This window comes from Urocitellus parryii, chromosome 4 (assembly GCF_045843805.1).
Source record: "Urocitellus parryii isolate mUroPar1 chromosome 4, mUroPar1.hap1, whole genome shotgun sequence".
Lineage (NCBI taxonomy): Eukaryota > Metazoa > Chordata > Mammalia > Rodentia > Sciuridae > Urocitellus > Urocitellus parryii.
Genome location: NC_135534.1, coordinates 19,932,400 through 20,050,080, shown reverse-complemented (window position 1 = coordinate 20,050,080; position 117,681 = coordinate 19,932,400). Strand labels below are relative to the sequence as shown.

At 40.1% G+C, this 117,681-nt stretch overlaps 2 protein-coding genes, 1 non-coding gene and 1 pseudogene across 7 annotated transcripts; 1 reads left to right on the top strand and 3 right to left on the bottom strand.

Moving 5' to 3' along the window:
• Positions 1–13,013: 13,013 nt before the first annotated feature.
• Positions 13,014–46,854, bottom strand: Agbl2 (AGBL carboxypeptidase 2). The gene is made up of 17 exons (XM_026399173.2): positions 46,513–46,854; positions 46,216–46,350; positions 45,900–45,963; positions 44,748–44,882; positions 42,055–42,240; positions 39,000–39,107; positions 32,305–32,458; positions 28,963–29,745; positions 26,281–26,437; positions 24,956–25,082; positions 24,557–24,657; positions 23,114–23,244; positions 19,118–19,184; positions 17,737–17,862; positions 17,137–17,244; positions 15,105–15,182; positions 13,014–13,187 (listed from the first exon to the last, which is right to left on the bottom strand). Exons 2-17 carry the CDS (start codon positions 46,249–46,251, stop codon positions 13,014–13,016), a joined length of 2,535 nt encoding a protein of 844 aa, XP_026254958.2. The 5' UTR covers positions 46,252–46,350; positions 46,513–46,854.
• Positions 46,855–55,798: 8,944 nt separating this feature from the next.
• Fnbp4 (formin binding protein 4) lies at positions 55,799–97,647 on the bottom strand. 5 transcript variants are annotated; one of them, XM_026399115.2, is made up of 17 exons: positions 97,289–97,640; positions 96,219–96,311; positions 90,654–90,790; positions 90,143–90,329; positions 88,316–88,463; positions 88,097–88,217; positions 86,024–86,365; positions 84,410–84,620; positions 79,281–79,405; positions 76,767–76,871; positions 73,442–73,575; positions 72,286–72,473; positions 65,000–65,313; positions 64,732–64,876; positions 64,048–64,397; positions 57,566–57,723; positions 55,799–57,320 (listed from the first exon to the last, which is right to left on the bottom strand). In XM_026399115.2, exons 1-17 carry the CDS (start codon positions 97,593–97,595, stop codon positions 57,230–57,232), a joined length of 3,156 nt encoding a protein of 1,051 aa, XP_026254900.2. In that variant the 5' UTR covers positions 97,596–97,640; the 3' UTR covers positions 55,799–57,229. The 5 variants fall into 5 exon arrangements, 3 of the variants coding, with proteins under 3 accessions (XP_026254900.2, XP_077654203.1, XP_077654204.1); XM_077798077.1 differs by lacking the exons at positions 55,799–57,320; positions 57,566–57,723; positions 64,048–64,397; positions 64,732–64,876; positions 65,000–65,313 and adding an exon at positions 66,569–66,827 and having other exon boundaries at positions 97,289–97,647; XR_013343553.1 differs by lacking the exons at positions 55,799–57,320; positions 57,566–57,723; positions 64,048–64,397; positions 64,732–64,876; positions 65,000–65,313 and having other exon boundaries at positions 72,382–72,938; positions 73,025–73,575; positions 97,289–97,643.
• LOC113190075 (U6 spliceosomal RNA) lies at positions 83,642–83,751 on the top strand. The gene has a single exon (XR_003301735.1). It is a non-coding gene; the product is annotated as a U6 spliceosomal RNA (small nuclear RNA).
• A 12,225-nt stretch (positions 97,648–109,872) lies between the features above and the next one.
• On the bottom strand, positions 109,873–110,986 carry LOC113190067 (glutamine synthetase pseudogene; annotated as a pseudogene).
• Between the last annotated feature and the right edge of the window lie 6,695 nt (positions 110,987–117,681).

Here is a 117,681-nt window from a genome sequence, read left to right as displayed (position 1 = left end):
GATGTACCATAAGTTGATCACATCATTTTCAATTAATGAATGCATGTTTTGCCCTCCAGTGCATGGAAGAATGTGTTTCTATTTGTTTTGTTTGAGATCTGCAGCCAAAGCCATCTTCTCTTATATCTCTCTTTGACTTTGTTATTTGACAGTTCTTTCTTATATTTGTTTGGGGATTTTAGATGTCTCCAATTTGTCAAAAATGGAGTTTGCAACTTCTATTGTTATTTTAGGGGGGAATTCCAAAAGGAGAAGAAGATGTCACCAAACTTACATGACATTAAAAATGTAAATCTCAGTTTAGGGTTATGGGATGTGGCTCAATGATAGTGTGTTTAGCATGGATGAAACGCTATGATCAATCCCTGGCGTGCACACACATAAATGTGAGTCTTCTAATGAATATCTGACTGAAATGGCTATTTAGATAATAGCAGCAATGGCCATAATTATCCTATGTAATTAATATGATGTTCTTTATTATTTATGATAATAATTTTCCTTTGCACATTATATTATCTTATTTGTACTTTGGGGGAGTTTTGTTGTATTATTGAAACTGGGGTACCAGGGAATTGAACTCAGCTACATCCCCAACCCTTTATATTTTTATATTTTGAGACAGGATCTTGCAAAGTTGCTGAGGCTGACCTCAAACTTGTGATCTTCCTGCCTCAGCCTCTGGAGTTGTTGGGATTACAGGCTTGTGCCACCATATCCAGCCTTATCTGTACTTCAAACCATCATTCAAAGAAGGTTAAAAAGATTTTATTTTAGGGCCAGGGTTGTGGCTCAGTGGTATGGCACTTGCCTAGCGTGCGTGAGGCACTGGGTTTGTTCCCCAGAACTACGTAAAAATAAAAAATAAAGGTATTATGTCCATCTACAACTAAAAAATTTTTAAAAAATTTAAAAAAGATTTTATTTTAATGTTTGCAGATAAGTGACTAGTCCAAGTAACAAGCTTTCTCAAATCTTTCCTTATATAAATAATTAAGGAAACAAATTAATATTATGAGTTACGGGCAGGAATGAAGCCAAGAATCTAATTTTCTTGACATTGTTTCACTAATTTCCTGGGATTTACCCAATACAAATTCAACCCAAGGGTACTTACAACGATAGGAAAAAATTGAGAAGCTTCTCCTCTTTTGAAAACAACTTTCATATCTTACTGATTGGAAACCATCTTTAGGAACACATTAATATCAATATAAAAATACTATGTACACTTAAGCATGACTTTCTCATATCTTGGCTGTATTTCTCTCTCTCTGTTTTTTTTTTTTTTTTTTTTTTGTGTGTGTGTGTGTGCTGGGGAAGGCAAGCACTCTATCAACCGAGCTATATCACCAGTCTCCTAGCTGTATTTCTGCAGTGTTATTGGGGCCATGTTTGAAGGCGTCCACATGCTTTCACAGAAGGGGAAGGGACAGATTAGGCAAGTGTGTCAAGAACCATGTCAGTAGTTGCTGTCCTTTCTGGAAAACAAAGTATAGCAGATAGCAGATACTTCTGGGTCACTTGGCTTCCAAGTGAGGCAGATAAGAGAAGAATCTGCTCTGTGGGTCCAATCTTAATTTTTTTTTGTACCAGAGATTGAACCCCAAGGTGCTAAAACTGAGCCACATCCCCAGTCCTTTTTAAAAGTATTTTTATCTTGAGACAGGATCTAGAGAAGTTGCTTAGGGCCTTGCTAAATTGCTGAGGGTGGCTTTGAACTTGTGATCCTCTTGCCTTGGACTCCCAAACTTCTGGAATTATGGTGTGCACCACAGCGCCCAGCTTAAAATGTTAAGGGGAAACCATCCTGTTTCTCCTTTAATCTATTCCTGCCTTAGCCCACATCTGGGATTTGAGATTTGCCTTTCCAGGGCTTAGTTTAGAGATTTCTTAATGTCTCAGTAATTTTTTCAAGGGAACTCTTTGAAAGTCAAAAGAAATGCTGAATGATTTAATTAATTAGGTTATTAGGTCTAAATCACTTAATAAGTATTTGTTAATGGCTCACAACTTGGTAGCTTTTTTTTTTTTTAGAATTTTAATATTTATTTTTTAGTTTTCGGCGGACACAACATCTTTGTATGTGGTGCTGAGGATCGAACCCGGGCCGCACGCATGCCAGGCGAGCACACTACCGCTTGAGCCACATCCCCAGCCCTGCTTTTTTTTTTTAGGGCCGCACGCATGCCAGGTGAGTGCGCTACCGCTTGAGCCACATCCCCAGCCCCAAGAGAGAGAATTTTTAATATTTATTTTTTAGTTTTCGGCGGACACAACATCTCTATTTGTATGTGGTGCTGAGGATCGAACCCAGGCCGCACGCATGCCAGGCGAGCGTGCTACCACTTGAGCCACATCCCCAGCCCAACTTGGTAGCTTTTGAAAATACCATACACAATTTGAAAGTAAAAGGAATCTTTAAATTTTTGTTCTTAAAGAATCAGTTACTTACTAATGAAATATGTGTCCCGGTTGGGCACTGAGCAACTTCATTTGGCTACCAAATTGGACAGGTCTGCACTGAGGTAGATCTAAGTTCAAATCTTCTCTGAGCTGGGTATGGTGGCACAGATCCATTAGGCCAGTTACTCTGGGAAACTGAGGCAGCAGGATCAGAAGTTGGAGGCCAGCCTGGGGAACATAGAGAGACCCTGTGCTAAAACAGAAAGGGCTGTGCATGTATCTCAGTGGTAAAGCGCTGGCCTAGCATGCACAAGGCCATGGCTTCAGTCCCCAGTACTACAACAAACATACACAAAATATACAAAACAAAATTATCTGAATCCAAGGTTTCTTATCTGTGGAAAAAGGGGCATAATAGCTATCTTCCAAAGGAAAGTAAAGTTCTTGAGAAATAGTGGGCCTACTATCAATGGTGGCTATTATTAAGGGAGGTAAAAACTAAAAAGGGAGGAAATGAAGACACTAAGGAATGGAAGCTTTACAGGAACTTGGTTAAGGGTTTCCTGCTTTCTTTAAAGACAGGAGAAGGCTGACATGTTTTTAGCACACACAGAAGTTGCTGGTGGAGAGGGACAGAGACAGAAGAGGAACAAAGCAATAAGGAAAGCTTGGGAAGATAACGTGGGGACATGGAATCGAAGCATGAGATACAGAGATTAGACTTAACCCCAAGTTGGGCATGTTTATTCTGTAAGAACAAAGGAAAGGGAGGCAACTGAATGCTGCCCACTCGCCATCCCTGAGTGATTCTGTGAGCCAGGCACTCCACTGAGTGTAATGCAAGCATTCTCTCATCCATTCCACCCAACAACCTGGAAAGGGGGGTCCTGCTAGTATTTCCATTGTGCTGAGAAGAAAATTCAGTCTTTGGGAGAGTAACTTGCCCAACATCACAGAGCTGGTAGAACCTAACATCACAGAGCCTTTCAACATGGGCACCCTGATGCCAGAATCTAAATTCTTCTTGATAGAATGTTCCTTCTTTGCCATTGTTTGATGTTTCCATATGATTAGATTCAGGGCATGCATTTCCAACCAGAATACTGCGTAAGTTATGTGTCCTTCTCAGGCTTTACATCAAAACATAGAGGATGTCCATTAGCTTCTCACTGATCACCTGGGTAAGGTGCTGTCCAATTTGTCCATTATGTATACTCATTATTTTTCTCTTTCTAACTAATAAGCAATCTGAGGAGACACTTTAAAACCATATAAATATCCTTCTCCTCATATTTCCTCCTAAATTTAGCATCATTAGAGGATTCTTGCCTGACCCATTTTAATATGAGAGTTGCAAAATGAAGAATTCCTGACTCTAGAACTCCCTCCACACTGACCATTGACCCCCAGATTCATTCTCCTTGATGAAGAGCTCTCCCCCACTTTCTCTCCCTTTCTCATCAATATGAACTCGTTGATACCCTAATTTTTTCAATGGGTACAATTTATTAATGTCCTTAATCTTCTTGGTGCCTAATGATACAGATTTGGCTGGTAGAAGCCCCTTTAGGGTCGTTCCTTATTCTGTGACATGCCTCCTGTTTTTAAGTTCTTTTGTATCTTTTGGCATAACGACATGTTTCAGGCTCCTCATCTCATATCTATAATGCTCCAGCCCCACAATCAGTCAGTTCTCTAGTGAACCCTGATTCTTTTCAGTGGGAATGGTATTAAAAAGTAAGATCTCGGTGCAAAATTTGCTTATTGCTAATAGGATGTATTTGATTTATAGGCCCTTTTAGCAGACAAAGCTAAATATATATGCATACATACATATACACACACACATACATATATATGTATATAAATTCAAAAACACATATGCACATATATACTTGTATGTGCATACATCTGTATATTCATACATATACAACTGAAACATATGCACATATATACTTGTATGTACATACATCTGTATATTCATACATATACAACTGACCTTCCAAATTCATGGGTTCCACATCTGTAGAGTCAACCAACTGCACACTGAAAATACTCAGGGAAAAATCTGCTTCTATACTAAATATGTACAGAATTTTTTTCTTGTTATTATTATTATTTTTTTAATATTTATTTTTTAGTTGTAGTCAGACATAATACCTTTCTTTTTATTTATTTACTTACATATGGTGCTGAGGATGGAACCCAGGGCCTCTCACTTGCTAGGCCAGTGCTCTACCGCTGAGCCACAACCCCAGCCCTTTCTTGTTATTATTTCCTCCTAAACAAAATGGTATAGCAAACATTTACATAGCATTTATATTGCATTAGATATAAAGTAATCTAGAAATTATTTAAAGTATATGGAAGGGTGTAGGTAGAGTATAGGGAAATAATGTATCATGGGTTCAGTCCCCAGTACTGCAACAAACACACACAAAACAAACAAAACAAAACAAAATTATCTGAATCTAAGGTTTCTTATCTGTGGAAAAAGATAAGAAAGATCTTTTTTTGGTGGGGATACTGGGGATTGAATCCAGAGCCAATTGCATGCTAAGAACACTCTCTACCACTGAGCTACACCCCCAGCCTACACCATTTTATGTAAGGACTTGAGCATACTTGGACTTTTGTACATCCAGAGGGTCCTAGATCTGACCCCCCACAGACATGGATGGATGATGAATGCATACATTTTGGAAATCATGAGTTCATACAGATACCTCCAATTCCACTGAATCCATTCTCAGTGGTTTTTTCATTTGTTTCCCTCTGTACATTTTTTCTTAACAACATCAACACATTTATTTATTTGTTCCATCATATAATACATGTAAAACAGTTTTGGAATAATTTTGCCAACACCACAACAAAAACAAACTTGCTAAAGAGAGTTCTGCAGTTTACTCCTCCCCGCCCCCCCTCATTCAAGCCTGGTTGTGAACCACCGCCTCCTAGCAGGGCTAAGCTGGAGGAAGGTGGGAGCAGAGAGGAAGCAGGGGACTTGAAGCAAGGGGAAAAGTGTGACCTAACCATGGAGGGGAAAAGCAAGGGAATTTCAGTTTCAGAAGCAGAGAAGACATTTCAGAGCTGGAGGAGATATGTGTGCCATGGCCCTGGTCCACTCAATAGCATGTTTTCCTGCAGCCATCTTGGCAGCCTAGGCATGAAAGTAGAGAAGACAGATGGTTGGGATAGCTGGCTGATCCAAAGCTAGGGAACTACCAGGTGAGGTGGCAGAAGGGCAGAGGGTGAGGACACTGGGATGCTGGCAAGTGAGTGACTGACGTCATGAATCCTGAAGTCTGGGCTGAATGGAGGAGGAAGTAAAGCCACTGGGGAGAAAGGGGAGTGAATGGGGCTATGAAGAGGGTTGCTGGACTGGCTCTGGTCACCGAATCCAATGATTTAGGACTGGCCAGTCCAGGGGGCTATGAGATGAAGTGACTTGTAACAAAATTAGTTGGGGATAACATGGCAGTGGGTGTACTCAGTGGATGCTTTTTTTTTTTTTTTTTTTTTTTTTTTTGTGATGCTAGAGGTTGAACCCAGGGCCTTGTGATATATCCTCAGCCTGGGGGTGTACTCAGAACAATCAAAGAGACCTTGTTCCCTCAGGAACCAGAGATTGAGTATTAGTAGATCTAGGTGGTCTAGGCTGAAGAGGGACTCCTATTAAAGGCACATTATTGCAGTGTATGACCAGTACCTGAGAAGTGTTCAAATACACACTCTTTTTTAAAAAATTATTTTTGTAGTTGTTAATGGACAGCATGCCTTTGTTTTTTTTATGTGGTGCTAAGGATTGAACCCAGTGCTCACACATGCTACAGCTAAGCTACAGCCCCAGCCCCATACACACAGTTTTGTGAAAACAAAGAGACCTTAGAGATTGGTGACCTACATAGTCACTTCCCTTCATTTTTATTTATTTATTTAGGTACCAGGGATTGAACCCAGGAACACTTAACCACTAAGCCACATAAAGAACTTTTTATCTTTTATTTTGAATTGCTTAGGGCCTAAATTGCTGAGGCTGGGTTTGAACTCACAATCCTCCTGCCTCAGCCTCCAGAACCTTTGAGATTACAGGTGTGCACCACCACACCTGGATGTCACTTCACTTTAAAAGGTCAGGAAGTGAGGGGCTGGGGTTGTGGCTAAGCGGCAGAATGCTCGCCTTACACATGCGAGACCCTGGGTTCCTTCCTCAGCACCACGTGAAAATATATGAATAAAATAAAGGTATTGTGTCCAATTACAACTAAAAAATAAATATTAAAAAAAAAGGTCACAAAAAAAAAAAAGGTCAGGAAGTGAAGGTCCAGAGCAGTTAAGCAACTGTCCTACCTCTCCCCACCCCAATCTGGGGGGATTCAAAACCAGGGGTTCTAACTGCTAAATTGGTAGCTCTTTAACCCACTGCTGCATTCTGAAGCTCGCAAAATGTCTGATGGGCTTGTTTTTGTATACTAGTTTTGGTTCTCCACTTGGACTTGAAGCACAGGGGCAGGAATGGAAGCTATGCATCACTGTTCTCTCCATAGTTCCCGAATCAGTCCCTGTTCCGATTCTTTTTTTTTTTTTTGGTACTGGGATTGCACCAAGGAGTATTCTACCACTGAGCTGTATCACCAGACTGTTTTATATTTTGAGACGGGGTCTCACCAAGTTGACCAGGCTGGTCTCAAACTTGCTATCCTCTTGTCTCAGCCTCCCATGTAGCTAGGACTACATGGGTGTGTCACTGTGCCCAGCTCCACACATTCTTTTTGGTTCATGAATTAGTGGGAATAGCCCATATCTTAGGGTAAAAGTGCCAGCAAGGAGTCAGAATTTGTAAGCAGCATTGCAGATTATCTGAAATGTTTGGGGCCAAAGTGTTCTGGATTTTATTTGTTGAATTTTGTATATGTACATATACAGAAGGAGGTATCTTGGGGATGGAAACCAAATCCAAACATGAAGTTCATTTATTCTCATATATACCTTATGCACATAACAGGAAGGTACTTTTATACACCATTTTTCTTTTTGGCAGTGCTAAGGATTGAACCTGGGGTCTTGTGCTTAAGAGTTTATTGCTACTAAGCTACATCCCTAGCCCTTCTTTCTTTATTTTTTAAACAGGGTCTCACTATATTGTCCATGTGGATCTCAAACTCCTGGGCTCAAGTGATTCTCCTGTTCTCAGCCTCCTGAGTAGCTGGTACTACAAGTGCATGCCACTGCACATGACATTACACTATTTTTAATAATTTTGTACAGGAAACAAAACTTTATGCTGGGGATGTGGCTTAGTGGTGCAGTGCTTGCCTAGCATGCGTGAGTCTCCTGGGTTCAATCCCCAGCATCACATACACATACACACAAACAAGTTTGTGTATTGCAGCTAGAGGGGCTGAGAGGATCTCTTCCCCCTTGGGGACACTGAATAAACTTGATCTCAATCCATAACATGAGGTCAGGCACAGAATTTTCTACCTGTGGTATCATGCTAATGCTCCAAAAATTTCAGATTTGGGAGCATTTCAGATTTCACACTTTGGGATTAGGGATGCTTAACCTATATTTCTTTCTGTATTCTTAGGGGATTTTCCTTTCTTCTGACCCTAATTAAACTCTGGACATGTGGTGTGCAGTTTGTCACTAGAGCTTTATAAACATACACATTAAAACAATGCCTCTCAGAACCTGCTTTCACGAGGAAGCTTGTTTTTCACAGAGCACATGACTCAGCTGCACAGTGCCAAGGTAGAACCCATTCAATAGGGGAAATAAATATGGGGTTTCTTACTAGTTGATCACACAGTATGAGGGTAAAGAAAAAGAGATAAAGATGTTGGACTTTGGCAACAGAGGTGAACTTGCCCTCCCCAGAATAATCTGCTATGAAACGGACATAAATGACACTGGTTAATTTAATTCAACAAACCCTCGCCAAGTTGCACAGTTTGTCTTTGTAATTTAAAGAACAGCGTAGAGGGCTGGGGTTGTCACTTAGTGGTAGAGCACCACATAAAAATAAACAAAATAAAGGTGTTACATCCATCTACAACCAAAACAATTAAAAAAAAAAAAAAAGACAGAGTAGGCTCTGTAGCTTTAAAGTCATCTTGTGCAGAAGGTGCCAAATCTCTGTGACCTGGAAACATCTCTACTATTCTACATAATGAAACCAGAATTAGTCTGAGAACAGCTTGGAAAAACAGAAGTTTGTAGTTCTATTTCTGCAAAGCAGAGCATTTTGTGGAGTATTCTTGCCAATACTTGCTTCTATGGTTTAACTGTGTGCACCAAATCTCATGCATTAGAAATTGGTTCCCCAGGGAAGCAGCATTAATGGCACTGAGAGGTGGATCAAGGGAGTAGCTTTGTTATAAAAGCAAGCTCTCTCTGCCGTGCTTGCTCTACCTTTCCATGCGAAGCTCTGCACCACTCTGGGACTCTGCTACGTCCCCATCAGCAACAAGGCCCTCACCAGAGCTGGGGATATAGCTTAGTTGTAGAGTGTTTCCCTGGAATATGCAAGATTCTAGGTTTGATCTCTAGCACTGAAAAAAACAAATAAACAAACAAACATAAAAAGGCAACCCTCACCAAATGTGGTCACTAGACCTTGGACTTCCTAACCTCCCAAACCATAATACATTTCCTTTTCATAAATTACCCAGTCTATGGTATTCATTTATGGCAACAGAAAATAGAAAAATATAGCTGTGATCAAATTTGGTGACAACATAACTAAAGCCAGTGATGATGGTCATTTCAGAGTGGCTAGGTATCCAGAAAATCTCCAGATCTCCAAAACCCTTGCACTTAATGACAAATGGAGGAAAAAAAAACTTAAGGATTTTTGTTCTCAAAATAGCCTCTATGTCTTTTCCTATGGTTAATGTTCCACCAAAAACATCTTAAGTGTAATGCTTACTGTCATTGCCTTACCTATTTATATTTATGGCACTTTCAAGAGGTGTTGTCACCTCTCCCAAAATAAAAAAGGGGCCAGTCTGGTGCATGACTGTAATCACAGCAGCTCAGGAGGCTAAGGCAGGAGGATCACGAGTTCAAAGCCAGCCTCTGCAATTTAGTGAGGCCCTAAGCAACTTAGCGAGATCCTATCTCTAAATAAGATAGAAAAAAGGACCGAGGATGTGGCTCAGTGGTTCCCTGAGTTCAATACGTGGCACCAAAAAAAAAAAAAAAAAGGATCTGCTGCCACTAGATGGTCAAATGACACCCATTAGTCCACATGGTTCAAAAAGTTGACCTGAGGGGCTGGGGATGTGGCTCAAGCGGTAGCGCACTCGCTTGGCACGTGTGTGGCACGGGTTTGATCCTCAGCACCACATACAGACAAAGATGTTGTGTCTGCCGAAAACTAAAAAATAAATATTAAAATTCTCTCTCTCTCCTTTCTCTCTATCTTAAAAAAAAAAAAAAAGTTGACCTGAGGCCCTGGGGTTGTGGCTCAGTGGTAGAGAGCTTGCCTAGCCTGCACGAGGCACTGGGTTTGATCCTCGCACCACATAATTGTAAAATAAAAATATTGTGTCCACCTAAAACTAAAAAATAAATATTAAAAAAGTGTTGACCTGAAATCCATTTTGAATCTTAAGAAATTACTTCTATTAGTGAATACACAGTTGATTTATAAAGAAAACAAAGCACCAAATATATTCATGGTTCTTCCCCTATGCCCTTGACCTTCATCAAAAACTGCTGAATATAAGTTGACCTTATATATCTGAAGACCTGATTAAAATGCTTATTTTCTGCTTTACTCTGGTTTCCTTCTCCTAGCTCATGTTCAGTGTGATGAAGATGCGTCAAGCTGTTTCTCCAGCAGCATGAGATGGATTTACACTGTGCAGGCCCACCTGTTAGAATGCTATTCAAAGCCTTTTTTTGTTTTTGTTTTTGTTTTTTTTTTTGGTACCAAGGATTGAAGCCAGGGCATTCAACTACTGAGTCACATTCTCAGACTTTTTACATTTTTTTTTTAAAGAGAGAGTAGGGGGGGGAGAGAGGGAGAGGGAGAGGGAGAGGGAGAGGGAGAGGGAGAGAGAGAGAGAGAGAGAGAGAGAAATTTCTTTAATATTTATTTCTCAGTTCTTGGCGGACACACATCTTTGTTTGTATGTGGTGCTGAGGATCGAACCCGGGCTGCATGCATGCCAGGCGAGCGTGCTACCGCTTGAGCCACATCCCCAGCCCTACATTTTTATTTTGAGACAGGGTTTCTCTAAATTGCTTAGGGCCTCACTAAGTTGCTGAGGCTGACCTCGAACTTGCAATTCTGCCTCAGCCACCTGTTACAGGTGTGGACCACCACGTGCAGCTGCTGTTCAAAACTTTTTGTGTGGGTTTAGTATTGGGGATTGAATCCATGGGTGGTCTACCACTGAGCTTATATCTTCAATCCTTTTTTTCTTAACATTTTGAGACAGGGTCTCACTAAATTGCTAAGAGCCTTGCTAAAGTGTTGAGACTGATTGTGAATTTGCAATCATCCTGCCTTAGTCTCCTCAGATGCTGGGGTTATAGGTATATGCCACTTTGCCCAAATGACATTCAAAAATTTCTAGCCAGAGTCACTCCTTTAGCCTCCTACCAAAGCTTAAGGAGAAATGACAGGCACATTGGCTCTTAGTTACCATAGCATGAAAATTCCTGTGTGGTACTTCTTCCTCATCTGAGGAGGAAAACTTGCCACACTCTTCTGAAAACAAATATCAATCCTTTAGAACAATTGCCACTTCATATGAGATGAACAGGGCTAGAAATTCACTGTAATGGTCTTTTAGAAGTTACGATTGTTGTTATTATTATTATGTGTGTGTGTGTGTTTGTGTGTGTGTGTATGTGTGTGTGTTGCTGGGAATTGAACCCATGGGCTCATGCATACTAGTCTTTTAGCAATTATTTGATGTGATGCTTCTCCTGAGTTTCATAGGATTATCTTCTTTTTAACCCTTCAACACACATGTAAGCCACATGTTTAGGAAGTTTAGTGTTCAAAACACTTTCTGTGTGTGTGTGTGTGTGTGTGTTGCTGGGGATTAAACCCAGGGCCTTGTGCATGCAAGGCAAGCATTCTACCAAGTGAGCTATATCCCTAGCCTCAAAACTTTTTTTTTTTTTTTTTTTTTTGAGATGGGGGTTTATATTGCCCAGGCTGGTCTGGAACTCTTGGATTCAAGTGATTTTCCCGTCTCAGTCTCTCCAGCAGATACAATCATTCCTGGCTTCATAAAGCTCACATGATCAGTGATAAAAACAACTGATCATGTGTTCTGATATTTGATTCCAAAAATAATATCATCATACTGAGATGCTTTTTACAAATTTCTTCCAAATTTATTTGGAGCAAAAACAAGTATTTCTGAACAATTTTCAAACGAAGTTTGTCTCCAGCATTTTATAATTCTTATTTTTTTTGGTACAAGGGATCAAACCCAGGGGCCCTTAACCACTGGGCAACATCCCTAGCCTTTTTATATTTTATTTAGAGATAGGGTCTCTCAAGTTACTGATGCTGGCTTTGAACTTGAGATTCTCCTGCCTCAGCCTCCAGAGGCAGTGGGATTCTAGGTGTGTGCCACTGCGCACTGCTAGAAAACATTTAATCCAAAATGACAGGTAAAGGGCTGGGGATGTGGCTCAGCGGTAGCGCGCTCGCCTGGCATGCGTGCGGCCCGGGTTCGATCCTCAGCACCACATACCAACAAAGATGTTGTGTCCGCCGAGAACTAAAAAATAAATATTAAAAATTCTCTCTCTCTCTCTCTCTCTCTCTCTCTCTCTCTCTCTCTCCTCTCTCCTCTCTCCTCTCTCCTCTCTCCTCTCTCCTCTCTCCTCTCTCAAAATGACAGGTAAAAGGAAAAGTCAAAACTAGAGGTAGCCTGTTATAAGCTATAGTGACTCCTCTTTAATATGACTCTAGCATGCTGAGACGACATGCTGAAAACAGCAGACTATGCTTGGTGTTCATGAGGGACCATTGCACAAAAACTGCTACAATAAGATATCTGTTCACATAAGATTATGCAGTTAACCAATCAAAGGAAACAAGTGGTTAGAGAGAAAGTACTTTAATCATTGAGTTAAAAAATTTACATAACCTTGTTGAACATAATATATGCAATATTAAATTTTGAGTAAAACATGAATTGTTATCTCTCTGTGGGAATAACTCACTTTGAGAAAAACTGATATACATATAGTCTGATTGTTTATCACTTGAAAGCTTTGATACAAGGCTTATTTTAACATAGCACACTCCCCAAACATGTTTATAACATAATTTGATCTATTAAAATTGATTTGTAGCTAATTTTAGAGAGCATATCTATTAGTTAAAAATGAGGTTTATCTGTGTGGTAGTTCCATGAGCACAGATGTCATCATAATAAAAATCTTAGGAAAAAATAACTGAATGCATAAGCAATGCATCTGAGGACATGTATGTGGTGTAAGTAAGTACAAAGTGTAAGGTTGTCGTGGTGTGATGAATGCACAGCACAACATACCACAACCCCTTACAGAATGCATAGAACCCAAAGACTCTGAGGAAGTGTCTGTGTGGCACAGCCAAGGCACATCTACGGGTATGTGTTTACGTGCAAGGATGGGTATGCTGCCATAGCAGTAGTGCTTCTTTTTGTGACAGGATATCTGTTGCTAGGCCAGTTTGGCTTCATACCTGGAGCTGACTCTTGGCTGGAGTCTGTGCTTCCTCTTTGGGGGCATGATGGTGTAAAACCTGGCCTCTTACTCTGTGCAAACAAGATAGAAGAGTTGAATTCACTTTCTTTTGCAAATTCTACAGTTACAATTAGGACTCAGGTTGGCCTTACAAGGAATTAGTGGCGAGTATTTGTGTTTTCTCCCCCATACCCAAGTGGTCAACATTGTTACAGGACAGAGGTAAATTAAGCATTTGTCCTAGTCTCTCAGATACCCAAGTTAAGGTCCAGAGGCAACACTTGAATTGTCCCAAGAAGCAGAGGGACTGTATTTCATAAGTTGTCTAGAAACATTACACAAAGAGAAAAACTTGATCCATCAAGATGGCTGCGCCACGTATTCAACTGTTTATCTGATATGCCCATATCCCTGTTAGAGAAATATTCCACTAGAAATTTTAAGCAAATTAAGTAAAGATTAAGGTTTGGATGGCTTTCCTCCAGTATACTGTATTTAATTTAATCCATGGTTACTTGTCACAATCTAACCAGTATGTTTCATTTTTGGAATATGGATTTAGCTACCTACAGACCTTGTGAAATGAATGCTAAATGAGGAAAAAGGACAAGTTCCTCATTTACCAGTCTTTACCTCCAGCCCTTTTTACTTTTTATTTTGGGACAGGGTCTTGCTAAGTTGTTCAGGCTGGCCTCAAAGCTGCAAGCCTCCTGTTTAGTTTAGGCATGTACCATAGCACTTGGAAAATTTTCTGATTTGACTTCATTGAAACCTCTTTTCTTTGCTCTTCAGTTTCTGTCACTCATAGAGGATCTTGTCTTTATAGATAGTCCTTTAGGAGCCCCACACATAGAAGCAGGTTCTCCAGAAGACTCTGATAGGTAAATGAGAGCATCAACCTAGGAATTCCCAAACAACAGACTTTGGAAAACAGCAGGGTCACCCTGGGAAGACTGTCCACTCTGTGTCTAATATGCCTAAGTTAACCTGGTGATTCTCAACCTTTGTTACAGTCAGACTCGTGTGAGCCACTCCTTCCCACAGATATACCCAGGGCTATGTGAGAGGACAGCTTACTAGCTGATGCCCTCTTTCTTTTCTCCCTCTTAGAATACGCACGTGTAAATGTACGTGAGAGATTGTGAAAGGGACCAGGTTAATTCTTATGAGACTGGATTGGTTACCACAAAAGCAGGTTGTAATAAAGTGAGGCTGCCTCCTGTGCTTTGCATTTTTCGCTTGTCCCACTTGCCATTCCATTTTTCCGCTATGTCATGATGCAGCACAAGGCACTTGCCAGAGGTATACACACCCAATCTTGGACTTCTGGCCTTCAGAACTGTGAGCTAAACAAACTTCTTTCATTTATAAATCACACAGTCTCAGGTCTTATGTTATAACAACGGAAATGGAGTAAGACATTCACAAACCTCAGATTGAGTGACCAGTGGTAACACTGGCTGTGAGGTATACCTCACAACTGATGGTGACATCCCATGTGTTGCTGACATCTTCTTGGGCTGAGAACTGCTACATTATGTATTCTCTATCTAAACTGACATGTTGCCATACAATTACAAAAACAACGGCAGCCTAACAAATGTTTGTTAAAATAAAATTAAATTCTTGTTAGCATGCTTTCAGATTTGGGTGGTCTTCCTCAGTTCCTTAGTACCATGTGGACTAAGTCCCAGGGTGGCCACGTGGTGTGTAGCCTAAGGGCATAAACTGCCTTAGATGTTCACCTGGGCAGAACAAATCTGGGAAGGACAGTAGTATCATTCCCCCAAATCACATAATACATTTGAAAACTAATATTAATTGCTCGCTTAATTGCTGGTATATGTACACATATATGTATGTATGTACGTATATATATATGCACCATATATATGCCAGCAATTTATACACGCGCGCGCGCGCACACACACACACAGTATGTGAATATACATATATATGTATACGCACATATATATTATGTGAAGTACCTGCATTTTCTCTTTATTCTTACGTAGAATCAGTGTCATTTTGGAGTCCATGGAGGTGCTTCTTTCTCCTCCATTTAACTGTGTTTAAAATAAATGAACATATCCTCACTAAATTTTCCATGTGAATGTGATTTTATTGAATATATATTACTTGTGTGCATTTTATTCATGCATGTTTACTCATGATGATATTCTAACACAAAAAGAAAGTCAAGACACAAATGAGTAACAAGTCAATGAAAAGAAGGAAAGGGGACCCAATGTTTATTGGGTTCCTACCGCATGCCAGGTACTTTATAGCTTCACTTCTAATGCTCACAATAAGTGAGGATGAAGATATCATTATCCCAATATTTTAGATGCAAAAACTGAGTCCTTGGCTGGTTATGTAACTCACAGAATATAGACTGAGCATTCCTTATCAGAAATGCTTGGAACCAAGAAGCCAGGAACAGTGGCACACACCTGTAATCCCAGTTGGCTCAAGAGGCTGAGGCAGGAGGATTACGAGTTCAAAGCCAACCTCAGCAAAAGCAAGGCACTAAGCACCTCAGTGAGACCCTGTTTCTAAATAAAATACAAAATAGGGCTGGGGATGTGGCTTAGTGGTCGAGTGCCTGTTATTTCAATCCAAAAACAGAAAAAAATAAATGCTTGGGACCAGAAGTGTTTCAGATTTAAGATTTTTTTCCCAATTTTGGAATATATGCATATACATAATGTGACAGATATCTTAGGGGAGGTGACCTAAATCTAAAAATGAAGTTAAGCCAGGAGTGGTGAGCACACCTGTAATCCCAGAGGCTCAGAAGGCTGAGGCAGGAGGATTGCAAATTCAAAACCAGCCTCAGAAAGTTAGAGAAGTCTCAAGCAACTTATTAAGCCCCTGTCTCTAAATAAATTTAAAAAGGCTAGGGATGTGACACCCCTGGGTTCAATTCCTGGCACCAAAAAAGAAAAAGAAAAATTAAGTTCTTTTATGTTTCATATGCACCTTATACACATACCCCTACTAAGGTAATGTTATGGAATACTTTTAAATATTAGAAATTTTGCATGAAACAAGTTTTGTGATACAGAATTTCCCCTTGTGGTGTCACGCTGACCCTTAAAAAGTTTCAGATTGTACAGCATTTCAGATGATGGATGCTCAACCTGTATTAAATTGTGGGGATAGAAGAGGAATTTAATACAGACCCAAACCTGTGCTCTTGCCACCATTACACTAGACATCAAATGACCCTCAATACTGAACAGGAATGGCTATGCTCTGTGGAGGTTCCCCAGTATAGTGTGGTAAGATCTCACTGTACCACTCACTGTTAACTGTAGGGTGGCATTCCATGCAAGGGCTTTTGTACCATATCCACTAAGAATTAGCTACTATTGTATCAAAACCTATTTTTATATATAAAAGAACCAAGGATTTTATAGTCACAAAACTTTCAAGTACTAAAAATTGGGTGCCTTTCTTCTGTTTTTTTGCCACTGCATACAACTGATATAAATTCCTGATTGGTTTTTAATATCACCCCCAGACTTGAAGGCTCCTGGTATTTTATTCAATGTTGAATTCTCAGCATTCAGTAAAGGGCCTGTTGTGTAGTATGCACATGATAAAATATGTTAAGTGGGGTGGATAGATGGTGAATTCACAGCCTGTTCTTGTGTTATTGGTATGAAATCACAAGTCACCAGTATTTTATATTAGAATTCAGGGGCTGGGGATATAGCTCAGTTGGTGGAGTGCTTGCCTTGCATGCACAAAGCCCTGGGTTCAATCCGCAGCAATACACACACACACACACACACACACACACACACACACACAGAATTCAGCAGTGTACAAACAAAGCAGTGTCAATGTTGTCCTCCTACTACCACACACACACCAAATTTTATGTTCCCTGCTTCCAGTGGCACTAACAGGTACAGGTAACAGAAATGGCTATTACATTCTTTACCCTGTGAGAGACATGCTAACTGGAGACATAAGAGAATCTGTGTGACAGAGTCAAACAAAAAATATTACCTCACTGAGGCTTAGTTTTTCATTTTTCATTGCTGAAGATCTGAAATTCTCCAAAGTTTTGTAAAAGGTAGACTGCTTTTGCAGTGTAGGAGCAAGTTCTGCCCTGTCCTAGAAGAATTGAGTGAAAAGAGAATATTTTTCAATCGATTCATTGATAATTGACCCAATGCACATAACAGCAAAACTCCCACCTCTGAAAGCATTTTTGTTTTTGGAGAGCAGAGGGTTGAGGGTGGGTGTGGCATCTAGGAGCAGAATAGAGAAGGAGATGTCCAGTGTCCTTATCCTGGACCAGGCCTAATCCCTCAGCTACCCAGCCACTCTGGACTAGCTCCAGCCACCTCTTTTCCAGTACCACCTCTTTCCTCTGGAAATCTAGACTGGTATAGCAAGTCTGGATTTGCTGTACCAGACTGTAGGAAAGGATCAGTGGGCCATGGCTGAAACCTACTCAAAATAGTTAGAGGACCCAAAATACAAAGTCCCCCCACTTGCTACACCCTACTCTTTCTGGTTTATAGTAAACTTTAGATTTTTTTCCTGCTCCCTCTATGGAACATCAGGAACCAGACAGCAGAGTAGACATCAGGGCTTTCTTACGGAGGCATCTTCTGTTAACTTGAACTCTGGCATCAACTTATTTTTCTGATGCAGCTCATTTCGCTGTTTCCTAGTTTGAAGTGGCTTCTTTTTTTTCTTCTTGTCAGACATCATCTTTTGATTCAACTGTTCCAGAAAGTACAGAGAAACTGCTCACTGGGGGTTCCAGAATTATGCTTACCCTTACATGGCACTCTTCACACAACGGTCAAAATAAAATGTGGGAGCTGAGTGCAGAGGCACATGCCTGTAATCCCCAGCAATTCAGAAGAAGCTGAGGCAGGAGGATTGTAAGTTTAAGGCTAGCTTCATCAACTAAGCAAGACCCTAAGTAGCTCAGTGGTAGAATGCTTGCCTAGCATATGTGAGGACTGGGTTTGATCCTCAGCACCATATAAAAATATAAATATAAGTAAAATAAAGGCATTATGTCCATCCACAACTAAAAATATACTTTAAAAAATTAAAAAGGGCTCATGATTCATCTCAGTGGTAGAGCATCCCTCGGTTCAATTTTGGGTACCAAAGAAACAAAACAACAACAAAAACTCAAAACCCCAAAATGTTGTGGCCCTCATGTTGTTGGCTTGGAGAATAAGCAAATGGTTATCTTCTTACCAAAGGCTATTCTTTACTTAACACACCTGAATTCCACTATTACAGGTATACTGCCAAAGGGGCATTTATATCAATAACCAAATATCTATGATTTACAAGATAAAATCAGATGACTATGGCAATATGTCAGGTCTGGATCATTAGATGTGTGGTGGAAAGATTCAGTTTTGTTGTTACCAAAAAGTGGCTTTAATAATTAAGCATAAAAAATTATAAAGGGGGCTGGGGCTAAGTGGCAGAGTGATTGCCTAGCATGTGTAAAGCACTGGGTTTGATCCTTAGCACCACATAAAAATAAACAAAGGCATTTTGTCCATCTACAACTCAATTTTTTTTTTATTATAATAAAGGCTGGGTTTGTGGCTCAGCTACAGAGCACTGGCCTAGTATATGCACGGCCCTGGGTTCAATCCTCAGCACCACATAAAAACAAACAAATAAAATAAAGGTATTGTGTCCAACTACAACTAAAAAATAAATATTTTTTTAAAAAAAGTTATAAAGGACAAAACAAAAGACTCTAGGGCAGGGTGACCCAGTTAGAACCCTATTGCTCTTTCTTTTATTTTTCAGTTCAGGAGATGGAACCCAGGGCTTTGCCCATGTTAGGTATGGCAAAGCCATTGAGCCACACCCCCAGCCTTATTGCTATATTTTCTGTAGATATTAAGACTTTTGGAAAACTCACGAAATTATGCAGGAATGACATGATTTTTTTTTAAAGATTGCTAGTTCCTAGGTATAAAACTCAACATAATCTTACCTCATCTACTATGTTCAGTAGGTGAACAGGGAGACCATCTGAGAAGGAGCTGTCAGAACCACTGGTGCTAGTTCCAGAGGGAAAGAAGGAAGGGAAATAGCTGTTATTAACATATGCAGGATGTCTAAGATTTACCAGACCAGCCACATGGGATTAGATGTTTAGTCCACTATTTGCTGTATTGTCTATGCACCAGTTATAACATCTTCTTGACAAGCACATTCATTTATTCCTTCTGAATACCTGCTGTATGCCAGGCAGTATGTTTAACACAGAGGAGTCAGAGGAGTGAAGCAGAGCCCCTACACCAAGGAGTTCACAATCCATGTGACAAAGAGATACTGGTCCAAAGCGCAAAGTTGCAGAGGGTGTGAGGCCACAGGATTCTCAATGTGCAGCCCCAGAGAACAGCAGAGGCTTTTCCTCATTCATTCCTGTCTGGCTGGTACTAGTTTTGAAAGTCAGGATCCTCTGTAAAAATGTGTTGAATATATAGAAAAGTAAATCTAACAGTTTACTGACCACAGACCAGGAAATACCTTTTCTCCCCCCTTGGGTAGAGAACCAGGGCCTCGTGCAGCTAAGCAGGCACTCTTCCACTGATGACCCCCAGCTCCAGGGCAGTATTCTCCCTTCAAAAGTTTTAGACACATATCTAGACTAAAGTCTTCTCCACAAACTGTCCCCTCCTCTCTTTTACAGGTGCTAGAATGAATGGGGTCTCAGATAATCGATTCTTCCTTCCTTCATCATGTCCTTTACTTGAATGTCACATTATATTTTGCCTTTCCTGGGGTTTGATTGGCTAGAACTGATAGCTCTGATAAAGGCTCCAAATATTAAGTGTCTTAGGGACAAAAGTCAGACCTCATTGGAAGACAAGATTTGAAATCATTCTTTTGCCCAGCCCTTCATTCTTTTAGCATCTCTTCCCACCCTACCCCCCAATGCACCCTGAGGAGCCCTATGGCAAGACAGCAGGAAGAAAGCCCTGTCTTCTGTGATCTACTTTCCAATTCCCTGTTCTCATGAGGCTTTTCCAATCCAGTCAAGCCTTTGCTCTATTAATAATCTGAAGTTCCTTTTGGAGATAATAGAAAATTTTAACAAGGGAGATAAAAGCATTAGAAATAGTATATCCCAAAGAGCGTCAAAAATCATTTATGTACACATACAGACAGTAAACTCAAACTGGGCTTGTACCCTCCCAGCCTGCCTGTCTGCAGTCATGAGAATGGACAGGTGGCGCCCTCTGGAGGCTTGTGTTATCTGGCTTCCTGCCACAGAAGCCAGCAAATTGTTTTCAATAATTTTTTTTTCTTTTTTCTGAACCTGGGGATTAAACCCAGGGGCACTATACCACTGACTTATATCTCTAGCCCTTTTCTAGTTCTTATTTTAAGACTAGGTCTTGTTAAGTTGCTGAAGCTGACCTCAAATTTGTGATCCTTCTGCCTCAGCCTCCCAAGTCTGTGGGATTACAGGTGTGCACCAGTAAGCCGAGCTGTTTTCAATACTTCTTAACTTCATCAGTTTCCCTACTGAGCCAGGAACAGTGGAGAGTCTGGCTATTTCTGAGCTGATTCCCCTGGGCTCTATATCCATGTGTTGACATGCAAGGAACATTTTGTTTTTGAGGCTAAAAGTGGAGAGGGGTTGTTGCAGTGGGTTTGGAGAGTTAGGCAAAGACTGAGGAAGAGTGGAAGGGGTGATGTGATTAATGGGGAACCCTACCTGGCCTGAAGGTCTGGTTTAAGGTTTCTAAGAAAACATTTATGAGACTCAGCCAAACCTGCTTTAGGGTCCAGATCTCAATGTGCCGCATAGAACGGATAGAAAGCCAGCCCTATCCACTGTGCTCCATGGGCCAGAGTACAGACTCCAGCAGAACTCCAAACCCAGCCCAGCAATCTTTTATTTCTTTATTTTTTATTGTTTAGTTATAGGTGGACACAATATCTTTATTTTATTTTTATGTGGTGCTGAGGATTGAACCCAGCACCTAATGCATGCTGAGCCACAACCCCAGCCCTCAGCCCAGCAATCTTTTAAAGGAGCTGAGGCAGCCTAAGGCACCCTGGCCAGTAAGCTGGAGTAGAAGGTATTCTTGCACACTGTGAGATACTCGCCCACAGAGGGCTTCTTGAAAGAGCTGGGGATACTATAGGGTAGAAGTGAGATCCTGCATCCTAACTTAATTCAACAAATATTCACTGAACTCTCCCTCTGCTAGGTACAGAACAGGCCTCATTCCAGGCACATGAGACACATGTAAACAAAATAAAGACCTCTACTGCCTACTAGGGAGAAAGACAAGAAACAACTGACACAATAAAGATTTTTAAATGATAAATGACAGGAGGTGATAAATGTTATATATTAAAAAAAGTAGAGCACGGAAGTGGGAATAGGGGTAGCAAGTTGCAGGATTAGAGTAACCCACGTTGAGAATGGTAACATTAAGTGAAGACCTGAAAGAGGTGAAGGGATTAGTCATGTGGATATCTGGGGAATTAGGCATAATAAATTATTAGTTCAGGGGCTGGGGTTGTGGCTCAGTGGTAGAGCACTCGCCTAGCATGCTTGAGGCACTGAGTTCAATCCTCAGAACCACATAAATGTAAAATAAAGATACTGAGTCCATTTAAAACTAAAAAATAAATATTAAAAAAATGAATTATTAGTTCAGTCTCTGAAGCTGGAGAGGGCCTGGCAAGCCTGAGGAAGAGTGAGAAAGCCAGTGTGGCAGTAGCAGAGTGTGAAAGGGAGGGTGGAAACCATGGCGGCATGGCTCAGTGGTACAGTGCTTGCCAAGCATGTGCAAGACGCTGGGTTTAATCCTCAGCACAACCAAAAAGAAAAAGAAATACGTGTGTGAGTATATGTGTGAGAGAGAGAGAGAGTGTGTGTGAGTGTGTGTGTGTGTGGTTGGTTAGTTAGAAGCACTATCTTTCATGGAGGTTAGACTTTGGAGTGTCCACGTTTGCTGGGAATCCAGCTCCTCCAGAGCTATGGTTGCCCCATCTGCTTCAGTGAGAAAGAGGAAATAACCATAAATAACCACACACTGGCGGGAGGACCCAGATCCTGAGGACAAAAAACTCTATGAGAAGAATCCAGACTCCCATAGTTATGACAAAGGTCCTGCTGTGAGTCTCTGGAACACTCAGGTGATCTTCTCTGGCTTCTCTATCATCCTGGTCTTTGTCAGTTCCTTTGTGACTTATCTGCCTGACTATGGGATGCAAGAGTGGGCCTGATGGGAAACTGAGAGGCTTGTGAAACACCAAGAGGCCAACAGCCTCCCAGTCTTGGAAGAGGAAGAATATTGTTGCTTTGGCCTCAATGATATTCAGCTATTGGAGGATGGGACTGACTAGCCCCCAGAGGGGGCGTCCTGGAAGCACCACCTTCCCTATTCACTACTGCCATTCTGCCCTCTCCTAAGAGCACCAAATTAAAGTGACTGCAAACTTGGGTGGGGGGAATCATGAGCAAATTCTAATGTTTGTAATTTCAATCTAGAATCCCAGTACAGTCACGATTCATACACCTCTCCCTCAACCACACTACTGCCTTGGTCTAAGCCACCATCACCTTTCACCTATATTGTTGCAAGAGAGCGTCACAGTCCATTTTTCACAGAGCAGTCAGTGTTCCTGTTGAAACTAAAACCTAAGTCAGATCATGACACTCCTCTACTCAAAACCTTCTGAAGACTTCCCATATCCCATGGAGTCAAGAGCAAAGGCTTTACGATTGCTCCAACGCCCTCCATAAACTGTGTGCTCAACTCCCTGTTTATTTCTAGGGCCCAGAACAGAGGCTGGCATGGACATGTGCTCAGTTTGTAACTGCCGAAGAAATAAAGTGAATTTAAGTGTGCCATGAACTGAGGATATGATTTCCTCTGTCTGTTATTATTGAAGCTCAAAACCAACAAAATATATGTATATATATATAAAACTTATTTTTCTTTGAAATGAAATTTATTACCTGGATTCAATGTCAGACAAAGAGATGTCACTCCAACTTCCTTCTAAATTCACTTCTTTTCCACGTTCATTGAATTTCTTGTGGATTTCCTGTTGTAAGAGTTCCTTGAGTTCTGCTAGACACTGAGTAAACTGTGACAGTGAAAAAAGAACTATTTTTGATCATCTATGTATTTATTCATCAAATATTTCCTGAGTATATGCTGAAAGGGGGAAAAAGATGAGTTAAGTTGCAACCCCTGCTACTAAGGACAGGTTAACAGATAAATTCCATAAGCTATAGAAATAAAAATATTTTTAGGGCAGAAAATACAAGCACTGCTTTAGCCTCTTTTCTCTGGCTATGGCCAACTTCTTAAATAATGCAATGGTCTGACTTATTTCATTTTTCTGAGCAGCAAAGAAGAAAAAGTTTGAATGGAGTTGTTTAGATTTTGGCATATGGTAAGGATGACTTGGCTGGGGGCAGAGCCAAGTACATTTGCCTAACTTGTGGAGGCTCTAGAATCAATCTCCAGCACAGCAAGCAAACAAAAAAAGCAATCAAAAAGAAAAGTTAAAGCCAGGCATAGTGGTGCATGCCTGTAATCCCAGCAACTCAGGAGACTGAGGCAGGAGGATGGGAAGTTTGAGGCCAGCCTCAGCAATTTAGCAAGACTATATCTCAAAATAAAAACAAAATGGGCTGATTTAGCTCAGTGCTAGAGCACCCCTGGGTTCAATTCTCAGCACCAAAAAAAAAAAAAAAAAAGTAGAGAGATTAAAATAGGCCATGCTGTGGACAAATTTTACTTTTCTCTTACAGTGCTGGGGGTTAAACCCAAAGCCTTGTGCGTGAGAAGCAAGTAGCACTCCATCACAGAGCTGCACCCTTAACCCCCAGATTTTCCTTTTATTTTTTATTAAACAATTGTATCCAGAATGGTGCACACCAAGCCAACATTTCAGAAGGGGTATGAGAGATAAGTTAGGGAGAAAGAAATAACCCACTGGAGAACCAGGGCCAAAGGAAGTCTTTGTGTTTTAGAAGAGGGGCAACTTGAGAACACCCACAGTTGAGAGGAGAGGAAGAAGAGGATAAAGTCCACCCATGCACAAAAGACGGGTTACTTTGGGAGAAGAGCAAGGACACTGATTTTCTGAAATACTTGTACCAAGTTGCTCTTTTTCTGAAATAGGAAAAAGGAAAGTAAGAACTGGTGTTGCCATGGGCAAGGCCAGAAGTGAGGGAATGGGATGCCAAAGGACAGTCTGTATCTCTAGAGGATGATGAGGTCTTACCATTTGTTGACAACACTGCAGGCTGGGGCTTTTAAATTTTCCTTAAATATGAAAGCTTCAAAAAATATTACGATGAAAATAAAGAACACATGTAATCCCACTGTACTGACTTTGAAACTGATCACAGTAAAAGCATCATGTTTCTTGAAAAAAACATTTTTACCTTTGTTTTGTCAGGATCACAGAAATCCAGAAGAGTGTCACAGACATGATAACCTAGGGACTTCAGGTCCTCAATAGTAAAGTGAATGTTTCTTTTATTGCCTGGAGAAAAATCCACAAACATTTCTTATTATATCTTAAGGATTGAACGGAAATCTAATTTATGAATAACTTTAAAAAATACCACCTCTGATTCTAGATCAATATGCTTCTGAACAATACAATACTTTCAAATATTGTATTGTGCATTCACATGCAGAGTACTCAAACTCAGTAGAGGGCCAGACAAGGAAATCCTCTAAATCACTATTTCCCCAGCAATCCCAGGCCTTTCATCTCCCCAGGTGCTGTGTGTGGCTTCCCCCTGTGTGTGACTCATGATCAACAAAGGAGAGCTCACCTAGGGTAGACCCACTGAAGGTAGATTCCATGGTGTAGCTGTTTAGGATTCCCATTCGCCACATCACTACTCTTCCTGTTCCTTCTTTGCACTTTTGGACCTTAAAATTACAACTATGAAAAGAAAACTAAAGAGAAATCCACATTCTCTGTTAATTATAAACTGACAAATATTTATTAACATCAAAAATTCATTTTTTTAAACAAGAATGTCTCCCTTGGTTGTCTATATACATTATTTCCTAAAGTATGTTCGATAAAACATTAATTCTGGGAGATGTCAATAGTCTTAAGGGGGGGGGAGGAGGAATTCTGTGGTCATGTCAGTCAGGGAGGTGAGGGTGAACAAAACTGAACAGAATTTCTCTGCAGGACCACTCAGAGCACTGCACATGGACTGTGATCCTCCAAAGGCTAGAGAGTGCATTTTTTTTGTTTTCAGTCTTAATTACCCATTCCTCCCTTTCTTCTTTCCCTCCACCAATGTGCATTTTGTTGGACTAGGGTTCCCGGGACAACTGGGAATACTGGCTTACTTCACCAACAACAGGATTAAAGGTGATAGATAACTTTGCCCACAAGAGTTTCAACTAATGCCCAAGTGGAATAATCGAGAGCAAATTTCAAAAACTGAGCTTGAGCTGGGGGTGTAGCTTAGTGGTACAGCATAAGCTTAGCATGAATGAGGCCCCGAGTTGTTGTCAGCACCAAAAGCTAAAAAAATCATTTTTATTAAGATATAACTCACACATCATAAAATTCATTCATTTAATGTGCACAATTCAATATTTTACGGAGTTATGTAACCATCACCATAATTGAAGTTTATAACATTTTCATTACCTCAAAGGTAAACTCAAGGGCTGAGGATGTAGCTCAGTAGTAGAGCGAAGCCCTGAGTTCAATCCCCAGCATTGCATGCACACACACACATGCACAAAAGAAAATCAATACTCAATGGCGGTCATGCCCCATTCCACCCTCCTCCACCAGCCCTGCTGAACCACTTTCTGTCTCTAAATTTGCCTCTTCTGAACACTGCATAGAATGGAATCATATGTTAAGTGGCTTCTTGTGTCTGGCTTCTTTCACTTAGCTTAATGTGTTCAAGGTTCATCCTTACCCTAGAGTATTAGCACCTTAATCTTTTTATTGCTGAATAACATTCCCCTGTGTGGATATATCACACTTTTTCCTCCATTGACTGATGGACACAGAGCAATTCCTAAATCTATTTTGCTGGGATTTACCAAATACTACTTCTAGGAAGCAGTAAGCTCCCTTGTACCTAAGTCTAATGGACAGAAAATTACCTCATGTGCTTACCTTATCTGGTGCATTTTTGCTTAACATTAAAGGAAAGACTCGCTCATGAAGCCAGTACTTCCGGTCGTTGTTATTGCAGCCATACAGGAAGATATTATTCTTACGACTGTGACCATGAAAATCACAATATAAAAGAACCTCTCTTTCTTCAAGAAGTCTGTTGAGAGGGCAAACAAAGGACTCAGGGGACCTCCAAATGCATGCAAACAATCCAGGATCATCTGGATTCTTTTAGGAGTATGGCTGTTGATACCTTCCCTCCTCAGAAAATCTCAATGCTAGTGGCCTCCAATGGACACCATCCCCATCCATTGCTGAAAACATGCTCTCAGGCCAGGTGTGGTAGCACATGCCTGTAATCCCAGCAACTCAGGAAGCTGAGGCAGGAGGATCCCAAATTCAAGGCCAGCCTCAGCAACTTAGTGAGGCTCTAAACAACTCAGTGAGGGGCTGAGATTGTAGCTCAGTGGTAGAGCCTGGCCTAGCATGGGCGGGACCCGGTTCGATCCTTAGCACCACATAAAAATAAAGGCATTGTGTTGTGTCCATCTACACCTAAAAAATAAATATTAAAAAAAAAACTCAGAGAGACTCTGTCTCAAAATAACTAACTAAATAAATAAAATAAAAAGGGTTGGGGATGTATCTCATTGGTAAAGCAACTCTGGGTTCAATTCCTCTTATGGAAAAAGAATAAAATAAAAATAATATATGCCCTTGCTAGAAGGACTCATAATGGAAAAGTAGTGGGTAGACCTGGATAAGTCAACAAGAAGTGGAGAAAACCTATTAAAAGAAGCCCACTGTGAAGAACATGAGGAAGGGAGAGAGACTGCAGTTGTAGGAAATCACAGATTGCCTTTGTTTCTGACTTTCTAGGGCCCGTTTCCTACAAGCCCTTCTTTGTCTCTGGATCACTCAGGACACTTATTCCAACTTCCCAAACATGCTCACTTTCTCCATGATGATGATGATTGGATGAAGAGGGTCATAACAATAATCATACACATTTACAAGGTACTTGTACTATGCTAAATAAATCACATGGACCATCTCATTTAATCCTAACAGTAACCACTCAATGCAGGTATTATTATTACCATTCTACAGATGAGAAAGCTAAAGCTCACTGAGGTTAAATCACCTGGCTAAGATCATAGATCCCACCAATAGTGAAACAATGTCTCAAACGCAGGCCAAGCTGACTCCCACACACATGCCCCTAGTTACTTTACCAGCCCAACACTACTCACACCTGTTCACACAGGTATGGTTAGAAGGTGTGCATTTACATTTTTTTTTTTTTTTTGGTATTGGGATTGACCACTGAGCTACATCCTTAGTCTTTTTTATTTTTATTTTGAGACAGCATCTCACTAAGTTGTTTAGGGCCTCGATAAGTTGCTTAGGGCCTCGCTAAGTTGCTGAGGCTGGCCTTGAACTTGTGATTCTTCTGCCTTGGACTCCCTAGTCACTGGGATTGCAGGAGTGTGCCACTGCACTCAGCTTCATTTGCACATTCTTATCCGCTGCATTTTCACTCCTTTAAGGTGGGGGCTATTACATTTTAACCTTTGACTGCTTTTACACAGGCCTGAAAAGTGCTGACTGATTTATCTTTCTTCATGAGAGGTAATATAAAATGGTAATAAGGGACTCAGACTGTGGAATCAGAGAGACTGTGTTCAAATATACACCCTGTCACTCACTAGCTGTATGATTTTGTTCAGGTCATTTAACATTTCTGGTCCTCAGTTTCCTCATTATATACAAGACAGGATTTTAATCCTAAAGGATCTCATTAATGTGGAGATTAAACGGATCATATAAGTAAAGCACTAACATACTGTCTGTCACTTCATACATAAACACTAATTATTAGCTACTATTGTTACTATACAAGTTTCTTTTTTAATATTTTATTTTTATTGTAGTTGGGTACAATACCTATTTTTTATTAATTTATTTTTATGTGGTGCTAAGGATTGAACCCAGGGCCTCACATGTGCTAGGTGAGCACTCTACCTCTGAGCCACAACCCCAGCCCCTAATATACAAGTTTCATCATGAAGACCTACAACTTCCCTGACCTCTGATCTTTTCCATTCAGTTGTTTGACTTCTAAATGAAAAGACTCTAGCCAAAGTGTTGCATGTTTAGTTTACATCCAAAGATCTGACAAAGCCATGTGACGTCAAAGGAACTGGTAAAAACCATCCAAAGCCATATCTGATGACAGAACAACAAAAGAGAGGAGCTGGGGTTGTGGCTCACTGGTAGAGTGCTCACCTAGCATGCATGAGGCACTGGGTTCAATCCTCAGAACCACATAAATGTAAAATAAAGATATTGTATCCACCTAAAACTAAAAAATAAATTTTAAAAAATATTTTATTTTTTTAGTTGTAGTTGGACACAATACCTTTATTTCACTTATTTATTTTTCTAATTTATTTTTTAGTTGTAGTTTGACAGAATACCTTTATTTTATTTATCTATTTTTATATGGTGTTGAGGATTGAACCCAGGGCCTCACACATGCTAAGCGAGTGCTCTACCACTGAGCCACAACCCCAGACCCTAAATTTTTTTTTTTAAAAAAGAGACCTCATTCCCCATAAGACAGAGTATATGACATAAGGCTCAGCACTCACAGAAAGACCAATGAATAAAAGGTCTCACCTTTTGATCATGTTCCTGGTGTGCCAGATGCAAGGAAAAGACTCCTTCAGGATGGTTTTATAATGCCTGTTCAAGTCCCTTCCAGCCAATGAACACCTATAATTCCCCACAATCACACCATCTGGATTTAACATGGGAACTACCTTGAAGACAAAAATATCTCTAAGGAGCTGGGCATCTGGAGAGTTGCTAAGGATGAAATCCAAAAAGCCTTTCATAATCCAAGAGGCATTACTTTCCCCAGGGTGCACTCTGGCACTCAAGACCACAGCTTTCTTTGCAGCAGCTTCATGAGGGGTCGGGGATGGGTTGGTGATGGTGAGCAAGTAGACAGTATTTCCTGCTAAGCTCCTGCATAAAGTTCGGAGCTTGCAGAACTGAGACTGGATGGGGTTCTTTGCCACTGACAAGAGGTAGCACTGCAAATCAGTGTATGTATATGGGTAAAAGTGTGCAAAGAAGCAAGTGTCCTGGTCATGTGGAAACTGAATGGTCCACGTAAGACAGTAGAAAGACTGCTGCCCATTGTCTGTGTTATTCTTGTAGTACTTGATTTCATTTCCTTCTCTCCTCCAACCAATGTTGTAGATGTTGGCATCCAATTGGGAGTACATGAGTGGTTTCATGCCTACAGTATACAGGCTCTTAGGCTTCAGCAAGTTGACAATGGTGAAGCGATAGGTGACATCTTTTCTGGTGTTTTGAACTCGAAAATAAAACCACTGAGTGTGTTTATTGGTGTAGAGGTCAGTTCGCAAGGTGAGTTCATACTCGTAGGTGTCTCTGTAATGGACAGAACAGAAGATTATCTCTATAATCTCACACTCCCTTCAAAAATCAATTTGAGAAAACATCATATTACAACAGAAAATCCTTCTATATCATGTTTATTTTCTAATTTGCCTAACCGCAACTCACATAATTAGACAATCAGAAACTTGGGGAAGGAAAGTTTGGTATGAAGAAGGAAAATTTTCAAACTCACTATTACTCAGGATTTTAAAAAATTCTTTTGGCTTCTTTTCTTCTTTTTTTTTAGAGAGAGAGAATTTCAATATTTATTTTATTTATTTTTTAGTTTTCGGCGGACACAACATCCCTGTCTATATGTGGTGCTGAGGATCAAACCCAGGCCGCATGCAGGCCAGGCGAGTGTGCTACCGCTTGAGCCACATCCCCAGCCCCTCTTTTGGCTTCTTGATAGCTTTCTAGAGTGTCTACTAGCAGTTTCTAACTACTGCAGTACATTTCTCTGAAACATACTGAAAGGTAGGGGAGTCAGAGCCTGCTTTTGGTTACTAGCTGTTTATCCTAGAGCTCACACTTTGGAGAAGACCCATAAGCCTCAGTGTTATTTTTATCACTAGCCATCAATTATTTCAAGATGAGGGGGCACCTGTGGAATGCATTCACCTTGTATAAAAGATGCAAGACTAACTTGAAAAAGAGGAAATAAAAATGGCAAATAAAATTTAAAAATAAAAAGATATTCACACACATTGATAATAAAAGAAATGCAAATCAAAATAAGATGTGGTTTGGAGGTTAGTTCAGTGGTATGGTGTGTTTTTAGCACATGGGAGGTCTTTAATGCCTAGTACAAATTTTTTTTATATATAACTTTATTTTATTTATTTATTTTTATGTGGTGTTTAAGGTTCGAACCCAGGGCCTTGTACATGCAAGGTGAGTGCTCTACCACTGAGCCATAACTCCAGCCCCCCCCCAAATTTGTTTAAAGTTAAAAAAAGATGCAATTTCCCCCTTTATCTGCTCATCATCCCAGCTTTGGAAAAGAAGCACTCTTATATATTGAAGATGAGAAACAGAATCATATTGGAGGTCAATTTGGCAAAAACTAGTGTTCAAACCCTTTGACCTCACAATTTTATTTCTAGAATTCATCCCCTAAACCACTATAATTAAAAAGATAATGCATAAGTGTGTTAATTCTGCTAAGTGATTAAGCAAAACTATAAACATCATAATTCATGCCAGTTTAGAGCAAGGTATGGAATATCCATACAACAGGATAATGTTCACTAGTTATATATTTAGGGATGAGTTCTCACTAGTTAGTTGTCCAGTCTAGTTCTGAACTCTTGGGCTCAAGTGATCTTCCTGCTTCAGCCCCCTGAGTAACTGGGAATATAGGTGCATGCCACAGCTCCCAGCTGGCACTATTAAAAATAAGGAGGCAGGACTGCAATTGTAGCTCAGTGATAGAGCACTTGCCTTGTACGTGAGGCCTTGGGTTCCATCCTTAGCACTTAAAAAAAAAAAAAAAAAAGAACAAAAACAAAACCAAGGAGGCATATCTGTGATACTCCCATAGAAAAATACCTAAAATTTATCAAATGGGAAAAAAAGCAATTTGTAAAACATTACACCATTATCCAATTTTTATTTTTAAAAATATACACTTTGTGTATATTATACACACACAAATATTAAGGTATATACACAAAACTAGTTTTACTGTATCCGGGAGGCCTGATTATAGGACTTTTGGTGGGGGGTACTGGGAATTTTGCCCAAGGGTGCTTTATTACTGAGCTACATGCCCAGTCCTTTTATTTTTTGAGACAGGGTCTTGCTAAATTGTTGAGGTTGGCCTTGAACTTGTAATCCTCCTTCCTCAGCTTCCTAAGTAGCTGGGATTACAGGTATACACTACCATACCACATTTAGAAGAAACAATTTAGATAAATGCTTTACTTTTGGGGGAAAACAGGAGTCATAATTATTATATTCTCTACAGGGAGCCACCCATAAATTACTTGAGGGTCTTCACTGGGTATTGAGGCAGCGGGATTTAGGTTTGGCAGTGCAAACTAGTTTGTGGCTCCTCCCGTTCAATGGATTGCCCAATGCATGTGACCTCTATTTCTGCTCTACTAGGAAGACCTCTCTCATAACCCTGGCATTGGGAGTAACCCGTTGGAAACTGGACAGCCCACCACCTATCTTACTTGGCAATAAACATTCCATGGAAAACCTCTGATGTTCCCCCATATAAATAAAGCAAGCGCAGGCTCCACTGCTCTTTTCAATGTGGAAAAGATCAGTTAGTCTGACCCGCACCTGCTTTTTAAAATTATTTTCTGTGTTCTGTGCTTTTTTTGCTGTTTTGTCTTTCTTAGCTTTTATTCCAAAGCTAGCCCATTCCACCAAGAGGAACCTCCATTCCATCGCCTGTGCAGGTCCCAGCGTGAATTCTCCACCCTTGTAACCATTTCTCATTACCCCTTTTAGCAAACATTCCTCACTCCAGAAATCATCCCTGAAGATACCTCTAAGGCTCTCAATCATCATTCTATTGGGAAATTCCTGGTTACTCACACTTGGACAGCTTTTTGCAGATTCCCACTCTCAAATCTTGACTCAAAGAGGAGAGTATCATCTTCTGGTCCTTCCAATGTGACAGCAAGTTCCTTGATAATTCCTCGTTTGCCTCCCACTCTTGAACTGGTGAAATAGGAACCTTCGGTGGGCACTGTAGATAAAGAGACATCTTTAAGTCAGGTTCCACTCAGAATCCATTCATTCAGCACATATTTACTGAACCCCTCTACCTGGTCAGCACTACCCTAGGTTAACAGCAATAATATTTAAATTTTCAACTGGGGACTCATCCTGGATAGAAACCATTGACTCAAAGAGACAATTAAACTTCAGATGGTGCTACAAATGGAGTCCCCATGGACATCCCTCTAGACTGGGATGGACCCCTTGATTAGCCTGCTGCTTCCCACTTGTCCTAAATCTTCCTCTGAAGAATATTCCAGTTATTTCAACGATACCTCTTGTCAGCCTTAAATGGCTAGGGTGGGTTTTGCCCCAACTCCCAACAGTAGCTGGGTATCCTCTGAGATGGGGGATTGAAAGAGATATAGAAGGACTTAGGCAGCCAAGGCAAGATGGCAAGTGAGGAGGTTGGGGACATGGCTAGAACAAAGGAGCATGAAGAGGGTCTTCTGATGAGATCAACTTTCTGCTTAATGAAAATACTCATGGACATAAGCTGGGGCCCAATCAGACAGACATTTCCATATTTATGCTCTGAAGTGGGACGTGGACACAAGAGGGGACCCAATCAGACAGATACTTCTGTACCTATGTTCCTAAGTGGGAATCCAAAAGAAAAACTAAAACAAACACATGGACAGAGGGGGCACCAATCAATAATAGTGAGGAGAGCATGGAAAGGAGAGGAGATAAGGAAAGGAAGAAATTCCAGAGACCACAATAGAACAGGCCAAAACTCCCCGGCAGATTCCCGGTTCTGGGGCCCCTTCTCTTTGGAGAATTGAGTCTCTGTGACTTGCTTGCTTAAAAAAAAAAAAAAAAGGTACAGTTAATGTCAAGCATGGTGTCATACTCTTGTAATTCCAGGTACTACTCAGGAGATTGAGGTAGGAAGATTGTAAGCTGGAAGTCAGCCTGGGCAATTTAGCAAGGCTCTGTCTCAAAATAAAAAATTAAAAGGGCTGGGGAATATAACTAAGTGGTAGACTGTCACTGAGTTCAATTCCTGGTGCCCTAAAAGAAACAAAAGAAGTTGATTTGCAACTATTTTTGTCTTATCATTTTTTTTAAGTTGTAGGTGGGCACAATACCCTTATTTTATTTATTTATGGTGCTGAAGATCAAACCCAGGGCCTCACACATGCTAGGTGAGTGCTCTACTACTGAGCCACAACCTAGTCCATCCTGCCTATCATTTTTTTTAAATTTATTTTTTAGATGTAGATGGACACAACACAATGCCTTTATTTTTATGTGGTGCTGAGGATCGAACCCAGGTCCCGCCCATAGAAGGCGAGTGCTCTACTGCTGAGCCACAATCCCAGCCCCTGACTCATTTTTAATGATATCTTTTTTTGTTTGTTAGAACAACTCAGCAAAATAAAATTCTGGTTTATTGTTGGACAACATTGTTCCACACAAAAATCAAACAGGTCAAAAGTAAGTAAATAAATGAACAGCAACTTCATAGACAAAAAAAGAAAAGAAACCTTTTTATCTTTGGCCTTTTTAACCATCTCATACAAATAACTACTTATAGTATAGCTAAAGTAAATACACAAAAAGTTACTGGAATGCTTAAAATAAGAATGTTTTTTTGTGGTTGTTGTTTTTGCTTTTTTTACAAGGTTTTTTTTTTCTCCTTTGAGATTATAATGAACATGGTCACACCACAGGTAAAGTCAGAAGTAGGACAGAGAATGCTCCAAAGGCTGGTTTGGTCATCTGAGATCATTAAAAATGGTTGACCCCTAACAATATGTACAAAAATATAAAATGTAAATTAAAAATACAAACAAATTTTCCTTTTTTAAAGTACTTTTAAGAAAAAAAGTAAGGCCTTGGAAGTTTTGGTTCTTTTTTCCTCCCCTGTTGCAAATTCACGTTGTGGTTTTGGTTGGGTGGTGAAGAGCACGTGTCACTGTGGGTGGCACTCCCCGTAGTGGGCTGGCGGGTAGGCCTCTCGAAGGTGACCACGTTTAGATTCTGAGATGGGAAGTGGAGGGTGAATAGGTCACAGTGGCCTTTTATTTTTAGTTTGACTTTTCCTTTTTTGGTGTCTAGTCATCCTCCTTGTCTTCTGCTTCTTGGTATCAACATCATCATCCTCATCCTCTTCAGCTGCCCATTTGCCCGTAGCTGCCTCAGCCTCCTCATCTTCATCTCCATCCTCTTCCTCACCATCACCTTTCTCCTCCTCCTCTTCTTCCTCACCACCGTCTTCCTCATCCTCATCTATCTCATTGTCAGCCTCCTGTTCCTCCTTTTCCTCATTAGCATCCCCATTAGCAGGGGCGTCTCTTCCATTCTCTGCCTCCTCCACAACTTCCTTCTTCTCCTTTAAGTCCTTGGTGTCCACAGCCGCATCTTACATGGTGGGGCACGCCAGTGATCCGGTGATCCGATGCAGTGGGTTAAAAAGGAAACTAGTTCAGGGACTCTGGCCATAAAGCTGCGGAGTCCGCAGGCCGGAAAGGTTGTTGTGGCGAGTGGGGAGCTGGACCCAGGAACAATGCAAATGGCTTTTCAGAGCAGCCAGTGGGGGCTTAATAATATCTTTTTTTTTAATATTTATTTTTTAGTTGTAGTTGGATACAATACCTTTATTTTATTTATTTATTTTTATGTGATACTGAAGATTGAACCCAGGGCCTCACACATGTTAGGTGAGCACTCTACCTTTGAGCCACGACCCCAGCCCTAGTGATATCTTTTAAATAGTGAAAAGTTGGGGCTGGGGTCTTGGTTCAGTGGTAGAATGCTCATCTAGCATGCATGAGGCACTGGGTTCAATCCTCAGCACCACATAAAAATAAAGATATTGTGTCCACCTAAAACTAAAAAAACAAATAGTAAAAAATAAATAGTAAAAAGTTCTTAATTTAGATAAAGTTCAATTTATCAATTTTTCTTTTATGAATCATGCCCCTTTTTTTCAGTGTTTGGGATCAAACCCTGGGCCTTGCCCTGCTAGTCAATACTCTTACCACTCTGAGCTACATCCCCAACCCTCTGAATGTCTTTGGTGTTACATTTAGAATGTGTTGCCAAATCTAAGGTGAAGTTTACATCTGCTTTTTGCAGTACTGGGAATTGAACCCAAGGGCTTCCTGCGTGCTAGTCAACTGCTCTACTACCAAGCTACATTCACAGCCTTACACCTATGTTTTCTTAAAATATTTATAATTTTAGCACTTCCTCTTAAGTCATAAGATTCATTTTAATTTTTTTACATGTATGAAAGAGAGATCCAACTTCATCCTTTTGCATGTGCATATCCAGTTGTTTCAGAATCAACAATTAAAGAGATTATTCTTTCCCTTATTGAAAAGCAACTGACCATTTATGTATAGATTTATTTCTGGGCTCTCAATTCAAGTTCATTGACCTATATGCCAATCCTGTGCCTTTACTATACGGTTTTGTAGCATATTACAAAATTAGGAAGTGTGAGTCCTCCAACTTTTCATTTCTTTTTTAATACAGACTCCTGCAATTCCATATGAATTTGAGGGTCACCTTTTCCATTTTTGCATAAGAGGCCATTGGAAATTTTTCTTTAAAGTTATTGAAATTCTGATAAGGATTTGTATTTGTAGATGTTTGAGTAGTACTGCCATCTTAACAAATTTAAATCTTCCAATCTGTGAACATGGAATGCCTTTCCATTTTGGGGCTGGGGATGTGGCTCAAGCGGTAGCGCGCTCGCCTGGCATGCGTGCGGCCCGGGTTCGATCCTCGGCACCACATACCAACAAAGATGTTGTGTCCGCCGAGAACTAAGGAATGCCTTTCCATTTTTTAGGTTTTCTTTATTTTTTTTTTCCGCTGATCTTATTGTTTCTAGAACTTCCAATACAATTTTGAATAGAAGTAGTAAACTGGGCATATTTTCATCTTTTTCCTGATCCTAGAGGGAACGCTTCTTCTAGTCTTTCACCACTGAGAATGTTGTTACTCCTTGCTATGTATAGTCACTAAATCTTTTTTTTTAATTTTTTTTAGTTATACATAGGCACAATATCCTTATTTTATTCATTTTTTATGTGGTGCTGAGGATCCGAACCCAGGGTCTCACACGTGAGAGGCGAGTGTTCTACCACTGAGCCACAACCCCAGCCCATCACTAAACCTTTGATTCATTCAATCAGTGGTCAGCCATGATCTGACAGAGATATCCTTAAATACCTAGAGTTAAAAAACAAATCACAGGAAAACTAGGTGTGTGGTAGCACATGCCTGTAATCCCAGCAGTTCAGGAGGCTGAAACAGTAGGATCTTAAGTTTGAGGTCAGTCTCAGCAACTTAACAAGACCCTGTCTCAAAAAAAAAAAAAAAAAAGAAGAAGGGTATGGGAGGTGGGGGGTCATGGCTCAGTGGTAGAGTGCCCCTGGATTCAATCCATAGTACTGTAAACAAACAAGTTAAAAAAAATTAAAATCATAAATCTTTCCTAGTCTTTCCAGATTGGCTCTGAGGCAGTGCACTCCTCAATACTAACCCAGCCTGTAACCTCAGGCTTTACCTCCTTCCCGCACAAAGCCCAAAGCCCAACCAGAGGTGCAAGTCCAAGGATCTTCTCAGGTCTTTTCCGAATGGGTTGAGCCTATGCACATCACATTCTTTGACCTATGTGGTAACACTTCCAGAACTTCATCTCTCCCAAAAATCTTCCTCCTCGTCTCTTCCTCCCCAGGCTTTTGGGCCTGTTTGTTGCTTGCCCCATCTGCCATCCCTTGCCCCAAGAGGCAATAGGCAGTTGTATGTCTTTAAATGTTTTGTTAGATGCCACTTGGTAAAACTGTTCCAACCAAAGGAGAGAAATAAAAGCCAGTCTTTGCTCTGGGTCCTCACAGAGTTTAAGACAGACAAAAGAAATCACAACCACAGAGTTTTGAGGATGAGGCCCATGTTGCTCTCCCCAGTACCACCATGAGCATGCCAAACCACGAACGAGGACTTCTGTCCTCATGGTCTCCACCAACCAGGGATGGGGACAGTAGATGGGTAAACAAACTGGCATGCTTTACCACTGAGATACATCCCTAGAGTCTCACTAAGTTGTGGAGGCTGGCTTCGAACTTGTGATCTTCTGGCCTCAGTCTCCCAAGTTGCTGGGATCACATGTTTACAACAGTGCACCTGAATCTTGTGATTCCTCTATCACATAGATTATTTAGAAATATGTATTTCGAGCTGGGCGCTGTGACACATGCCTGTAATCCCAGTGGCTCGGGAGGCTGAGACAGGAGGATAGTGAGTTCAAAGCCAGCTTCAGCAAAAGCAAGGTGCTAAGCAACTCAGTGAGACACTGTCTCTAAATAAAATACAAAATAGGACTGGGATGTGGCTCAGTGGTTAAGTGCCCCTAAATTCAATCCCCAGCATGCGCCCCCCCCAAAAAAATGTAGTTCAATTTCCAAATATTTGTGGGTTTCCCAGATTTTATTATGTTGTTGATTTCTAACTTAATTTTGTTGTAGTCAGAAAATATAGGATATTGTATTATTTTACTCTTTTAAAATGTATTAAGACCTGCTTTGTAGCTTAGATTATGTCTATCCTGGGAAATCTAACAGGTGTTCTTGAAAAGAAAGGGTATTTTGTTGTTGTTGGTTATAATCTTCTGCTTTCCTTTTCCCTCTTCTCCTTTTTTCTTTTTTTTCCTTTCAGTGCTGAGGATTGAATCCAGGAGCACCATACCACTGAGTTACATCCCAGCCATTCTTTATTTTTTGGTACTGGGGATTAAACCCAGGGATGCTTAACTACTGAGCCACATCCCCAGCCCTTTTATATATTTTATTTAAAGACAGGGTCTCACTAAGTTGCTTAGGCCTTAAATTGCTGAGGCTGGCTTTTAACTGGTGATCCTCCTGCCTCTGCCTCCAGAGCTGCTGGAATTACAAGCGTGAGCCACTGTGGCCAGTTCTCAGCTTTTTCTTTTTTATTTTAAGACAGGGTCTTCCTGAGTTGCCTTAGGACCTTGCTAAGTTACAGAGGCTGGCTTTGAACTCGCTATCTTCTTGCCTCAGACTCCCCAGCTGCTGGGATTACAGACCTGCATCATTGCGCCCAGCAGATATTCTTCATATTTTTATGAAGGACATGGATTCTGTCCTTAGAAGCCTACAACTTATGTAGGCAACCACATCCTAAGTGACAGTCACATACACAAAGCAACAAAATACTCAAGTATACTCAGGAAGTAGAGAAAAGAAGGGCAAGCTCCCCATAATGTAATTCAGTGTCTGATTTCCAGGGGGAATAAGAGAGAAAGTATAAAATGGACTTCAAGCTACTAAGAAAAATGTACAATGTGCCATCATTTCAAAAAAACTATTGAAATTTTAAAACTGAGTCATGACTATTGGGGCTCCCACTTACATTGGTCTGGTAAAGACAGTTTATCCATTAGTAAATTAGGATTTTAAAATCACTTCAATTATGGGAAATAAGTTTATTATAACTTATGATTAATCATTCACTTTTCAGTATAATGAAAATACCTGGATTTAAATGGTAGACAACTGTGCCTTTTTCCTCTCCTACAATTTCTGGTACCTTTTCATTTCCTGTAGGTTGATAGAAATATTCTGGCTGAGGTGGAACCCACTCTGAAAGAAGGCATTTTAAAAAGCACAAAATAAGAAATATACAAGGTATTATCAGAACTAATAAAAAAATATCAATTATTCAAATGACTAGTTTGATCAAATCAAACCAAATTCTTATCCCAAATTTCCAGCTTATCTGTAAATTAATTATGTCTTGCTTCTTTCCATAAAAAAATGAGGAAACTTTTAACAAAAAAGCATATACAATGAAATAATAAATTTTAAATAGAAGACTTAAGCCTGAAAGGTCAATACAGTTGCTACAACAACTCTTCAAAATAGCTCTGTACTTCCTTGAAATCAGGAAAATGGGGCCAGCTATATCCTTTTTATTACTATAAAGGAACAACTCTATTATTTGTTTCAGAAGAAACAAAGTATTTACATTAGCACTGAATTAGAAAGATTTCTCACATGGGATGAAAGCTAGAAACATTTAAAAAAAAGAAAAGAAAAGAAAAAGAACAGTAAAAGATAATGCTAATTTCTTTCTTCTTTTTTTTTCTTTTGTGTGTGTGTGTGTGTGTGTGTTGGGTACATTGAGGATTGGACTAAGGGGTGTTTTATCACTGAGCTTCATCCCAAGCCTTTTGAAAAATTTAAATTTTGAGAAGGGGTCTTGCTAAATTGCCCACACTGGCCTTGAACTTGCAATCCTCTTGCTCAGTCTCTAGTCACTGGGATTGCAGGCATATACCACTGCACCCAGCAGATGATAATTTCTTTGAGGCTTTGGCAATTCAGTTTAACTATAAGGTACTTGGTAATAAATTTCCTTTGGAAAAAAATTGAGGTGGGTGGATACTGGGGATTGAACCTAAGAGCACTTTACCACTGAGCCACATCCCTAGTCCTTTTTATTTTGAGATGGGGTCTTGCCTCAGTAGGATCACTGATGCTGGCCTTGAACTTGTGATCCTCCTGCCTTGGCCTCCTGCGTTGCTGGGATTATAGTCATGTGCCACCAAACCTGGCTGCTAGGAATTTTTTTTTTTTAAGAATTGCTTCACCTGTAATCCCAGCATTTTAGGAGGCTGAGACAAGAGGATTACAAGTTCAAAGCCAGCCTCAGCATCTTAGTGAGGCTCTAAGCAACTCAGAGAGACCCTGTCTCTACATAAAAATATAAAAAGGGCTAGGGTTGTTGCTAAATGGTTAAGCGCCCCTGGGTTCAATCCTTGGTACCAAAAATAAATAAATAAATAAATATGCAATTGTTAGCACTGCAATAATGTGATTATTAAATTCTAGTTTCCCAGTTTTTTTTTTTTTTTTTTTTTTTTTTGTATTTCTTAGAGTCAAGTTCCAAATTCCCATATGAAGGCTGGGGATGTGGCTTAGTCGTAGAACACGTGCTTACCATACATTAAGTTCTGGGTTCAATCCCCAGCACTGGGGAAAAAAAAATCTTAGGAATTTTATCTGTTTAGTAGCCACTCATTTTTGCTTTTTATATATGGAAGAGCAAAATCTGGCCAGATCAAATTGGACTTGTATATAAAAACTACAGAGTACATGATGATCTTAGCTCTCTTAGTCGTTGTACCAAATCAAAATGCCCTCTTCCATTTTCAAACACCCCAAGAGCAGTGCTATCCCTAGTTGAGAATAATGAGTGGGTCCCTGCAAGTATTTTCAGCCTCTCATCTCTTGTCTCTCATGTTCAGTGCCCCATGGTTCCTAAAACACGCCATGTTCTTTGTGTTTCTTCCACATGTACTACTTTTCTCTAACTCTCTCCAGTTAAAAGGGTCACTTCTAAATCATCTTTCAGATTTCAGCTTTCATGTGCACTCCTTTTGGAAATCTGAAGTGATCTCCAGGCTGGTAGGTGTCTCTAGAGGGACATAACTCCATGCAATTACCTAGTAAATGCTCAATGTCCCCACTAGTCTATAAGCTCTCGGTACCTCCACTTGCTCATCATTGTAGTTCTAGCACCAAGCTCTTAGGTTAGCATATGGTGAATGCTAACATGCGTTAATCGAATGAATATTATAAGGAGGCAGTGAGAAAAAATGAAACAACCAATTATTTATCCAGAAGTCTAAAGCACAGATTTATTGTTTGGTAGATTAAATATTCTAGTAGTTAGAAGTCTCCTTTTTCACACAAGCCACTTCTGTAAATGCTTCATAAAATAGAGGCAAAAGATTGTGGGTTGGGGGTACAGTTCAGTAGTAGAACATTTAACTAGCATGCATGAGACCCTGAGTTCAATCCCCAGTATCACACATACAAGAAAAGACTGTGCTTGGGATGGGGTTGTAGCTCAGTGGTAGAGCGCTTGCCTAGCATGTGGCATGCATTAGGTTCGATTCTCAGCACCATGCACAAATATATAAAAGTCCATTGACGGGGGCCGGGGTTGTGGCTCAGTGGTAGAGTGCTCGCCTAGCATGTACGAGGCCCTGAGTTCGATCCTCAGCACCACATTAAAAATAAACAAATAAAACAAAGATATAAAAAAAAAGTCCATTGACAACTAAAAAAATATAAAAAAAGAAAAGATTGTGCTTACATCATCTTTATGGTTACTAATATCATAAAAAGACCCTATCATTCCCCCCCAAAACTCAAATAAACTCAAAATATATTTAAAAACAGTAAAAACTATTCTGGAGTATATATCTTTCATCAATTATATCTATTCCACTCTAGTTTACAATTTGATCTAACTTTTTTTTTCTTAAATCTTTATTTTTATGTGGTACTGAGGATCAAACCCAGAGGGGCAAGCACTCTACCAAATGAGCTACATCTCCAGCCCCTGATGCAAGTTTTTAATGGTGAAGTATATCAGTTTCCCAGAGCTTAACCATTTCAGGGTAAGTTATAGCTGCTGACTCTGTCCTGTCTCATACTTCAGTGTATAGGACTTTAAATTCTAAGGCCTTGAAATAAAGTCAGGCAAAACAGCAAGACCACCACACATAAATCATATTACCAATATGATGAATGCTTTCTTTGATGACCTCACATTCTATTGGCCATCTTGGAGCCTGAAGTGTCCCTTTGCTAGAGAAAAAGGCAAAGAGTTCTCGAGGTTCTCGAAGACGTGGGTTTACTTGGTCCAACTCATCAAAAAGAAGCTGTCTGCTCCTAAGAAGTGGTGAACTCAACATAAGAGAATCTGTCAAAGGGAAGAGGAAATGCATGAACAACTTTCTTTTTCTCTTTGGAAACCTTATTGCTCATCTATAGCAGCTAAGTAATTTTAAGCACTATATTAAAATATTAGCATATATGTCTAGTGCTAATGATAATATTTATCCTTTAAGAAGGAGACTTAATCCAGGATGATAGATTTGAAATTATAAAATGCTATATTAAAATTCTGCATAATCCTTTAAGTGTTTTAATATAAAGCTTCAGAGTAAGTTAGAAAAAATTTTAATTATTAAGTCCAAGACATTTCAACAGTAGGTTAAACAAATAAAAGGATACTTAATATGTCATACTATTTTATTTTGTTTGGAATGACAGAATTTTCAATTCACCGACTAGCATAAAACTTTATTAATTACAGTGAAACAATCTATAAATTAAGTTTCAGGCCCGTGATGTATTCATCTGAAAGTTCAAAGTGGCTTAGAAAATAAAGAGGATGGAAAGGAGCAGAAGAGAGAAGAGCTTGTAGGGAGAGGTGGTGAGAAAAATGAGAGTAAAAAAGCTTTCAGGAAGGCCGGGGAGGAAAAGAGACAAAGAAAGAAAAGAAGAGGAAAGCAGGAACTGCAGTCTGAAGGCCTCTCAGTTCACATCAGATGTGAATTCCAGGCCTGGCTCAGGCAGGGAGAGCAGGAGATGAAGACACATTCCCACCAGAGAGTCTGAAATTCCTGGTCTGGAAGGACAGGAAACACCTCTGCTTATAGCCTTTATCTGAATATGCAGAGCTGAAGATAAACAGGCCATAGAAAAAGAAAGAAGGCACAACTTGTCCTAAGGTCTTTGTCCTTCTCTTTTTTGCCCACTGTCCCTCACCTCATTCCTTCTCACCCAAATGTTGGGCTTCCACGTTTCTTTCTTTTTATCTTTTTTTTTTTTTTTTTTGGTATTGGGGATTGATCCCAGGGACACTTAACCACTGAGCCACATCTCCAGTCGTCCTTTATATTTTTTTTAGACAGGGTCTCACTAAGTTGCTTAGGGCCTCACTTTGAGTTGCTAAGGTTGGCTTTGAACTCATGATTCTCCTGTCCCTGCTTCCCAAGCCACTGGGATTACAGGCATGTGCCACCCTGGCCAGCTACATTTCTAACTGTATCATAATTTAATGGGGGAGAAAAGGCAATGAAAAAGTGGTAATAGCTGCTGGATTTCACGCATAATTATAGAAATGTAAATCAAAGTGGGCTGGGGACATAGCTCACTTGGTAGAGTGCTTGCCTTGCATGCACAACGCCCTGGGTTCAATCCTCAGCACCACAAAAAAAAAAAAAAAGGGAAGAAGAAAGAAATATAAATCAAAGTCACAAAGAGATCCTTTTTTTTACCTAATGGGCAAGAAAAACGTTTACATGACTTTACATTCATCCTAGCAAAACGATACTCTCAGAACTTGCTGAAGGGCTGGGGAAATAGCTCAGTTAGTAGAGTGCTTACTTCACATGCACAAAATCCTGAGTTCAATCACTAGCACTACAAAAAAAAAAAAATGGATGGATGGATGGATTGGGAGGGTGCAGCATGGAATGAGAAGGAGCCAGGAGGCAATTTGTAGGCTGTTTCAATAGTGAAAAATGATGGCAGCTTGGACTGATATGTATGGTTGAAAGGGAGCTTATGAAGGGCTAGGATTGTGGCTCAGTGGCAGAGTACTTGTCTAGCATGTGTGAGGCACTGGGTTCGATTCTCGGCACCACATATAAATAAATAAAATAAAGGCCTGTTGACAACTAAAAAAGAATATTTTAAAAAAAGAAAGAAAAACAAGGTAGCTTATGAAGAAGACAAATTATAGATGGACACAATACCTTTGTTTTATTAATTCATTTTTATGTGGTGCTGAGGATCAACCCAGTGCCTTACATGTGCTAGGCAAGTGCTCTACCACTGAGCTACAACCCCAGCCCTGGTTGGATATATATTGAGAGAAAAATTCAACTGCATTTTGGACCTTAGATTTAAGATGAAAATACCCCTGTAAAAAATTGCTTTTACTTAAGCTAGCTGGAATTGGTTTCCTCTACTCTTATGCACAGAGCCTTATAAGCACACTCACCAAAACTGTGTGCAAAAAATTAATATATTCTCTTGATGAAAGAATCTTAATACATTTTTGACATTTTAAGAAAATTTAGAACATACAGCATTTTATTTTTTTTAAATATTTATTTTTTAGTTGTAGTTGGACACAATACCTTTATTTTATTTATTTATTTTTATGTGGTGCTGAGGATCAAACACAAGGCCTTTCACAGCTACCGCTGAGCCACAACCTCAGCCCCAACATACAGCTTTTTAATTTAAATCTGTAAACCAAAGTAGATCTACAGAACATTTTTGAGTGAGGTCAGAAATAGGAGCCAAAGCCACTTTCTTGGCCTCTCCCCACATAAGGCCACATTTTCCTGAATTTCTGGAGGAGTTGTCAAGGCAGAAACATTCTGGGGATCACCCACACTGATTACTACTCACACAGAAGTTTCTCCTTTTGCAGAGTATCTGGTATCAAATCATTTCTTTCTCCAAAAGAGACATTCAGTAGGTACTGAGGATTATTCTTCTGAACATGCTGATGTGTAGCTGAGTTTGGTAAACTGCCTTTCTGGGCTAAGAATAAACGGTTTAATTAAAGTTGTTAGCAGGCTGGCTCATCACCTCTAACATCAAGGTCAATACCTAAACCACCACTACTATTATTGCTGCCTATCACCTTGGGCCTTTACAGTGAATTTATTCCATTTTTAAAAGAGCTTTCACATTCCAATTTATGTGAATTAAGCAAGATTATCTCTATTTACCACAGAGGAAATGAGAGAGTGAGGAGACTAGAGAAGCATTATGGTATAGTGGAATGAGAAAGGACTTGGGAGGGAGAAAGAACAGTGGCTGCAAAAGTTCCCAAGAGAGCCAAATCCAAGTGAAGGCAGGTTAACATGGTGGAAGCAAAGCACTGATGCCAGAAGACACTTGCCCTGAGGGCATATGTGCTGAATCTGGTAAACTAGAAATTCAGTTTGACAAATGAATAATCACTTAGAAAATGAAACAGTCAAGCCAGGCATGGTAGGGCACACCTGTAATTCCAGCAACTTGAAAGGCTGAGGCAGGAGGTTTGCAAGTTCAAGGACAACTTAGTGAGAGCCTGTCTCAAAATTAAAAAGAGTTGGGGATGTGGCTCAGTGGTTAAGTGTCCCTGGGTTCAATCCTCAGTTAAAAAAAAAAAAAAAAAAGGAGGAGGAGGAGGAGAAGGAGGAGGAGGAAAGAAGAAGAAGAATCGTGGTTGTCAAGACACTTCTGAAGAATAAGTAAGTACAAGGGGCAAGGTGGGAGAACATGCCTTTCCAGATATCAGGAGTATTTTAACTTCACATAGTAATTAAGAGATGGTGGTATTGGTGGCAAGGATAGACAAACACACCAATGAAAGAGAAAGCTTAAAATAGACCTTTGTATAAAGCAAGTCTCTCACTTGATAGAGGTATCATAGAAGATCATTGGGGGAGGACTTTTCACTAGTGGACTGGAAAAATTACTTACTAGTCTATCCAAGCACAACTCTCCCAATTAATGAAACAATTCACCTCCTGAACCCAGGAAAGGTGATGTTTGATAGGAACGTATTACCTTTAAAGTAGCCATAGTATTGGAGGTGACGGTACATAAAGTCCTCATAGGGATCAAGAAGAGTCTGTGAAAAGGAAAAACCATCTAAGTCAGGAAAGCCCTTTCAAATGACACGGAAAGCTCACAAGCCTTGTTGCATAGGACAGTGTACTTGAGGGCCTTTGTAAACAAACCAAGTGAAATCCATGCTACTTATTCTACCTTGAGTACCAAGATCTTTAGCTGGGACAAAGGTATCACCAGACTATACCTTCTGATCTAGGGTTGGATTTCTGTGGAGTTTTGCGGGGAGGGGTTGGAGGGGGCGTGTACCGACCTCTTGCTTTCTCTCGGTTTCCAATGCCGGGAACATGTTACTTCTGCATGGTATGCTGAAAGCCAGTCAGTGGCAACGCATGCAGCCGCAACCCCTGCCTAATTTCCAAAAGGGCAGCTGATTACACAGGAGAAGCTAAAAACCAGAACAGGAAAAGTCAAAGGACTGTGCTTACTGTCGGGTCACACGCTCCTCCCCCTCTTCGGCTCCCACAAGGACAGACTTTAGGAACCCCAACCAACCCAGCCTCTCAAACAAGAACCAGGCGACGTTCCCACCCGAGGCCGGGCGGCGCACCTGAGCAGTCAGGGGCGACCACACATCTTCCCGCCTCCTCTTCCGGAGGCACCGGGACCCCGGCGGGCCCCATGCTTCGGTCTCCCTGATAGGGGAGATCCTCCACCAGGACTCCCCAGGCAACTGAAAGAAACGGGGACAGGGGACGCGGCGCAGGAGTCGGAAAAAGTAAGGTCAGGGGGTCGAGAGTGGGTCCTGAGAACGGAGCAGGGGTTCAGAGCCACCTGGTCAGGGGCCTCCTGAAGGGTCGAGGAGGGAAGCAGGACAAAGTTCGCGGCAGGAGCCTGGGTGAGGCGGAAGCCCGCCGCTCGCAAGGCAAGAAGCTCGGCAGTCCCAGCAACCGGGTTCACCTGCCACCGCTTTCTGCGCGGGCGCGCGTAGCTTAGCAACCGCCAGCGGCAGCCGGAAGAACTGAGCGCCGGCATTTCCGGAAGCTAGGCCCCGCCCGAAAGCGCCCGCGGGAAACCCGAGAAGGTGGGCCTCTGGCAGGGCAGACACCAGAGACTTATTCATTCTTCCTCTCTCCTGCTTTACACCTTGTAAGGAAAATGGAGTCGATCAGCCTCGCTCACCCGGATAACTAGGAAGAAATGGTTGAGATGCCTCCTGTAAGGCAGGAAAACGGCGCATGCGCATTCTTATACAACCGCAGGGTGGCTGGTTTGACCCGCCGCCGGCTTTGTTGTAATTCTGTCTGTGAACTGAACAGGGCTTTCCTCTCAGTGGATTGCCCACCCTTCGAATAAAGGCTTGTCAGATCTCCCTGTGGCTCGGCCTTTGGACTTCGGCATACGCACACCTTCAGTCAGCCTGCCTGGGGTTGAGCGGTTGCACTACAGTTGAGCCTAGTGGCAGGACTAGCAGCAGCCGGGTATGGAACCCGCTCCACCTGTGGAGGAAGGTGTAGAAGGGTGGCCAGCCACGAGCATGTGGTATTCTGTGGCCGAAGCTCCCTGTGGTAAAGATTTTCTCAGAGCAAAGAAAAAGATAACATGGAGCTGTTAGGTAGTAACTAGCGGTGAGCGGTGGAATGCAGGCAAGGTCACAAGTGTTCTTTAAATCACTTTAGGGTCTTTAAACAACTTACAAAGTGCTGGGGTCCAACCCCATCAGGGATCCAGGGGTCCTGAAGAATGAGTGGCATCGGCCAAAGAAGAGATAGGACAATAGGTTGCAAGTTAGGAGCAGCCTCCAGAAGGATCTGCTGCCCCTAGAGGGGCCTTTATTTTTATACCATTTTTGCAGGTATTTTTTCGGTAGTTAATGGATAGCCTCAAAGCCCGAAACTTCTTTGATTTACATAATTTTCAAGAGTTACAATCTTTTATGACACATATTGATTACCTAAGATATTGAATACATTGTTTAAAATATTTTTCTATAACCTTTGCCAATCATAATTAAGCTTTTACATTTTCACCTCAACCTCTAGGTGCTAGGCTATGCAACTAGACTACATGTCTCCTGATCTATTATTAACTTTTAACTTTAAAGCATACCTATAATTTTTTCATTAACCTTTAACTTTAAAGCATATCTGTGATTATTGGTAAGCTTTCTTCTAATCTAAAGTCCCAGTAAAACACACTTAAAATAGTGAAAGTCTATTACTTAAAAGCCTACTACTCTGAAGTGTCGCTAAAATATATCTCTTAATTTTACATTATTCTATTTTTACTTTCCAAGGTAATTTCCTTTTTTCATATCATCTATTTAACTGCTTTCTTAGAGTTACTTTGATCCTTGGTCAAAGCACACCAATTCTTCTGTCTTTGTAATCTTTAACTAAAGGGCAGGCTCTGCACCTCAACCTATTTGCCATTAATTTTAACTATGTGTTTCCCATTCGCATCATGAATTCCTGGGTAAGGCAAAGGAGGGTCTGTTGGTGGGGAAAATGTGTGTTGCACAGGTTGTGGCTTTAGAACAAGGAAATTAGTGTAAATTGTTAAGCTTTTCTCAGGAACCTCGATTTGCAATCAGTTCCCTGTGAATTTCTTGAGGAATAACACTATTGTTTGTATCCTGAAAGATATTGAAACACACCCATACTAACATGGCCCCCCTAACTAGGATGGCCACCATGACAGTTCCAGAGAGGACCAACTAAGGCCCCAAAACTCCACTGTCCGACATGATAGAGGAGTTGAACACCCGATTGACAAAGAATATACAAGGTGGTCCCCAGTTCTGGTAAACATGAACCAGTGATAAATGGAGATGGCATCGTCTCCTTTGTCATTCTCTGGAGATGGCCCATTCTCTCTCTTGCCGGTACCTTCTGCTTAAGTCTCACTTTGCTTTTACTTTATTTCACCTATAATTAAGTTCTCTTGCATGACTTTTGGTGTCTGACTTGAAATTTTCTTTTCGACAGAACACAAGAACTGATGTCTGGAGTTTCAGCTCCCTGCTTTCCTGTGTCAGAACTATCAGATTCAGTGTGAGCCTTCCTGGACTCAGTTGTAACATTGTTGCTACTCTGTAATATAGAAATAGAATGTTCAAGTAGGAATGTATATTACCTTTTATGGGAGACAAAGAACTAGTATGTAAAGGAAAACTAACAAGACTAGGACTATGCCCTCCTGCACCAAAGGTTCAGCCTTTGAATAAGGATCTGCTGAGCCAGTGCTGACACAAGTGCTGTTTCCTGACCTGGTCTCTAGTACCCTACAACATCCTGGCTACCTGGGCCCCTCCACAGGAATGGGCAGAGGTTGATGGTACCCCCGTAGGGTTGAAAAAGGTCTTATACCAGGTGGGAGAGTGGGAAAATGCAGTGTGTTTGGCCGCTGGGCCCATTGGATGGTTGTTCCTTACAGTCTATGGGAGGTTACCGAGAAGATGCAAGACTTACAGGATAAAAAAGAAACCATGGAATCTATAATGCAATCAATAGAAGAGAACCTCTGTACCTTGGAAAAATAACCTCAGCCTTCCCTATGTGTTGGTGGAGCCAAAGGAGTAAGAAGAGGGGGATCCAACCATTGGTAATGCAGAAAACAAAACAATAACGGCAGGTGGCTTCAGGTTAACAGCCAGAAGAGCCGGCCCAGGTAACCAAGTTCACCATGTACCAACCATTTATTCAAGCAGAGTTGGCAGACTTGGGAAAGCAATTTTGACAGACGCCAGGAAAACCCTTGGCCACTTGGTTATTAATGCCTCTGGGATTTAGGAGGGGATAGTATTATGTTTAGTGCCTTGGAAATGGAGAAATTACCATCCATAATTACTCACCCCTCTTTGCAGCAGAGATTACATAAGTCAATGCCACAGGGGTGAACAAGGATACCACTCTTTATTTGATTGGGTAATGACTGCTATCTTCACTGTTTGGTCAAATGTGGGGGATGTCCCAGAGACCATAAGTAAATGGTAATCATGTGCATACCTGGTCCAGGCACTACGAGTGTTGGGGATGAGATGGGCCATGTTTAACTTGAATACTCATGGGCCAAATGATGAACAGTTTATAGCTGGCATGAGGAACCTAATATCACAGAATGCCCCATTGACATCTTTTGGGACCTTATGTCTATCTTAATTCTGTATGTGGGTCACCTATTAATGAGGAGACCATTATGGTGGTCATCCTGGGGAAAGTGAAGGATTGATGCCAACAAAAGGGGGTCCAAACCACTGCTAAGACTACCCTTTCAGTACCTCTTCTGATGAGAGAAAGAAAGACCCATTAAGGTAACAAAAGCCCATTTAAAAAAAAAAAAAAAGTTGAGCTGGAGCTGTGGCTCAGCAGTAGGTAGCACACTTGCCTGGCATGTGTGAAGCACTGGTTCGATTCTCAACACCCACATATAAATTTAAAAAATAAATGTCTGGACTGGGAATGTGGCTCAACTAGTAGCGTGCTCACCTAGCATGCGTGAAGCACTGGGTTCGATTTTCAGCACCACATAAAAACAAAATAAAGATGTTGTGTCCACCTAAAACTAAAAAAAAAAAAATTAAGAAAGGAAAAAAAATGTCTATCAACAACTAAAAAGTAAATAAAAAAAAAAAAAAGGAACAAGAACCCAAATGTGGATAGAACTTTCGGAAGCAGGAAGTCAATAGAGACAAAATAGATGGCAAGCCAAACACATATTTGCTACAATTATGAAAATAGTTGAATAGGGACCAGCAGTTCCTCCATGTAAAGAAGCAAAATCCAAAGGTGGACCTGGAGCTGAACTCGGTGGCAAATGCTTATAATCCCAGCGGCTTGGAATGCTGAGACAAAAAAATCTCGAGTTCAAAGCCAGCCTCAGCAATGGTGAGGCGCTAAGCAACTCAGTGAGACCCTGTCTCTAAATAAAATACAAAATAGAGCTGGGGGTGTGGCTTAGGGGTCAAGTGCCCCTGAATTCAATCCCCAGTACAAAAAAAAATGCACCTACAGAGGCATGTCCCCTACATCTAGAGGATTATCTAGTCTCCCAAGGTTTTTAGGAGGAAGGGGACTATACCTTCTTCAAGTTTAAATAGGGAGGGGGGTAACATACCCATTGGCCCCACATGGAACTGGTTATCCACTGGTCCCCCACTAATGTACAACAAGTATTATTAGTTCTGGTAGATGCCCGGGCCAGATATACTCTGTTGTGCAGTAACCTGGATAAATTCCGGGGCTGATTACATATATAGAATGGATGCAGAGGCCATAGTATAAAAGAGCAAGCCATTGGCTGCTTGCCCCCACATGAACATCCAGTCTATGTATCTCCAATCGTGAGCACATTTTATGTGTGGACATCCTCCAGACAACAGCAAGAGAGTTTCACCTATGTATCTGTGCCATAAAGACAATGGTGAGGGGACATGTGAAGCAGCTCCCAATGGTGCTGCTGCCGCCACAAGCCTCACCAATTCCAAGCAACATAAACTGCCTGAAGGGCATGAAGAGAGAATCACATATGCTGGGCATAATGTGACCTGCCTGTCGTCCCTTCAACTCCCTGGTATGACCAGTGAAGAAAAAAGATGAATCCTAGAGAATGACTGTAGACTCAATATTATGTCCTCCAATACATGCTGCTGTCCCTTTGGTGGCTGACTGTGGCTTCTGTCCCGGTGGCTTAAGCACTCAGACTTTTTTGCCCATCCATGGATGCCAATTGCCAGGTTTTGTTCGAGACTAAAACACTCAGAGGTCACTCTAGGGGAACTGGGCTGCATGAAATAACCACACAAGAGACAGAAATACCTTTTTCTTGGGGTTGCTGTGATGGTTCCTCTGACCTTAAGGGTCTGCAGAAAGACAGGCAGTACGTGCTGACCCTTTTATTGAGGTAAAGCCATTCAAATGAGGCAAGGGGTCAGGTTTCAGGGGGTTGAGTCTAGCTTCATGATGTCTGCTGTCAGCAGGTTGACTGACATCTAGGACGGCCACACCCAAGGGCACAGTAAAATAAGGGGACACACACAAAAGGTACTTCCATGGAACATTCTATCCCAAACAGGGCAAGGGGTAATATTACAAAGGAACAGGTGAGCATAGCTCCACCCATGGGGCTATAGGAAGGCACATGCCCATGCACGAAGACACTGTCCCTTGAACCCAAAGGGCGGGGCAGTCTACGGGCATGGCTGCTGCCTGACTGCCTCAGTCACCCAGCCAGGGAGTGACTTAGTCACGTGCAAGGTTGGTCTCCCACAGCTGACTTGATGGATTGACTAACGACTTTTGTAGCTGATTTGGCGAATGCCTTCTTTTCCATAGTTTTTTTTTTTTTTTTGTTCTTTTCCATAGATTCATAGATATTCCTGCTGATAGCGAAGTCTAGTTTGCTTGTTAGACCAGGATGCAAGAAAAGACAACTGACTCCAATTAAAATCAAATTAAAGCAAGCTTATTATTTCGACCGGCCGGGCTGCCTCTCCTACCCAAAACCGCGGGAACAAGACAGCAGCCGCAGCTGTCCTGCAGTCCAGCTTTATAGTCCAGAAAGTTACACAAAGTGGGGTTACAGATAACAAAACTCTGAGGAGCATAACACTAATGGTAGTTTACATTTTTGCTGGCCCCAACATCAGAATTTATGAAGGTCATTAGAGCCTCAGAAAGGGTTGTTATCTGGCCAGGGAAGGCCAAGATTTGTGAGGCGTCACTAAAGTTTCAGAGAAGGTTGCTATCTGGTCAGAAAGCCAGGCATGGGTGAGTTCAAGGCAAGGGCAGGCATTCCAAGCAGGTTCAGAATTTGCAGTAATTTATAGTAAAGCCGAAATTATCTTTTCATGGCTTTGTGGCGAGATGGCTCCCAATTTTAAGAAAAGATCAGGTTGGGTCTATCACTTCCCCTTGGGATGGGCAACAATGAACATTTACCATGCTGCCTCAGAGTTATTGCATTGTCCAGCTGTATCATAGCCTAGTAGCCTCTGACGTGGCCTAGTGGCCAAAACCATCCACTGTATGTCTATTTCACATTGTTGATGATATTTTGTTAACCAGTGATTCTCTTGCAGATTTAGAGATACTGTGCTGAAATTGCTAGCACAACCTTAAAATTCAGATATCTTATGTCTCCTTCCAATGATATTATATTGAGAAGTATTTTTGTACTGTCCCTCTGGTCAATTATGAATGCCCTCTTACTAATACATATTGAATCTGAGAAGCTCATAAAAGCACTTCTTTTTTTGGTACCAGGGATTGAACCCAGGGGCACATTAATCACTGAGCCACATCCCCAGAATTTTTTGTATTTTATTTAGAGACAGAGTCTTGCTATGTTGCTCAGGGCCTCGCTAAATTGCTGAGGTTGGCTTTGAACTCATTATCCTCCTGCCTAAGCCTCCTGAGCTGTGCCACCCTGTCTGGCATATGAAAGCACTTCTAAAGGTGTGATACCACCAGACAGCTCAGCCATTGCTGCCTAAAATATTGTCCATGGACTCAGAATTGGCCTATATTTTGCCAGAGGGACAATTGCTTTTGTTAGTACCTGTAACTGCCTTGCCTCTTTGCCCTTAGGTACATATGGGCCAATATGCTGGCTCACTGCCATGGCAAATCAGTCCAGCATCAACCTCTAATTGGATTTGGTTGCAAACATGGAACACAACTGACCCTTAGTGGAATCATATAAAGGGCCATATTAAGAAAAATTTTTTTCTAGTTGTAGATGGACACAGTCTGTTTTATTTTTGTGGTGCTGCTGAGGATTGAACCCACTGGTTCAAATGCTAGGCAAGTGCTCTACCACTGAGCTACATTTTTGAAGATGTGTAACAGTAGGTCAATCTTTCATGACACGTTATTCAATATGGGATGGCTTTAGATGGCTCCCTACCGAAGTTGTAGAGCTTAACCAAGAAGCACCCTGTATGTTGAAAATAGAGGGCCATTAAGAACTGAGAGGTGGGAGGGAAAGGGAGTGAGAAGGGAGTGAGAAGGGAAATCGCATGGAAATGGAAGGCGATCCTCAGGGTTATACATAAGGACATATAAGAGGAAAGGAGGGGTAAGACAAGATAATACAAATCGAAGAAATGATTTACAGTAGAAGGGGTAGAGAGAGAAAAGGGGAGGGGAGGGGAGGGGGGATAGTAGAGAATAGGACAGACAGCAGAATACATCAGACACTAGAAAGGCAATTTGTCAATCAATGGAAGGGTAACTGATGTGATTCAGCAATCTGTATATGGGGTATAATTGGGAGTTCATAACCCACTTGAATCAAATTGTGAAATATGATGTATTAAGAACTATGTAATGTTTTGAACGACCAACAATAAAAAAAAAAAGAAAATAGAGGGCCAAAAGAACTCTGGGGTGGACCCTGCAAGCCTTATGCACTATAATAGTTAAAGGTTCTAACATGAAACGGTAGTCGTGCCTAACTTGTCCCTCAGAATATTTATGGGTATATGGACAACATGGATGTTCGTATTTACCTACCAAATGGACTGGCCAAAGCACTTGGGGAAGGTCATACCTCCCTCCCAGCAAAGGTTGAAAAGACCTTATTTGAGTGGTGATCCAGCTGGGACACTTTCAAGAAATGGCATCATATGAAATGTACTCCATGGTTTTTCACCCTAAGGGGCCACCATTGTTAATGAGAGATTAGAGTACTGGCACTGCATACAGAAAGTCCCAGGTGAGAGAGCCTTCAATGCCATCCACAAGTCCCTTAGCTTCTTCTTTTTTTTTTTTTTTTTTTTAATATTTATTTTTTTTTTAGTTCTCGGCGGACACAACATCTTTGTTGGTATGTGGTGCTGAGGATCGAACCCGGGCCGCACGCATGCCAGGCGAGCGCGCTACCGCTTGAGCCACATCCCCAGCCCCCTTAGCTTCTTCTTAAAGGAAGAAGTGTACCAAATGAGTGAGGAAAGTAGTGTTAAAAAATCAGATGGCTTTTGATACACTGCTTCCCAAGGTGAAGTATGTCCTCTTGTAGACAGTGAATTTTGACTATATATACCACATGAGTGCCACAATGTAAGCAGGCACTGCAAACCCTAGCTCTTGAACTCAGCAAATTGAACATCTAACAATGGATCTCCTTCAAGAACCATGGGCTTCCCTGGCTGCCCCATGAAGATGGGTCTAATCTTTGCAAGGAACAACTTGTGTTATTAGTAACTTGCTGTTGTGACTTAAATTGCTGCTGTGGGTTATGGGAACAGTGCTCTGCCCTCCTTGCCAAGGGACCTTCACAGAAGACTCCTGTTGTGTAGACTGTATGGTGTGGAAGCAATGATAAAGCTGTCTTATGCAAGTCAGAAACAGCACTTGTGCACTCTTATTGACCCACTGCAGGCTTTGTTGCAATTGTAATAAGCTGAATGGGACTTTCTGCGGCAGATTGCTCACTCATAGAATAAGGGCAAGACAGATCTCCTATGGATCCACTTATCTTTTTCAGGATGCCTAGGATTGAACAGTTGCACTACACAGCCTCAACCTGGGGACTGAAACTTGGTTTATGAGTGCAGTAGCAACAGTCCTCAAAGTATTTCTATGCTTTGCTGGTAGTTTAGGAAACTTATTCATTGCTCTAGGGAGCCTATTTACCCTGTCGTTTCATTTTATATTCTCTCCACCATCTAGCCAGAAATGAAAAATTATCTTCTACACTGAAAACCAAAGAGAGTTAGAAAACCCAAACCATACCCAACTTGGCAAATTTAAAATTTTAAATGCTGCAATTTGTAGGATGTGAGGAAGGCACTAGTGCTCTGCAATTCCTTGAAGTTTGAAAAACTATTAGGCAATTAAGACAAAAGTTTTAACAGCTAGTTGATAGCCTTTATTTGCAGAAATTTACTCTATGCAAATAAAACAAATTTATATACAAAAATGCACCCCAACATTAGCATAATGGTAAATTAATCCAACACACTATCACACATGACTGGGTAAAAATTTTAATTATATGCATAGTAATATACTGGAATAAACTTCAAACTACTATTCTTTGGTTAACTTTATAGGAATATAATCATAAGTATATATTATATACTTTTGTAATCAGGTATGTATTACTTAATGTAAAAAAGCAATAAAGCACCTTTTTCATTTTTGGTCAAAACTTCATCCACATTACATTGTTTCCAGGACTGAGGCCTCACAGCACTATTTGGTGTTAGAGGCCTTTTTCTAACCCTGTCCCCCATCCTCAAGATCCTGCTACTCTTTTTCCTGAAAGTCATTCAACATTTTTACATGCCTTGCACCATATCTGATTCTGATTAGGAAAAAACACTTAGGAACTGATGTAAAATTAAATTCTGGTTACATAATTATGGAATGACAGTCTTAGAAGAGCAAAAGATAACCAATCACAAGTATAAAAAGAGCTTTATTAGTGCATATATACAAATTTACAAGGTCAGAAACTGGAGAAATACAAACAGCTTTAAAACACAATTTGCCTTTTCTTCAGTTTAAAGTGACTTTACCTGATTGTGACACAATAGAAAATACAGAACAATAAATTGCTTTTTAAATACTGGAATTTTATGGAGAATACATTCACACATAGAAGGGAGGTGGATTTTGGAACACAGTAAGACCATGAAGACGCATTAACACAAAGTGGCTTTGTGAAATTTACTGCCACATACTTTGAGGGAAATTTCTGAAAATCAAGGATATGAACACCGGCTGCTACTGCTGCCTGCATTAAAATTTAAATATGCCACCTAGAGTGTAAGATGACTATCAATTCTAGGATTTGTGAGAAAGGGCTACTCTTTAAGGTATATCACTCTACAGATCTCAACACTTCAGGGGTGGCAGCCTGGAGGAAGAGTTCAGAAAGAGCTCCTGATGATTGCAGTCAAGCAAGGTAGAACACAGAGCTTCCTTCTTAATTGCACTTGTTCTTGAGTAGGAATCAGAGAATGTGCCACATTAGGAATGAAAGAAGCCTCTATTAGGCAGGAAAATCCTTCACTTTGTCAGCAAGCCCTCTACAGGAGCCATACTCATGAGCCACATGTTCTTCGATTGATCGACTGATACCTAACATGCTAAATTTGCCAGTGTGAGAATAAAGGTAGTCAGGTCAAAGCAATTCCAATTGCCTCACCCTTCAGCAAAACAGAAAAATTACATTTCACAAATGGACAACTTTGTACATGTATGCTCTTGCCCAGGAAATGCATATGCTCACCCCCATTACATTTATAGTTTATTTGACAATAGTAAAACTGGCTAAGACTCTGAACTGAACACAAAACAATTAAATTTTTTTTTTTTCAACTATGTGTTTGGAGCCATTTTCCTTCTCTTTAGTCTTGCTCTCCAATCCTCAGGAAGGGCTTCAAAATTAGCATTTCTCTCTGCCATGCCACTGTGAAAACAACACACATATTACTTCACTGGAAAGAAAAAGAACAAAACTATTCAAACAAAACAAAAACATCTAATTTAAACTAAAAACCTGAACATCAGGAAGTTTAGAGTTTCTCAGCAAGACAGTACATTCTCCTTTGAGGTCTATGATTTCAAGAATATGACTGTTCTAAGATAAGACCAACACCATTACTCCCACAACCCATGTGCCCCTAACTAAATTTTTTGTTTGTTTGTTTTTACCTAACCAGCTGCTGCTGTTTCCACTCTTCAATTCGCTTCTGTGCAGTTGATTCCCGATCCTCTTCACTGGAACTTGAGTTCTCTTCTTCATCTAATTCACGCTGGATACTCTGCCACTTCTTTACTAAAGATGGCATTTTGGTTTTACTTTTCTTTGCCTGTAATAAATGTTAAAGATCAGAAGGAATATAATCCATAAAATAAGGAAATAGGACCTCTACAAGGAGATCAAGATCTTTCCCTGATTCTAATGAATAAGTGGACTTCATAGCACAGGTATGATATATTTTTTTGGTACTGGGGATTGAAGTCAGGGGCACTCAACCATCCCTAGCCCTTTTTATATTTTATTTAGAGACAAGGTCTCACTGTGTTGCTTAGGGCCTCACCATTGCTGAGCCTGGCTTTGAACCCGCAATCCTCCTGTCTTAGCCATCCAAGTTGCTGGAATAACAGGCATGAACCATTGCGCCCAGCAAGGTATGATATTTTATTAAAGCATGGCAGAAATGTTTCCCTTACCATTCCTATTCTATATCCTGGCCCCCTCCTGAGGTGGGGACAGAACCCAGGGCCCCATGCTAATAAGTGCTCTCTTGTCAGATGTTATGGGTGCATGCCTGCAATCCAGCAACTTGGAAAGCTGAGGCCTTAGGCAACTGTGCAAAAACTTGTCTCAAAAAATAAAAAGGGCTGGGAATGTAGCTTAGTGGTAATGCACTCATGGATTCAGTCCCCAGTATATGTGTGTGTGTCTGTATGTGTATATAAAGTGCTCTACCATTGAGCTACACCCCCAGTCTGTTTAATAGGTATCAACTGGTTTTGTTGTTCTTTCCAGAAAAGCTGGATCTTTATTTTTCAGCTCTATTGTTTATCACTTAAAATGAACACTGAGGAGACAACAACAACAATTTTGAATTTTACAGAATTGGAAGGTTAAAGTCAGGAAAACACAACTCAATGAGTACTTGCCTCTTGCCTAGTATATTCAAGGCGCTGGGTGGGACCCCCAGGTTGGTGGTGGGGGGAAGCTATGACATTAAAGTATTAATGATAAATTACTTCCGAAATATGGTATTATAATTTTTTTCTTTTGGCTTACCTTCATTTACTAAAAATTTTCATAATAAAACACGTACTTGGCAAAGTAGAAATAAATATTCAAAATGGTCTGTTCTTTCATTATTATTTTGTGGTATTGGGAATTGATGCACAAGGACCTGGGTTCAATCCCCAGCACCACCACCAAAAAAAAAAAAAGAGGGGGGGGGGATTAAACCCAAGGTCTCACACATGCTAGGCAAGTGCTTCATCACTGAACCATATTCTCAAGCCACTGGCTTGCTCTTTTATTACATTCAGGCTTATGATCATTGTCACACTAGCACAGAAGCCACTGCCTTCTGAGAGTAGCACCTTCCAAAGATCACATCTGTCCTCTTACACTGCTTATTTTTCTTGATGGTTTCATTTAAAATATCTACTAGGTTTCATTTATTTATTTATAAATCGATTACATGAATAAAGTCTCCACAAATGTGAAAGAAGAGCTTAATATTTTCAGACTTTTTATATTTATGTGGTTTTCTGCTCCATACCCTACTTTTTTCGGGGGAAACCAAGGATTGAACTTAGGGGCACTTGGTCACTGAGCCACATCCCTGGCCTTATTTTGTATTTTATTTAGAAACAGGGTCTCACTGAGTTGCTTATGTCTCAATTTTGCTGAGGCTGGCTTTGAACTCGTGATCCTCCTGTCTCAGCCTCCTGAGCCACTGGGATTACAGGCGTGGGCCACCATGCCTGGCCTTCACACCCTGCTTTGACTGTCATTGATAGTTCCTATTTTCTGGGAAAAGGAGTGCACATCTATTGTGCTCAGCCTTTAGCTCCCTCTACATACATTCTCACATTCCATTCTGTCACTTCATCTGTGGCACAAACCATCCTATTACAAACATCCTTCCAACAAGCTCAAACACGGTTCATTTTGGGAAAGCATGAAGCTAACCAAATAAAAAGTAAGATGGATTAATAATGATCCCAAGAAGCTCATGGGATTAAAATCTCTCAACCTCTGCAAACCTAATTTAAAAACCACAGACCTAAGTATAATCCTTGTGTTTCACTTTGAATTCTATAGAATTCAATAAATTTCTAGTATATTTGATTTCATCTGTCATGGGAAAATAAATTTTAGAAGTCATGTATGCCCTATTACACTTGAAACCTTGGGTCCAAAGAGTTGCAGTGGCTATTTGAGTACACTTTAAATAGGAGAACATGGCAGTCAGAAAAACAAAGAGTAAATGGTCAGAACTCCTTTGTTCTACTTTATTTTTTCTTTTGTGGTACTAGAGACTGAAGTAGGGCCTCACACATGGTAGGCAAGTGCTCTACAACTAAGCTACATTGCTGGCCCTTTTTGAGAAAGGATCTCATTAAGTTGCCCAGACTGGCCTCAAACTTGCAATCCCCCTCCTGCCTCAGACTCCCAAGTAGCTGGGATTACTGGCACATGCGACCATATCTGGTCTTTAAACTAATTTCCTATTAAGCTGCCCATAAAACTCTTCAGGAAAGACTGAAATGTTAAGAATATAGAAAAACTGCCTGTCAACAAGGAGACAGGTCATTATTTATTTTTAGATATCAGGTATATAAAAATGAAGTACTATCTTAACATTCTAGAATTTTACAGAATTATAAGACAGTGAAAACAAGACTGGCTAAAAATATTACTTGTTGAATAAATGGAGGAAAAGTAAGTTATCTCTATTGGAGAGTCCTCAAAGACTTCATAAAGGAAGTAATTCCTAACATTTGATTGTGTAAAAAATGAACTGTAGTGGAACTGGTGGACAAAGGCATGGAAAGTGGTAAATGATATGGTAGTTCAGAAGAATACGTTATAGATTAGCATAGCAGATGAGATAGCAATTTGTTTACAACACTGTTTTAATTGTCATTCTTGATTTTTTAAAAATATTTTTTTTAGTTGTCAATGGACCTTTATTTATTGACACGCGGTACCGAGAATCAAACCCAGTGCCTCACACATGTGAGGCAAGTGCTCTGCCACTGAGCTATAACCCTAGCCCTCATTCTTGAGTTTTATAACATTTACTTTACTTCCAGATAATTTCTGGAGCCATGTCAACAACTACAGAATGACTAGAATAGCATTGTGGGAACTCTGGAAATCAGTCAAAGATCTGCAACAGCCACTGAAAACTGAATTTTAAAAATGCCACACTCAAAATGATAAGGAAACTTTGAGACACTTTTCTTGCCTCAGTTACATTCCCTCCCCAGTGTGGCTGGGAGGAAGTGGTGATCTCCCAGTTCCCTCTCTTATGAATAAAGGAAAAGAATGGATGTGCTTGCAATCTTCTAGCCTGTCTGTGGCTGCCTGAGGGACTGATCTTTGTACTGCCTGCATTGGACTTCAGATGGAGGCCAAGATAGGTAGTGATGGACACTGAGAAAACTGGAGAGGGGCTAATAAACTGGCAAATGCCCAAGTTTAAAATGGTCTCTAGGGGCTGGGGATGTGGTTCAAGCGGTAGCGCGCTCGCCTGGCATGCGTGCGGCCCGGGTTTGATCCTCAGCACCACATACCAACAGAGATGTTGTGTCTGCCGAGAACTAAAAAAAATAAATAAATATTTAAAAAAAAACTTAAAAAAAAAAAATAAAATGGTCTCTAGGTGACATTATTCAATAGTAGAAAATCCTAAAGAATTCACACACACACAAATACACAAATACTACTAGAACTAACAAATTTGGCAAAGTCACAGTGTATAAGATCAATACACAAAAATCACTTCTGTGTCTACATACTAGCAAAAAGGAATCTGAAATCCTGGTGATACTGTCCAAAAGAATGAAATAACTAGGATAAATGAAACCAAGAAAGCAAAAAACATGTATTCTGAAAACTACAAAACACTGCTGAAAAAAATGAGAAGGCCTAAATACATGGAAAGAAATCCTATGTTCACATGTCAGGAAGTTGATGAACAATATACCAATTATGTGTGCAATCCCTACCAAAATTCCAATGGCCTTAAAAATTGTAGTGGCTTTTTTAAGGCTTTATTAATTTTTTTTTAAGTTGTAGGTGGACACAATATACTTTTATTTAGTTAATTAATTTATTTATTTTTATGTGGTGCTGAAGATTGAACCCAGTGTCTCACATGTTGTCAGGCAAGCACTCTACCACTTAGCTACGTCCCTGGACTCTCTTATGGCTTTTTTTAATGCAGCAATGAAAAAAGTGATTCTCAAACTGTATGGAATTGTAAGGTGTCCCAAATAGCTAATATTGACTCATACTTTCCAAAACAAAGCTATAAGCTATACTAACCAATATGGTCAGGTGATTTCCAGTAATAGTGCCAAAAACATTCAATGGAGGTAGGAATAGTCTCTTTGACAATTGGTGCTAGACAACTGATTATACACATGCAAAATGAAGCAGGAATTTTACTTTGTATCTTAATAAAAAACAAAGTTGGGTGTGGTGGCTTGGGAGGCTGAGATAGGAGAATCCCTAGTTCAAAGCCAGCCTCAGCAATGGGGAGGCACTAAGCAACTCCATGAGATCCTGTCTCTTAAATAAAATACAAAAAATAAGGCTGAGGATGTGGTTCAATGGTCAAGTGTCCTTGAGTTCAATCCACAGTATGTATGTGTGTCTGTGTGTATTTTATATATACCCACCACCAACAACAAAAAAACAGAAACCCTCCAAATCTATGGTCAATTATAAATTCTAAAACCATAACTCTTTTAACCTTTTAAAATTTTCTTTTGAGACAGGGTCTTCCTACTAAATTACCCAGGCTAGCCCTGAACTTGTAGTCCTCCTGTTTCAGCTTCCCAAATACTTGGGGTTATAGACAAATACCAATGTACCAGGTTATAGAACACTTAAAATAGGAAAAAATCTTCATGACCTCATATTTAGCAATGGATTCTAGACATGACAACAAAGACATAATTCAGGCTGGGTACAGTGGCACATGCCTGTAATCCCAGTGGCTCGGGAGGCTGAGATAGGAGGACCATGAGTTCAAAGTCAGCCTCAGCAATGGCAAGGCGCTTAGCAACTCAGTGAGACCCTGGCTCTAAATAAAATACAAAATAGGGCTAGGGGTGTGGCTCAGTGGTTAAGTGCCCTGGTTAAATTCAATCCCTGGTACAAAAAAGAAAAAGAAAAAAAAAAAAAAAAGAAACTGAGAAAATGAACTCCATTTAAGAATTTGCTCTTCAGGGTTGGGGCTGTAGCTAAGTGGCACGGTGCTTGCATGTTACATTGGGTTCAATCCTCAGCACCACATAAAAATAACCAAATAAAATAAAGGCATTCTGTCTACAACTACAAAAAAAATAATTTGCTCTTCAAAAGATATCATTAAGCCAGGTGTGGTGGCGCATACCTGTAATTAGCCACTTATGAGGCTGAGGTAGAAGGATCTTGAGTTCAAAGCCAGCCTCAGTAACTTATCAAGGCCCCAAGCCAGTTAGTGAGACTCTGGTCTCAAAATAAAAAATAAAAAAGGCTGGGGATGTAGCACAGTGGTAGAGCACTCCTGTGTTCAGTCCCTAGAACCAAAAATGATAAAAGGACAAAGGTTCCAAAGAATCATTTCTTCAAAGAAAATAAACAAATGGTCAATAATAACCTAATCTGGGCACAGTGGTGCATGCCTGTAATCCCAATGGCTCGGGACACTGAGGCAGGAGGATTTTGAGTTCAAAGCCAACCTCCAAAACTTAGTGAGGTACTTAGCAACTCAGCAAGACCCTATCTCTAATAAAATATTAAAAAAGAGCTGGGGATGTGGCTCAACGGTTAAGCATCCCTGGGTTCAATCCTCATTACCAATAGTAATAATAATGACAACAACCTGAAAAAATATGCAACATCATTAGTCACTAGAGAAATGGAAATCAAACTATGATAAAATACCACTTCATATCTACTAGGATGGACATTATCACTCAAAAGATAGAAACAATCCAAATGTCCATTAAGTAATAAATGGGTAATTGTGATATATATGCACAATGGAATTATTAATTTAGTCACAAGGAGGAATGAAGCACTGATACATGGCTATGTACATGAATCTTGAAATCATGATGCTAAGCAAAGAAAGTCAGACACAAAAAGTCACAAACTGCATGGCTATATTTACAAGAACTATTCAGAATGATAAATCCACTGACAGAAAGCAGATTGGTGGTTCCCATGGGAAGCAGAAGGGAATAAAGGGGAGAAATTGCCTAATGGGTACAGATGAGGTAGTTTTTTGGGAAAATTAAAATATTTTGTAACTAAATAGAGATGGTGGTCGCAAAACATTGTGCATGTATTAAATGCTAAAGCACTGTTAATTTTATGCTATATGAATATCATCTTAATAAAAGTGTTTTGAAATAAAAAGAAATTTTTTGGTATTCACCTTTTCTTTCTTTCCTTTTTTTGTCTTTTCTGGTGGTGGCATTTTGGGAGCTGGTGGTGGTGGTGGTGTAGGTGGAGGAGGAGGAGGTGGAGGTGGTGGTGGTTCTATAATGGCAGTGGCTGGCACAGCACCTCGGGCCTGAACTGGCTGTAAAGAGGCAGAAGTCACTCCAATAGGGACAGAACATTCAGCATAACTCATAATTGTAGATGCTGCTGCAAGTCCAAGGTAATTTGACTGGAGGCTCATTCCTCTGGCCTGATGACCCATTCCTGCTGCTGGATGGCTAACTGATATTGCCTGGTGTCCAATCCCAGTAGCCTGGTGTCCAATCCCTGTTGTCTGGTGACCTAACACAGAAAAAAAAATACTATTTGATAAATCTTTCCCTTAAAAAACAGCCATATTTGCTGGTAGCAAAATAGTAATTTCTAAATATCTTAAAATTAAAGTACTTAAACACATAAATCACTGATGTATGAAAATGCACACACACACACAAAAAAACAATCTGGAAGACTACACCAAACCATTTCAATGGTGGCTTTTAGGAACTAGAAGAAATACATATAAGCAGTCTTTGCAATCCAAAAAGTCTTTACTGTTTCTTCAAGTTATGGTATCTAAAACTGGAAACAAAGAAACACTACACTGAGAAAAATGCAGTTTAATCATGATGCTTACCTGTAGCTATAGCTGCCTGGCTGTAGAGAACAGGAGAACTACCAATAGTAGCAGATCTCTGAACTACTGCAGTACTAATTTCTGTAGCTTTTCTCTTTATTGCTTTAGTGGAAGGAGAACTAGAGATCGTAGCATCAACTGAACTCTGAAACACAAATATTCTGGTCAGTGACAGGTGGCCATGGTTAAACATACTCTTCTAAAATAAGATGGTTCCAATCATGCTGTAGTCCCCACAACCAGCCAGAATGCTAAGGACATTACTTACCTGGTTAGTTACAACAGTGGGTTGGGCTGCTGAAGGGTTCAAAGGAGTGTCCTCCTCTGTTCCTGGGGCAGGAGGCTCCTCACTTCCCTCATCTTCCATCTCTACCTCCTGGATCTCACCATCTTCTACAGGAGGAGGTGGTGGCGGAGGGGGAGGAGGGGATTCTGGGGGTGGGGGAGGAGGTGGTGGCATTTCCAAGGGTAATGGAGGTTGAAGCACAGGCACATTTGACTGAAGGAGAGTCCAGAATGGAGTAAGTGGCATCAGTGAAGAGGAAGAAACTTGGCCAGAAAAGGATTCTTTACAAAGAGAACCTATGAAAACAGATAGGAGTCAGGGGAAAAAAGCAAGACAAATTTTCCATTGGTAATATTCAGAGTAATATTCAGCTGATTGGTGAGACAAATATCAATATCAACCTAGGATAGTATGGTCAGTAGTTTCAAGGACTGGCTTCCTGTTTCCTAACAGAATCTGATCCCTCTACACACCTATTGTACTTTGGTTTCACTGAAATAGTAAAACAACTTAATCCAGAAATAACTTTCACAGGAAAGTTAAATGGACGGATATCATAGCACTTTCCCCAGCTGTTATAGTCTTCTCTGGGTCCAGATTTATGAATAAGTAAATGAAAAGCATCAATAACTCAATGAGAAATTTGGTCATCTCAATCAGTAGTTTTTTTTGTGTGTGTCTGTGTGTGTGCGCGCGCCAGGGATTGAATCCAGGGGTGTCATCACTAAGCCATATCCCCAACCATTTTTTAAAAAGTACTTTTTATTTTGAGTCAAGGTCTTGCCAAGTTCCTTAGGGCCTTGCTAAATTGCTGAGGCTGGTCTCAAACTTGTGATCCTCCTGCCTTAGCTTCCCAAGTCACTGGGATTACAAGCATGTGCCACTTGCCTGGCTGGAATTTTGTATTTCAAACAATATTTCAACATACACAAGAAGAAACAATCCTGGAGTCTATTTTTGTTACTGGGGATTGAACCCAGGGGCACTTTACCACTGAGCTACATCTCCAGCCCTTTTTTTATTTTTAATTTTGAGAGGGTCTTACCAAGTTGCTCAGGGACTTGCTAAATTGCTGAGGCTGGCCTTGAACTTGTGATACTCCTGCTTCAGCTTTCTGAGTTGCTGGGATTATAGGCATATATCACTGCACCAGGCTTGATTTAGTAGGTTTAAAAATTCTTTTTAAGGTGTTACTGTTGACTCCTATTCTTTCATATCTCTGTGTAAATCATTTTCATTTGCTAAATCACAGCAACATAAGTGAGGTAATTTTTAGTTCTGTGATGATAAGGGGAAATTCAGGAGGACATATCTTCAAAGTAAGTGGTAACTCAGATTTTTGAAGAAAGTATCTGAAGATGCAGAGGATTTTAAAATGCTTAGCTGAAGTTTGAGTTAAACTGTTCCAGAGGTGGACATGGTGGCACACAACTGTAATCCTAGCTACTCAGAAGGCTGAGGCAGAAGGATCACAAGTTCCAAGGCAGCATGGGCAACTTAGTGGCAAAAGCACCCCTGGGTTCAACCCTTTGTACCCAAACCAAACCAAATCAAAAAAACAAAAACAAAAACCACCCACAAACAACAACTACTACTGAAAAGCTGCAGGATCAGCTTTTTCTCAAATTTTGCAAAGCCACCACTGAATGCTGTGGTTTTCTCTGTTGGGAAACACTTTTAGAGATTAGAGAAAATAGTAGGATATACTTACTTGTAGCCTTCCCCATCCCTCTTTATCGTCAATAGGAAAGTTTCACAATATATGGGACTATTAGATATATATCCCAGGAATGTTGAGGGGATTTTCTCCCTAAAAACCATAGAATTTAGGAGTAGAAGAAACATGAAAAATCATCTAGTTCAACTTCCTCATTTTTAAAAGGTAATGAAACCCAGGCAGGAACTGACTTGCCCAAGATCACATGGCCATTAGCAGCCAGACCAGAGATAGAACTGACTTCTAGCCTAGTGTTTTCTGTTTTATCAAGATCCCTGATGAAATATCAAGAGTTCAAGAACCTTAGAAATCTCTGTCAAATACTCTCACTTCTCATAGAGTAGATATTCAGTTGTAGTCTCTTGTCAAATTTCATGGTCAAAAGTAGATTAACTAAGGGCTCTATTGAAAAGAAGGTCATTTAAAATATACTGCTTTGGCACTTGACAAGGTAAATCCAGGTGACCAAATTTACTTTTTAAAGATACAGCACATGGTACAGTGTATAAATACTTTTAACAGTTTTCCAGCTAAAGGAATTCAAATTATTCATTAAATTTTTGTACTTGGAATTAGGTAATACTAATTTATACACTAACTTTCAGACAAATGAAGTCTGGGTATGACCAGAAAGCCTACATTATAAAACAGGACATCAAGATTACATCAGAACTAAGGCAATAAACATGGAAGATTAATGACTTAATTAGCATTAAAGAATTAAACATCCCTGTACTAAACACGACAAATGGTGGACAAATAAATATGTCAGATTTGATGATATTGTATGTTTATGATGGTGACATGCTGCAATGCGGAGGAACTCAAGGAAACAAAGTGGGTTCAGGGTTAATAATGTGGTTTGTTTTATCACCTCCAGCAAAGCTAGGGAGAATTAATTAAACCTTGTGTAAATACAAGATTAAACCACATTTGATAAATTCAGCCATAAACAAGGAGCATTTTTAGAATATGTAAATCCCAAAGTAAGTTTACTCAAATCATACAAGCTGTATCTAATACACTGATAATTACCTCTTGTAGTTTAAGTACAAAGAATTTCAAGAAATCCCAGGTGGGAGTACTGCAGATGTCTATTAAAATGATGCTTATATTTGTTTCTAAATTTATTCTAGTTGGTGTTTTTGCTATTTTGCCAGGAATGGTGGCATAGGCCCATAATCCCAGCAATTTAGGAAGCTGAGACTGAAGGATCACAAGTTCAAGATGAACTTCAGTAACTTAGTGAGAACCTGTCTAAATAAATAAATATGGCTGACAATGTGGCTCAGTGGTAGGGCAGCCCTGAGTACAATCTCCAGTATCACTAAGAAAAACAAGAGAAACAAGAAAGCATTTAATTCTAATGTTCAAGGAGAGATTAAAATGGCACAAAGCATTTACCATGTGCTAAAACTTTTAAATAACTAATGCTTAGTGTTTTGAATTAAGAAGAGGTTAGCAATATAAAGCAAGAAATTATACAAAAATAGTTTCACAGATTAAAAAGACAGCTAAATTTAACTAAGTGAAATAAATTTATTAAGGTTAAGGATAGAATAGGGTGAGGATACAAATTTTTAATTCTAGCCTTTTTTTTGGGTGGTGGTGGTGGTGGTGGTACCGAGGATTGAACCTAGTGGTGCTTAAGTACTAAGTCACATCCCCAGCCCCCCCTTTTCAGGGCATTTTTTATTTACAGACAGGTTCTTGCTGAGTTGCTTAGGGCCTACTAATTAAGTCGCTGAGACTGGCTTTGAACTTGAGATCCTCCTGCCTCAGCCTCCTGAGCCACTGGGATTACAGGTGTGTGTCACTGCACCCAGGCTAGGTATTTTAATTTCTATTTATAGGCAGTCTTCTTTTATTTACCCCCAAAGAATAACTAATGCTTAGTGTTTTGAATCAAGAAGACAGTTTAGCAATATAAGTCAAGACACTATAGTTTCACAGATTAAAAAGACAGCTAAATTTAATCTAAGTGAAATAAGCCGAGCAAGAAAGACATGTCAGATATCTTGAAATATCATCCAATCTTTAGAAACATGATATTAAATTCAAATGGTGAAATGATGAGCAAGGATTAAAAATGAAATAAAACTTAAAATATCCTTGGCTCCTTAGAATGCAGTAATTTCTCTTTTCATTTTGTGATGCAGAAGATTGAACTCTGGGCTTCAAACATAATTACTAATTATTCTACCACTGAGCTACACCTATAGGCCCCAATTTTTCTTCTTTTTTTTTTAAAGCAGTACTGCTGTAGTACCCAGCAGAACCTCACACATGCTGGGTAAGCACTCTACCATTAAGCTACCACCCAGCCACCATATTTTTCTTTTAAATTTTTTGAGACAGACCCTGTAAGCACCTGTTTATGCTGAGGTGCACATGAGTGAAAGAGGACCCAGTGTGGAAAAAAATATGTTAACACATCACAGATTTGCGTGCCATCCTTGTACAGAGTGATCTCTCTATTGTTCCATTTTTTAGTTTATGTGCTACTGAAGCAAGTACCCAATTTTGCTTTTATAAAGGGTGGTATTATTCACTGGTAAGCCAACAAAGAGCAAATGTATATTAAATACTCTTTAGAGACTTACAGCAATAGTAGTCAGTATTGCTTTAAAATTCTATAGACCTTGTATAAGATTTGATTTTTTTTTCAAGATAAAGTTTATCATACTAGATCTACCTTTTAGCAGATAATACCAACAGATGTATCATACATGAACAAGGAAGAAAACCAGCTTAGAATCCAACTTTAGTGTGCACACATTTCAAGAGTTGGTAATTGTATTTAACTTTGGAACATATAAAAAAAGGACATTAGACCATGGTCAGGACCACCAGTAGAACTATCAACTCTCTTCAGTCCATTAATTACTAAAAAGCAAAAAAAAAAAAACAAACACTACACCAAGCATGTCTATCACTGTTATCAAAATAGGGGTAAAGTATGCATAAGAAAATCTCATCATGAAAAAAGGGAAGTGAAATATTCTGTAACATGAGAAAACACACTCTGAAATTTGAAGTAGAATAAAACCATTTTAAAATGACCACTTAAGTCTTATGTGGCTTCGATATGTTATTTAAGAAGTTAATAAAATCGACCTGGGGTTGTAACTCAGTGGTAGAGCACTTGCCTAACATGTGTGAGGTACTGGGTCTAATCCTCAGCACCACATAAAAATAAGTAAGTAAAAATAAAGGTAGCGTGACCATCTACAACTAAAAAAAAAATAATAATAATAATCAGCTCTTCACTTCCTAGGTCACCAACAAATTCCATCTCTTTTTATTTTCAAAGGGCTATTACTTTAGAAACCATTCCATAGCCTCTTGCATTCATATGACACTTTAACACACAAACACTAGTTGCTTACGATCAAAAGGTTATTATCGTTTTGTCTCTATTTCACTATTCATTTTTGTCATTCAAGAAAAATGCACTTGAGGGAAAAACAAATCTTCTTTTGTAAAGTACCAATCAAATTTATAGCTCTTGAGCTGGGCACGGTGGTGTGCACCTGTAATTCTAGTGGCTCAGGAAGCTGAGGCAGGAGATCAGGAGTTCAAAGCCAGCCTGAGCAAAAGCAAGGCACTAAGCAACTCAGTGAAGACCCTATCTCTAAATAAAATAGAAAAAAGAGCTGCAAATGTGGCTCAGTGGTTAAATGTCCCCGGGGGTTCAATCCCTGGTACGAAAAAACAAAAATTATAGCTCTTCTTAAGAGCTAATTAGAGGGGCTGGGGGTCATTGCTTAGTGGTAGATCTATGTGTGAGGCACTGGGTTTGACCTCAGCACCATATAAAAAAATAAATAATTAAAAAATGGCATTGTGTCCATCTATAATAAAAATACTTTTTTAAAAAACAGTAAATTAGGGGGCTGGGGATGTAGCTCAAGCGGTAGCGCGCTTGCCTGGCAGGCGTGCAGCCCGGGTTCGATCCTCAGCACCACATACAAACAAAGATGTTGTGTACGCCAAAAACTAAAAAAATAAATATTAAAAAATTCTCTCTCTCTCACACTCTTTCTTTAACAAAACAAAACAAAACAAAACAGCAAATTAGAGCTGCAGATTAACTGAGGAACTATGAAAATCTACTTATTAAGAAGAAAAGAAGGGGCTGCGGATGTGGCTCAAGCGGTAGCGCGCTCGCCTGGCATGCGTGTGGCCCGGGTTCGATCCTCAGCACCACATATGAACAAAGATGTTGTGTCCACCAAATACTAAAAAATAAATATCAAAAATTCTCTCTCTCTCTCACTCTCTCTTAAAAAAAAAAAAAAGAAGAAGAAAAGAAGTACAAGGGCTGGGGTTACAGCTCAGTCAGTATTAGAGCGCTTACCTAGCTTGTGCAGAGAGCCCTGGGTGCAATCCCCAGCACTGGGGGGGGGGGGAGGGGAGAGGAGTGTGTGTGTGTGTGTGTGTGTGTATATATATATATATATATGAAACTAACCAAACTTCTTGGAAGGTACCTTTAATGGGAAGAGTCATCCTATTTGATTGTTTAGAATATGGTATGCACTTTTTCATTATCAAAAATTTTGCTTTTGTGATTCTAATACAGTACTAGTTTCATAGCATTTCTTCCTACCATTTTGATTTGTACCAATGATACCTAATAAGACTATTGGAGTTGAGAATGAGTTGCAAAATCAATAAACTAGGTGATCTGCTAGAATGTAGAACAAATCTCATATTACCATACTACACAGACATTGACAGTTTAATTATCTAGTTCCTTGTCATTACCATTCCTGTTTTTGGAGAAGCACAGCTTTCTCTGGGGTATGACAGAATGATTATAGGAAAATTTTTAATGTGTATTTTAAAAATATTGTTATTTAACAGGTAAATGAAATTGTACTTAATTAATTGATGGGATAACATGTCATGTTTGATATGTGGGATCTTTTAAAATTCAATTATAATAGTTCATTTTTTCATTCTGGGGCATCTAATATATAGTATTCTCATCTGCAACTAGTCACTGCCTTAATTTCTTTTCTTGGTACAAGGGATTGAACCTAGGAGTGATTGAACCTAGGAGTGCTTAATCATGGAACCACATCCCAGCCCTCTTTTATATTTTTATTTTGAGACAGGGTATCAATGAGTTGCTTAGGGCCTTGCTAAATTGCTGAGGTTAACTTTGAACTTATAATCCTTTCCCAGCCTCCCCAGCCACTAGGATTAAAAGCATGTGCCACCACACCTGGCTCAGACCTTTTTGTATTTTATTTAGAGACAGGGTCTTGCTGAGATGCTTTAGGACCTCACTAAGTTGCTGAGGCTGGCTCTGAACTTGAGATCCTCTTGCCTCAACCTCCTGAGCCACTGGGATTTCAGGTGTGTGCCACCGCACCTGGCTGCTGTAATTTCTTTCAGTATAATACATGCATTATTTAAATATAATTTTCACTTTTTTTTTTCAATTTGCAATGTTATTATGGTACAAATTAATTTCCTTTATAATATTTGTCTTTTTGTCTAAAATCATTGTGTCCAAGTAGTATAGAGTAAATTAGCCCACCTGCTGAATTCTCAGAGGATTCTGTAGAATTTGAATCAGTGCCAGTTTTGTCTTTCAAGGCTGGTTTAGGAAGAGTCTCGTCTCTATTTTCTTGTGCTTGGCTTTCTTCCTCCTCCTCCTCACCATCTGGGAACTCCCACTGAGACTCGCCCGACTGTTCGTTTACATAGAAATATCGTCTATGATCCCTAAATCACAAGAAAGAAAACACATGTTTTAAAATCCATTCTCCTACAAAGACACATTCATTTGGTCCTGTCCCAGGACAGCAGTCTGCTCTCACCGGGACGAACCTCTTCTTATGGACTGCTATTCACAAAGGCAACAAAGAGCTTTGACAACTGAGGATGGAGAACCAAGGATAATTCAAAGCTTTTTGCACTGCCAGCAGCTCTGTGAATACAGCCCTGAGCCCTCTCACTCCAACAGATGACTTAGAAAACATCTTTTTTTGTTTTTTGCCAATACATAACAGGGTTCCAAGTTTCATTAATGAAGGGACTCAATCGCCTAGAACACTAATTTCCCTTCCAAAGAAGAGAACAACGAAGTTTGTGAAAGGTGACTCTTCCCCTCTTGGACCGTGGAATTCACATTTCATATTCTTGATATCAAACACAGTGAAAGCTAAAGAGAGGGAGAGGATCTGGGAGCTGAAAAATAAAAGAGCAAAGATTTCAAATAATGAAAAAAAAAAATCAAGAAAAGCCAAATATAAAAAGAAATGTTTTCATCTGACCTGCTGGCAGAGGATAGTAATCTTGTTCTTCATTCACATCTTCAGCCACGAAGTTTTCCTTAACTTCACCGAGGTTAATCAGGAGTAGTTGCTTCCAGAGGTCCTGTAAAGCGCACAGAGCTCTCGCATGCGCTTAACCCCCAAGCCCGCCCTACTCCGTGCAACACTCTGGAGTAAAAACCGGCTTTGTCCAATCTTGGGAAAAAATCCGTTACATGGAACACTTTAAACATTGCTTTTTGTTTCTCCAATGTGTGGCTGGCCCAGACTCTGCTTGCGATGCTTTGCCTGCCCAGCATCGCTAACTGCAGCTGCTTTCAGTCTCCAGACAGGCTGTCATGTCGTCAGGTGGTGGTGATCACAAATCATGTCTGAGATGTCAAAGGTGAAAGGTGAAAAGGGGAGAAGAGTGCGTACCTGTCCCAGTGGCAGGACCAGCCTTTAGGAGTGGCGTTTATTTCATACTGTTTTAGTTGTTCTGCTGCATCCTGAAGTTTTCGTTTAAGGTAGTTTCCATTAAGAGCCCCTTCCCGCCAGTCTGCAATTCGAGTCTAGAATCAATGGAGGAAAAAAGAAAACATTTATTATGATGTCAGGAGACAGAGGTAAAAGGAACATAAATATTCTACTCTGAGAGAGTATTGCTACACTCCAGACCAAAGAAAATAAGAAATCCCATCTTTTGTTGTTGTTGTCATACTAGGGATCAAACATAGGAGAACTTTATCACTGAGCTACATCCTTAAGACACCCCCTACCCCCCTTTTGAGACAAGGTCTAAGTTGTCCGATTTGGTATCAAACTTGTGATCCTCTTATTTGCATTGTAGTGTTCTGGAAAAAAAAAATGGGACCTGATTCTACTTTTTAAAAATATTTTTTAGTTGTAGTTGAGAACAATACATTTTATTCATTTATTTATTCACTCATTTATTCATTCATTTATTTTTATGTGGTGCAGAGGATCGAACCCAGGGCCTCACAAGTTCTAGGTGAGCACTCTACTGCTGTGTCACAACCCCAGCCCTTCTAATTTTTTATTTTTTAAGTTCATTTTCTTTCCTTTTCTATTTTTGTGGTGCTGGGAATTGAACCCAGGGCCTTGTGCATGTGAAGCAAGCACTCTACCAACTGAACTATATCCCCAGCCCCATTTGTTTTTTAAAACCTTTATTTTATTTGCTTATTTTTGCTGGGGATCGAACCCAGTGCCTCATGCATGCCAGGCGCTCTACCACTGAGTCATAACCCCAACCCCTCTAGTTTATTTTTTACTTATTTATTAAGAATTTTTTAATTGATTTTTTAGGTGTAGATGGACACAACACAATGCCTTTATTTTTATGTGGTGATGAGGATCGAACCCGGGTCCTGCCCGTGCTAGGCGAGCGCTCTACCGCTGAGCCACAATCCCAGCCCCCTCTAGTTTATTTTTATACTGCCAACTTTTTATTATCTTTGAAAGTGAGTAGTTCTGTCTTCCTCTCTGGATTTTATTAAGATTGATTACCCCAATGATTTTAATTTTTATTTTATTTTTATGATTTGGGGATGAACCCAGGGATGCTGTACATCTCAGCTAAATCCCCATCCCATTTTATTTTGAGACAGGAACTCACTAAATTGCCCAGGGTACTTTGGAACTTACAATCCTCCTGCCTCATCTGCTCAAGCACCACCATGCCCAGCACATTAACTTTTATTTTTAAAAATTGTTTTAACTTTATTTTATTTGTTTTATTGGGTTTTTTTCTTTATATGATGCTAAGAATCAAACCCAGTGCCTCACTTGTGCTAGGCAAGTGCTCTACTGAGCCACAACCCCAGCCCCAGCACGTTAACTCCCACCCACCTTAATAGATGATTCTTTCAATTTGATGTAACTTAGTAATCAAAATTAAAGGTTCAGTTATTGGCTGGGGGAGACCAGAGACAGAGGGACGTTGGGGAAGGAAAGGGAAGAGAAGAAGAGAGAAGATACGTGAGGAGACAGGAAAGGAAAGAGCAGAGCGGAGCAGAACAGATTCAGGCTTAAGAAAATCAGTCAGTTTCCTTAGGAATTCCTTCCCTAATCTTACCCTACCATCATGAAAAGTATGCAGGTAACAAATATGACTCAATTTTTATTTTGAAAGATTTACATGCTTTAATGATTATGAAGAACTTTTTTTCTGCAGTACTGGGAATCAAACCCAGGACCTCAACATGCCAGGCAAGCACTCTACTACTGAGTCACATTCCCAGTTTTTTATAAAGTACTTTTAATATGGACTTAGAGCTGGGGCTACAGCTCAGTGGCAGAGTGCTTCCCTAGGACATGTGAGGCACTGGGTTGGATTCTTAGCATCACATAAAAAAATTAACTACACACATACACACACACACACACACACACACACAAAAAAAAAAACTTTTAAAAAAGGTCTATCAACAACTAAAAAAAATGTTTTAAGAAAAGTGGGGAGCTGAGGATGTGGCTCAGTGGTGAAGATGCCCCTAGGTTCACACTCCTTAGTACCAACCAAAGGGCTAAGGATGTGGTTCATTGGTAAAGCACCCCTGGGTTCTATCCCTGGTACCAAACAAAAAGCATATGCCCACTGATGGTGCTCCAAGCATCATAATTATGAACAAACTCTTAGTATTCACATTCTAATTACATTTTTTTAAAAAAATGTTTATTTTTCAGTTGTGGGTGGACACAATATTTATTTCATTTTTAAATGGTGCTGAGGATCCAACCCAGTGCCTCATGTGTGCTAGGTGAATGCTCTACCACTGAGCCACAACCCTAGACCCTCTAATTACATTTTTGCCTAGAAATAGTTTATTTCCTGGGTTGATGAATACAAATCAAGGTTAAACTGTAAATTTAAGGTTTGGGAAGTAGCTCAATGGTACAGCATGCACAGGCCCTGGGTTTACTCCCTACCACCACAGGAAAAAAAGCAGCAGCAACAACAACAACAACAAGACACTAAAATTTAGGAATTACACAGGATTACAGTGAATTCTTGGTTATCAAAAAACTCATGTAGCTTTGGGATTTTCAACTGGTTAATATTTATGATGTGTGGAAAAGCACGAAACACACTACAATCTCAAATCACACCAAATGGAATGCTGTATAAGCAGGATCTTATACTACATGATCAACTAAGCTCCTTGTGACTGGATGACTTTGTTCTTTGCTTTTGATTTTGTTTCCTATAGTGCACATATTAACTTTTAAAAAGCAGAAGCTGTTTTTTGTTTTTGTTGTTTTGTTTTTTCTTTGGTACTGAGGACTGAGGACAGAACTAAGGGGTACTCGACCAGTGAGCCATATCACCAGCCCTATTTTGTATTTTATTTAGAGATAGGGTCTCACTGAGTTGCTTAGTGCCTTGCGGTTGCTAAGGCTAGCTTTGACTTTTGAATTCTCCTCTCTCAGCCTCCTAAGCCACATGTGCCACCATTCCTGGCCAGAAGCCATTAAAAAAAAAAAAAAAAAAAATCAACAAAATCCCTTTAGGGGCTGGGGAATGTGGCTCAAGTGGTAGAGCACTCACCTGGCATGCGTGAGGTACTCGGTTCGATCCTCAGTGCTACATAAAAATAAAATAAAGATATTGTGTCCACCTTCAACTAAAAAAATAAATATTAAAAAAAAAAAGCCCTTTAGGATTTAAAAGAAAACTAGAGAGATTCCTAATACAGAATTATCATTCAAACACTGTTGAAACCAAAAACATTGAAATTACCTCAGTCTGTAAGAGCAGCACGTGAAAGTTGGAGATGGACTGTCTATTAATGCCTAGGAATTCAAATTTACTTGTCAGGGTATTTGCCAGTTCTCCAATTTGAAACTGCAATGCAGGAAGGAAAGGGGGAAAAAAAAAAAGGAAAAAAAATAGAATCAGCATTATTTCTTTTATCATGTGAAATCTTATTTCCTTACTTGTTAAAGAAATTTCGATAATTTGTACTATTAAGCTACATCCCTAATCTTTGAACAGCAGCTTCTAGTTGTGCAAAGATAAAATTCTAATTTATAGTAAAAAAAATCATATTAACAGTTATATTATAATGACAGGTCTATAGAAATCAAATACTAATCTACTCACACTTCATAATACATACTAATACAACAAGAAATTCAATAGTTGAAAATAGATCCCAATCTTAATAACAGATGAAATCATAGGAAGAATTAGAATTGTGGTTATCAGAGGCTGAAGCAACAGGGAAATGGAGATATGGTCAAATAATATAAACTTTTAGGCATAAATCAGTTCTGGGAATCTAATAATACAGCATGGTGAGTACAGTTAATACTGTATTACTAGGCAGGTGCAGTGGTGCATAACCATAATCCCAGTGCCTCAGGAGGCTAAGGTAGGAGGATCACAAGTTTGAGGCCTAAGCAACTCAAAAGATAAAATAAAAACAACAGAAACCTGTATTATTTAATTGAAATTTGTTGAGAGAATCTAAAATGTTCTTACCACTCAACCCTCAAAAATAAAGAAACCTCGGGGCTGGGGTTGTGGCTTAGTGGTAGAGCACTTGCCCAGCATGTGTGAGGCACTGAGTTCGATCCTCAGCACCACATAAAAATAAATAAATAAAAGAAAGGTATGTGTTAATCTACAACAACAACAACAACAACAAATTGTTTTAAATAAAATAAAGAAAGAAACCTATGCTGGGGTTATGGCTCAGTGGTAGAGTCCTTGCCTAAGATGAGTGAGGCCCTGGGTTTGATCCTCAGCACCACATTAAAAACTATTTAAATAAATGGTAAATTCTTTAAAAAAAAATAAAAAGAGAAACCCGTGAGGTAATGGGTAGGTTACTTAGTTGCTTTGTGGTAATCATATCACACTGTATACATTTAACATAACATTGCACTATAATACATATAAATATGTAATAGATGTAAATACATAATTTTTGTTATTTATATCAAGAAATCTAAGAAAAACATACCGAATGATATAATTCTATTATCCAAATTTTCATTTATTCATTACTAACTGCTTATACTAGCCACAGGATAAAACCTTAAATAGAGGCTGAGGCAGGAGGATTGCGAGTGCAAAGCTGGTCTCAGCAATGGCAAGACACTAAGCAACTCTGAGACACTGTCTCTAAATAAAATATTAAAAAATGGGGCTGCTGAGTGCCCGAGTTCAACCCCCAGTACTCCCCAAAAATTTATTAGTTGTTCATTCATTCATTCATTTATGTGTGGTGCTGAGAATTGAACCCATGGCCTCACACATGCTAGGCAAGTGATCTACCACTGAGCTGCAACCCTAACCTCTCAAATAAATTCTTATACATCTTCTACATGGTTGAACACTAACTGGTGATTAAACTCTTTATAAAAAGACAAAAGAATACACTAAATGGTTTTTCCAACACACTACACTTAAAGCAACAATGTAGTGGGCCCTCCATATCTATATTCAACCAATTATAGATTGACTATGTGAAAAATAATTTGCTCCGTATACCACACAAACTTCCTTTTCTTGTCATTCCCTAAACAATACAGTCCAACTAACTGCATAGCATTTACCAATTCCCCATTAATACTGAGGGATGACAATACTCACCTGATTCAATTTTCCTCAAGAAATTATGCTAGAAATGCAATTAGAAGCAAATGTGCCTTTGTTTAAAGACAAGTCTTTCGTGCATAAATTAAATTTGACATTTAGTCTTTTAAGAACTTCCAAAGAGGGGCTGGGGTTGTGGCTCGGTGGTAGTAAGGTGCTCGCCTAGCATGCATGAGGCACTGGGTTCGATCCTCAGCACCACATAAATATAAGATATTGTTTCCACCCAAAGCTAAAAAAAAAAAAAAAAAAAAAAAAAGAACTTCCAAAGACACACATATACACATATATACATTTTTTTTTCAGTATTGGGAGTGAAACTTAGCACCTTCAACATGCTAGGCAAGCACTGTACCACTAAGCTACATCCCTAATCCTGAGAACTACTGAGAACTGAGAAGCCAACACTGATAAGCTGCTACTTCTTTTCATAGAAGGATTAGCTACAAACTAATTAAGTGCTTTGAATTTTCAGATAATTTCTCAGCACCACACCAATCCTGTAATTCCTTATAGCCTTATGACTTTTTAACCAAATAAAGTGAAAAATTTAGGTTTAGAGACAGTAAAGCTTTGTTACTTGATAATACAAAGTAGTTTAATCATTGACTTAAAAAAAATTTGTTAAATTACATTAAGAAATATACCTACTTTCAAATCTTGTTCTTCTTCTACTTTAGGTGTGGTTTGTACTTTTATTTTCTCTGAGGATTCTTCCGTTTCTATCTCTTTGTCTGAATTTTCATCTATTTTTTCTGAATTTTCAGCACCAACTGCTAAAAAAGAAAACATGAAATTAAACCAAAAGAACCAATGCCAAAGAGCGCCATAACACATTTACTTCTCCCTGTAGCAGAAATAACTCAAAGAATCGATTTTCTATTCTTTGCCCATTTTCCTTACTTGTTGAAATTCCGATAATTTGTCACTATCTTTATATAAACTACTACCTTTATGAAGCCAAAACTTTATCTTTTCTTAAAATGTGTCTATGAATAAAATGTGTTCTACCACATTAGCCTATAATTTCTTCTTTCCCTTTCTCCTTACCTATCTTTTCTAATATTTTCTTTCAGTACTCTATTGCTTACAAAAGATGAATAACAAACCTGGGATACATAAGAATTCTTTACCAACTTGGGTAGGGCAGGGAGAAGCTTTCAAAATTAAAGCAGAAAAAAATTTTTATGTTTATTTTTTAGTTTTCAGTGGATACAATATCTTATTTATTTATTTTTAATATTTACTTTTCAGTTTTCGGTGGACACAACATCTTTATTTTATTTTTATGTGGTGCTGAGAATTGAACCCAGTGCCTCACACATGCAAGGCAAGTGCTCTACCACTGACCCACAACCCCAGCCCCCTAAAGCAAATTAATTGTCAACCACTCATTTTCCTTCCTGAGCCACTTAAGACCTGTAGATAAATTAGTCAGGAGCAGGGGTATCCACCTAGTCCCACAGCTACTTGGGAGGCTAAGGCAGGAAAATCACTTGAGTTTGAGTTTCAGACAGTCTGGGCAATATAGTAAGATTGTGTCAATGTAAAAACAAACCAAAACAGAACAGATTTACCACCAACAAATTAAAATTCTCTCTGTCCCCCCCTCTCAAAAAAAAAGAATAAAGCTAGGCATAAAGCTACTCAGGGGACCAAGGGAGGAGAATCACCAGTTCAAGTGCAGCCCGGGCAACTTATGAGACCCTGTTTCAAAATGAAAATAAATGTACTACCAAAAAAGAAAACAGCTTTAAAACTTAACATTTGGCTCCTCTTGGGTATTTTTCTTTTTAACTAAGCTTTGTAATTTTAAAAAATATTTAACACAGGGAAGATCTGTGGATATATGTGTCTATAATCCCAGCAAATCCAAAGCCTGAGACAGGAAGATCGCAAATTCAAACCCAGCCTCAGCAACTTATGAAGACCTTGCTTCAAAACACAAAATTTCAAAAAAGGCTGGGAATGTAGCTCAGTTGTAAAGCACTGCAGGGTTCAATCAAACAAAAACAAAGACAAATAACAAAAAAACTCATCATTTTGAATAGCTTTTAAGAGACTAAAACATGCCAGGTACAGTGAGTGGTACACCACTATGCCCAGTTACATTTTCAAATCAAAACAAAACCTTTCTACTAGACCCACTTATTAACTTATAACACAATCACATTTTAGAAATCTTATATCTAGTGGCAGGTACAAGAATCGAACAATTCTAGGCACCAGTATAAGACTGGAATGTTTCTGAGGGCAGTTAGGCAGGATCTATTGCATTAAAATGGACACATGCCTTGACCTAGCAATACACAACTAGTTATCTACGTTGTAGTGGCAATAAAATATACTAGAATGCTTACTGTGAAAGCCCTTAGTAAATGTGTACAATACATACAATTTAAAGAACAAGGGGCTGGGGTTGTGGCTCAGCAGTAGAGTGCTCACGTAGCATATGAGTGAGGTGCTGGGAACGATCCTCAGTACCACATAAAAAATAACAAAATAAAAGTATTGTGCCCAACTATAACTAAAAAATAAATAAATAAACAAATAAAATAAATAAAGCGGGCAAGGCCAGGCATAAAGCCACTCAGGAGACTGAAGCAGGAAAATTGTACATTCAAGTACAGCCTGGGTAACTTTTGAGACCCTATCTCAAAAATAAATGATTTTAGGGCTGGGGATATAGCTCAATTGGTAGAGTACTTGCTTTGCATGCACAAGGCCCTGGGTTCAATAACTACCACCACAAAAAAAAAAAAAAAAAAAAAAAGGTTTTGCTGGGTGCGGTGGTACATGCCTGTAATCCCAGCAGCTGAGAAGGCGAAGATAGAAGGATCACCGGTTCAAAGCCAGCCTCAGCAAGAGCGAGGCACTAAGCAACTCAGTGAGACCCTGTTTCTAAACAAAATACAAAATAGGACTGGGAATGTGGCTCAGTGGTCAAGTGCCCCTGAGTTCAATGTCTGCCATGCAATCAATCAATCAATCAGTCAATCAATGACTTTGATCCCCAGTACTACCGAACAACACTCAAGTAACTACAACCCAGCTTAATAGAACACTGCTAGCACCGCTGAAGCTCCCTATGTCCATCACCTCCATGAGCAACATAACCTCTACCCTGATGGTATCAGTTGTTACCTTCTTTAATTTCATCATAAACAAATATTTAAGAAAAACATTTTTTTGCTTATTTTCTGACTTTATACACAAAATATCAACATTTGCATTACTCTGTGTTTTTTTTTGGTTCAAATTATTTTTAAGTTGAATCAGTGTTGCTAAAAAGAATGAACTACATGGTTCATTTTTCATTGCTGTTTAGTATGCCTCTCTAAAAATACAAAATTTCCCCTTCTACCTTTTTCTTGGGGGTACTGAGGATTGAACTCAGGGGCACTCCACCACTGAGCCACATCACCAGCCCTATTCTACATTTTATTTATTTAGAGACATGATCTCACTGAGTTGCTTAGCTCCTTGTTACTGCTAAGACTAGCTTTGTACTTGATTCTCCTGCCTCAGCCCCCAGAGCCACATTATTACAGGCGTGCACCACAACACCTGGCTCATAATTTTACCTTTGATGGTTATTTGAATAGCCTATAGGGATTTTTGACAACACAAATATGCCATTATTCTTCAGCAGTGCTCGAGATCGCACAAAGCTTTGAATATGCTATGCACGGGCTCTGTCTCTGAGCTACAACCCTAGTCCTTTTTATTTTTGGGGGGTGCCAGGGATAACTCAGGGGGCACTCAACCACTGAGCCACATCCCACAGCCCTATTTTGTATTTTATTTAGAGATAGGGTCTCAACCAGTGGCTTAGTGCCTCACTTTTGCTGAGGCTAACTTTGAACTCACGATTCTCCTGCCACCACACCTGGCTTATTTTTTATTTTGAGACAGGGTCTTGCTAAGTTACGCAGTTTGGCTAGAACTTTCAATCCTCCTACTTTAGTCCCACCTCCCTGTATCTGGTATTACACGTATGCACCACCTCATTTGGCCCAGAATTATTTTTTTAAGAAAAAAATATGTGGGCTGGGGATGTGGCTCAAGAGGTAGCATGCTCGCCTGGCATGCATGCGGCCCGGGTTCGATCCTCAGCACCACATATAAACAAAGATGTTGTGTCTGCTGAAAATTAAAAAATAAATATTAAAAATTCTCTCTTTAAAAAAAAAAACACATTAAAAAAAAAGAAAAAAATACGGAGGCTGGGATTGTGGCTCAGTGGTATAGCACTGAGCTAAACCCAATGTGAGGCATTGGGTTTGACTCTCAGCACCACATAAAAATAAAATAAAAGTGTTGTGTCCATCTACCCCCCGCCAAAAAAAGGTAAAACATCAACACATATAAACAAATACAGATAAAGGAAAATTTATGAACACAACTATAGCACTCGGTGGTTAAAAACAATGGTTTTTAAAACCTTAAGTGAAACAAGTATTGCCTAAAAATCTATATGACATAGTCTCATATATGGTGAAATGTACATATGCAAACATGAACATATTCATACATACACAACTATGAATGCGTATATAAAGAAAGAGGAAAAGGTTTAAAAAGAAATATGTACATAAAATAAACTATCGCAGGATAGGGGATGAGAATAAAAGAAATTATTTTAGAATTTTACTTCATGTTCTTTTATACTGATGACTGGCAAAAAAAAAAAGTCAAATAAGAATGTCCACATTTGTTATCACCAGCGATTAAACATTGAGCAATATCACCAGTTCTTTTATTTTTTAAGACACGGTTTTGCTAAGTTCCTTAGGGCCTAAGTTGCTAATTCTGGCCTTGAACTTGTGATCCTCTTGCCTCAGCCTCCCAAGCCACTGGGATTACAGTAGTGTGCCACTGTGTTGGGCATCAGTGTTTTTATTTTTTTTAACCATGATCTATAAAAGTACTGAAAAAGTTTGGTGTTCAGATCATACCACTAAATTTGTACTGCAGAATTATGGGTCAAATGGACATTAAAACATTAACTTGTGCTAACTTCAGCTGCACATATACTAAAATTGGAACAATACAGAGAAGGTTAGCATGGCCCTTGTACAAGGATGACATGCAAATTGGTAAAGAAAAGAAAAAAAATTAACTTTATTCAAAGCTCTCTACCAGCATGGAAAAATGTAGTAGAACTTCTTCCATCCTACTTGTAATAAAGATAACTTCCTAGTGACAGGATCAAACTATCTACCTAACTGCACACAGGCTGGGCAAGAGGTAGACCTATCTACCTTGCTTACCAACTAGAAAGAGTAAGCAAAGGAGAACCTACGGCCTCCAATTTTTATGGCAACCAATAAAAAAAAAGGGGGGGGGGGGTCAGCCTTATTTTATACTTTTGAGGGAGAAGTAACTCCCACTCAATGGATGACAGCCTCAAATTCTTAATGAGACATGGAAGGAGATTACTTCCCAGCACTTTCACTAAAGCATAAAAAATGCTATCTCGCGGGCTGGGGATATAGCTCAGTTAGTAGAATGCTTGCCTTGCACGCTTAAGGCCCTGTGTTCAATCCCTAGCACAACAACAACAACAACAAAAAATCTCCATTTTTTGGCTAAAGAGGAAGCGGGGAGATTAAAAAAGGGATTCCCCTCAAAACTGTCAAATTGTGAAGTTTAATGTGGGCGGGGATATAGCTCAGTAATAGAGTGTATGTCTTATGTGCACATGCCCTGGGTTTGATTCCCAACACCACAAAAACAATTAATAAAATAAATAAAGTTGAACATGAAGCATAAATTACCATTTTCTCCATTTTCTGGAGTCTCTCGTCCAGTTTTGCTAGAACTCCGGCTGGTAGATTCTGGACTGGTAGCACGAACAAACATCTTCCATTTTCCTCTTTTAGACATAAGTCTACGCATTCCATCCTGAGATGCTGGCTGGCTGATATCAGAACGTGGACTAGACCCTGACACACTACCATCTCCTTCCTCCAAGGCTCGTAATTCTGCCTACAAAGTGTATGATGATAAAGTTAGCATCATTAATGCATTACCAACATTTAAGCATTTGTAAGTCGTGAAAGTGATAGCTTTGACTACATTCTTTTTTTTGCAGTTCTGAGGATTGAACCCAGGGGAGTTCTAACACTGAGCTACATTCCTAGTCCTTTTAAAATTTCATTTTGAGGGCTGGGATTGTGGCTCAGTGGTAGTGCTTGCCTAGCACATGTGAGGCCCTGGGTTCGATCCTCAGCACCACATAAAAATGAAGTAAAGATATTGTGTTCAGGGTGGGGGATATGGCTCAAGCGGTAGCGCGCTCGCCTGGCATGGGTGCGGCCCGGGTTCAATCCTCAGCACCACATACAAACAAAGATGTTGTGTCTGCTGAAAACAAAAAAAAAATATATATATAAATATTAAAAAAATTCTCTCTCCTCTCTCTAAAAAAAAAAGATATTGTGTTCACCTACAACTAAAAAAAATATTTTAAAAAAATGAAAAATAAAATAAAATTTCATTTTGGAAATGGTCTCACTAAGTTGCAAAGACTGGCCTTGAACTTATGATCTTCCTGCTTTAATCCTCCAGAGTCACTGGGATTACAGACATGTGCCACTTTACCTGGCTTTTCTTGGAATTTAAAACATTTTAAGAAGCGGAAGAATTTCTCAATACTGTTTTCTATCACAACTGAACATTATGCCCCATATCCTACTGCTAATTAGTAACTGTATGTTCACAATTATAGTAGCAAGCATTGATTGGGGGGATTGGCTTTACAGAACCACAAATATATTAATTTTCACAAATGTATACCCAAAATAGAAAAAGCTTAACATTTTTATTATTATTTTTGAAAAAGCTTAACTAGTTCTTTCCCATAAACTACTATATATCCTGCTAAGCTCTTGCTTCTCACTGGATCTCTTAAGGCAGCAGGAGATGAAATTGTCCGAAAGACAAAGAATGCAGAAAAGAGGTAAAAATGAACTTCTCAATGAAAAACGTTTCTGAGAAGCATCTTTAAAAAAAGAAAAGTACCATGGGACTAGGGTGGTGGCTCAGCAGTAGAGCACTTGCCTAGCAAATGCAAGGCCCTGGGTTCCATCCTCAGCACCACATAGAAATAAAGAAAGAAAGTATTTTGTCCAACTACAACTAACAAAGATTAAAAAAAAAAAAAAAAAGGTAAAGTACCAGAAATTTTAAAAATTTCTCAATTCTGCTATTTTACAAGGATCATATATTGTTTGTTAAAACTCAAGTTTTTACTGCAATAACTTAACCTAACATACTAGATACAGTGAGAAAAATAAACATACCAATCCACCCAGTAATGGCTACTGAGTATAATGATCCCCAAATCTGATATTAAGGGGAAAAATGTATTTTAAACCTTCAAATCTTACTTTCTTCCGTTCCAAAACGAGCTCCAACTCAAGGGTATCTTGTTCCTCCTCTTCTTCACTTTCTCCAGATTGAACAACACTACAAAGATCCTCCTGAGAAGGGTCTTCTATACTGTCCAACATAACTTCCTGTGGCTTTACCGTTGTCACCGCTTCTTCTACTGTTGTACTAGCTTCTTTCACCTCTGAAATTGGCTCAACTTCTTTACAAATTACTTTTCTTCTCCATCTTTCTTCTTCCTCTTTTATTCCTTCAGGCAATAAAGGAGCAAGCAGGGAGGCTGCCACCCCTTTCTTTTCCTCCTCACTATTTGAGAGAGCCTGGATTCCTTCATTTACTTCCTATGAAGAATAAAATCATTTAGTTTCAATTCTCAAGAAATCTCCCCAGGTATATAATCAACAGTTCACATTAATTTTATTTTTGTTCACTGGATACTCATAAAAAGTACTTATATCCAATAGATTAATGTACATAATGGAAACATTGTTACTTTAAAAAGGCAATGGTTGAACTAGAAACCTATTCTAAGTGGGACTCAAATATATCCTACCCCTAATTCTCAGACAGTCAAAGGACAAATAAGAAGCACAGGCAGACTTAAGAAGATCAGTATTTTGTTAGCTCAACACATAACTGAATAAATCTTCACCTTGCTCTTCTGTAAGATGAGAAAACCTCACAGGTATGCTGTGAAAGCCAATTTAGAAAAACGTGAAATATTTCCAAAGTGAAATGTATAATTATGCTTAAAACTGTTGATTTCTGATCAGGAAAATACTTGTTCTACACCTCTGTCCTAGAGTTATAAAGATTAAAAATATTATTATTTACTATCTTTAATTTCTTGCAGTGCTGAGGATGGAACCCAAGGTCTCATACACGAGGCAAGTGCTCTACTACTGAGCTATATCCCTACCCATTATTTTTTTGTTGTTGTTTTTGGGTTTTTTGGGTACTGGGGATTGAACTCAGGGGCACTCAACCACTGAGCCACATTCCCAGTCTTTTGTATTTTGTTCAGAAATAGGGTCTCACTGAGTTGCTCAGTGCCTCGCCGTTGCTGAGGCTGGCTTTGAACTCGCAATCCTCCTGCCTAAGGCTCCGGAGCGGTTGGGATTACAGGCCTGCGCCACCAAGCCTAGCAAAAGTATTTTTTGAGCCGGGACTGGTGGTGCACACCTTGCCAAAGCATGAAGATCACAAGTTTGATGCCAGCCTCAGCAACTCAGCAAGACCTTGCCTCAAAATAAAAAATAGAGCTCAGTGGTAAATACCCCCGGGTTCAATCTTCAATATCAAAAGGTACTTTGTCATACAAAAAAAAAAAATCACCATTTTAAAATTTGGGCTTAGTTGTAACTGAACACACTTTCACTCTAAAAAATACAACTCCCTTTTCTTTCTGATGGTGATTTAAAATACTTAGGTTTCACTAGTACAGGCTGGGCATCCCCAACTTCTGCTCCCAAATCTGAAAATTTGACTGCTATGATGCCACAAACAGAAACTCCACACCTGACTTCAAGTGGTGTTAGTCAAAACACAGGCACATAAATATTGTGTAAAATTACTTTTAAGGCTATTACATAAGGTATATATGAAACACAAATGAACTGAGTTTAGACTTGGGTTCAATAACCAAGATATCTCCTTATTTATACGTGAAAACCGAAAAAATCAAAAAATACTCTTCTAGTTCCAACCATTTTGGATAAGAAATACTCAATCTGTAGTAGTTTTTAATTTGTAAAATAATTGATCTTTCCATTAAAAAAAAAAATCCTACATGGAATCCTAAATTAATAGACCAATTCTATCTGAAGTGGGGATGGAGACTACAGCCCTGCCTCCCTGGCTGGTCCTGAATTCTTCTTAAAGACCCAAGGAGCTTCAATGGCACACTAATACCCTAAAAGAAGCACTGAACTGAATTAACTGCTGTAAATGCTAAATAATACACAGGAAGAGATTTAAGTAAAACTAAAACAACACATTTGTGTTGTAAATATAATCCACATCAAGTTTATTAGACTAGAAGAAAAGGAAACAGGCTAAGTTACAACACTGACCTTTTTAACTTCTCGTTTAGCTATGCCTGGTCCACTTTTACTACTGGAAACAGGAATTGTTTTCTCCTTTGTATACGTGTCTGTATTTACCACAAAACTACCTTCAGCACCTGTTACAGAACTGTAAAAATAAAATTAAAAAAAAAAATTTAGCAAGAGAAAGAGAAGGCAAAAACAATAAGACTAATTTCCTTCAAGGTAATTTAAGTTTCCTCTTACCTGGGCTGGTAATGTTGTAATCCCTGAACCTGAGTGGCAAGATATTGGGGTAACTCCCAAGTTACTTCATTTGTTTGTGTGTTCCAATAATAATAGCATCCTGTGTTCTCATCCCAAACTTCTTGCCAGTCTCCCATCTCAATTCCCACTAAAGGAAAATAAAACAAATTTTAAGAAATACAAACCCCTCCACATATCTGACTTACATCAAGTTAGTTCTAAAGCCATAACAATCTAACAGTTTAAGTTTTCAAACTTGGTACTATTAGGGGCTGGGGTGGTGACTCAGTGGTAGAATGCTCGCCTAGCATGAATGAGGCACTGGGTTTGATCCTCAGCACCACATAAAACTAAAAAATAAAGATATCATGACCACCTAAAACTAAAAAAATAAATTAAAAAAAAAAAAAAAAGCTTGGTATTTTCAGTTGCTAGGTCTTTGTTGTGTGGGCAGTCCTAGATAGATAATTTAGCAGCATCCTGGGCTCTGATAACCAAAGCTATTTCCAGGCACTGTCAATTGTCCCTTGGGTGCAATATCACACACACATAACTGAGAACCACTGGTCTAACATCAAGTTATTATTTCCTCAGTAAAATGGAGGCAATGATGTACACCTGTAATCCCAGTGATTTGTGAGGCTGGGCAAGATAATTATTAAATTTGAGGTCATCCCAGGCAACTTTGTGAGACGCTATCACTGGGTATGTAGCTCAGTGACACAGTGCTCTTGGGTTTAATCCCTAGTGGTGATGGGGACTGAACCAAAGAGCACTTACCACTGAGCTACGTCCCCAGCTCCCTTTTCTTTTCTTCAATAAATCACTAAAGCCAACCTTGAACTTTCAATCCTCCTGCCTGAGCCTCCTGAGTAACTGGGATTACAGAAGTGTGCCACTGCATTCAGTCTTTAGAATTATTTTCTCAACAAAGATTTAGCTAGCTACCTTTGCATAAAAAAGTTAAAAAAAAAAAAATCACTTTGCTACTTCAAAAATGTATTCTGAACCGGGCATGGTGGCACACACCTATAATCCTAGTTGCTCAAGAGGCTGAGACAGGAGGATTGCAAGTTCAAAGCCAGCAAAAGCAAGATGATAAGCAACTCATTGAGACTCTGTCTCTAAATAAAATACAAAATAAGGCTAAGATATGGCTCAGTGATCGAGGGCCCCCGGGTTCAATCCCCAGTATCAAAACAAAACAAAAAATATATTCTGAGGTCTGGGGTTATAGCTCAGGGGTGGAATGCTTGCCTTGCCCCTATGAGACACTGGATTTGATCCTCAGTACCACATAAAAATAAATAAGGGAATTGTGTCCATCTACAACTTAAAAAAAAAGTACTCTGAACCCCCAAATATTCTAAAATGACTTATTATTCGCCTGGCATAATATGCTACTGGTTAAAAGGGCAAACAATCACTAAGTTAGAAATTAGATCTGGGCTGGAGATGTGGCTCAGCGGTAGCGCGCTCGCCTGGTATGCGTGCGGCCCGGGTTCGATCCTCAGCACCACATACCAACAAAGATGTTGTGTCCGCCGAGAACTAAAAAATAAATATTAAAAATTCTCTCTCTCTCCCCTCTCTCACTCTCTCTTTAAAAAAAAAAAAAAAAAAAAAAAAAGAAATTAGATCTGACAAGTTCTCAGAGATCACTATCCTCTATCTATTATTATCTTGCAAATACTGTATTTAAAAGGCCAGAATACTACAATCTGGGCCTAAGGATCTGGGCATTCAGTCTTAGGAATGCTAATGTCTAGAATACTTTAAAAACTACACTTAAAAGATTTCTGCAAACAAAGGGTTAGTCCCATTTACCTCCTGCTAGTGAACACTGGGTATCATATTGCCACCCTGGTGTTTGTGTTGAGTCAGTTCCATTTGATGTAGTAGAAGAAAGGGTAGATGTTGCTGCTTCCTTTGGCTCTGGTCGAGGTGGAGTTGGAGGTGGAGCAGAAGCTCCCACAGGAGCTGCAGGCTGAGGAGCTGTTATGGCATCAATCTCCTGCAGAATGAAAAGAGCAACAAATACATCAATGACATGGAAACCAGAAACTTGAAAAAATGGTGAACACTGGGAAAAAAATCCTACATGCACATTATCAGCTCAAAACTGCTTCTAATTACTCAAGCTCCTCAAACCCTTACATTCTCCTTCCTTCCCATTCTACTGAAAGCTTCTTATTGAGAAAGATAGGGAGGGACAGAGCAAGACAGAGGTAAAGAAGGAGAAAGGAGAGGGAAACATCAAGACTGACAAGAATGCTGACCATACTTGGTCCCGGAATGCCTTTAATAACTAAAAAAATCAAGCAAAAGCACCACTAACCGCTAGGAAATTGGCCAGTGTACTATCAATATCAGCTGACTGGTTTCCGTTTGCTTCTTTGGATTGTGCTGGTTTTTCAGAAACATCACTCTCATCATCATCACTGTCAGCATAAGCACCAAGTAAGCATAGACCACCTAAAAACAAAAAAGAAAATCTCAGTAACCAAAATGCCAATATGTACCTAGGAAGTATCTAAAAAAATACACGATACATCTTTAGCCAGAATTTAGGCCAGGGTATAGTAGTGTACTCCAGAGGCTGAGGCAGGAGGACCCCAGGCTAAGAAACTCAGCGAGACCCTGTCTCAAAATTTTAAAAATTAAAAAAAAGGGGGGGGGGGCTGGGGTTGTGGCTCAGTGGTAAAGTGCTTGCCTAGCATGTGTGAGGCATTGGGTTCGATTCTCAGCACCACACATAAATAAATGAATAAAATAAAGATCCATCAACATCTAAAAAAAAATTTTTTTTAAATTTTTAAGGTGGCAGGCTAGGAATATATTGCTCAGCAGTAGAATACTTGACTATTATGCCTGAGGGCCTTGGGTTCAGTATCTAGTACTGTCTGCTCCCCAAAACATCCAAGTCATAAATGCATGTACATTCTAATTAAACCTTTGAAAATTAAGCACATGCACTGATAAGGAGGCATGGATTTAAAATAACACCAGGGCTAGGACTGTAGCTCAGTGGTAGAACGCCTGCCTTGCATGAGTGAGGCACTGGGTTTGATCCTCAGCACCACATAAAATGAATAAATAAAGATGTTTTATTTATCTACAACTAAATAAATATTTTTAAAAAATAAAATAAAACCAAAGATTCATGCTCACAATATTGCTGTGTAACATTGCTTCATCCTAGAAAAATAAAACCCTCATAAGAATAAGTGTTAAGACTGCTATTGAGATTCGTTGCTACTTAAAACCTTAGAAAGCAGGGCCATTATTCAGAACCACAGTGCTTAGCAGTTTTTTCCTGAGAAGACTGCTGACTCCTCAAACCTCAACCTGCTTACCTTTTAGTAAACAGAGGCTGAGCAATACTCAGGAGGGGGTATAGGAATAAACACTCGGTTTCTCCCATTACACTCTCAAATCATGCTTTTGACATCAGATGTATTGTGTTTCCCCACACATCAAGCATGCAATCACTTCTGTGGCAAGTGTCCTCGAATTAATTCAATTAAACTCAAGACACTGTACCTGTAAGTAATAATGAGACTCCCCAGGTTCAGAGTTCCATCCCAAAACTGACCCTCATATTTTCAATGCCAACCACAAGCCCCAGATGGTTTTACCTAAAACTTAGGTTCAATTTTTGTGCAGGAACAGCTCCCAGAACTGGTTTATCACACAAAATATGCTTATTACAAAGCATAATGGACACAAATGAAGAGCTACACAGAGTGATGTAGGGGAAGAGGGTTTCCACTCTCCAGAAACCTCCACAGGTTCGACTATCTGGAAACTCTTTACCTTTTCTCTAGCGCCACCCCACCACCCCATTGAACCTAGTATTTATGCCTGTTAGATAAGTGCTCTTGGGGCTGGCGATGTGGCTCAAGTGGTAGTGCGCTCGCCTGGCATGCGTGCGGCCCGGGTTCGATCCCCAGCACCACATACCAACAAAGATGTTGTGTCCGCCGAGAACTAAAAAATAAATATTTAAAAAAAAAAAAAAAAAAAAAAAAAAAAAAGATAAGTGCTCTACCATGGGAGTACACCCCCAGCCCTTCCTTATTTTTTCAGACAGGTTCTCCCTAAATTGCATAGGCTAGCCTCAAGTTTGCAATCCTCCTGCTTCAGCCTTCTGAAACTTCTAGACTTGCTCTAGTTCTTCCGGGCTTTTATGGAGGCTTCTTCACATAGGTATGATTAAATCATACCACTGGTGATCAACTTAGCCTTCAGACCATGTCCCTTCTCTATAAGTTGGTGGTTGGCCCCACTTATCCTGAAGCTGTCTAGGGCCTGTCACCCCCATTAATAAACTCGTTAGCATACAAAAACACTTTATCAGGGCTAGGGACATAGCTCAGTTGGTAGACTGCTTGCCTTGCATGCATAGGCCCTGGGTTCAATCCCCAGCACAGCAAAAAAAACACTTTATCACTTTGAAGATTCAAAGAATTTTAAGTTTTATGCCAGCAAAGGGAAACAAAGACAAAATACATAGGCCTAGAGATGTAGCTCAGTGGCAGACCATTTGCCTCCCAGGTAGAGCCCCTAGGTTCAATCCCCAAACAAAACAAAAATCAAAATAAGCTAGGGGCACCTGAAAGCCTATAATCCCAGGCATGTGAGAAGCTGAGGCAAAAGAAATGGCAAGTTTGAGACCAGCCTCAGCAATTTAGGTTTTAAAATAAAAAAGGCTGTAGGCTGGTATAAAGCAAAAGCTGTGCGAGACCCTGGGTTCAATCCCCAATACCAAGAAAAACAAAAGAAAATAAACAAAAACCCAAATGTATATTCACGAAATCACAGTGCCACCCAATTTGCAAATCCAATAACTATAGCAGATAGTAAATTACTTCTTCATAGTAAATTACTTCTCAGGTACATACCCTTCCTTCTAGATAGGCTTCAAATAGTATGCCTTATATTTTCATAATAACCATTTCCTTGCTTTCTCGGTGCTTTTTAACTCCTGAGTCATAGAAACTTAACAGCAACATACCGTTACAGAACCTCTCTTAAAAAACATACTTGGTAGGGTGGGGATGTGGCTCAGCAGTAAAGCACTTGCCCAGCTTGTGCAAGGCACTGGGTTTGAGAATCAACATCACATTAAAAAATAATAACAACAAGTAAATAAGTAAAGGTATTGTGTCCAATTTTAAATTAAAAAAAAAAAAAAAAAAGGCAGGAGGATCACAAGTTCAAAGCCAGCATCAGCATTTTAGCAAGACCCTGTCTCAAAATAAAAAATAAAAAAGGTTCAGGATGTAGCTCAGTGGTTAAGTGCCTCTGGATTCAATCCCTGGTACCAAAAACCAAAACAAAAACCAAAAAAAACAACAACAAAACCCCCCACATGGGCTGGGGATGTGGCTCAAGTGGTAGCGCGTTCACCTGGCATGCGTGCGGCCCGGGTTCGATTCTCAGCACCACATACAAAGATGTTGTATCCGCCGAAAACTAAAAAAATAAATACTCTCTCTTAAAAAAAAAAAAAAAAAACCCACACACACTCTTGAGTATGCAATTTCGGAGAATTCATGGATCCCTGCAGATCATCTGTAGAACCACGTTAAATACCCCTTTCTCAAAGATGCTTAATACTATTGACTACCATAGTGGTCTTTTGACCTAATTTAATAGAGGCATTCCAAATTTTTTCCTGGGTAATTTCCCATGCATACACTGAAGTTTTCAGTGTGAAAGTACCAGCCTCCCTCCCCAAATATAAATATATATAAAATATACAAATATATATGTAATGGGACTGGAGATGTAGCTCTGTGGTAGAGCACCTCTAGGTTTAATTCCCAATACCACAAAAAAAATAAATAATAAAATTTAACCAAAATAATCTTGGGGAAAAAAAAAAATAGGGCACACGCCTGTAATCCCAGCAGCTCAGGAGACAGGAAGATCGAAAGTTCAAAGCCAGCCTCAGCAACGGGTCAGGTGTTAAGCAACTCAGTGAGACCATCTCTAAATAAAATACAAAATAGGGCTGGGGATGTGGCTCAGTGGTTAAGTGCCCCTGAGTTTAGTCTCCAGTAGCCCCCAACACACACACACCAAAAAAAAAGTAAGATTGGTGCCTAGATGGCCCCTAGGGAAAAAATTAAATTCTATACATCTTCACAATTCTTAGAAGCCTTGAATGACTGTGACAAAAAGGTAATTTTTCACATGAAACATTCAGTAGATGAAACAACCAGACTATACAATGGCAAGAAAGTCTGGTGGTTTGAGAATAGGATGGAAAAGGAAGCCCAGAACAGAGGCAGGAGGACCAGAGACACAAACTTTGCAATTTCACAACTGTTCAGGACAAGTCCTGTCCTTTAGAAAAATTCTTGTTTGCCTGGCCTGGTGGCCACACCTATAATTAATAAGGAGATGGTATGGCAGAAGGATCCTAAGTTCAAGGCAAGCCTCAGCAAATTAGTGAAAACCTGTGTCAAAATAAAAAGGGGGTTAGGGAGAATGGTATTACACGGTTCTGAAATTTCATAACCAAGTTTTAGTGGGAGAATGGTATTACACGGTTCTGAAATTTCATAACCAAGTTTTAGTTTTTCCAACCCACAATGTTGTTCTCTTTCAATTTTTTTTTTTTTTTTTTTTTTAGTTTTAGATGGACACAATATCTTTTATTTATTTATTTGTTTGTTTGTATGTATGTGGTACTGAGGATCAAAGCCAGTGCCTCACAGGTGTAAGGTAAGTGCTCCACCACTGAGCTACAACCCCAACCCCCACACTGTTTTCTTAAGTGACAGATGGTATGAGGGAGGCATAAATATCTATTATTTTAGGTGTCAAATAGTACAAGACATATTCCAAACTAAAAAATATAATTACTACCAATTATAGATTTTTTTTGAGATAATGAATATTTACCCCAGGGTTGTACACATGGTAGGCAAGTGCTCTACACACATGCCACATCCCCAGCCCTTTTTAATTTTGATAGGGTCTTGCTAAGTTGCCTAAGCTCGCCTCCAGTCTGTGATGATACTACTTCAGCCTTCCAGAGGGATTACAGGTGTGTGCTGCCATGCATGGCTCTAAAGAATATTTGAGAGTAAACATGTTTTAATCTCTCAAACTATATAAAGTAGAAAAAACTAACATCTTTGCACTTATAGGGTACCAATTTTATATACATTATTCAGTTTGATACTCAAAATAACTCATGATTATAAGATCCATTTATACATGAATGATGTTGGGCCCAATTAATTGTCTCAAAAGTCTTACAATGAATGCTACCATGAAAGTTTGTTTATGAAACCACTGCAGCAAATATTCCTTGTGATTAAAAAATATTTAATACAAACCATTTTCAGATCCACAGAGTAGATGCTAGAATACCAATCAAGGCAGTGTTAGGAAAGGAACAATATGAAAATATGTTTGGTATCTAAATGTCCCTAAAGAACACCAAGTTAATAGAAGGGCTAGAAAACTAATTACAAAAAAAATTCGAAGAAAAAGTAGTACAAATTATCTGGGTAAAGAGATAAAACATAAATTTTGCATTGCTTAAGATATATTTACCAGGTTGGGGATGTGACTTAGTGGTAGAGTGCTTGCCTAGCATGCACTAAGCCCTGGGATAGAGGACCAACACAGCAAAAGAAAAAGAGTAGTTGCCAACAAGCCCTCACAAACAGAAAGGGTTTGTTTGTGACATTGAGGATTAAACCCAGGGCCTTGCACAAATGTTAGGCAAGCCCTCGACTACTAAGCTACAATCCCAGACCCAGAAAGATTTTAAATTACACTTTAAAGGGGAAATAGAAATTAGCAACAAAGAATTCAGTAAAGCATTCTAACTTAAGATATTCTACAGATGCAAAACAAAACAAAACAAAACAATTTATACCTGTTGCTTTAACAGCTGTGGGTCTGGTAGTCATGACTGGTTTTGGAGGGTTCTGAGCAACTCTGGGAACCTCCACCACCACTTCCTGTTCATCTGTATTTTAAAAAGGAACAGAAGAAAAACAACTGCAGTTAGCCTGTGGAACAGAAAAACACCAGAGATGACAAATCAATCATAGGTCTGCAGTTTCTGGTCTAGATTCAATCAACTTAAAAACAGGGTGACCCAAATAAGTGGCAGATGAAAAACAGCCATTACCAGAACCTTCCATATGCCTAGTAACTTCAACTTTAAGAATGTGAATACTGCATATAAAAATTACATCCGCAATACTTCAAAATTCAGATACAAAGACAATAAATAAATCTCCAGCCTTTCATGAGGTTTTTGCAACATACATCGCTACTCAATGTCCTGCACGAGTTTTCTTAACGTGATTTATTAATACCTGAATGGTCGGCTTCTTCGGCGCCTTCCTGTGTGCCGACGTCATACAGTTACTCTTAATCTAAATACCATTCCAGGGAGAACCACACAAGTACTTGGGAACCCACTTCTCCAGGAATTTTTGGGATACCTGTTAGTTTGGGGATACTAACGCTTTGTTTGGCATAATAAAAAGGGCGTATTCATTTCTAAAGAGTCTCTATCCTAATTAAAAAAAAAAAAAACAACCAAAGGACACAGGTGACGTGTAGAAAAGGCCAGGTTCCACCGTCACTAGCCTAGGACACTGAAACTCCCATCTACCCTTTTACGTAATCAAAACCCACCCCGGGACGTTTGGGAGCCCAGGGTGCCTAGGCCTCAGTCGGATTTCAAACGTTCCCGGGGAAAGCCCTCTGCCAGCCACATGCAATGGCGCCTTGGGATGGGCCCGGGCTGATCACGCACAGCTCTGCCGGCCTCTTCCGCCGCCCTCCCCGCAGTCCCCGAACAGGCGGGCCTCGAGAGGGTGGACCTCCCCGCCCGGGCTTCTAACCCTTACGGGGTCAGGGAAGCGCCCCTAGAAGCCTAGGCCGCAAGCCCCGCGCTCGAGTTTCGGACGTCCCAAATAGGCGCACCCTTACCTTCTGAAGGCGAGTCGTCCGCGGCCGCGGAGGCAGTCACCGCGGGTGTCGTCGACGTCGTTGCCGCCGCCGGCGGGGCTGGCTGGTTAGAAGCCGCCGCCGTCGAATCCGGTTCGGTGTCAGGTTCCGGCTCCGGATCCCGGCCCGGCGTGCTGCTGCGGGGACCTGGCGGAGAGAGCTGCAGGATGGGCCTGCGGCCGGGTACCGCCCGGGACTTCTTCCCCATCGCGAGCCCGAGCGCGAGCTGCGAGCGTCGGCAGCCGAAAGGGGCGGGCGTTCGGCGCTGCGCTGCGTAATCAATATTCATGTACCGCGGCACCGCCTTCGGCCAGGATCCGCTTTTAACCGGCGGGGCGCGCGCCTGCGCAAGCGCCCTGGCCACACCCCCACCCCCACCCCCGTCATTCTTTTGGCTCCTCCTCCCCAGCGAATAGGACGGGCTTTATGCAAGGAACGAGGCGATTGGCTGTTTTGACCCAGGTCAGAAACCGGTAGCCAATGGAAAAGGAAAAAGAGTGGGAGTCGAGCCAATAGTGCAGAAGGGCCTACATTTAGAGTGACACAGAGGTAGGGTTCTATCCGTACGCTTTTGCCGAGTCTTTTCTTCACCCTATTGTCCTCCATCTTGTGACTGTTCTCGGCTACCTGTTCGTTGTTCGTTCGTTGTTTGTCCTTTAGAAAACTGTGTTGCTCTTTGGACTCGTTTCAAGTTTTCCTCTGGTTACTGTGGTAACCAGATATAGCAGTGAACATTAAATATGATAATGGATCTCTTAAGTTTTTGCAAATTCTTAAGACCACAAAGATGGTGTCTTGAATTGTGTTGCTTATCAGCTGGAAAGAACGACCTTGTCCTCCCTGGAAGCAAATCACCGAAACTGTTCAGATGGGTTGAAGGAGCCTTATCAGTCTGGTTCCACTAGTAACTTCATCCTCTTAACTAATCTTACATTAATACTCCTCCCTCCCTTACCTCCAGATCCAGCCGCTTGGACCTCTTTGAAATACCCTCACAATATTGGGCACATTCAGTTTTTTTTTTCCCTTCCTCCCTCTCTAGGGATCAAACCAGTGGTGCTCAACTCTGCCATCGCACTGCATCATTTGACCTGATCCAGCTTCAAGTTGCTTCCATCATACTCCCATATCCTTAATATATCTATTCCACACGTTTGTTATTTCTTTTTTTTTTTTTAAGGTGAGGGCGGGGATGTCTTGCTAATTTGCTCAGGATGGTCTCAAACTTGTGATCTTCCTGCCTTAGCCTGTTTGCCTGCAAAAGTTGTTACCGCTGTTGACTGGTGACAAGTCCTTGCTTCCCCAATGTTGAAGAATAACACCAGAGAAGCACACAGAGGCAAGGTCAGAGTAGAAATTAGAAGTTTATTAAAGCACAGCAGAAAAGACTTCTCCCGGAGGAAGAAGGGGACCCCAAGAGGTGGAATCCATGGAAGTGCAGTTGTCTCCCCTTTTTATAGTTTTGGTGATGGAATGTAAGGGGGAAGGGTTGGGACACAGGTGGGCCAAAGAAGTAATCTGGGCAGGAAGGACTTCATTATCACTTCTTGAGATGGGCTATCTCCAAATCTGTTGGGGGCTGTTTCCTGGGTTCCATTAACATTTCTTTGGGGTGGACTTTGGCCTAGGGCCTTTCTGGGACTTCATTAACATTCCATGAGTTGTCCTGTGCTTCCATTTTAGATTTCACTGGATATGATATTAGACCCGATTTACCTAACTACACTGACTACCTAATTTTAAATCTGGCTTCATTCCCCCCTCTAATTTGGGGAACTCCTTACTACTGTAAGGAAGGGGGAGGGCGAAGATCTTTCTGGCTTCTTCAGGCTGAAAAGGGACAGTGTGGGGCAAGCAGTTTGGAGTCCCCTTTTAAAAATCGGGTCTATCGAGTGGTCCATGATGGAAGTCCAATTGAGAAGTAATAGGCTGGAGGGCCATGTGAGTGATGGGTGGTCTATAAGAGAAACAAGAATTCATTAGTACTGGAACCAGATTGATGCAGCAATAAATGTCATAGCACAGGAATATGCCAATGAGTATGATGACAAAGACAGAGACTAACAATGTTTTCCACCAGGAAGTACCAGAGAACCAGGAGCTAAGATATTGTTCACATGAAAAAGTTGCTGAGGACATGGCTTCTATCTGAGCATGTAAATCTTTAAGGATATTTGTCACATTGCCAGAATTGTCAGGGATGTAAACACAACATTTAACTTTTAGGGTTATAGTTGTCCTTCCCTTAAGATACAGTTTAATAATTTAATGTCATCTGGTCTTGCAAAATCCTTTTATTATTATGACCTCTGTGTCTAATAGAGAGACCTTTAATTCTGTTATTAGGGCTGCATAACCATACTAGCAAACACTAAGCCTACCTGTGTAGGTTAGAGATAAAGGCCTTAAACTAAAAACTACTCTGGCAGTTCTTTTTGATAGTTATCAGGCATTCCTGTCTGAGAATCTCTTTTGCAGCCTCCAGTTTACTCATTTTTGGAAGTTACATTTAACTATTATTATTATTTAAAATGCCCAGGAATAGCTGTGTTTTGGCTTTGACTGTCTTTGCTAAGTGTTTAAGATGAAGCAAGTCAAATTGACTTTTGTTTCTATCTATTGTAAGAGTCAGCTGAGTTTCCCTGGGAGTCCTGGGGGAACTTTACAGCAGCTTCTCAGTTTGGCTAGTGCCATTTGCGCTGCTAGTGCCATTTGCGCTAGGAGGGGTCTAGGCCTTGCTTGACCATGTGGCTTCCCTTGGAAGCATCAGGGATGTCTCCCTTCTCTGATGACCCTCCTCTTCACAGCAAATGCACTGATTGGCTTTTTGTCCTCCACTGGTCTCATTAATCTCCCTGATTGGGAAGTTATGTGGCCCAGAGTTGCATAGCTCTTTGGAGAAGTCCCCTGTTCCCTGGATTCAGACTGACTCAGAGGGCAAGAGCCAAATATTGGTTTTCTTGGTCCTTTTAATTTAACTTTAATTTAAAAACTTAATCTTAAACATCCAGCAAATAAATTTCAACAGCCTTATATTAAGAATACTGGGCTTTAATGTCTATCTCTCTATCCTGTAGGTGATAACTCTTTATCTTAACCCAGGTTGTGAGTTCTTAAAGAAGTACCTCTGCAAAACATTAACAGGCAATCTCTAGATCATTTATAAGAAAACTACAAAATAAAATTAACTAGAGTAAAAACATATTTAGTTCATGCAATAGCTACCTTGAATTTTGGCAGAGTTATACATTATATCCCCTGTTTGAGATCCTGGTAATCGTGACAAAAACCAACTTTTGGACACAACTTTAAATGTACTGAAATCTGGCCTACTTCTTTCATAGTCACTTTCACATGTAGTGAGATGGGACATAGAGCCTTGTCTCAGGTAAGGTGGTGTTCCCGCCTTAAGTCCTATAGTTCTGAAGCTCATCTTTGCTTTTTAGACATCATTTTACAAAGCCTACATAAATTGTTGCTCAAGTTTACATGAATATTAGCTAACACAATATAACACAATATAATATCACATCTAAAACATGAATTAAAGAAAAGCTAAAAGCTTTTAACCTTTTGTAGAAAAGTAGCAAAGTATTTTTGTGTTTTGCAATAAAACCTTTACATAGATTAGTCTCTCATTAACTTAAAAATACATTTAAATTGTATGTCAGTGTAAAAAGTAACAGAACTTTACATAACTTATTGATAATAAGTCCAGTTATAGAACACAAATGATATAAATAAATCTCCAACATGTTTTTCATGTTAAGCCTAAAATTACCATACAACTTGAGAACACAGCTTGATATAATGCTCTTTGTAAAGCTTCTACCTTAGAGACTTGTATACCTGGAAGATATGAACACATTAATAGCACCACAATTACACTGATGTTTTTATATTAACCAAATTTAGCTTTTAAAGAAATAACATAGCACAATTCTCTAAAACAACAGCACTTGTTTATCCAGCTGTTTAATTTCTTTAAGATTACTTGCTCAAAAACTTACACATATAACCAACTTACACAAACCTTCATTATCACTTACTTAAACCCTCTCAATTACTTAATCATATAGACTTTTATCCAGAAACACATTTTCCCTCTATTAAATCCATACCTAGAACCTTCTAGTTTCTCTTTTTCATCTGTTAACCTCCTTCTGTTCACGTTTTGAAACAATATTTGTAAATTTTTGAATTTAAGCAGATTTAACATTTTATTAGGGCCTTTTTTGAACACCTAGAAAAACTTATAAGCTTAATTTTAAAGACTACTTTCATCTGTTTACTCAATTTAAATTGAATCATTTAAATTACGTGAATCAAAGATATTTGGATCCATTTTTAAAAAATTTTTCATGAGCGCTCCTCATATATCTATCAGTTGTCATATCACTGCATGATATATGGACATATACACATACAGACATACAACACGTAACACAAGTGTAACACATAACACAATAGTAAAGGCCTTGTAGCTTTCTCAGGTGAAATCTCATTGTAATGTTTAAAAAAAACTCCAGTTGATCAAAAATAGAACTTATCAGAAAAACATTACCTTATCTGTAGGATCAAAATCATGAGCTCAAAAAAAATAGAATCTAAGAAAAGGCAAAAGTCCTAGAAAAAAATTGACCGGCCAGTAATTAGTAAATGCCATACAATTTACTCTTTGGTTTAATCTAGTTTGAGTTCCCATAAAAAGACACTTTTACTCTTTTTTTTCCTTGGGCATCAGATCTATCTCCTACTGAGCTCCAGGCTTCTTTTATTTGCATATCAACTTAAGTCCTGGCTGAGGTCTGGAAGGAACTGGGAAAACTGGAATTCTGAGCAGAAACCTCATGCCTAAGGCATTTTAACCATAAGTCATAATGTCCAGGTTTGGATGTTGAAAATTATGATACAAGTTTAAGATACAATTTATAAAATTTCATACCTTTACATTTTCTTACACTAGAAAAACTTGCTCACACAAAACTGAAAATAGGATCTTAAGCTACCATCAGAAGAAATTTCTTTAGGATCATTAAGCCACTTTCTTTGTTCTGAAGTTCCTAAAGTAGTATTAAGTTACATTAAATCACCTGAAAAAATTTTAAAAGAGAACTACACACTACCATGTATATCCAAAATTAAGGTTTAAAAATTTCCAAGACTGCTGTTATTTAATGTCATTTTAATAAGTCAGACCAGCGTTCCAATCCAACACTTTCCTTTCTTAAATCTTACACACTGAGAGGAACAGATACCAAATCATAATTTACTATCCTTGCCCAAATTAATGCACTGGTACACCTAGCGAAATCTTCTCAGGCTACCCAGTTCAAAAATTGATGAAAAAAATAAAACTAAATGATTGGGAGTTACTTGCCAACTTGGAAGTAGAGTTTTTTAAATTTTCTATCCTAAGTATTTAAGTTCTCTGGCATGAATTATCTGAAATCACAAACTAAACAATTACCTAAACCCAACTTTTAACTGCAAAATTGTGCAATGCTTCAAAAACCGATTTAGATACCAGATTGTTACAATAGAAAAATCATCTTTTAGATACACATTCAGCAAGATCATCCCCAAGAACAATCTATAATAACCTTTAAAACAGACCAGATAAGAGAAAAATCTCTCCAGGTTTTTAACTCCCATTTAATTATGACTCCTATCAGTGGCACCATAGATTTCCCATGAGAGGACCAGATGTTTTCACATACAGGAAACTATAGGTGTAAAATCAAGTGTCTCGGTGTGGTGACTTTACTGCATTCAGTGTCCCCTTCTTTTTAAGTAGACAGAGATGGAGCAATCCTTACAGTGCAGGGAAGAAAAGGTGGTTCCCCAAAGCGAAATGGCTTTGGCAGCTGCTGGGAGTCCCTCAGTCTCCCCTTTTACTTACAGGATTAGCTCCTTTGGTTAGATCCAATCCCAGGCAATCTGGCATATCTCCTAACTTTTCAGTAGAGTCAGTTTTTATCTGCCTTAGGTCTTGAAGGGGGAAGGGGGTATGTACTTTGATCAGCTCAAATTTTTTTCTTGATTCTTTTTCCTCAGTGAGTCCCCAAGATTTTTTTCTCTTCATGGCAGATATCATAGCTAAGTCTACTTTACACTGTTGGCATAATTTAGGATTTTCCCTTAGAGCAAAGAAAATCTGAACATACGGCACCTCACACCATTTCCTTTTTTTGTAAATTTTATCAAACTGTAAAATTGTATTAAAATTGATATTTCCCTCTGGTGGCCAGGTTTCTCTAGAGAGTTTGTATTGAGGCCAGGCCAAGAAAATGAGGTGCTTTTTCTTGAGCATCTGAGGGTCAAATCTACCCCAATTTTTCAATACGCAGGCTAGTGGTGCACCTGGCGTATTGGAGAGAGAGAAGCTCCCATCTGAGTGAGAAGAAAACAGGACTCAGGCGCCCGCACCGCGCCAGAGAAAACTGTTCTCATTAGGGACGTCTCCCTAAGCTTGAGCTTCCTAAACGGTCCAGAAAACCCGTCTCTCACCTTGCTTTGCCAAGGGTGTTTCTGGTCCCCTTTAGCAAAGTGCTAGGGTCTCAGTTTGCCATGTGCCAGAGACCCTGGGAGGATTCAGACTTAAGGGCATTACTGCTTATCCTCCCGGCCACTAAAAACCCATTGCAAAAGAGAATCATGCACTCTTTTGTTGCCTTTGCTCCGTAGACTAAAGGAATCGCCTAAGGGTTAAGGGATATCTACTGGTTGTAAGGTAGCACTTTCTATCAGAGAGATTACCAGAGGAGTTGATTCTAAAAATGTCTCTCTAGCAGTTTAAAGAACACAGCACATTTTAAACATTGGGGTGGTAAAACAGACTAGTGAAAGTTACCTATGCACCTTAGGGAACCTGGGCAGATTTTACTAATTATCCCATGCCTTTCTCTCAGTCCTACAACCTGAATTGCTAACATTTCTGACCTGCGAAGGAAGGGGAGCATCCAGGAGGAATGGATGCGAGGTTGGGAGTGTTGTGTAGCCCACACGGAGGCAAATGTGATTGGGGCTTTCTCTCAGTGCCATTCATCTACCGATCACCCTGGATACCCCTGAGGGCTGTCGGGAGGGGGCTCAAGAGAAAGGAACCTTAGGAATACGCCTGAGTGTAGCCCAGACTGGAATTCCGCAGTTGTTCCAAACTCCTTCCTCCACCTCCACGCATCCGAGGCAGATCGGGATTCGGGACACTGTGTACTCACGCCAATTGCTCTCCGGACCCAGACAGAAAAGTTGGAAGAGGCCTTGGCAGAACCCAACATGCCTGCTCTGTATTGAACAGGTGATTGAGAGCTGCCTAGGCCGGGAAACCTCTCACCCGAGACTTGAAGATTGGCGGCTGCACTAATTGCATTTAAGTAGCCATCGGGTGCCCACCTCACCCTCCAGAAAGAAAGAGAAAGATGCACCTCAGACAGACATGGGGTGCGTGGAGAGGGCTTACCTCGGTGTAGAAGAATCTCAGTGGGACCTCCAATATGTTACCGCTATTGACCGGTGACGAGTCTTTGCTTCCCCAATGTTGAAGAATAACACCAGAGAAGCACGCCGAGGCAAGGTCAGAGTGGAAATTAGAAGTTTATTAAAGCACAGCAGAAAAGACTTCTCCCGGAGGAAGAAGGGGACCCAAGAGGGTCCATGGAAGTGCGGTTGTCTCCCCTTTTTATAGTTTTGGTGATGGAATGTAAGGGGGAAGGGTTGGGACACAGGTGGGCCAAAGATGTAATCTGGGCAGGAAGGACTTCATTATCACTTCTTGAGATGGGCTATCTCCAAATCTGTTGGGGGCTGTTTCCTGGGTTCCATTAACATTTCTTTGGGGTGGACTTTGGCCTAGGGCCTTTCTGGGATTTCATTAACATTCCATGAGTTGTCCTGTGCTTCCTGGAATCATTATCAGCATGGCCTCCATTTTAGATTTCACTGGATATGATATTAGACCCGATTTACCTAACTACACTGACTACCTAATTTTAAATCTGGCTTCAAAGTGACCTCCCCACCCTAGATGCTTTGGCATCCCCAAAGTGAAATGGCTTCCCATGAAGCAGTTGCCAAGCAAGAAAGTGCTGATGCCTCTGAGGACCCATCCCTAACACCCTCACTGCTTTTAGACCTCTACTATCCCCAGCAGACCTCTAAAGTTCAGGTATAAAATGTGACTGTCGGACATGGTAGCGCCACCTGTAATCCAGGCAGCTCAGGAGGCTGAGTCAGGAGGATCATGAGTTCAAAGTCTGTCTCAGCAATTGAGCAAGGCAATAAGCAACTCAGTGAGACCCTGTCTCTAAATAAAATGTTTAAACAGGACTGGGTTAAGAGCCCCTGGGTTCAATCCCCAGTACCAAATAAAATATAACAGGGAGGAGGTTCACTATACTGCAAAAGAACTGCTTAAGTTATCTCATGAATATCAGCAGAAATTTGGGGAATATGAATATTAAAGCTATGGGATAATGTGGAAGCATATTGAAGTTGGTTTGTTGCTATGAGCGCATTAAACAGATTCTGCATTTAAAGTTGCAACAAAAGGAGCTAGGAAAACTGCTAAGTTTGGTTAGTTGGCTGAAACAGGAATCAAAGGATGGCCCACTGTGAATGAGTTGGAAAAACTTAATCTCCTTTGGGTTACCATACTGGAAAGAATTTTTTTTCCCCCTGTGATACTAGGGACTGAACCCAGGGATGCCCTATTGCTGAGCTACATCCCAGCCTCCTCTTTTTTTTCTATAATTTTTTGTTGTTGTTGTTGTTTGTTATGGGGGATTGAACCCAGGAGCATTTAACCACTGAGTCAAAATATGTTTTATTGTGAGGCAGGGTCTTGCCAAGTTGCTTGGAGCCTTTCTAAATTGCTGAGGCTAACTTTGAACACTCCATCCTCCAGCCTCACCTCCCCAGACTTTCCTAACCATAGTGGAAGGCATTTAAAGGTTTAAGGAAGTGGAACTTGATAGTCCACTTTGAATTCACATCTACTCCAGAGACTGAGAGATTGCAAGATCAAGGATAGCTGGAGCAATTAGTGAGAGACCCTGTCCCAAAATAAAATTTTAAAAAAGGGTTGGGAGGCCCATTGGGGGGCACACACATGTAATTGTGGTTCAGGAGGTTGAGGCAAGAGGATTTTGAGTTCAAAGCCATCCTTAGCAACATCGAGGCCCTAAGCAATTCAGTGAGACTCTGTCTCTAAACAAAATACAAAATAGGGCTGGGGATGTGGCTCAGTGGTCAAGTGCCCCTGAGTTCAATCCCTGTTACCCCCCCCCCAAAAAAAAAAGTGGAGGCTGGGGCAGAATGTGATAGCATAGACTTATAGTCCCAGTGACTCAGGAGGCTGAGGCAGGAAGATGACAAATTTCAGGCCAGCCTATGAGATTTAAAAAGATCCCTTTCAAAATAAATAGAAAGGGTTAGCGTGTGCTCAGTGGTAAAGCACCCCTGGGCTCAGTCCCCAGGGGGCATGGTGGCAGCATTCCTGTAATCCCAGCAGTTTGGGCGGGGTACAAGTTTGAGGCTGGCCTCAGCAAGTTAGTGAGGCCCTAAGCAACAAAGTGAGATGTCTCAAAAAAAGGGGGGGAGGGGGCTGGATATGTGCATCTGTGGTTAAGCACCCCTAGGTTCAGTCTCTGGTACCATTTAAACAAACAAACCAAAACTTCCTTACCCATATTAAAGGATCCAGAAGATTGACAAATAGATTTGCCAGAGAAGCCCCAAGATCCCTAAAGAGCTCCATGTTTGCTCTTTGTAGGTTGGTTCTTACAGGGGAACAACAATCCCTCACTTGGAAAAATTATTAAAGACAATATGGGGGCTGGAGTTGTGGCTCAGTGGCAGAACACTTGCCTAGCATGTGTGAGGCACTGGGTTTAATCTTTAGCATCACATAAAAATAAAATAAAGATATTATGGATCACCTACAACTAAAAATATATATATTAAAAAAAAAACAGTGTGAATTATTGAATCTTGGAATGGCAGGGCCTAAATGGTGGCATTCAGCTGTCAGAGACAAGGTGGGTGTAGACACTATAATGAACAGCAGAGGCCAAGCAACAATCAGAGTATCATAACTCATCTAGTTCTTAATCACTGTGTTCCTGGAATTGAGATAGTAGGAAGCCTACTAAATTCTTACTTGATCTGTAGAAGCAGAAAGCTTTCAGGTCAAGTGACTAAAAGGCCAACTTGAATCATAAAAACACAATTGTGGCCCTTTTATCAATTCCCTGATCTCTGTCCTCTCTGGAGAAGGCTACTGAATAAACTTCCCACCTACCTCTCTCTGAGCAATTAGAAGTTGCCATGGCAAGAGAAAAACCACAGCTGGCCTGCTGTGGCCAGCACAAAAACCAGGGAACAGTAGGGAAAATGCAAGATAGAGGTGGGGTTTGTGTATTATAAGATAAAAAAGGAATAACCCCCTTAAGAAATCTTAACAAAGAAAGGAATATTCTACACTGGGAGAAAAGACACTAGGATACAACATCACAAGTATTTTTACTCCAGCCCTGCCCCCCAACTCCCCCAAGAGAAGAGTAGAATGAGACAGCTAAAGTGAAGGAGAAAATTTTGAAGAATTAAACTTAAAAACCCTATAAATCTGATTAAAATCTAACTTCTGTTTTGCTTTTAAAAAATGTAATGTATTGGAGCTGGGATTGTAGCTCAGGGGTAGAGTGCTTTTCCAGCATGCATGAGGCACTGGGTTCGATTCTCAGCACCACATATAAATGAATAAATAAAAAATAAAGATCGGGAGGGCTGGGATTGTGGCTCAGCGGTAGAGCACTCGCCTAGCACAGGCGGGACCTGGGTTCGATCCTCAGCACCACATACAAATAAAGCCATTGTGTTGTGTCCATCCACACCTAAAAAATAAATATTAAAAAAATAAATAAATAAAGGTCCATCAACAACTAAAAAAAAAAAAATAATATATCAAAAGGCCTACACACCTGTAATCCCGCAGCTCAGGACACTGAGGCAGGAGGATCACCAGTTCAAAGCCAGCCTCAGCAATGGCAAGGCATTAGGCAACTCAGTGAGACCCTGTCTCTAAATAAAATACAAAATAAGGCTGGGAATGTGGCTCAGTGGTTGAGTGGCCCTGAGTTCAATCCCTGATACCAAAAAAAAAAAAAAAAAAAAAAAAGCCCGCTTTAGTGACATAACCCAACACCTCCTACACCTCCTATCAGGAACATGTTTATATAGGCCAGCCAACTCGCTCCCCAAAACCCAAGTGGACAACTACATGTATCTTAAACCTCAACACTGGGCTCAGGTGACCACCAGTAATGTGCATCCACCTGGTAGCTGTCCAGGGTCACCTCCTAAAGAAGGGTGGACAGGGCAGGGCAACTCTTTTTTGTTTTTTTAATATTTATTTTTCGTTATCAGCGGACACAGCATCTTTGTTGGTATGTGGTGCTGAGGATCGAACCCAGGCCGCATGCATGCCAGGCGAGCGCGCTACCGCTTGAGCCACATCCCCAGCCCCATCCCTATCTTTATTATTATTATTATTATTATTTTTAAAGAGAGAGTGAGAGAGGGGAGAGAGAGAGAGAGAGAGAGAGAGAGAGAGAGAGAATTTTTAATATTTATTTTTTAGTTCTCGGCGGACACAACATCTTTGTTGGTATGTGGTGCTGAGGATCGAACCCGGGCCGCACGCACGCCAGGCGAGCGCGTTACCACTTGAGCCACATCCCCAGCCCTGGGCAACTCTTAAGTGGTAATGAAGCTAAGAGCTTCTAGTAACCAACTTTTCCAGTACCACACTCCCCACCCCTGCTGTAAAGAATTTCCTTTATTTCTAAACCAAAATATTTGCCTCAAGTTTAACACCCAGGGACCAGGAAAAAATACCCACACACCCATAATTTTTTTGGTTTTATATTTAAATATAAAAATACTGCTCTGTTTTGTGTTATAAATGAAGGACCAATCACTATGAACTTTTTCTTTTCAGATAGAGCGAGCTATCAGTTTACTGAGCCTTGTGTCCCTGGGAGGACATGCAGCCCCAAGCAAGGGAAGTGCTGCAGTTGGTTTATACCTTAAGAAATAGAGCTTTCAACCACGAGGGGGAATATTAACCTAACCTCTCCAGGCCTCCTCTTTCAGCTACCTTGAAGAAAAAGTACCCCACCCAGCCTCCCACCCATTCCCCCCAAACATGCTGCATCTCACAACCATGCCTATCAGACACGCCTGAGGAGGAGGAGCATGGCTCTGTTTCCCACTAGCAAGTTAAAAAGCTTCAGTGAGGTGGGGGGATATAGCTCAGTTGGTAGAATGTTTGCCTCTCATGTACAAGGCCCTGGGTTCAAAAAAAAAAAAAAAGAAAAGAAAAGAAAAGAAAAAGAAAAAAAACCCACCTCTGTCCTGGCCAAAGAAAGCAAGATTAACTGGGCACAAGGAATTAAAAAAAAAAAAAAAAAAAGACCTTGCCTGGACAAGCAGGACAAGAGATGAGGGTGGAGAGCTGGAGTAGGCTCCAGAACGAGGAGAGGCTTGATGGCTGAGGTCTAGTCCCTTTAGTGTTTGTACTGGAAGGGCTCATCACCGGTTTCATTGAGAAGACACATGCTGATGAGGACTTCTGTCACTGAAGAGGGGTCGCACTTGGCAGAGAGGCGACTGTCTTCAAAGTTACCCTTCTTCTGCTGACAGCGAGGGGAATGCAGATGCTGGCACTATGGTTGGCCGTGCCAGCAGAGAAGTCATTGATGTGGGAAGTTTTGTGGAATCCAGTTAGACGCCAGGCATTGTCCAGGCCCCCTTGGGAGCTCAGGCATGAATGTGGTACTGGCGCTGCTTGCTTAGTTTCTCAATGGCCTCCTCAATGTACTTGAGATCAATCTCTCCCTCATGGCCTTTGGTACTAAAGTTGGTGGGGCGGCCTGAACCATGCCAGATCCCAGGAATGGGCTTGGGATCAAAAGTAGCTATCATTCTAAAGTCTTCACATACGTGATGCAGGATGAAACGGGCCACCCAGAGATGATCTCCCATGTGGATTCCTTCACAAGGTCCTATTTGGAATTCCCATGGGGCAGGCATGACCTCAGCATTTGTCCCCGTAATCTTGACTCCAGCATACAAGCAGGCCTGGTAATACGCCTCCACGGTATCCCTGCAGTAGGCGTTGTCTGGTGCCACACCACAGTAATAAAGACCTTGGGGACCAGAAAAGCCATTGGAAGACCAATGGAAAGGGTGGCCATCTGTGCCCTTGAGAGTGTATTCCTGCTCCATTCCAAACCAAGGATGCTAGTTGCTCACCATATCCATTATCAGTTTATGGGTGTGCCTTAAATTGGTCTCTGCAGGCTTTCTGGTTAAACTTGAAAACTTCACAGAACACCAGTGTGTTGGGATCCTTGGGGAAAGGGTCCTGAAACATGGTAGCAGGTACAAGATACATGTCATTATAGGAGCCTTTAGACCTAAAAGTACTATAGCCATCAAAATTCCACTCAGGCAACTCTACACTCTTGGGCTCAGAGTCCAAGGTGTGGGTCTTACAGTGAAGTCCTTCTCCAGGGCCATCAATCCAGATATATATAGCTTGGGCTTTCTTACTTGAAGCAGGGATATATACCCCTACTTGATGCCTTTGCTCAAGTGGGAACTGGGGGGGGTGGCCATGGTGGAAGGTGTTCTGGGTGGCAAGCAGGTGGTGGGTGGGCCTTGAGAGAGAGGAGAGGAGTTGGCTGTGCCGCTCAGCCTCTCCACTCTTCTCCCATTCTCAGCTCTCAACTTTCACACTTTAATGAGTTGGAATAATTAGTGCATCACATAAGAACATTGTCTTCATTCCTCAAGATCCAGTGCAGATAAAACCTTCTGAACTTACATCTCTGGGCTTCAGTGTCAGGCTTCCCCTTCCTAGCATTGATACCCTGCTGTTGATACTGGTCTCGCCCTCTAAATTGAGCTTAAGAAACACCAGTAGTATTTGCTTTTTATATCCCCAGCAGCTCAGCTTGTACTCATACTAAAATCATCTGTCATTTATTGAGCATTTACTACATAAACTCTGTCAGTCACTAAGCACTTTAGCATTTTACAACTTTTTTTTTTTTTTTTTGGCACTGGGGATTGAACCCAGAGGCACTTTGTTGCTAAGCTACATCCCCAAAATATATTTTATTTTTTATTTTGAGGCAGAGTCTTAGTGCCTTACTGAATTGCTGAGGCTAGACTCAAACCCAATCCTTCTGCCTCAACCTCCTAAGTCACTGGGATCATAGGTGTCCGTTATCACACTAGGGTCTCACAACCTTATAGGGTAGATACTATTAACCCAAATTGGTTGTTGAATGCAAAATCCAACTTTTGCATCTGACTTTTCTAGTTTTTTTCCTTGTGTATGAAATATACATTTTGGAACATAAGAAGCACCAGCAAATGTTTTTGGGTTTTTTTTTTTAAGTTTTAAGTGAACACAATATCTTTATTCTACATTTATGTGGTGCTGAGGATCAAACCCAGTGTCTCGTGCATGCTAGGCAAGCACTCTACCACTGAGCCACAACCCCAACCCACCAGCAAATGTTTTTAAACAAATATATGCAAACTTGAAATCAAGTTTCAAGACTGCTTTCCTTTTCTCACCTATGGGAGGGATTATCTGGGTTATTAGGGTGTCCTGAGATTAGAGACTTGAAAGATTTCTAAAAACAATTAGCAGCAAGACAGAATTTGCTATTTTGAAGCTGTTAGTCAGCAATTTTAAAATTTATTTCTTGAAGAGAAAGGAAGTAAAATCATGTAACTTTGTAGGAATTCTGAAGCCAAATATCTGGATTCAAATTTGGCTCCAGGACCTTCCAGATACTGTCTTGGACAAATCTCTTAACATCTCTAAAATTGTTTCTGCCACTTTAAAGTGTGTTTGTAATAGTATCCACGCTGAGTGTGGTGGCTTATAGCCTGTAATCTCAGCCACTTGGAGGCTGAGGCAAGGAGGATCACATGATTGAAACCAGCCTCAGGACCTTATCGAGGACCCGTCTCAAAATAAAAACTAAAAAGGGCTGGGGATGTGGCTCAGTGGTTGAGTACCCTTGGGTTCAATCCCAGGTAACAAAAAACAAAAAAAACAACATTATCCATAGAGTTATTGTAGGGTTTAAATTAGGTCATAGCTTTAGCTCTTTGCATTGTGCCTGAAAGAAAATGAACAGTGGGAACTATTACTACTTAATTGAGCTTTATGTTTACATAAATATCCAGATACTATTGGATACCTAGAACCAAATTGAGATTGTACTAAACTAAAATGTATAGATTCGTGAAAATCTGTTTTCCTTGGAGAAAACAGACATTTTTTGGACATGACTGGTATGTGTATCACAGGGGCTCTAAACCCTGACTAATTAATAGATACATCCAGAGAACATTAAAGCAATAAAAGAATTTGAATAAGATGGGCTGGGATTGTGGGGGATGCAAGGTCCACTATTTTTTTTTTTTTTTTTAAGTTCTTTAGCCTTTAGCTGGGTGTGGTGGTGCACCTGTAATCCCAGTTACTTGGGAAGCTGAGGAGGGAGGAAGGCAAGTTCAAGATCAGCCTGGACAACTTGGTGAGACCTTGTTGCTTAGAGGTAGAGTATCCCTGGGTTCAATCCCCAGAACAACACACACACTGTTGGGGCAAGCCCCTGAATGGCTGCAGTTAGGCTCCCTCACGGAGACTTTTGGCAGGCTATGTTTTTAGTGTGTGGCCAGAGCTGGGAATTGTTATGGTTAGTCAAGGCCAGAAGCACTGTGATTCAGTGTATAGTCTCAAGGTCATAAATATTAACTCGTGAGCATGTGTGCCCCTGCCCCTTATGTATACCCTCTTGGCAGTGTGCCTTCTTTGTTTGGCCTGCATATAAAAAGCGCCAAGGGGAGGGAAGGAGAGGAGCTAAAATGGAACTGGCTGGGGGCTGGCTAATGGCTATGGCCACAAATAAAACATGTCTACCAGCCTGCGTCTTGCATCTGCTTTACTTGCTGAACCCTGAATCTGTTTCCTGGGTCAGAGCCCCCGCATCTCACACACACAACTGGAAGAAAAATGGGGCTCTGGAATTACTAAGGTTCTCCCTCCGAGCCTTTGTTTTTTTGGTTGTTATGATGTTTCAGTAAAACCAAGTTATCCTGGCTGACATTTGACAAGTGAAAGCTGGGAAGATTATTTGAATAAACATGTATTTTCTTTTTATTTAAATGTATTTTTAAAGTATTTTAAAATTGTCAATGGACCTTTATTTTTATTTATTTATATGCAGTGCTGAGGATCGAACCCAGTGCCTCCCACATGCTAGGCAAGCGTTCTACCACTGAGCCACCACCCCAGTCCCTAAATGTATTTCTTTTTTTATGTTTTTTTGTTTGTTTGTTTTGTTTTTTTTAGTTGTTGATGGACACTATGCCTTTATTTTGTTTTATTTATTTTTATGTGGTGCTGAGGATTGAACCCAGTGCCTCACATGTGCAAGGTAGGTGCTCTACCACTGAGCCACAATCGCACCTAAACATGTATTTTCAAACATACTTAGTCACACTCATATTTTGATATCCACAGCTGAACTTCCTAAACCCAAATGAAAACTCTGGCTTTTGAAACTTCAGCAAAAGATCGCCCCGATGGTGAAATATGCACGTAAGTCTCAACTGTAGAATGAAACTTTGTGGTTGTTGTATCTAAATCTTATCATTTATTTGGTTTCACCACAAATAGGGGCACTTCAGTACAATTCAATTCTGACTTTAACTACCTGGAGTGAGAGAAGGACTCCGTAGGTTTAAGGACTTGTTGTTAGGCCACCCCACACTTTTTGAAATTAAAAAAAAAAAAGTGAAATAAAAATTCTGTGAATTTTGAATTCAGTGAAATAAAAATTCTGACTGGTATAAATTTTGGAGCTTCCAAGACCTCCTTAGTTTCCATAACTCACTAGAACCACTTGCAGAACTCAGAAAAGTGCTAAGAAGTCTGACTTCAGACAAATCCTTTCATCTTTTTGCTATTTGGTTAACCAAATAAATAGGGTTGATAGTATCGATCTTGTAAAGGATTATTTGAGTATTAAAGGGAATAATTTTGAGAACATTTCTTGAAACAGAGATAGTGTCTGGCTCACAAAAAGTGTTTAATAAATAATTGATTAAAAAATTTTTAAGTTGTTGACAGACCTTTATTTTATTCATTTATTTATACGCAGTGCTGAGAATTGAACCCAGTGCCTCACATATGCAAGGCAAGTGCTCTACCACTGAGCCACAACCCCAGCCCCTAAATAATTGCTTTTATTTCAAACATGTTTGTTAATTTAGTCTGCAGTTGTTTTTAAAGGACACAAACTTTTGAGGTTTTTCCACCACACTGATGCGTCACATATTCCCAGCTCCTTGTGTTGTATAGTTCCTGCATTTATTGGCTGTTGCCAAAGATTTTCATTAGGGACTATAACTTTGGAACTAAGGAAAGCCATGTGACTTATATAGAGATCAAATCCATGTCCTTGGGCTCAGTAATGCTTGTAGTAAGGTGAGCCAGCTTGGCAGATGACTCCATTTCTTTGACAGCCACAGCACCTGTGGAAGAAGAGCTGTGCTGGGTGAAGTAAAAATAATTTCTATGGAAAGGATGATAAATAGGGCAAGCTGTAGGAGTGTGGCTCCCATGTCACCTCCCTGAGGAGTCGGGGTGTGTCACCCTCCCAGCCCATCAATGTGTTCACCAAGTTGAAAGCTTATACTACAGTGTGGTGTTCAGAGTTTTTAACAGGACTTTATTGCATAAGCGTGATTGAATTAATTGGCTACAAGACTGGACTCAATCCCCAGCTCTCCTGTCCTCCCAGAGGCTGGCCTAACCCAAAGTTCCACCTTTTAATCTTGCAGTTGGTCTTCAAGGGACCAGTCCCAATTTTCAAGTTAGTCAGGGGCTCACCAGGAGTCACTTTATTAGCTTAATAATTTCCCATCATTCAGGAAATTCCAAAGGTTTTTGAAGTTCTGTGCCAGGAACCAGTGACAAAGACCAGATTTATTATACCACATTATGTGACCTCATGTGTTTTATGGAAATTCATTTAAACCATGAAGCCTGATTTACTGAAAGAAATACCTATTTTTATTCCATAGGTTATTTGAACAATAAATTGACCTTTAGCTGGAGCTATTTGTACACACAAAAAAGGATTAATGAGTTACCTATATTAAGGTCTCTCTGTAATTTGAGCAAAAAGCCATAATACATGACTATGTTTTTAGGTACTATGCATATAATTGGAGAGAACTGTGACGATTAAAGGAAAATAGCTGGGCGTGGTGGTGCATGCCTGCAATCCCACAGACTCAGGAGGCTAAGGCAGGAGGATCACAAGTTCAATTGCTAGCTTCAGCAATTTAGTAATTTAGGGAGATCCTGATTAAAATTTAAAAAGAAAATGAAAAGGGCTAGGGATATCCCTTAATAGTTGAGTGTCTCTGGATTTAACCTCTAGTATCATAAATGGGGGGGTGGAGATCAAAGGACATTATGACTTCCTATAATATAAACTATATATACTAGTAGTAAAAGTGTTCCAGAGTGAGGTAAATCAGCTTAACTATGTTTTCTAGAATGTGTTACCAATAGACTATAAGATCCATTTACTTTCTCATTAGTGACAGGAATGTGGTTATCTGCCAAAGGTTGGTAGATACTTAAGGAGGGAGGTGGCTAATAGCAGAATCAAGCAGTAGTCAGTTTTTTTTTTTTTTTTTTCTTGCAGAGCTGGTGATTGTAGCCAGGTTTTAAGATTTTGTTCTGTTAAAAAATATTTATAGGAGAGCCGGGCACGGTGGCACACACCTGAAATCCCAGAGGCTCAGGAGGCTGAGGCAGAAAGATCCCGAGTTTAAAGCCAGCCTCAGCAATGGTGATGCTCTAAGCAACTAAATAAAATACAAAAAAGGGCTGGGGATGTGTCTCCGTGGCCGAGTGCCCCTGAGTTCAATCCCCAGTACCAAAAAAACAAAACAACAACAACAACAAAAAACTTATAGGAAATCATTGGACTGAGTGTAGGCCCACAGGAAGACCCAACCCAAATGGAGTTACCCATCCTAATGTTACAGTTACCAATCCCAAACGAAGTTCTTTTTAATATTTTTTAGTTGTCAATGGATCTTTATTTTATTTATTTATATGCGGTGCTGAGAATCGAACCCAGTGTCTCAAACATGCTAGGAAAATGCTCTACCACTGAGCCACAACCCCAGCACCCTTTCTTTATCTGACTTTAGGGAGAAATCTAGAGAATGAGATAATAACCAAACCCAGAAGCAAACATTTTAGCTGGAATAAAGAGGTTCCCTTTTTTTATTTGGTGGTGGTAGGTACCAGAGATTGAACACAGGGGCACTCAACCATTGAGCCACATCCTCAGCCTTATTTCCTATTTTATTTAGAGACAGGGTCTCACTGAGCTGCTTAGTGATTTGCTGTTGCTGAGGCTGGCTTTGAAATCACTATCCTCCTATCTCAGCCTCCAGAGCCGCTGGATTACAGGCGTGAACCACAACACCTGGCAGGTTCACCCCTTTTTAAAAAAACATTTTATAGGGCTGGGGATGTGGCTCAAGCGGTAGCGCGCTCGCCTGGCATGCGTGCGGCCCGGGTTCGATCCTCAGCACCACATACCAACAAAAGATGTTGTGTCCGCCGAGAACTAAAAAATAAATATTAAAAAAAAATTCTCTCTCTCTCACTCTCTCTTTAAAAAAAAAAAAAAAAAAACATTTTATTTATTGCCTTTGGTACTGGGGATTGAACCTAGGACCAATTTAACAGTTACATTCCCAGGCCTGTTTATTTATCTTTTTGGGGACAGGGTTTCACTAAGTTGCTCAGGGCTTCACCAAGTCACTGGCCTTTTTTGGAGGAGGAGCAGGGATTGAACCCAGGGGCACTTAACCACTAACTCACATCCCAGCCCTTTTAGAGACAGTGTCTTGCTAAATTCTTGAGGTTAGCCTCAAACATGCAATCCTCCTGCTTCAGCCTCCTGAGTCACTGGGATTACAGATGAGCACTTTTATACCCAGTGAGGAAAATAATGGAAGTATTTTTTTAAGTACTGGGAAATTGAACCCAGGGACACTTTACTACTTTACTTTACTATTCAGCTATATCCTCATTTTTTTCCAAATATTTTAAAAATTATTGATGAAGGGGGCTGGGGTTGTGGCTCAACGGTAGAGCGCTCGCCTGGTGCATGCGAGATGTTCGTTCCTCAGCATCACGTAAAAATAAATAAATAAAAAATAAAGGTATTGTGTCCAACTACACCTAAAAAAAG

Bases quoted from the DNA above. Each gene is read 5' to 3' on its own strand.
- Fnbp4 (XM_026399115.2), bottom strand. From the start codon at position 97,595: ATGAATATTGATTACGCAGCGCAGCGCCGAACGCCCGCCCCTTTCGGC. The intron at 88,464-90,142 runs GTAAATGGGACT...ATTTTCCTTTAG, and splicing joins CCAGTGTTCACTAGCAGGAG to TGGGAATTGAGATGGGAGAC. The intron at 57,724-64,047 runs GTGAATACCAAA...CATTTATTACAG, and splicing joins AAAAAGGAAAGAAAGAAAAG to GCAAAGAAAAGTAAAACCAA.
- Agbl2 (XM_026399173.2), bottom strand. From the start codon at position 46,251: ATGTTCCCGGCATTGGAAACCGAGAGAAAGCAAGAG. The intron at 32,459-38,999 runs GTATTTTCATTA...CTTTATCTACAG, and splicing joins TGTCTACCATTTAAATCCAG to TGCCCACCGAAGGTTCCTAT. The intron at 13,188-15,104 runs GTACTTCACATA...TTGTTTGCACAG, and splicing joins AGAATAAAGAGAAAATGCAG to AGTAAGAGGCCAGGTTTTAC.